Source organism: Palaemon carinicauda, chromosome 17 (assembly GCF_036898095.1).
Source record: "Palaemon carinicauda isolate YSFRI2023 chromosome 17, ASM3689809v2, whole genome shotgun sequence".
Classification (NCBI taxonomy): Eukaryota; Metazoa; Arthropoda; class Malacostraca; order Decapoda; family Palaemonidae; genus Palaemon; species Palaemon carinicauda.
Genome location: NC_090741.1, coordinates 69463776 through 69607954, shown reverse-complemented (window position 1 = coordinate 69607954; position 144179 = coordinate 69463776). Strand labels below are relative to the sequence as shown.

General features: G+C 40.8%; 2 protein-coding genes across 7 annotated transcripts in view; one reads left to right on the top strand and one right to left on the bottom strand.

Annotated features, from left to right (window-relative positions):
- Nucleotides 1-34296: 34296 nt before the first annotated feature.
- LOC137656857 (uncharacterized) lies at nt 34297-128695 on the top strand. The gene is made up of 19 exons (XM_068391217.1): nt 34297-34476; nt 50193-50315; nt 60247-60334; nt 68512-68612; nt 74164-74261; nt 77290-77576; nt 78705-78775; nt 82060-82217; nt 98078-98184; nt 99612-99703; nt 100099-100206; nt 102766-102953; nt 105334-105494; nt 107391-107530; nt 113274-113469; nt 114411-114616; nt 118527-118688; nt 118999-119124; nt 126799-128695. Exons 1-19 carry the CDS (start codon nt 34342-34344, stop codon nt 126973-126975), a joined length of 2724 nt encoding a protein of 907 aa, XP_068247318.1. The 5' UTR covers nt 34297-34341; the 3' UTR covers nt 126976-128695.
- A 10298-nt stretch (nt 128696-138993) lies between these two features.
- LOC137656854 (uncharacterized) overlaps nt 138994-144179 on the bottom strand; it is a 14344-nt gene continuing 9158 nt past the window's right edge. For 3 of the 6 annotated variants that reach the window (XM_068391212.1, XM_068391213.1, XM_068391210.1), the window contains 4 exons: nt 143752-143843; nt 142097-142625; nt 141604-141718; nt 138994-140760 (listed from right to left, as the gene is read on the bottom strand). In XM_068391212.1, the coding sequence (XP_068247313.1) occupies nt 139636-140760; nt 141604-141718; nt 142097-142625; nt 143752-143836 (1854 nt within the window). In that variant the 5' untranslated portion in view covers nt 143837-143843 and the 3' untranslated portion in view covers nt 138994-139635. The remainder of the gene's footprint in view (nt 140761-141603; nt 141719-142096; nt 142626-143751; nt 143844-144179) is intronic. The other 3 variants (XM_068391214.1, XM_068391215.1, XM_068391211.1) reach the window with 2 other exon arrangements.

The following is a 144179-nucleotide window of genomic DNA, read 5'->3' as shown; positions in this document are numbered from 1 at the left end:
GAAGAAGGCGAGGCTGAAGGTAACGACATAGCGAAGATGCAAAACGATAAAGTTCACACAAGGGAAAATCCGTCTCAGTAGGGCAGCTACTAAACAAAGGATGAAGACGCTCGTGACGTCATTAGAGCAATGGCGTCCGTTTGTTTACGTCTCGAGTATCAGTAGTAGCCACGAGTGAGATTAGCTGTGGAACGGCTCCCAGCTATTCTCAGCCCTTACACACCGAAGCGTTAACTCTGTTCGGGGTGGAGATAGCTATGTGGCACGACCAGACATGCGTGTCCCCTGTTGTATTACGATGTCTTAAAGGGAAACCTTTGAGATACTCGCTCCAGAAGTTAGAATTCTGTGATAACCTGTGGTTAAATTCTCTGGGAATATCTTAGTAGTCTTATACCCAAGGAAGCTACCAAACAGGAACCTTCCATCAGGACGCCATGGCTTGAGCCCAAAAAGACGCAGTTACAAAAACTGGTTTATATAATCGTAGGTTCAGAATTCTCTTGTATTTCTTTCAGACACTTAATTACTTGTACAGTTGCATTAATATGCCTCTGACTTAGAAAGCATGCTACCGGTGCTCAATATACTATAACATTAGCTTCTTCATCCAGTAGATTTCATCAAAGACAATCTGGATTTTCCCGCCAGGGTGAAATCAGATTTCCAAATGGATAATCCCTAGCGAACATGCCCATCACTTCATCTTTTCTATTGCCAAATTTTTGCTCTAACAACATTTCTATTAGTTTTTCTGCTGATATTTTGAATTTTTTTTTCTGTGAATACATTACTGATGAGAAAATTTGGCGTTATCGTGGACGCACATAAGTCGGATCTATCCTATATAATCTAGACCTAGGCACAGTACCAGAAATCAGATTGCTCCGTTACATGGAATGTGCGTATCATCTTCCAACTTTTTTTTTTTTTTTTTTTTTTTTTTTTTTTTGCTGACATGAAACTTCGGGTTACAATTGGATCAGCAAGTTTTTTTTTTTTTTTACAGTCAGTTGGATTTTTTTCTATTAAAAAAAACGGATTGGCAGAAATATTTGCACTAGCGGCTTGAAACAGGGTTTAAAATACGAATATTCATGGTAAGAATAACGCAAAAATATGTCTATATACACATATTGCTTTTATTTAACTTTCTACTGATGACGTAGATAAGCTTTTCATAAAAGAACTTTACTGGCAACGCCTACCACTGGAAAATACTGACCGGCTTTCTATGTTATTGTTATATACAATATATATATATATATATATATATATATATATATATATATATATATATATATATATATATATATACATATTAAACAAAATGAGATTATGAAAAATAAAATGCCACTTTCTCTAAAAGAAAAAGTATTTAATCAGATGGTCTTACCAGTAATAATTTATGCATCAGAAACTTGGGATCTCACTAAAGCCTTACAACATAAGCTTGTTACATCTCAAAGAGCTATGGAAAGAATAATGATGGGAATAACACTAAGAGACAGAAAAAGATCAACATGGATACGAGAGCAAACTAAAGTAGAAGATATTCTAACATGTAAGAGACAGAAATGGACATGGGTAGGACATGTAATGAGGATGACAGATAATAGATGGACATTAAGAATGACAGAATGGGTCCCTAGATATTGCAAAAGACGCAAGGGAAGGATGAAGAGACGGTGTATTGACGAACTAAGAAAGTTCCCTGGGGTGGACTGGCATAGAAAGACCATTAACAGGCGCAAGTGGAATGACATGTCTGAGGCCTTTGTTCTGCAATAGACTAGAGACGACTGATAATGATACTGATGTTTGTAAATATATCAAAGTTGCAATACTCGCTGGAACATCAGACTGCTACAGGGTCAAAATTCCTAACAAGGCAAACAACTGAGTTTTAGAATAAACTATAAAAGAAAATAAATTGAACACTATATTGAAAAAATTTTGAATAGATAAAACAATGTATGGAATGAGACTTGTCAGCGTGCTCAAAAATAAATAAATAAATAAATAAAATAAAAAAAAACGTTTGCCCATTCGAAATTCCACAGGTCCCATTGTTAGTTTAGGAACGTTATTCCACAATTTGGTCACAGGTAGACCAGAACATTTAAAGTAACGTATCGAGCACAAAAGAAACGCTTCATGAATTTAGAAATAAACGGATTTTGAGCGAAGCGAAAAATCTATTTTTGGGTGAGATAGCCATGGCGTCCTGATGGAAGGTTCCTGTTTGGTAGCTTCCTTGGGTATAAGACTACTAAGATATTCCCAGAGAATTTAACCACAGGTTATCACAGAATTCTAACTTCTGGAGCGAGTATCTCAAAGGTTTCCCTTTAAGACATCGTAATACAACAGGGGACACGCATGTCTGAACGTGCCACATAGCTATCTTCACCCCGAACAGAGTTAATGCTTCGGTGTGTAAGGACTGAGAATAGCTGGGAGCCGTTCCACAGCTAATCTCACTCGTGGCTACTACTGATACTCGAGACGTAAACAAACGGACGCCATTGCTCTGATGACGTCACGCCCGTCTTCATCCTGAAGCCAGTTGCTGCCCATCACCATGATACAATTGTGTAGGGTGGGAACAAAACTGGACGAAGTAGTAGGGAGGGTCCATCAGGACGCCATGGCTATCTCACCCAAAAATAGATTTTTCGCTTCGCTCAAAATCCGTTTTTTGGGCTCAAGCCATGGCGTCCTGATGGAAGAGTACCAGAGAATCAATGTATCGTGGTAGATTTTTCCCCCAGTGTTAAGTGCCTAGGCATTGACAAAACAGCAAAGTAATCTTAGGTAAAGAACCATAGGAACGAAGTATCCTGCCCCCCTTTGGTAGGAAGTTCCCATGGGCTATGCCGACGTCAAAGTGGTATTGAAGGGCTATTCATCCTGACAGAAGAACTTGAAGAACTTAGAGATGAAGCAGAATGTTTGATATTTGTATAGGAACATTCTGAATTAGACCAGTGGTGGTTGGGCACTGTGTATAGAGTTCATCTCTTGGTTATCAGAAGTAAGTTTTCGTGTAGGAACCTTACTGAGACAGGGTGAATATAATTTAGGATTAGACATCTTAAATTCTTCATGACCATAAGAAAGGAGGAATAAATAAAACTATGACAGTATGTATTTCATAGTAGGTAGGAGCTGAAAGAGACGCATAAGTAATAAAATAGAAATTTTATTTCACAATGCAGAAATTAAATAATTTACAGCAAAAGTAAAGTTCATTTACAGTAATAATAATGTACATAGAAATAAAGGCTTGCTCTTGAATCTGAAAAGGAATTTCAGGATTAGTAGGTACTCGTTCTCGAGGAACGCAAGTCTTTAAACAACACATCATGCTCAAGGCATGCGGCACTTGTGTGACACTATGACATTTCACCTGGGATAAGAACAGTTATAAAAGTACTAAGTGTTTTTAGACATCACTATGAATCGCTCGAGGGTCAACATAGGCACCCGAAGAGTTAGAGTCCCAAGTAACTCACTGTTCTACGCAGAGTTAGGTGCAGGTTTCATAACACTACCTGCGGCTACCACAAAATGTTTGACTTCGTGCACTTGTTTCGCATAATGTTTAAAGAAAACTCGCGAGGACTTCCAGCCCGTAAAGTTCTTAAGGCTTTCAAAGTCCATGCTCTGAAAGAAGTTCAGAGAAGATGCCACTTTTCTAGGATCATGACCAGCGGGTGTACTGTTCGGATCCGCTCTGCGAATGAAGTAGGTGATTTTCGCTCTTAATTGTTTCAGTGACAAGTCGCTGCCCGATGTTTCTCCTTTGAAGAGTTGGCCTCCACCAAAGTTCGAAGTTCTGCGAAGATAGACCTTGAGACTCTCTACTGGACATAGAGAGACATCCTCCTTCAGGGGGCATATTCTCCAAGGGCCCCATCTTTTGGTGGGTAATTCGTTTTTAGCGAGAAACGTCGGATTAGGGGAGAGGGTCACTTCTCCTGAATCGGTAAACAGGATGTGTCCCTCTTCTCTTGATAATGCCACTATTTCGCTGACTCGAGCTCCCGAAGCGAGAGCAAATAAGAATATAACTTTCTGAGTCAGATCCTTGAGGGGGCATGAATCGTTGTCCAAGTTGGAGGCGAAATGGAGTACCTTGTCTAGTGACCAGGAGATCGGTTTCGGAGGGGGTGCTGGACGTAGGCGAGCACATGCTTTTGGTAATTTGTTAAAGATGTCGTTGGACAGATCAATTTGGAAAGCATATAGAATTGGTCTAGCCAAGGCCGATTTGCAGGTTGAAATCGTATTGGCTGCTAATCCTTGTCCATGAAGGTGAATGAAGAAGGACATACAGAAATCAATGGTGATTTCTTTAGGATTTTTTGCCTTGACAAAGGAGACCCATTTCCTCCAGGATGATTCATATTGCCGTCTCGTGGATTCGGTCTTGTATTCCTCTAGGAAGTCTAGACTTTTCTTCGAGATCCCAAACCTCTTCTTTGCGGCAAGGGAGAGAAAATCATGAGATGAAGGTCCTTGATTTTCGATGATGAAGCGAAGACAGTCGACTTCTGTACTTGTTGAGAGAGAACTGGGCCCGGGAGAGGGATCAGCTTGGGCTGCAGCTCCAGGACCAGGGGGTACCAGTTGCTCCGGGGCCACTTGGGAGCCACTAGGGCCGCTGTCCCTTTGAAGGTTCTCAGTTTGGAGAGGACTTTCAACAGAAGGTTGGTGGGAGGGAACAGGTATATCTTGGACCACCTGTTCCAGTCCAGTGACATGGCGTCCACCGCTTCTGCTTTGGGGTCCTCGTACGGGGCTACGTACAGAGGAAGTTGATTGTTGTCGCTCGTTGCAAAGAGATCTATCTGAAGTTCTGGGACTTGGTGAGAGATGAAGGAGAACGATCTTGCGTCTAGAGACCATTCCGACTCTATCGGGTTTGTCCGAGATAGAGCATCCGCTGTCACATTGCGGAATCCTTGTAGGTGAACTGCAGACAGGTGCCACTTCTTCTTCTCCGCCAGACGGAAGATAGGGAGAAGCACCTGATTTATCTGGGGCGATCTTGAGCCTTGGCGATTGAGACAACGAACTACCACCGAGTTGTCTAGGGTTAGACGGATGTGGATCGAGGGCGGCGGGGATAACTTCTTCAGAGTTAGAAGGACCGCCATGGCCTCCAAGATGTTTATGTGGAACGTCTTGAATAGTGGAGACCAGGTACCTTGAGCCTGTTTCAGGTGGGAGTGACCTCCCCAGCCTTCCAGTGAGGCATCCGTGTGGATGTTGAGTGATGGAGGAGGGTGTTGGAGAGGAATGGACCTTTTCAGGGCCTTTGCTTCCGACCACGGCTTTAGGAGGCGTCGAAGTCTGTTTGGAAGCCGTCTCTTGAGGTCTCTTCGAGCGATGGATGCCGAGCGTCTCCAGACTCCCGCGGCATCCTTTAGCTGTGCACGAAGCACTGGGTTTGTCACTGAGGCGAATTGTAGAGAGCCTAGAACTCGTTCCTGCTGTCGTCTTGAAATGCGTTTGGATTTCAGTAGTCGCTTGACAGACCCTGCTATTTCCTTCCTTTTCTTCTGGGGGATGGAAAGGCGGTGTGACTGAAGATTCCAGTGGATTCCCAACCACTGAAACTTCTGAGCTGGAGAGAGGCGAGATTTCTTCTCGTTGATCTTGAATCCCAGGTGTTCTAGGTACTGGGTAACTTCGTTGCAAGACTTTGCACACTTTTCGGGCGATGGAGCCCAGACTAGCCAATCGTCGAGGTAGGCCATCACCTGGACGTTTCTTAGGCGGAGCTGTTGTACTATGGCATCCGCCAGTTTTGTGAAGATCCGAGGGGCCACATTGAGGCCGAATGGCATGGCCCGGAAGGCGTAGCTTTTCCTTTGGAGTCGAAATCCTAGGTAGGAGGAAGCGTGATGGTTCATTGGAATGTGCCAATAGGCATCCGCCAGGTCTATAGAGACTGTGTAGGAACCTTGAGGCAGAAGGGTCCTTATTTGTTGAAGCGTCAGCATCTTGAATTTGTTGTTCTCTATGAACTTGTTGAGGGGGGATAAGTCCAGAATGACTCTGAGTTTGTCTGAGTCCTTCTTGGGAACGCAAAACAGTCTCCCTTGGAACCTGGTGGACTTTACCTTCCTTATCACCTTCTTGTTCAAGAGGTCTAGAACATATTCTTCCAGAAGGGGGGTCGATTGCTGGAAGAACTGCTGGAAGATTGGGGGTGGTTGCGTCCAACTCCAGCCTAGACCGTTCTTGATGATGCTGTGTGCCCAGGGATCGAAGGTCCAACGATCCTGGAATTGGCGGAGTCTTCCTCCCACCGGAAGCACTTCATTGCTTCTGGTGTCCCGAGGACTTGTTGCCTCGGCCGCTAGCTCCCTTTCCTCCTCTACCTCTGGAGGGACGGCGAGATGCGTCTCTGCTTGCACCCCTGAACGAGCCTCTACCTTTGGCATGAAAGGTAGTGGATGGTTGCTCAAAGGCAGGGGTGAAGACCGGTGACTGTGACAACACCGGATGGGGGACCAATTGAAAGGTCTGTTGTGGTTGGGCAACCACTTGGGAGGTAGCGGGTCCCGGAAACTGACGTCGTTGCTGACGTTGCTGGGGTTTTGGCTTTTGAGGTTTCCTCTTAGGCTGAGGTCCATCGTCCTGAGAGGGTTTCCTTTTTCTGGACATGCCCCACTTGTGGAGAAGGTTCCTATTCTCCGTGGCGGCTCTGTCAGTTATTTCCTTGACAAGGTCAGAAGGAAACAGGTGCTTTCCCCAGATGTTGGAGGAAATCAGCCTCCGGGGTTCGTGTTTCACGGTGGCACCGGCAAACACGAATTCACGACAGGCTCTTCGAGCCTTTATGAAGTGGTACAAGTCCTTCATTACTGTCAGTAAGTGGGATTTGGAGAGTACCATGTAGTGATCTGGTACTCTAGTGTCACAGGCCATCACTTCCAGTTGGACTTGATGAGAAAGAGATGCCGCAAGCCTCTCCTTCGTGTCTTGTTCCCGGCGAAGGAGGTGATCGTTGAGCTTAGGGAGGTCTTCATTAAACTTCCGGCGACGTCAGGATCGAGCCTTCCCACGACGAAAGTATGCTGAACATCTTTCCAGTGTCGAGCGTCAGGGGGAGTCACGATGGAGAAGGGTCTGCACTCCTCCAGTGCAGGGCAGGGTTTCCCTTCTTCCGCCGCTTTAAGGCATGCAGCTAAGGCCTTTTCCAAGAAAGGAAGAACCGCAGTGTCAGGTGCAACATACGTAGGATGCTTCTTGCTCAAAGCCGGAAGCTTAGAGCAGGTAAAGCCCCTACTCTTAAATGCGGAGGCTAGCATAGCCTGGGCCTTTGTGAGATCGAACACTATCTCTTCTTTAGGTTCGGTCTCTTCCTTCGAGGCAGGTTCGGAACGAAGCCGGACGTAACAGTCCGGGTAGGCCTCAAAGCTTGGGAAGAACTCCACATCTTCCAACGGGACCGTGCCGATCTTGTCACTAACAACGATCCTGCCGGTCGCAATAACCATATGCTCTGCATACCTCCACGGGTTGGCATGAGAGCAAGCGGGGAGATCCTTGACCGAAATCTTCTTCGGTTCTCTGGATCCGATCATCGACCTGATGGACTCCTGGTTCTCCTTCAGCCTGTCGTCCATGACGGCTCTAATCAGCCGGATCAGTTCTTGGGTAGAAGAAGAAGGATCCGGAGTCGAGGAGGTAGACGGAATGGACATTTCCGTCGGTGTAGGAGTAGGAGGAGGGATGGACGAGGGAGCAGCTCCAAGCTCCGACTCGGTGTACTCCACCTTGTCTTCGTCCTCTTCGGCTCCTTGAGCCATAAGCGTCTTCTCCGTGTCTTCCGAGACGTCTGAGATCTGTTCATCATCCTCGGAATCTAAACGACACTCGTGCATGGACTGAGCCATGACCACATCAGGTTCCACCGTAATTTGGACAGTGGGGATCGCATCTTTTGGTACCACTGAGTCAGGGGAGGCCTTAGGGAACAACAGGGACCTCAGTTCTTCGGTGGCCAGGTACGGTCCAGTAGCATTTTTCTGAAAGCCACGCACCCACTTGCGCAGCTTTTCACGAGAAATGTCTCTAACCTCCGCTGAGGGAGGGTTATGGAAGGCCTCAACTAGGTGGGCCTGGCAGACCGTACAATCCAGTGGATTCCAAAACTTCAAATCCCCTTTCTTGTCTGCACAAGGGGCGTGAGTCCTGCAAGCCGTATGCCCGTAAAACTGCGGGCGTTTCACAGCGCAGAAGGCGAAGTCACACTTCATCTGCTCCTCCTGTGGAAGAAAGAGAAAATGAGTATGGGGGAGTCATAAGAATGGCTCTTAAACTAAGTTAATATTAATCATTAATTTTAACTTAAAGGAGGTGTGATGCATAGAGAATGAAAACAGTAAAGGAGAACATGCTCCATGCATCTCGCCCGGCTGGTTACCACAAGCTTGGTCCTTGGATAATCCAAATGACCGAGATCATTGGATATAGTTTCCTAGAATTCCCAGTATTTTGGAACTCCATGGAAAACCAAGGACAAGATTGGGATCGAATTCATTCGGTTCCCAGTTAAGAGCCAGAAGGCCTCATTAAAGGGTAACTGCTTCTGGCAACCAGCCGCGCTAAGATGCACATAGCATGCTGGAATTAGAAGAATGCAAAGAGACAGCATGATCACTAATAGAGCAGTACTAGGTACTGATCTTAACAGCAGAAGCAGCTTATCTGTTTGCGATATAGGGCTATCCTAGTCTTATGATAGCTACAGTAATGGGGGTGCAAGTATTCTTGACGCCTCCGGGGCATCCGGCAAGCCGCCGGCATGCCGGAGCTCGCTCCAGCATAGATTCTGGCATTAGAACAGACAATTTTCAAAAGTCAGTTAAATACCAGGATGGCGGCCGCCGGCACAACGGCGGCACGCCGGCAGGAAGCGGCGGCTCCGGCAGTCGGAGGATGCCAGGTTGGTGACTGGGATAAGGATGGTAAAGGCAGTATCGGGTTGCCGGCAGTATATGCCGGCACTCCGGTGATCGACCGGCAAGCGGACGATTAGATAGGAGTAGGAGAGCCGCCGGTAGTAGCCGGCGGCAGCCGGCAGTCCCTCGGTACACGGGGGGCTGGCGGCAAGGGTAGGGAAGTCACCAAGTAGGAGGCAGGTATTGCCGACAGTAGAGGCGGCAAGAGACCGGCACCCGGATAGATAGAGAGACAGGGGGAGGGGGGAAGGGATGCAGGAAGTACCGTCAGGGTTCCAGACATCCCTCCCCCTCCCTGAGGGGGTGTACCCATGATAGAGGCAGGCTCTAACATCCATGAGCAGGGGTCACTAGGGACCGGGAGCTAGGTAGCCCAAGGGAGGGCTAGGGAACACCCAAGAGGAGGGGGGGGGGAGACTCCCATATGCAGAACTAAACTAGCAACTAACCTTATAGGACACTATGAAGGTATATGTACCAGAGTGGACTGCACAAGGAAGCTCGGGTAGCCCTACTCTTCCACCCTAAGGAGGAGTTGTAGGACAGGGGACAGATGAGTATAAACTAACCTAAGCATAGGCTAGGCTATACAAGAGATAGGTGGGGAGGGAGAAGAGAGAAGTCTTCCCAGGAAGGGTTTCTGTACCAGAGCGGCCACTAAGGGAAGGGAGGACACTCCCTAACCTAAGATCAGGCTGATCGGCTAAAACGGTGCAAGAGTACAGTTTCAGCATGGAACAGAGAAACCTTCCTAACCCGACCTAGAACAGGGCTAAAAGTCCTGAACTAGGCAAGGAAGAAGACATATCGCTATCGCAGGAAAGTCATAGACTATCCTAGCCATAGAGGTAGGCTAGCCTAACCTCACTCTCAGACGCAGCCCTAAAGGGGGGTCATTCCTTTAGGGAGGACAGAGAGGCGATATATACTCTATTAGACAATTAATCCCTTTACTCAGAAAAGGGATCAAGGCTAAATAGAGGGAATGCCAAGGCAGGGGATGAAGGAAGCATATAGGGGTCCTAATATTAGGTTAGGCTAGAAAGAATCACTGACTAGCCTATCCCCTATATGGTCCCTGAAGGCGAAAACATTTGCATCACTGTCAAAAGTATTGTAAAATAATAATGCCACTATCTTCATAACTTAGTCTAGGATCACTAATAAATCATGCATGAACACTTGTATGTAGGCTCCTGGCCTGGGGGCTAAAGTAGCCGACTGGTATGAGGTCAATCGATGACCGATAAAAAGCGTCTAAACACGATATAAAAGTTCCTAGCTATGAAGACTAAATAAACTAATGTATTCGATTAGTATATAATGCCGGAAACGTTGTTGTGGCTAACTAAATAAGACATGCATAACAACAAGCGACGCCATAAAATGGCGGGTCCGGTAGAGGCACAGCTCTGCCACAAAACATCAATTATTTCGAAAAGTAATATTTACTTTACGGCCAGAGCTTAATTAAACAATACTGGAACCTTGTACTCAACTTTCCAGAAGAAGGCGAGGCTGAAGGTAACGACATAGCGAAGATGCAAAGCGATAAAGATAACACAGGGAAAATCCATCTAAGTAGGGCAGCTACTAAACAAAGGATGAAGACGGGCGTGACGTCATCAGAGCAATGGCGTCCGTTTGTTTACGTCTCGAGTATCAGTAGTAGCCACGAGTGAGATTAGCTGTGGAACGGCTCCCAGCTATTCTCAGTCCTTACACACCGAAGCATTAACTCTGTTCGGGGTGAAGATAGCTATGTGGCACGTTCAGACATGCGTGTCCCCTGTTGTATTACGATGTCTTAAAGGGAAACCTTTGAGATACTCGCTCCAGAAGTTAGAATTCTGTGATAACCTGTGGTTAAATTCTCTGGGAATATCTTAGTAGTCTTATACCCAAGGAAGCTACCAAACAGGAACCTTCCATCAGGACGCCATGGCTTGAGCCCAAAAAAGAAAATAGTATGCTGCTTCGATCGGCCTTTTTCGATAATACGTCAGCCTAGGCTGCGGGCCCTAAACGTTCCAGGGCACATTTTCTCGAACTATTCAGAGGTTAGTTAGAGACAAAAATAGTGTTAAATATGTTGATTACTAACAACTAGGCAGATCTTGATTATGCACATAACGTAGCAATGTTTAACATAAGTTTACAAAATTTGAAAGCATTGATCAACAGACAAGTTGTAGTAGCCTTAGCCTTTAAGATAAATAGTAGCCAAGGCTAGACTACATAAGATTCTGCATAGGTTAGGTAAATAGAATGCAACTAATATAGTAACAACACCCGAACATTTGATAATTAGAACTTTAACACTACGCACAACATAAGATAACAGCTTAGGAACCAACACGTGGTCCATACCAGTTACATAGAACAACATCTCACAGCTTACCTGTATCTTATAGTAGCACTCTGGTAACAACGAGACGTGGCACTGGGAGGGGAGGGATAATGTTAGTTGTGATAGGAAAAGATGAAACGGCCATCACGAAACACATTCGTTACCACTGTGTAGGTTAATGCTTGCAACACCAACAAAAGCATCATCAGAATCCGCGCCAAACAAGGTGTCTGGAATTTTCGAACTGGCCATTCGAAAGTCCCGCCATTTGACATCAGAACGTTTCGTCAAATGAGGAAAGGCTGGGGGATCTCGCGGGCGAAGGACTGAGGTTTGATACACGACTGCATTGGGACCTAAATCTTAACCACCTGGTGGGGAAGGAGCGAGTGTTATGGAAATTGTCTGTTTATAATATATCAATGATGAATCTAACGTAAAATTGAGGCAACATGACAAAAATGTCTTATGTATGTGTTTAGTGTCAATGACTTTCCAAGTCATTGGATATGGACAAATTCTGGCCCTCAGCCGAAGCCTTAAGCCTTCCCTTGTATTTAAAGAAAAGCCTTAACTGTTTTACGATCCTGTAGTAAATAAAAAGGCATTGTCAAACCCCTTTCAAATAAATAAACTAAGATTTCCCTCCACTTTGCTAAGGAAACTCTAGTTAACGCGGGAAAACGAAGTTGTCTTCGAAGCTGCCGACCCTCACTCGGCCTCTTTGCTTCATTGTCCCCCCAAAAGATAAGTCATTTATTAGTTAGTCTCTTCTCTCTACCTCGTGTACCAGGTTGGTTGTAGTATAAGTTTGTGTGCAAGACATGTAGTTTTTATATCGCAGTTTAATGTAGAGACCCTTGTGATTGGGGATCTGAATCCTGAGTTAAATAAGAATAGGGATATTAGGTGTGTGATTCGTTGTGTATTGAATTCGAATTGTCACTATTTTCAGTTTGTTAATGAGTCCGGTGTGGACTTTGTGCTTGAAGAGCACGTGTTACATTACCAAGAGTCAGCCTTGTTTTTCATTAAGTCTTGTGAATGCTTAAGGATGTTGTTTGTCTTATATCAGAGTTTATTTTTATAATAAAATTGTAAATTTTATCGCCGTATTTTAGTTAACTCCTGGAAGGTTTTGGGAATCTCGCCTCTTCAAGGCCTTGCGATCCGCCCAGTACATCGGGCAGATTTAATAAACTGGTGAAAATCACAACACAAGGACTCCCAAGTTCCCAAGTTCCCAACAATACAATTATACAAATAGAATATATTATATAACATGTATTATTATGCTACTGTTATTAACACACACTGAGTATGTGTTGTTTGAGATGTTGAGTCTTGAAATAAAGTTCATCTTTGTAACTTTAGAATGGTTTATTCTCTAAAAACAACAGTGTTAAACATCTCCATCACAGGAGTGTAGCTGGTTTGGTCGGATGACCAATTCAGGTGAAGTATAGATATGAACTGCCTAAATTATCGATATCACAGATATCGTATGTTTAGTTGTCTCAGCATTTAAACACAATATGTAAACTTTACATTCGTCTCTCGGAAGACACCTGCATCCGGTGACGACACAATCTTTCACACGGTATGCATTTGTGTTGATGTTTCAGAAAAATGTTACATTGCCGAGGGATGCAAAATACATCCTGTTTATGATTTTATCTGACTACAGCAAATCTCACGCTAGCATCTTCATCCACAATGACATATTACGTCATGTGTTTTAAACATGTAATAATTAACTATTTCATTTATTACATTAGCTCGGCCAGCTATCTCAATTTTTTCAAAAAAAATTTAACAATAAGCCAAAATATGTTTACTAGGTGTGACTGGATATATGTATTATTCTTTGTTTAGCTTTAGCCATAAGCAAATGAGGACGAATGTCCAAATAGGCACATCAAAAAAATAATAACAATAATGCATATGAAAGATATTACCAAAGCAAAGAAAAAAAATGCATGATAAATACAGATCACATATATGGTACATTGCTAGCAAATGATTATATGGTACCAAAAAAAAATACTGATATACATATGATTCGGTAACTTGTTAAAGAATAATTGTTACCTTTGTCAGAAACATAGATTAACACAATACGGTAACTAATAAAAATATTTGTTACCTTGGTAAAGATTCAATTTTAGTGCACAAACACGAATTCCTGGTACGTACACGTACCACGGTTTCGTACATATATATATATATATATATATATATATATATATATATATATATATATATATATATATATATATATATATATATATATTTATTTATATATAGGACTGATATATTTTATTAGATGCCCATAGATTCTGTTATTTTTATTTTTTTTTTCTCTTTTCTTTTAACATTCCGGCTTATATATTTTATTAGATGCCGAGAGAAAAAATTATTTATATTTTTTTTTAAATGTTTTTTTTTTTAAATGTATTTTAACAATGCAATGTTCAATAATTTCTTAATTACATATTACTAGCATACTAACTGCTTTTCGTACACACACAATTTCCAGAGCATTTTACTCCTTTAGCGAATGAGGTGGCCACTTCAAACGGCTTTAAACTGAATTAAATAAGGAGTTTTGTCTGGACATGGCGAAACGTTGTTTTAGCTTCCAACTGTTCCGTAACCTACGCCAAACAAGGATGTTCACGGCGATAAATATCATCACCGTCACACTTAATCCTGCTAGTAGTATGGGGTGAAGAAATTCCTTATAAGTCGGTGACAGGTGGTCCATCTCGGTCAATTTCATCAACCGCTTGGCTACCTGTTTGTTGTATGGGAGAGGTAGTGCTGGCATTGTAGACGTCCACGTGAAGTTCGCGAAGTAGGCTCGTTCTCTGATGATAGTCCTTAGCCCGGTCACCATGGAATTAGGGGAAATCCCGATACAACCATCTGCTGCAACAAAGATGTGTGCAAAGGACGTGGATCCGTCCGGGCATGATACATTGAAGCCGTCCTTGTCGTATCGTATCCACGAGCCATTGTTCAGTCTGCAATTGAACTCATTATTGTCAAAGGGATAAAGCTTATCCAGACAATTTTCACTTGTATGGGAGAGAGCACCGTCTAGCACTATACCTAACTCGCATGAATCCATTAAGTTTTTATGGAATTCAAATGAGTCAGCTGTACATATTTTCTATCCATTGCGTCTGAACAGTGAGTTAATTGATTTAAGTCTTTAATGACCGTATATGTTTCCTTGTCTGGGGAAATCAATACGTGTCCTGTCAAACTGGATATTACTGGATTTGAGTGATTCGTCATGAAAGTCGGAAATGGTGATATCCTGTAAGATTGCCAGGCATCAGAAGAATCAAAGGGAATTGTAATCCTAATCTTGTTATTTTCAACGCTTACTGTAATTAGGCTGAAATAAAATTCTATCCTACGTTCGCCTAACAAAGGAACATAGCCTAGTTTATCCCTTCCGTTCTCCAGAACTAACTTTAAGTAATTTATAGGCATCAAATGGGGCGACAGTACACCTTTAGTTGCTAACGTGATAGCTTCTACATAATCCTTGGATTTCTCAATGAAATGTGCAATTCTGTTATGTATGTGATCTAACTTTGAATCATAATACGTTAACGTTGCCAACAAATCCTGTACTTCCATAATCTGAATGATATTACTTGAATGTTCATTTACTAAATCCATAATTTGATTGATTGAAGCTAACTGATTCCTTAGTTCTGACATAATCAATTCATCTTCATGAGTCAAGAACTCAATTTTCTTATTTTGATTACTAATCTTAAGACGATTGGAAATTCCTAAACCTAAACTTGCAATAGACCCAAAGATGTTTAATGCAGCATAAATAAACGGATTTCGCCTTTCTTTATGTTCGTGTCCTACAGTCCACATCAAAAGGTCACAAGCCAAAGATTCTGTCTCGTAAGTCTTATTTTGCAAGTCATCAGATAGCATCTCTGCAACTTTTAATGTCGATCCAAGCGAACTCTCTGTAGTCAAATGAAAATGTCTTCTATGCAACTCATCCAATGAGACAGAAAACCTTGAAATGGCGGTTTTTAAGCTAGTGACATCATTCTCTGGAAGAAAAATTGCTTGCATATTCACTTCTACAACTACGTTGCTCGATGTAATAAAAACGTCTTCTTGTCTTTCAACTATAGTGCCATATTTAAAATCTACACTTTTAGTTTTAGAGCTCATCCCACACGAGAAAAATGTCTGAGCGAACAATATCATTCCCAACAACAAAAAATTCATCTTGGAAACCTGTAACGAGAAAAATATATGTAATTACTCCTGTATTAAGAAGAAAACTTCTAATCACACAAATAAAAAATTTTCCCTCACTTCTTTCCCTCTCTCTCTTTTTTTTTTTTTTTTTTTTTTAATTTCTTATGTGAGCCAATGGTACTATTCTCTCATCCGTGGGTTGGGATACGTTTTGAACTCTAAACCTATTGGCCGTTAATGTTTCCAAAATGTTATATGGGCCTTCAAACTTAGGTGTTAGTTTATAATTGAGTCCTTTACGCACATTTATCTGTATATATACGTTATCACCCACGGTATATGTTTTAGTTGGCTTCGCTATTTTATCATGATTCCTTTTCATTATGATTTGTGATTCTTCTAAATTCTTTCGAAGGATATCATATCGACTTTTGCTTGCATTTATACATTCTTTTAAAGGATTTGATAGACTAGTTGTAGGCGTTAATACATGGAAAGGCGTTCTAACTGGGGTACCATACAATGCTTCATGCGGTGACATTTTAATTGATATATGATATGAATGATTCAGAGTACTCAGTGCCGCAGGTATTGCAATATCCCAGTTGGGGTCTGATCCCCCTAGTGTTACTCTTAATATATTTAAAACTTTTCTATTTGCTCTTTCCACTAGCCCATTCGACTCTGGGTGATATATCATGGTATTTATTTTCTTTATGCTAAGGAATTCACACAATTAGGTAAGAAAGTGATTATTAAATTCACCACCCGAGTCTAAGATTATCATGTGTGGAATTCCATGTTTACAAATGTAACACTCGTAAAACTTCCTAGCGCATTCAATCGCAGTTTTAGTTTTAAGCGCTATTAGTTCTGTATATCGAGTTAAAGCATCTATAATTACTAAGAGGTGCTTATTTCCTCTGTCTGACTCATAAAATCCTGTTAACAAATCTATATGTATTCTTTCAAAGGGTTGATTGGGCACGGGATAAGCCCCTAGGCTGACAGGTGTTTTCGTATGCCCTTTGTTTTCCTGACATGTGCGACAATTAGCTATGTGTCTTTTTATATCTGTAAGCATCGTATGCCAATAAAACAATGATTTGGCTTTCTGTGACATTAATGAGAACCCCGGGTGTCCATGTAATGGATTTGAATGCAACCAATTCAGGACAGTGGAAATAAGTGAGATTGGTACTACTACCTGGTCGTTAGTTACATGTGGTGTATTGCGGGTTTTCCTTGTCACAGTCCTACACAGAATATTATCTTTGATTATATAATTCTGCTGCTTATACTTTATATATCCCTTTTCCTTGTGATTGCCTTTCAAAGCATTTATAATTGTTTCTATTTTCTGATCTTTTCTTTGCTCAGTCTGTAATAATTCAGCGCTCCAGCCTAAATCTTCTTGTTCAGATATCGTTTTAACAATAGGCATGGATGTTGATATATCTATTAATTCAGCTAAAGGCTCCGTACAAGATGACACGGGGTTGCGTGATAATGCATCCGCAATGATATTTGCTTTCCCAGGTAAATACCCGATTCTTGCGCCAAAATCTTGAATGATCAAATGCCACCGAGTTCGTTTAGGGCTGTGGTTGAAGCCTTTAAAGAACTCGGTTAGTGGTTTATGGTCAGTAAGAACCTTAACGGGATAACCGTAAATTATGAACTTAAAATGCACTAGTGAATTAATAATAGCTAGCCCTTCCTTGTCTATTACTGCATACTTACTTTCGGAATTTCTCAATTTTCGAGAATAAAAAGCTATCGGGAAAAATTGTTTATCATATTGCTGAAGCAATACCCCTCCTACTCCTAAGTCTGAGGCGTCTGTTGCAATGAAGAATTCCTTACCGAAGTCAGGAAATTTTAAGATAGGAGAACTACACAGTTCATCTTTCAAGGTATTAAACGCCTGTTGATGATGCTCAGACCATATGAAATCTACGCCCTTCTTCGTAAGATCAGTTAAAGGAGCGCTAATTATTGAATAGTTGCGTATAAAACGCCTGTAATATCCACTACAACCCAGAAATTGCTGTATTCCCTTGACATTAGTAGGTATGGGAAAATTACGTACAGCCGACACCTTATCATGGACTACTTTAAGACCTTGGCTTGACACCATGAAACCCAAATATATTAATTCTGTTTTGAAAAATTCACACTTACTAATCTTTACCCTTAAGTTATGTTGTCTTAATCTCTGTAGTACTAGTTCTAACTTACGTAGATGTTCTTCTAAGGTGTTGGAAAAGATTACAAGATCATCCATATAGGCATGCAATATATCCCCTAAAAAGTCTCCAAACACTATGTTAATCATTCTTGTAAATGTTATAGGAGCACAACGTAAACCAAAAGGCATCCGTAAAAATTCATAATGTCCCCTGGCTGTGCTGAAGGCTGTGTATGGAATACTATCTTCTTCTAATGATATCTGGTGAAAGCCTTTAAGTAAGTCCAAACTGGTAAAATATTTATTCTGACCTAACAAAGACAAAATATCGTCAGTACATGGCACTGGGAATCGATCAGGGATCGTCTCCTCGTTTAGACTACGGAAGTCTACGCAGATACGCCATGTTCGATCTTTTTTCGGTACAACTATTAATGGAAAATTATAAGGGCTGTTTGATTTCCTAATGACTCCTTCTTCTAGCATTTTACCTACTTCATCATTTATTTCATTCTGGAATTTCATAGGGAGTCTGTACGAGGGTACATAGATAATTTTCTGCTTGTCCTTTAACCTTATTTGATGCTCGATCACATCTGTTTTTCCTAAGGATCCATCCGTAGTGGAAAAAACATCATGATATTTAGTTAAAAGTCCAAAAATTTTCTGCTGAATTTCTTCGTCTTGAATGTCTTTATTGATTTTATTTTTAATAGATTGCAAAAGGGATTCATCCGCAACTGATTGAGAGTGATTGATTTCAGCAACGGTAAGAATACAATGTTTATAAACTTGTACATCCAAGATATGTTGATTTTTGTGAATTACTAAAGTGTTATTTAAATGATTACAGACTTCAATATTACATTGTTGTTGTGAGCCTACTGTATAAATAGCTTGTGTGACAGACAATCCGTTAGTTTTCAAAGTGTCGGAAAGGATTAATATTTCAGATCCCGGTAATGTTTTCTTTATTTGCACTATTAAATTCGAAGGTACGTTTGGCTCGATAGATTGCGTGCAAGATGATATTACGGGTGAACGAGAATTCTGCTGGGTCGCGTATATCATTTCTTTATTAGTGAGACAAGTTATTGGTTCTTCAACGTACGTTACGGTTACATTTGTCGTCTCCTTTTTATCCAAAACTGATTTTAAGGTATTAGAAGACTTATAGAATTTCCCTTTGATATACACGCCGTGCTTGGCAGGGGCTAAGATAATGTTTTGATTTCCCATAGATGGGTATCCTATAATTACAGCTGGATACATATCAATGTTTTGTACAACAACAAATGTATCGGCAAACGTGCGTTTACCGACTTTGAATTGAACATGAGTTATGCCTATGACATTTAATTCATTATTTCCTATACCCGAGAGTCTAACTCCGGATTTTTCAATCGGAAAATTCGAAAACAACAAATGATGTGTCCTCAAATCCATGATATTACGTGGACTACCAGAGTAAAAAAATAACGTAAAGGATTTGTGTTCTAAATTTACAGCATATAAGGTTGGTCGTAACTCATTTTGGCTTATTATTGTATGAATTCGTTGCAAATCTATGGGAGCATGCACTGTTTTACTTAATTCGGCCGTGTGTTTCATAGGAAAATCTATTGCCTCACAATTATCTGATAAAACATTAAATTGATTATTCAATACTATTGATGTTGACATGAATGACCTTGACCCAACATCACTCTCTTACCCACTGGAGTTAACTATGTGGTATTTGCTTTGCTCTGCACATTCTGAAAATTAGTCTGACCTTGCGAGGTCTGGTTTGACGACCCAGGCTCAGCGATATTCGAAGAAGTGTTTGTTTGTTTCGGACTCTGAACTGCATTGACATTTGGTTGTTTCTTCTTATTGTTAAAATGAGGATTTTTCTTTTTATTTCCATATGGAACTGACTGTGGAATTGACTGTGTATTTCTGGGATTCTGTTGTGTCTTACGCGAGTAACATTGATTGTACGAATGAGTCGAACTATTATGTATCGAACAGAATTTCGTTCTGCAGTCCGCGCTTAAGTGACCTTGACGTTTGCAATTATAACACGTCATTCCCGCTACTTGACTATTATTAACTACGTTCACTGTTTGTGGCTTTGTTTCATTCTTTGCAAAAACTTGAGTTAACACGGGATCGAGATCTGGACACTTAGCCATGTGTTTTTTTATCTGTTTATATACATCCAATTCCGTACTTGCAGGCGTTAACTTTTTATCAAAACACCGCACTAAAGCTTCAGGCAACATAAGTGTCATGCAAGTTAAATACATTAATCGTAAAAAATCTTTCACTGAGATGTTATCTCTAGTAACCCAAGTGGAATTACCTAAAATATCCTGATATTCATTAAGCCTATCAGCTATGAGAGCTGCTCTCTCAATAACATTAAGCCGATTCATAGTGGCTTGATTAAGTGTATTTCTTAACGTTAATACTACATCCAAGGCTTCTTCACCCCCATAGACCGCACGTAACCTAACTTTGAAATCATCCCAGGTAACTGCTTCTTGAAATGAAACACCTCTTAAATACGCACTCGCATCCCCCTTAGAAAAATCTATAAAACTTTTAGCTTCTTGTAATTGTACAAAAGGGTCTACGATTTGTTTGGCATTTAAATGGGCATCGACGGATGAAATCCATGACTCCACATTTTGAGGCAAGAACCCATTAACCCGACCCTGAAAAGGAAGGATTGCAGACCTGACATTTACAAGCGTCACAATCGGGAGAGGATTAATCTGTCCTACGCCACTAGGTCCAGGGGTGGGGCTCTCAGGGGGCGTCATGACTGCTGTATTTCTTTTCCTATCTCTTCGACCCCTTGCAATTCTATCAAAATATCTATATGAATACAGACGTCCACTGCGTAAACGCATAAGTACCCACTGACAAAGATTATAATAAAATTCCCCAAAACAATGTTACTAATCCCAAGATATTTCCCGAGAATTTCTGAAAGAAAACGGAACACAAAGATATTTCCCGTAAATTTCTGAAAGAAAAAGGAATTAGCACAAAGAGAGAAAAAATTCTAGATGAGAATTCGGAGTTGAACACAGTTTCCTTTAATGAAAGGAAAATAAAAGATTAGCAAACCACTCACCCCAGTAATAATCGACTAACGACTCGTGATAACTACACTTCACTGCCCAAACTGAAATGAATTTGAAAATTGTACTTAGCTTATATATGGTTCTGTGTGATGTCGTCACATCCTCTCTCTCTCTTGATGTTTGTTAGCGATGTTTCGTCCGAGTTTCCGTTGAATGTAGTGCTTCCTGGATATGTTTTGTAAGCGTTGAACGTCAGTCCTTGGGTTTCCTAGGATGTTGATTGAAGATCCAGTTCATCAGTTTGTATGTATAACATTCATCAAATGTTGTAGACTTCGATGGACTATGTTACTTAGTCGAAATTGTAGATTCATTAACATTGATTTCTTGAAGATCTTTCTCTGGTTTTTACAGCTTTATTTTTGATTTCTTGAAGATCTTCCTCTAATTCTTAGAGTATTATTATTAATTTTGTGAAGATCTTTCTCTGATTCTTAGAGTTTAAGCGCTGCCACCATTTATTAGTGTGCTACTGTTATTAACACACATTGAGTATGTGTTGTTTGAGATGTTGAGTCTTGAAATAAAGTTCATCTTTGTAACTTTAGAATGGTTTATTCTCTAAAAACAACAGTGTTAAACATCTCCATCACAGGAGTGTAGCTGGTTTGGTCGGATGACCAATTCAGGTGAAGTATAGATATGAACTGCCTAAATTATCGATATCACAGATATCGTATGTTTAGTTGTCTCAGCATTTAAACACAATATGTAAACTTTACATTCGTCTCTCGGAAGACACCTGCATCCGGTGACGACACAATCTTTCACACGGTATGCATTTGTGTTGATGTTTCAGAAAAATGTTACATTGCCGAGGGATGCAAAATACATCCTGTTTATGATTTTATCTGACTACAGCAAATCTCACGCTAGCATCTTCGTCCACAATGACATATTACGTCATGTGTTTTAAACATGTAATAATTAACTATTTCATTTATTACACATGCTCAGTTCACATTCAGGTTGAGGCCGAGACTTTGCCTTTTCCTTTGCCTTGTGTCTTTTAGTTTTGTGTTTTCCTTATTTTCACTAGTTTTTCTCTTTTCACCCACATTTATTGTAGTACGCTTTTCATCTTCTCAATATTTTCTTCATAAAAATGAATTTTCCAGCTGTTTGTGAACAATTCTTCTTCGTATGGTTATTTGAGCTCTATTGCTTTTCTTCTTATAACACTATATTGTGGACAATATAACATGAAGTGGTAAACATTCTCTTCTACATCACAGAATACACAGTTTATATTTCCACCTTGGTATCTGATATATATATAGGCTATATATATATATATATATATATATATATATATATATATATATATATATATATATATATATATATATATATATATATATATATATATATATATATATATATATATATATATATATATATACATACATATGTATATATTCAACCCCATTGTGTTTGTCCTTGCTCTGAATAATAAAATTGACGTAACTGTGTTGTCACATACTTCCTCCTCCTTGATTTCACTTTTCCAGTTTTAATACAAAATTAGATTCTCCTTACAATCCATTTCACTCTTCCATTTGCATGTGTCCCATTCTCTTGTACTTTTCTTTATGTCCTCTTTCGTACACCTCTTAACGTTTCTCATCGCTTATTACATAAAAAATAGTAGTATTGAAAGGACAGTGAGACAAGCGTCACCGAGATCAACTGATACTTTATTCAAATGTGCACGGGAGTATATTACAAGGTGCGGACGGAAAGGTAGGATGGCTCTGGCGCCAAATCAGATTGAAGTGCCCGCCAAAATATATGTGTTTTCTTACACTTACAAATATACGAATTATGAGTTAACAGAAACATGTAATGAAATGATACATATGTCAAAATGTAGCTCTGATAGAGCGGAATATATATACATGGGAAACCACGATGTGGCGAAAGGAGAATTCAAATAAATAAATAGTTTGTTGATTTTCTGGACGATGAAGGGAGCGGTATCCTTACAAGTACTCCCCCCCCCAAGACATCGGGCGGCATAGAGGGTTGATGATCAATCTTCGTATCTTTTCGGGCGTCGGAGGGTTCCTCTTGTTTTTGAACGGAGGGGCGCGCCGGTGGTCGGCGTAAGGATCTCTTCCTCTTGTCGTCGTTTGATGATTTTTCTTTCGTTGGGCGCCTTATTTTGAGGTGGAACTCTGGATCTGCCAGGTCCGGCGGAGGCGGTGTCGCTTCCTTCGAGAAACGCTGGTTTCACGCGGTGTATTGAGACCCAGTCCTCTTGGCCATGGACGTCGAGAAGGAAGGCTTTCATTGTCTTTTTAATTACCCGGTAGGGGCCTCGATAAGGTCTAGTTAGTGGTTGTCGATGATGGCGGCATAGAGGGTTGATGATCAATCTTCGTATCTTTTCGGGCGTTGGAGGGTTCCTCTTGTTTTTGAACGGAGGGGCGCGCCGGTGGTCGGCGTAAGGATCTCTTCCTCTTGTCGTCGTTTGATGATTTTTCTTTCGTTGGGCGCCTTATTTTGAGGTGGAACTCTGGATCTGCCAGGTCCGGCGGAGGCGGTGTCGCTTCCTTCGAGAAACGCTGGTTTCACGCGGTCTATTGAGACCCAGTCCTCTTGGCCATGGACGTCGAGAAGGAAGGCTTTCATTGTCTTTTTAATTACCCGGTAGGGGCCTCGATAAGGTCTAGTTAGTGGTTGTCGATGATGGCGGCATAGAGGGTTGATGATCAATCTTCGTATCTTTTCGGGCGTTGGAGGGTTCCTCTTGTCTTTGAACGGAGGGGCGCGCCGGTGGTCGGCGTAAGGATCTCTTCCTCTTGTCGTCGTTTGATGATTTTTCTTTCGTTGGGCGCCTTATTTTGAGGTGGAACTCTGGATCTGCCAAGTCCGGCGGAGGCGGTGTCGCTTCCTTCGAGAAACGCTGGTTTCACGCGGTCTATTGAGACCCAGTCCTCTTGGCCATGGACGTCGAGAAGGAAGGCTTTCATTGTCTTTTTAATTACCCGGTAGGGGCCTCGATAAGGTCTAGTTAGTGGTTGTCGATGATGGCGGCATAGAGGGTTGATGATCAATCTTCGTATCTTTTCGGGCGTTGGAGGGTTCCTCTTGTTTTTGAACGGAGGGGCGCGCCGGTGGTCGGCGTAAGGATCTCTTCCTCTTGTCGTCGTTTGATGATTTTTCTTTCGTTGGGCGCCTTATTTTGAGGTGGAACTCTGGATCTGCCAAGTCCGGCGGAGGCGGTGTCGCTTCCTTCGAGAAACGCTGGTTTCACGCGGTGTATTGAGACCCAGTCCTCTTGGCCATGGACGTCGAGAAGGAAGGCTTTCATTGTCTTTTTAATTACCCGGTAGGGGCCTCGATAAGGTCTAGTTAGTGGTTGTCGATGATGGCGGCATAGAGGGTTGATGATCAATCTTCGTATCTTTTCGGGCGTCGGAGGGTTCCTCTTGTTTTTGAACGGAGGGGCGCGCCGGTGGTCGGCGTAAGGATCTCTTCCTCTTGTCGTCGTTTGATGATTTTTCTTTCGTTGGGCGCCTTGTTTTGAGGTGGAACTCTGGATCTGCCAGGTCCGGCGGAGGCGGTGTCGCTTCCTTCGAGAAACGCTGGTTTCACGCGGTCTATTGAGACCCAGTCCTCTTGGCCATGGACGTCGAGAAGGAAGGCTTTCATTGTCTTTTTAATTACCCGGTAGGGGCCTCGATAAGGTCTAGTTAGTGGTTGTCGATGAGCGTCGACACGGACGAAAACGTACCCGCAGTCATCCAGGCTTTTTGGCTTGAAGTGCTTGGTTCTGTCCTGGTAAGTTTTGAGACATGGCCTGAACTTCCTGGTGATGTCCCTTAGGTGATCCAGCTGCGTGTCGTCGGTTGATGAGGAAAAGAATTCGCCAGGAACTGCGAGCGCCTCCCCGTAAACCTTTTCGGCGGGCAAAGGTTCGCCGTCTGCGCGAGGGGCGGTGCGAAGGCCGAGGAGTACCCAAGGAAGTCGTGATTTCCAGTCCCCATCGGTGCAGCTCGCCATCAGGGACTCCTTGAGGGCGCGGTGAGTTCTTTCGACCATGCCGTTTGCCGCGGGGTTGTATGCCGTGGTGCTGTGGAGCGTCGTCCCCATCAGGTTCGCCAAAGCGAGCCATATTTCTGAGAGGAAAGCGGGGCCTCTGTCTGTCGTGATGTCGTCAGGAACGCCAAACCTGCTCACCCAGCTTGACAGGAGGGCTTCGGCGCATGCTTGAGTCGTAGCTTCGGTCATCGGCGATGCCTCCAACCACCTCGTGGAGTGATCGATGATCGTAAGCAGGTAGCGAGCAGATCCAGAAGGGGGCAATGGTCCCACGACGTCGATGTGTATATGACCGAAACGTCTTTTGGGCTGGGGAAAATCGCCTACCCCCGATTCGGTGTGACGGCTGACCTTGCTTGACTGGCAGTTGATGCATGACTTCGCCCATTCCCGGGCATCCTTTTTTATCCCTGGCTAGACAAACTTTTCAGACAGAAGGCGAGCGGTGGTGCGTCCTGAGGGGTGTGAAAGTCCATGGATGAAATCGAATATTTTCCTTCTGCCAGAGGCTTGTATCCAGGGACGTGGGCGGCCTGTGCTGGTGTCGCAAAGAATAGTTACTCCTGCTGGTCCGAGGGGAATCGCACTTATCTTGAGCGCGGATGGCCCCGTCAGGTGATCCTGTGCTTCTCGGTCGGTGCGTTGTTCGGTTGCGAGATTGGCGTAGTCGATTCCCAGGTGGATTGCGTCAATTTCAATCCTTGAAAGGGCGTCCGCGACTGGGTTTTTCTTTCCTGGGACGTAACGTATGGTGCACCCGAATTCGGCGATTGATGCGAGATGACGTTGTTGGGAGGACCATGCGTCCGTCGATTTCTTGAAAGCGTGTACGAGGGGTTGATGGTCCGTCGCGATTGTGAAGGGAGTACCCTCCAAGATGTGCCTGAAGTGGCGGACGGCGAGGTAGACGGCGAGGAGTTCCCTATCGAAGGTGCTGTATCTTGTTTCGGCGGGTTTCAATTTCTTGCTGAAGAATGCCAGCGGTCGAGGAGAACCATCGAAGAGTTGCTCCAGCACAGCCCCACAGGCGACGTTGCTGGCGTCGGTCGTTAGTCGCAGGGGCGCGTTGTCGTCGAAATGAGCCAGGGTGGTGGCATTCGCAAGGGCATTCTTCGTCCGGGCGAATGCCTGTTGCTGGGGCAAACCCCACTCGAGTTTTTTCGCTTTTCCTTTCAGGACGTCGTTGAGGGGTGACAGGGTTTGTGCGATGTTGGGGATGAAGCGCCTGTAGTAATTGACCATCCCCAGGAACTCCTGAAGTTGGCGGATGGTCGTAGGTATTGGGAACTTTCTGATGGCGTCGACCTTGGTTGTCATGGGTTTTACCCCGCACGAGGATACGTGGTGACCAAGGAAATCCACTCCCTCCACACCGAACGTGCATTTGTCGAAACGTACGACCAGGCCGTTCTCCTGTAGGTGTTTGAGGACGGTGTGGACATGCCCCCGGTGTTCCTCCTTGGTTTTCGAGAATATCAGGATGTCGTTGACGTAGCAGACGCAGAAAGGTAGGTCACCCAGAATGCTATCCATTAGTCGTTGGAAGGTCGCCCCGACGTTGCGTAGACCGAAGGTTGAGTATGCGAAGGTGTAGGATCCAAACGGCGTTACAATGGCAGTTTTCGGGATGTCTTCCTGGAATACGGGGACCTGGAAATAAGACTTGAGGAGGTCCATCTTGGTAAAATACTTCGCGCCGTGCAACGCGTTCGTTAGGTCCTGCATGTTGGGCAGCGGGTAATGATCGGGCGTTGTGATGAGGTTGAGGCGCCTGTAGTCGCCGCAAGGTCTCCAGGACCCGTTAGGCTTTTTTACCATGTGCAGGGGTGATGCCCATGGGCTCGATGCTTTCTTACAGATACCCATGCGTTCCATGTCCTCGAAGGCGCGTTTGGCATCCTTCAGTTTCTGGGGCGGGAGGCGGCGGAATTTGGAGTGAGTGGGAGGTCCTGTCGTTGTGATGTGGTGGTAGATTCCATGCTTGGACGGGGAACCTGGCGAGTGTCGGAGCTCGGGCTTGAAAACCTCGGGAAATTCTCGTAGGAGGTCGGCGTAGGGGTGCGTCGTTACGGCGGATACGGACATTGTTGCAGGGCCGTGTTCTAGGGCGTGGGACTGGCAGGTTCCCGTGTCGATGAGACATCTGTTAGCGACATCGACGAGGAGTGTGTGGTGGGCGAGGAAATCCGCACCGAGGAGGGGGCGATTGACGTCAGCGATAGCGAAGGGCCAAGAATACGAACGGCCCATGATAGATATCTTGATTGTCTTGATCCCATAGCACCGTATGGGAGATCCGTTGGCGGCGATGAGTGAGGGAGCATTTTTGTTGGGACCACGGTCTAGGTTGGACTTGGAAGGTGGGAACGTTGACTGCATTGCGCCGGTGTCCACCATGAGTCTACGGTTGGAAATGGTATCGAGGATATAGAAACCATTCTTGTTTTGGTTGACTGCGGCTGCGATGGTGGCAGGTGGATGCTTCTGGCGTCATCTTCTAGGGAAACTGCATGGTGCTCTACATTTCTTGGCGTCACTGCCGAACTGTTGGTGGTAGAAGCACCATGCTGGGTTAGTCCTAGGGTTCGGTCGCGTCGGTTGCGGTGGTTTCTTTCTTGATAGAATGTTGATCTCGTCGTCCTCAAGGGCCGTTGCCGAGGAGTCTATGGAAGAGCAGCTGCTGAAGGAGGAGAACGGAGGCGGTGTTGACGACGATGGTCCGAGGCGAGATGCTTTGGAGGCCTCGTGGAGCTCCTGAGCCTTCGACAGGAGTTCGTTCATCGGGAGCGTGTCGGCGTCTGTCAATTGGGCCCTTACGTCCTGTGGTAGGCGTCGAAGAAAGATCTCGCGAGATAAGCTAATCTCACGTCGTCGGCCGTTGCTATCTGTTTCGGGGAGCATAACCAGGCCGGTTAGCTCGTCCCACACCTCGACAGGAGAGGTGTCACCCATGGGCTTGCCGGCGAGGTCCAGTACTTTCTGTGCCCTTGCTGAGACGGAGAGGGAGTAGATACCGATGAGTTTCGTTCTCAGGTCGTCGTATGAAACTTGGCCGGCCTGGGCGTCGAGCCATGGGGAAATCTTGTCGAATACCTCTTCAGGTATGGAGGTGAGAACGATGTCAGCCTTGGCGCAGGAGTCGCTGAGTCTAGCGGCGCGGAAGAGTACGTCTGCTCTCAGGAACCAGGAAGCGGTGTTGTGTTGAGAAAAGGGCGGCAGTTTGACTTTGGGCGTGGAGGCGAGGCCGTTGGGTGCGATGAGCGTGTTGCTCCCTGCATCGTGGCCAGACGACGAGTCGGCGAAGAGGTGAGAAGTTGATATGTCGGTTAAGCTCATCCTACTGCCTTACGTTCACCGAAGTGTGGGAGAACCAAAGGCAGGCTCGTGCCTAAGGTAACGGAGTAGAGAGAAGGTAGCACGGCCGTAATAAGTCCGTTAATGGCAAAGCCAAAACCGCTGATGCTACTTTCAACTCCGGGGTCACCAGTTGTAAGGACAGTGAGACAAGCGTCACCGAGATCAACTGATACTTTATTCAAATGTGCACGGGAGTATATTACAAGGTGCGGATGGAAAGGTAGGATGGCGCTGGCGCCAAATCAGATTGAAGTGCCCGCCAAAATATATGTGTTTTCTTACACTGACAAATATACGAATTATGAGTTAACCGAAACATGTAATGAAATGATACATATGTCAAAATGTAGCTCTGATAGAGTGGAATATATATACATGGGAAACCACGGTGTGGCGAAAGGAGAATTCAAATAAATAAATAGTTTGTCGATTTTCTGGACGACGAAGGGAGCGGTGTCCTTACAGTATTGTTTGTCAGTAATAGAGCTGCAACTTATATATATATATATATATATATATATATATATATATATATATATATACATATATATATATATATATATATATATATATATATATATATATATATATATATACATATATATATATATATATATATATATATATATATATATATATATTTATATATATATATATATATATATATATATATATATATATATATATATACATATACATATATATATATATATATATATATATATATATATAGTAGGCTACTACTCCATTACAAAAGTGAAATTCCAAATGGTGTTTATCTTAAGATCATCCGTATTATATCTTCGTATATGGTACAGCATGCAAAGATACAAGACATCAAAAATTATTATTATTATTATTATTATTACTATTATTATTATTATTATTATTATTATTATTAGTAGTAGTAGTAGTAGTAGTAGTAGTAGTAGTAGTAGTAGTAGTAGTAGTAGTAGTAGTAGTAGTAGTAGTATTTCTAGCTAAGCTACAAACCTAGTTGGAAAAAAACTGTATGTTATAAGCCAAAGGCGTTGCAACAGGAAAAAAATAGCCCAGTGAGGAAAAGATATAAATAAGCTATATGAAAAGCAACGAACAATTAAAATGAAATGTTTTAAGAAGAGTAACAACATTAAAACGCCTTCCATGTGTAATCTATGTAAAGAGTCATATCAACTTGTTCAAAACAAAAACTTTTGCTGCAAGATTGAACTTTTGAAGTTCTACCGATTCACCTACCCGGTTAGGAAAGTCATTCTACAATTTGGTCACAGTTGGAATATTACTTCTAGAATACTGTGTAGTATCGAGCCTTATGATGGAGAAGGAATGACTATTAGAATTAACTGCCTACCTAGCCTTACGAACAGGATGGTCTTGTCCAGGAAGATCTACGAGTAGGCCTAAATGTAAAAGATGGTCAGAAATATGAAAAATCTTATACAACATGCATAACAAACTAATTGAACAACGGTGTCAGAGATCAATATTTAGATCGGGAATAGGATATTTAATAGACCGTAAGTTCCTGTCCAACAAATTAAGATGAGAATCAGCAGCTGAAGACCAGATAGAACTATTATCGAAACAAGGTAGAATGAAAGAATTAAAACAATTCTTCAGAATAGATTAATCACCGAAAATCTTAAAAGACTGCCTAATAAGCCTTTGTGTGTGTGTGTGTGTGTGCTATTGAAGAAGACAGACCTAATGTGTTTCTCAAAAGCAAACTTGATGTCGGGTATCACACCTACAATTTAAAAAGTCATACAGAGTTAAAGAAACATTATTAATGCTGAGATCTGGATGTTGAGGGGCAATTATGTCCTTGACCTACTTCCAATTATACTTTAAGTTTTGTTAGGATTCAACTTTATGCCCCATAATTTGCATAGCACACTAATCTTAGCTAGAACTCTATTAAGGAATTCAGCAACCTCAGATCGATATTCAGAAGGAATTAGTGCAAAGAGAGTAGCATAATCTGCATATGCAACGAGTTTTTTTTTTTTTTCAGGCCAAACCACATGTCATGTGTACGAGTATATAGTATGAAAAGTAATGGGCCAAGAACACTACCCTTAGGAACACCAGATATCACCTTCCTATACTCACTATGGTGCCCATCAACAACAACTATGTGAACTTTTACTTAAAAATTCATTAATGATCTGAGAAAAGACCCACCCACTCCCAACTGTTTGAGTTTGGAAACAAGGGCCTCATGATTAACACGGTCAAATGCAGCACTAAAATCAAGGGCAGCCATACGAACATCTTAACCACAATCAATGGATTTCTGCGCAGCATTGGAGATTGTAGTTAGGGCATCACATGCTCCAAGGTCTTTACGAAAACCAAATTGCAAACTAGGAAACAGATTATTAGCATACCTTCAGCAAACCCATTTAGACGTTTTGCCAAAAGAAGTTAAAAAACTTTAGATAATATGGGAGTTATGGAAAATGGACGGTAATCAGTTGGACTTGAGCTACCACAAACACATTTACATAGAGGAGTAACATTACCAATTCTCCAGCAAGTGATAAAAGCTCCTCTTCTTGCTAACTTGCGCAAAATGACTGATAACTTTGGAGATAAGAAATTTGCAGTCTTTATAAAAGAAACTAAGGTAGAATACTATTTAGGTCTACACCTCTATAAGCATCAAGGTCCATCAAGAGAGCTTTAATTTCACGAGATCGAAAAGCTAAACTACTTACTCCAGCCTCAGTAAAACAGGAATGAGGAATACCAAGTTTCTCATTACTCTGCTTACTGTTAAACACATCAGCCAAAAGGGTTGCCTTTTCCTTTGGACAGTGAGTGGCAGAGCCATCTGGTTTAAGTAAAGGAGAAACTGTTTGCAGATTTAAGGGTAGTCCACTACATATGTTCCTGGGTTGTACCTACCAGAAAGGGTTTCTTTTATGGTTAAATTTGATTCCTTTTCAGTTAAAGAATAGACTTAATTTACATACTTGGATATTTGTTTATACTTCATATCAGTGTTATAGATTCTAAAAACAATGCCTTATTGAGATTATCAGGTATTAAATTATCACTATTACCATTGCTAGTTTGAAAAGCAGGATACTATAAGCCCAAAGGATGCCAACAGGGAAAATAGCCTAGTGAGGAAAGGAAATAATGAAATAGATAAACTACAAAAGAAGTTATGAACAATTGAATTAAAACATCTTAAGAACAGTAACAACATTGAAACAGATCTTTCGTATATAAACTATAAAAAGAGACTTATGTCAGCTTGTTCAATATAAAAACATTTGCTTCATATTTAAACTTTTGAAGTTCCACCGATTCACTACCTGACTAGGAAGATCATTCCACTAATTGATCAAAACTCGAATAAAACTTATAGAATATGGTGTAGTATTGTGCCTCATAATGGAGAAGACATGACTATTAGAATTAACTGCATACCTAGTATTACGAACAGGATGATAATATTTGGTGAGACCTGAATGTAAAGGGTGGTCAGTATTATGAAAAATATGCAACCTGCATAAAGAACTAATTGAACGACGGCGCCAGAGACTAATGTCTAGTTCAGGAATAAGAAATTCAATAATCCGTAAGTTCATGTCTAACAAATAAGGATTAGATGTGATTCAGCAGCTGAAGACCAGAAAGAAGACAATACTCGAAACAAAATAGAACGAAAGAATTAAAAAAATTCTTCAAAGATTGATAACCAAAAATCTTAAAAGACTCTCAATAAGCCAGTTTTTTTTTTTTTTTTTTTTTTTTTTTTTTTGCAGTTGAAGAAGAGAAAGACCTAATGCCTATTTCTCAAAAGTAAATTCGCTATCATACAAAATTTAAGAAACATTATCAATGGTGGTTTCTCTATTATTTTTTTTTTATTATTAGCTAGTTAATTACATGGATATGGTCAATTGTTGAATACCCACTTCTGAAGCCTTTCCTGGTCTCTTGGTTGATTAAAGCCTAGCTGTTTTTCTATTCGGTCTAATATGATCTTTGTAAATACTTTACATATTAAGGAAAGTAAACTTATTGGGAGCTATTTTTTCAGGTCTTTTTGCTAATTTTTTTCTGTGAATTAGTGTTATGATAACGTTCTTTACAAGCTGTAAGTATAAAGCATTCTTGTAGACATTTTGTGTAAAGTCCAGCCAGTTTTACTACTATGAAATCTCCTCCACCTACAATTGTTAGGCCATCTTCTCTTGCTACTTAGCGTCTTATGCTTTTTAATGCTTTCTTTACTTCTACTGTCACGTTTGGTACCGGCTCAGGCATTTCATTGTTGCTATTGGTGAAGTTATTTATTACATCACTATTGTAAAGAAACCTTCTGTAATAATCACTCCATATCTATTGTGGATATTTCCATCTTCATCCTTTAAAATGAACATATGTAAACGCCCTGTTCCAAGTCTTATTTTCATCAATTTTATTTTTTCCCCTTTCCTTTTGGAGGTAATACGTTAACCAGGGCACCAGCCACCCGTTGTTATACTGCCGCTAGTGAGTTATGGCGTCTTATGACTGGCCAGACAGTACTACTTTGGACCCCTTTTCTCTGGCTACGGTTCATTTTCCCTTGTCCTACACACACGCACACACACACATACACACAAATACTTAATATTCTGACCTATTCTTTACATATTCTCCTTTGTCTTCATACACCTGACAACATAGATTACCAAACAATTCTTCTTCTTTCCAGGGGTTAACTACTGCACTGTAATTGTTCAGTGGCCCCTTTCCTATTGGTAAGTGTAGAGGAGACTCTAGATATGGTAAGCAGCTCATCTAGGAGGAGGACACTCCAAAATCAAACCACTGTTCTCTAGTCTTGGGTAGTGCCATAGCCTTTGTACCATGGTCTTCCACTGTCTTGGGTTAGAGTTCTATTGTTTAAGGGTACACTCGAGCACACTATTCTATACAATTTCTATTCATCTTGGTTTTTTAAAGTTTTTACATTTTATAAAGGAAATATTTATATCAATGTTGTTATTCTTCGTAAACTTTTTTTTCTTTTCCTAGCTGGGCTATTTTACCTGTTGGAGCTTAGCAGGTAATAATAATAATAATAATAATAATAATAATAATAATAATAATTTAGTGTTTCCTCAATTTTGGTCTGATTGTGTTTACGAATATCTTGGGTTTTTAGTTTGTTTATTGTTTTGGATAGTTCTACTTACTCGTGTGGGTAACATGTGCTTGAAATCACAAGCACACTATTTGCTAAGCTACAACCCTAGTTGGAAAAGCAGGATGCTATAAGCCCAAGAGCTCCAACAATAAAATAGCTCAGCAAGGGAAGGAAATAAATAAACTACAAGAAAAGTATTAAAGAATTAAAACGTTTTAAGAACAGTAAAAACATTAAAATAATTCTTTTATATATAAACTATAAAAAAAACTTTAAAAAAGGAGGAAGAGATGTCAGATACAATAGTGTGCCTGAGTGTACCCTCATGCAAGACAATGGATATAATCTCATACAAGAAATAATTGTTAAATTTTCTTTTGGAATGAATATTTCCATCCACGACGATAAAAGCCAAAAACGAAATTAATCTGTCAAAGCAGCTATTCTAGGAGAAGGACACTCCAAAATCAAATTGTTCTCTAGTCTTGGGTAGTGCCATAGCCTCTGTACCATGGTCTTTCACTGTCTTGGGTTAGAGGTCTCTTGCTTGAGGGTACACTCGGGCACACTATTCTATCTAATTTATATTCTTGTGTTGTTAAAGCTTTTATAGTTTATATAGGAAATATTTATTTTAATTTTGTTAGTTATTAAATTATTTTATTTTTCCTTGTTCCCTTTCCTCACTGGGCTATTTTCCTTGTTGGGGCCCCTGGGCTTACAGCATAATGCTTTTCCAACTAGGGTTGTAGCTTAGTAAGTAATGATAATAATAATAATAATGCAAAGCAATTTTAGTCTCAGCGCCAAGTGACGTCACACAAAATCATGGCCTTCGGTGGACCATATTAGACCGAGTGTAAACAGACAAGATGGGAACTCTTTTAGCAGACTCCACATATTGTCGCCTGTGTGCCACGGAATCTGACGTAGGATTCACTATTTTCGATGACAGTGAGGAAAAAGCATCGCTGGCCATTTTAATTAACAAATATCTTCCCATAAAGGTAAGCAGCACCTTGCATTTTGGGTTGCTCCTCACGTTGCAGGTTCTCGGTTGATTTTCGGAGTCAAATCAAACCTTTAATGTCTTCATTGAAATTTATAATTTTATAATTTTTCTCTTCCTGTGTTGTCCTTTACATGCAATGCCTCTGCTTGGAGTAGAAACCTGTTATTCTTGCATGCAAAATGTATAATTTGGGTAATATATGAAGATAATAGTGTAAAGTAGAAAATGGCGGCCGTTGTTGTTGTTTTGGTGGAATGGTTGCCAATTTGTGATTTTTATATGGATAAATTGCGGGATAAATTGAATAGTTTAGATATAATTGACCAAAACTCTGATAGAAATAAGAGGTTAGGTTTCATTTTGCGGAAAATAGCTATCTTTTGGACACGTTTCAACGGCCAGTTGTTAAGGAATTATGGCACCTTTGCTTTCAATTATCACATCAATCCTCGATAATGGGCCCAATCTCGAGGCTAACATGTGTTTATCAACTAATAATATTACAGAAGATGGTTCAAAACTTCTTCAATCAGTTCCATTTCTTTACGAGAATAGGGGTTTTCATGAGTTCATTGACTACGTTTATGCTAGCTAGGTCTATGTTGTATCATAGGTCTAGGGTTTTGGGTTATCCTTCAGTAATAGGCCTAATTATATATAACAGGTAATTCCAGTCTGGATATTCTTTTGTAATTTTTGATAGCTGTTATGGCGTTTTAAATGTTTAAGCTAGTTTCACTAATAGGTTTAGTCTAGTGAAAAAGAGTTAAAGAAATATATGCCTAGGGTAGAAATTTGACTATGGAAGGTCTCAGCTGTCCTTATAAAAATAAGGTATTATTGTGCTGTTTTACGGGATAATGTAACCTAGGGGAAAAACTACTACCAAAAATAATGCTAAAGCTTATTTTCTGTAATATATTTGGAGATAATACATAGTGTAAGTTAAGACATTTGCATTAAAGGGCCTTTGTATATCAGCGGCCATCTCCTCCCTTGTGGATTAAAAATGTACATCAACCAACTTCAACTTTCCCCCCTTAACGTAACCTACAAGCCGTGTCCTTAGTTACCTAACAAGGGGGCTGGCACCCCCCGTTACACTACCGTATTCCAAGTTAGCCGTAATCATACATGCAGGTGGCCGCTATCATACATACACCCCTGCAGGAAAAAACATGTCATGGACTAAGTTTCTGGTTCTATTATTATTATTATCATTATTATTACTGTTACTAGCCAAGCAGCAACCCAGGCTGGAAAAGTAGAATACCATAAGCCCAAGGGCTTCAATAGGGAAAGTAACCCAGTGAGGAAAGTGAATAACAAATAAAATGTATAAATAATGAGTAATGAATATACAATATTTCAAGATCAGTTAAGTCATCAAAATAGATCAGTCAGTATGTTGTGCAAAATATTCATTGGGGTGTATGAATGGTAACGGCTATCTGTATTTATTATTATGGCTAACTTAGAATACAGTAGTGTAAGGGGGATCACAGGGGGCCCCCGTTAGATAAGTAGGTAAGGACATGGCTTTTAGGTTAGGTTAGGGGATAAAGTTTAGGTTAGTTAATGTTCATTTTTAATCCACACGGGAGGAACTGGCCGCTGATATACAAAGGTTCCTCTTCATCTGTACTATACAAAGGGGTAAATTTGCCTAATAGAACAAGAACACTAACCATGAAAGTAAGAGGTGCTCCTGGTGTATTAATATGTGTTTTGAACTATTTTGATGTGTAAATGTTGGAAATTTTATTATTTTCAAGTTATTAATATGTTTGAAACACTAAAAGAAAATTGCGACAAAAAAAATAACGCATTTCATAAGGGAAATAAACAGAGAAATTGCATCTAACCTACGGTTCCACAACAAACCTAACGTAAGATGATTGTCCTTATCATACCTATTGGAGCCTTTCCCTGTAGTTGGTTGTATCCTTGTGTTGGCTTTCCTCGTGAAATCGGGTTTTTCAGTCAAAATTTTTTTTATAAACATACTTGTAACACCTCTTATCTCCAAAAGGATAATGACTGTACATATGGCATGATCGCAACAGTTAGTTCCCTCCCAACCAAACAACACGAAAGAACTTTCAAGATTCTGTAGGTAGCATGTCTTTGGAAATGAAGGTAGGAGATTAGCCAAAAAAATAGTTAGTGAAATCGGCCCTGATTGGCCACTTAGGTGATTGCAAATTTGCGGCCAGTTTTAATGGTATAGAAAGTAGGGAAGTTGATATACAGTCACTGGAATTTGGAATTTCTTACCAAATTAAGATATCTAGGCTATTATTAGTTTCCGAGTATAAGTTTTGGGGCTCAAAATAATGTGTTTGGATATATCTATTTGATTGAGTCAGTTCGATTCTCCTACCTTATATTGTAGGTCTACTAATATGCTGTAAAACCATCCAGGTAGCTAACAGTAGTATGAAACAGGAAATTATCTGTTAATAAGATGGAACCCTTTTAACATAATCTGTACTGTAGTCCTATTTTGAGGTGATAGCATGGCTCTATGCCCTTACCAATGCATTACTTGTTGTTGAACGAGTCGCAATCTTACACTATGTTCTAAGGGGGTGACGAATTAGTAAGGTCTGTTAAATATGTACAGTACTTTTCAGTTGGACATTGTTTTCACAGTCATTCAGAGTGATGTAATTGAGTATTGTATTATGTTTGAAAAAAAAAATATACAAATGAAATGGACTTGCTATGCCATGTCAAAATTAAAATAGTAGATATCAATAATTGTACTGTATTATTATTATTATTACTACTACTACTACTACTACTACTACTACTACTACTACTACAGTACTACTACTACTACTACTACTTGCTAAGCTTAAGTGAAAATAAGATCAGATATTTAGGGTTGACCACTGACATTTTTATTATGTATGATTAAATAGAGAAATTGTTACTGCGTGTATATCTCCTTTCCCTTTAGTGTATTTCGCATTATTTCGCTTCATATTGTGGTTTAGTAGAATTGATAATATCCTGTGTTGAAGTGGATTTGAGGCACTATGGACCAGAATCAAACACACTTACACTTATTTTCTACTTTTTTGAACTATTTACACACAATAGCATTGATTCACTTACAATAACTTTTGTCGTTTCTTAGAAAAGGGTTGTCTCCCGTATTCGAACTTTCTTTTGTTCGAAAGGCCCCATCGAACCTGTAGGTTCTGATTAGCCCTCGCTGCATCCTGGAGGACCTTGTCGACTTCTTCTTGGGGGAAGAGTGTCTTACCCCCAGCAGGAGGAGGCGATGAGCCTATTTGGTTCATGTCTAATGGAGGCTTTGGAAAGAACATGTTTTCTGCAGTTCGTCCGGGCTGTCCAGGAATCATGCAGGTCCACTTGAAACGTCTGGAGCAAATTCTTCGCAAAGACTCGGAAGATGGGCTCATCATTGTAAAGGGAGGACAACAACTCCGTAGACACTATTGAATGGAGAGATCTAGCCAGCCTGTTTCTAGCGTCAAGCTCCGATTTAAGGAGGTGGTCCGGCAACTTGGGGAGTCTCTCAGAGAACAGCGAGGACGCGCAGTCCGGATCTAGCTTCCCCACCGTAAAGGTAGCAGATGTATCATTCCAGATGTCCGAAGGGGCTGGAACGAGCATAGAGGTGGGGTCCGTCTCCTTCAAGATAGGCATAGGTGAGCTTTCCTTGACTGATTGTATAGTCAATTCGGCCACCTTATCCACAAACGGGGAGGCGATGGATAGTCAATTCGGCCACCTTATCCACAAGCGGGGAGGCGATGGATGGGGAAGCCATAAAGATGGTATAAGCTCCCTTATGAGGGGTCAGTTTAGAATTAACACATCCCCAGTCGGTGAGAGTCCGGGCCCAGACAGCTTGGGCCTGTTCCTTAGGGAAAATCACGGTTTCCTTAGGAACCTTATCCATCCGAACAAGAGTGTGTTCTTGCAGCCGGACGAAACCGTTAAATGGGAATTGAAGGACAGGAGGGTAAAACTCCAGATCATCGAGAAGACGGGTCCCCAATCCCTCTAGCGTCAGGGTACCATCTAGGTATGGAGCATGCCTAGCGAACCGCCACGGATTATTTTTATCAAAGGGTGGTAGCTTAGACGTGTCTGCGGCTGTGGGTGGGGGTACCTGAGACCCAGTACGGAGGAGGCTCGATACCATATCCCTCAACTCTGTTATAGAACCCGCTTGCTGCTTAATTTGCAATTGTACCAGGACCTTCACCTGTGACTGCATGAAATCCTTGAGGGCACTAAGTGTTAACGGAGGCTCCGGAGAACTACTCGCACCTGAAGCCTTGGTCTTAGCGGACTTGCTTTTGTGTCCTTTGGGAGGCGAAGTACTTTTGGTAGGGATGTCAGGATTTGATGAAGGTCCAGGGACCGGAGATACGGAAATTGGCGAAGCTAAAGTGCTATGAATTTTGGGTTTGCGAAGCGGCTTCACCTTAGGTCGAACAGATAGAGAGGGATCCCAAGATGAAGTCTGAGGCTTCTCAAAGCCGAGGAAAGATGAGGAAGAGGAAGGAGTAGGTGAGAGAAAGGGATCTGCCAACTCAACACCACTAACCTGCTCGTCCATTGGTTCAACGTTGATATCCAGGGCGGAGACGTCTCCTGAGAGCTGGTTATCTTCCTCCAGAGGATAGCCGCCCTGATAGCTTCAATCATGGGAGCGGCTACGGCTGAAGGTACCGCCGCTGAGGAGGAGCCTGGAAAAAGACCGGAGGCCAGGTCACTGTCAAGGAGATAAGGGTAGCCGGTGGGGGCGTTTCTTCCAAACCCTGACACCCATGGCTGGAGACTGGATTTGGCGGCCCGGAGAGCATCCTCATCAGCCTGGAAATGGTAAAATACATTAGAACTAAGGAAAAAGTTAACGTATTTCCAAATATAAAACAGTAAGATACATCTCAAAAATTGATAATAGAACACTGAATTGAAATTCAATATTATAATCATAGAAGAAACAGTAGAAATAGAGAAATCTTACATCATCATTAAGCAAGACCGTTGAGAGGTCGTAGCACAAGGTGCAAGCCTCCGGGAACCAGACCATGTAGGGGGCCTGGCCCGGTTCACGGATGAAGGAGATCGCACAGTGAGTGTGGGATCGGCAGACATCGTGGCCTATCGGATCCGTAAAGGAGGCGGCGCAACCCTTGACGGCACAACGGACTTTCTGTAATAAAAAGGTTAAATAAATTAATACGCTCCCGGAGACTCTTAAAGTAACATGAAAATTATAGAGAGTTTGGGAGGAATATGGTGTGCATGTAAGGTTCGTACTAAAAAAGGGGCCGGAGCCCCATTGTAATAACTAAACTGGTGAGATTTAAACTACTCCGTAGTGCGCCGGAGCAAAAAGGCATATATGGGCCAGAGCCTCTGGGTAATTACAGCTAACATGTAGGCTAGTGCTTGAAAGAGCGCCGGAACGAGCCGGAGATCTTGGGTAAGGTCCTCGATAATAAAAATAAAATCTAATGTGTGACTGATCTTCGAAAAGATATCCGTAAAGTAACCCCCGGAGCATGAGATGGATGGGGGGGGGGGATGGTTTAAACGGCCGTAGCCGGAGTCTATGTGCGGGGAACCGCTGAGGGGACGAGACCCTGCCGGAGGAGTGCATTAAAAATAGGTAAGTAACGTGTTCCCGTCTTAAGCGGTAAAACTCATGGCGGAGTTGGATGGAGGTTCCGGCCCAACTCCCTGGCCGTAGCGGGGAGAGGATGGAACTAGTGGGGGGGTTACTAAAAGGGGGCTATTGGGCCTGCCAACTAACCAACTATAGACTCTCATACAAAAGGACCAACATAAACACTAGCCTATGATAAATAGGATGTAAAAGTAACCATAAATACAAAATGGACTAATAATATGATAAAAATAATATCGTAAAAGGTTGAGTTAGAGAGAGGAGAACCCGTGACTGTATGAACAGAAAACGGGAAGCTCCAGATGCTCACACTCGGGAACAATGCCCATCGGGGAGATAGAGAAAGGGAGAACTCGTTATCTCATGAACAGAAAACGGGAACTCCAGCTTCTCGCACTCATGGTTACTATAAACACGACAAAAACAAACCAAACAGCCACACACATGAAAACAAAAAACAAAAGGGAACGAAGAATAACGAAAAAGGATATAACAATAAAATAACGTAAAATAATACCCGTAACATGAAAATAATGGCGGAAACAAGACCACGCCTGAAGGGTACTAAACTATAATAAAGCCCTAAACGTTATCCTTTGTTTTACTAAGAAATGAACTCAAAGCGTAAATAAGTACCAAAGTATATAACAAGGTTCAAATAACAGGTGCAAGACCTTAAATCTATAATAACAATAATGGTAAGAACCTAAATGACAAAGTACCGAATGGCAATAAATGAAAACGTAAGACGTAAACAATAACAACGGCCGCGAACGACGCGGGAGGCACAAGGCCGGTCGCACTAACAAACACTAAAAGTGAAAAAAGGATACAAAGCCCGGTACTAAGATAACTGTCACAATAAACTATGGTACTTAACATTGGTGTAGGAGGAAGGAGAGCACCGGCCATGATGAATAAATCCTCAAAACACAAAATAAAGCGAGAGCACAAAACAAACGAGACGACGCTTAAGAGTTCCAAAAGAAGGATGTTGTTCAGATGGCGCTCGCGTCGGGCGTCGGTGGTGTGGCTCAGGTAGCGTAGCTGGTGCCTCTGTATCGGCCCATCCCTTTTGACGAAGGAATTAGCTAAATGGAAGACAGCCTGTGAATAGTGGTTTTCACACGCCCCTGCTTTATACACGACACCTTCAGGGTGCTCGCGCGAGGGTAGTAACCTCTGCATTCCATGCTTTTAACTTTCTCTGGTATATTTGGAAGTATTTATATCAGAAAAGTGTAAAGAAGGACCCTTTTCACTGGGCGTCACAGGTATCTCCCCAGAAATAGATTTTTCCTACGTCAAAATCCCTTTTTTACCTTTAATAATACTTCTCAGCTCTTACGTTGTCAATTTTTATACGGCTTAACATCTACCTAAATGAAAGAAGCAATTTATATCACTAATCCTCAATCCAATGGACTTAACAATACAAATTTTTAAAATGATTTAAATTTTTCCTAGCTATACAAACTTGAGTCATTTAATTGGGTTTACTCCGTTGCTGTTTAGCTACTACCAGTGTAAAGAAAATCGTTGGGTTCTGTTAAGATTGTATGGCTGCCACCATACAATGAGTCAGCAGGACTTTCATCACCTAACTCCAGGTCGACATTCCAGTCAGATGCCTCCTTCGACTGCTGTCCTTGCTATGCTTCACTTTGTGTTTTGTTCTTTTTCTTTATTTGCAGTGCATTTATGATTTTGAGTATATTTCAGTAGAATATAAGAACCTGCTCCAGTCTTGGAGGTAGTCCTTGTGGTACCTTCATAAACCGTGTGGAGTAGATCCTCATCCTTTGTGTTCGGCGTCAATGACATTTGATGTCAGAATGTCAGAAAACTTAAAATGCATTCATCTTTTGTGTATTGTGGCAAATAAGTTAAACAATCCCACTCTCCTCATTCCGTCTTTTCCTGCTTCAGAGGTTTTCCACGTGTATTATAGCCACCTGCTGCCCCGAGGAAGACAAGAAGAGGAAGTCACTAAAGCACAGAATGTCCGGTTGTTTGAAGTCTCATGAGACTATTCCTCTACATGGTTTCGTGGGGCTGTAACTCTGCAATGAGATCTGACTTTTGTGAAAGAAGCTGGTGTAAGGTTCTAGCCCTCTTGTGCAAGGGTCCAGAGATTACAATCGTAAGAGGTCTATCCCAAGAGTTACTGGTCAGAACTCCAGTCCCTCTCCTACCTCGGGATGCTCCCGAGACACTTTGGTGACAGAATGCCCTGCCAAGAGAGCTGCGAGGAAGGAAGTTTATGATGACGCTTTCAAGTCTTCCAATCATCCAGAATTGTCCGTCCAGCTCAGTGAGAAAAAGGAGAGGCCAGGCTATTCTTGCCTTCTGTTCTTTCTCCCTGTGAAAAACGATCATCACATGCACGATAACTGTGTGACTGATCTTCTCGATTTGGATCTACATGAGCATGATCGTCCTGGTCGTCTCATTCTCGTTTTGCATGGGCTAGGATATCTTGCGCTTCTCCCACTTCTTGGGATAAGAATCCTTGCCATGATCACGATCACCATCACCCAGATCAAGTGACAACGTTCTCGAGTCCCATGGGCAGGAGGTCGTCTCGGTCTTGCTCCTAGCATTCAAGGAAATGCTGAGAGGAAACAGTAGTTTCCACTTCTCGAGATCATTGATCAAGACTATTCATGATCTGTCTTCCCAACAACGCTCCTCTCCTTCTAAGAAGTGTCTGTCCTGTGGAGACTGGACTTCTACAGAGATGATTGTTGGGCTTCAGACCCCACGGGTCAAGTCATCTAAGGCGTTGATAGAGGAGACACCTCGTTCCGCTAAACAACGGAGGGAAGTTTCGTCTCCTGAGGCTTCAGATTCCGTTGCAGCTCGACCTAAGACTCTTCCCGGACAGAACGTTCCGCTCCTCACAGTACCTAACCAGGTATGGACTGGACTGCTTCAGACTCCTTGTCCAGGTGCAAAGATGTTAGGTCTAAACACCATGGTCCTTCCAAGGAAGATAAACCTCAGAAATATTCTGCCCCAGAACGTGTAAGATCACCCTCGGTTGAAGATGATCCTTCTTCCCTGGTGTTTTCAGAGAGTAACTCGGTCAAGGAGACAATTAACACTTCTGTTGCTATTCTTAAAGAATACCGGGCAAATGTGTCCCACTTTAAGCTGGTGAAGAGGCCTTCCTCCCCACCCTTCCTTCACAAGGATTATCTCGCAGACTTAGTTACTCCAGATCAGGGTCCTATGCCTACCGAGACAGACAATTCAGTGATGGATTCGACCTTCATGAAGGACTTGGCTCTTATTAGAGAACTTGACGAGCTCAGAAAAACATCATCAGAACCCAGCCAATCGATGATGCGATAGAGGCTCTGACCAAGGGGTCTTTGGTGGAGAAGTAGAAATACGGGGTCAGTTAGTTTTCAGCTTACAAATCTACAGCGTTGGAGTTGTCATCGATGGCTAGCCTCTAGTCTACATCATGGATTAACCATTAGTCAGGGTGGTGGCCCACTTTTCAATGTCCCACCTTCCTTCATGATCTGAAGAGAGTTTACAGATCCCATTTTCTCCGGGGCCAAAGGTGTCTCCATTTTAGCTAGTCAGTCGGCCAACCAGTAGACGAACTGGGTTCTCAAATGGAGAGACACAGTAGTAGGTTTTTTTTTTCAACTGTATGGGAAGGAAGGCCATCCTCTCATTCAGAATAGGACAGCGAGGCAACTTACAAGAGATGGAGGAATGTGAACCAAGACTCCCTTATCCAACGAGCAGTGGCTTTTAGGGGCCAAAGTTCCTCTAAGCCAGCTATGCTCAGGGCTGCTGCTGCTTCTACCACATGACCAACAGTAAAGAATCAGATAGCCGCATCAAAGTCCAAATCCACTCTAGTGAGTGGTAGAAGTCCTTTTGACAGGATACCATCCACTGTTCATCAGCTCTCTCTCTCTCCACTCGCTTGAGATTCAATGACATTCCAGACATATCCTCCAAGATTGCTGAAAGCTCTGGTGCTCATGGCAGAAGTTTCTTTGATGTCGGACAAGAATGTGCTAGAAGTCATCTTTGACAAGTCTCCTAGCTTCTACAGTCGACTGTTCCGGGTGAATTATGTCATCAAGAGGATGGAGACCTGTGATCAACCTCTTTCCTTTGAACGAGTTTGTTCAACAAACTCCTTTCAAGATGAAGACGGTAAGCACAGTTTGTGCTGCTATCAGGAAAGAGGACTTCTTACTTTCTATTAACCTGAAGGGTGTATATTTTTAGATACTCATCCATTGATTAAGCAGGAAGTACCTCCGCTTTGTCGTCAATAGAGTGGTGTAACAATTTCAAAGTCCAGTGCTTTGGACTATCCCGTTCTGCAGGCGTCCACACAAGGATTCAACATAATTAAGGGTACTTAAGTAACAGCTGTTACTGAACATAATTTTCATCTTTCCAATTAAGCAATAGATACTAGATGCCCAAATTAGCATAAATAAGGATACTCACGTGTACTCGGTGTCTTCCATGTCTGTAAAAGTGAATCACTTCTGTGAAGTTGTAGTAGAGGTCCTGTGATTTGGTAGGCAGTCGAAGTGGTTATGCAAGTCAAGTTTTGAGGGGGGATCCATTTTCCATAAGGGGGGTCCATGCTCCATTGCGGAATCTGGACCCCAAGTCCATATTGTATACTACACTGGTTTCGGTCCTTTTGAACGGGATTTGTCATCTGAGGTATCTCGATGATTGACATCCTGTCATCTTCAGGAAGAGAGTTGCTTCAGGATCGAGACAGTGTCCTAGCCTTTTGCAATGATCTGCTGATCGTTGTCAATTTGAAGAAGTCCTGTCTCATGCTCAAGAGATGGGCGGATTACCGGGAAATGTTGATAAATACAGCAGCAGTGAAAATCTTTCAGCAGTCTATCATGTCATCTGACTCGGTGAGGAAAATCTTTTTGACAGACTATTTTACCAACTGACTTGGTGAGGTTGCGTGACCATTTCTTTCAGTTCAAAGTTTACTGGCAAGTCAGTTTCATCATCTTATAGGAATCTTTTGTTGTTGGAGAAACTTTCCCCACAGGCACCTCCACCAAAGGTTGCTTCAGTGGTGGCTGAAGCATCACTGGTCAGCTGGAACCAATCCTCCTCACTCTTTTGTTCAGGTGAATGCAACAGTGAGGGAAGATCTAAAGTGATGTTTGAACAATGAAAACCTCACTAGGGAAGTTGCTGTAGACCCCTCTTCCAGAGATTCTGTTGCTGTTCACATATGCATCAAAGGAGGGATGGGGCACACATCTGATGGGCAACACCACCTAGGGGTTTCGGTCTGAAGAAGAGAAGGGTCTGCACATCACCCTGTTGGCAATGTGAGCCGCGCTTCTAACACTGCAAGCTTTCCAATAGAGTTTGATGGAGCACTCGATAGCATTTGTGAGCAACAACACTACCATGGTGACCTACATCAACAAACAGGGAGGGACCGTTTCATTTCACATGACCTATGCGAGTTAGCAAGGAACGCTCACAACTTGGATGTTTGACAATGCTGTGGAGCTGTGATCAAGATACATTTCAGGGAAGATGTGCGCAACGAAGTAGGAGGATAATGGCCGGAATTTCTACCAGCTGTAGCTTAAAAGCATCCTGTGTATTGTTTTCCAGTTCCAAACTAGGCAGTCGTGATGGAGGAATGGAGTAACTTGGGTGCTTACTATTTTCTGCCTTTCCACCTGATTCGTTGAGCCATTAACATTGTTGGGGACTTTGAATGTCAGGATGACCCTGGAGCTTCTCAAGTGGCCACGAGCAAAATTTTTCACCGATCTGCTGATGTCCTTGTCAAGGTACCAAGAGAATTACCCTGGTGGGCCAACCTTTTCTTGTCAGCCCCTCCTGCAGAGATTGTACAATAACATCGCCTCAATCTCCTCCCTTAATGAAGTAACCATTGATTGAGACAATCTGCTGCTTTGTCCTGTGTGGGTATTTTGATGCTGTCTCAAAAAATAATAAAAACTCGCACTAGACACTTTTCTTAAAAATCTTGGAAGGTTAAGAGATTGATCTCCTGGATTACTATTCCCTTCTGGATTTGGGAAACTATTAAAAGCTCCAGATGACACACACGAAGGAAGACCCTTTAAGACGAGGGGCTCACAAAGTCAGGAGTATCGCCTGTACCTTATCCTACAGGAGGAATCTGTCCATTCTGCAGATCATGGAGGCCAAAGTCTGGAAATGCCAGACGACCTTCACTGCCCAATACCTTCATGAATACTGTACAACCACAAGTCCCTGGATACCTTTTCTTTTTAATTTGAAATTGTATTGAAGTATTTCCACCATCCTCCGAGCAAGGTGAACGATGGACATTCATTAATCATATAATGTTTATACACTGGACAAGGGATGACATATCCCTCATGGTAGTGATTCTTCATAACCATTTATGGTAGTGGCATACCCTAACTCTGTTTGCATCCATATGCACAGGAAGTTAGAGAGTTGACAGTAGTCATGACTTTCACTCTCTTTAGAATCAAAGTTTATGAATTTTTTCAGGTCAGTTAACCAAGCCAGTTTTTGGTTATTGGGACTTCTCCTTCCCAAGGATAAGTCTCCTATTTTTATGTGAAGGCACAAATATGTTTATAAAGAAATTTGTTTCTCTTGCCTCAACTACTCCACGAACACCTAGGGCAAACGTCAAATTGACTACTGCTCTACCTGTCGAATGGGCGGGGCTTACCTGCCACTAGGCGACTAAATATGTTTACCCTGTTGAAAGTCTTAACAACCGATTCAGCTTCGCCTATGTCATACTTCTATTAAAGATCGCAGGTTTGTATATTTAGGAAAAAAATTTTTTTCTTTTTTTTTATTTCGCTGTTGACATTAGAGATGTGCCAAGCCACCTGTTGAGATACTACTGCTAGAGAGTTATTGGGTCTTGGATTGGCTAGACAGTAATGAATTGGATCATTCTCTCTGGTTATGGCTAATTTTCCCTTTGCCTACACATACTGTACACCGAATAGTCTGGCTTATTCTTTACATATTCTCCCATGTCCTTTTACACCTGACAACACTGAGATTACCAAACAATTCTTCTTTGCTCAGGGTATTAACTACTGCACTGTAATTGTTCAGTGGCTACTTTCCTCTTGGTAAGGGTAATAGAGACTAAGTTATGGTAAGCAGCTCTTCTAGGAAGACATTCCAAAATCAAACCATCGTTTTCTAATCTTGGGTAGTGCCATAGCCTCTGTACCATGGTCTTCCAATGTCATGGAGTAGAGTTCTCTTGCTTGAGAGTATACTTGGTAACATTATCTTATTTCTCTCCCTCTTGTCTTTTTTTTTTAAGTTTTTATAGCTTATAAATGAAATGTTTATTTTAATGTTACTGTTCTCAAAATATTTTATATTAGTTGCTAATTACTTCACTTTTAGTTTATTTATTTCCTTATTTCCTTTCTTCACTGGGTTATTTTACCTGTTGGAGCCCTTGGGCTTATAGCATCACAATTAAAAGTTTGCAGGAGGGCTATCGACTTTAAGGGCTTCCATCTTGCTTGGGATGTATACTAGCCGACCAGTAACCATCTCGCCATTATAAGAAATTTTCCCATGTCAGCTACTCCAACGATATCTAACATTAGACTTTGGGCTAGTTTTGTAAATCAGTTGACACTGTTCCGTGACTCAGCCTCCATCTTGGATTCCTTAACCCTTTTACCCCCAGGCTATTTGGAAATTTCCAACCCTTAACCCCCATGGGGTTATTTGTTTTCAAGCACATTTTGCAGTATATTTTTTTTAAATTGCTCTAACAGCCTTAATTTTTGACATAGAGAGGTCAGGTTGGTCTCTTTCTCTTGGAAAATGCCTGAAGTTTCTCAAAAAATTATCAAAAATATGCAAAAAAAATTTTAAATAGCATTTTTTGTCAAGGACGTACGGGTACGTCCATGGGGGTAAAGGGATGAGTTTTGTGAAACGTACCAGTACTTCCTTTGTGGGTAAAAGGGTTAAGAAGCCAGCAGGTAATCTCCAGCATCAGGAGAAATTTTGGCTGGCACAGGACGCAATCTACCAGCTGGGGAAGGATGACCTCGTATGTCACAACAAAACTTTCCTCATGGTTGCCTTCACCGACTAGAGCAAGAAGGCAAAGGCTTTGTCATCCTTAGCCAATATCAAGTTATCTTTCGCGCTGCAAGGGAGGCTGGAGAATTGTCTTATGCAGTAGCTGTTGTTTTATTCCTGCCAGGGCAAAATATGTTGCTTTGGAAGGAGGAGCCCTTGCAGTTGAGACGTGCCTCCAGAATACACAGCCCTTCCTGCTGCGATGCCTTAACCTCACTGTCGTTTTGGATCACTATCCACTCGTCAGAATATTGGCATATGTTATTCTAAAATTATTTAGGTTTAAAGAGAAAACTTTCCAGTTTAATTTCTAGGGAAGAGGAACTGAACGGCTTGCTCTATTGATTTTGTGTTGCGGTACCCTGGAAGTATGATATTACCGGAGGCATTTGATGCCGAGCTTGCGGAATACCTGGCAGTATTGGGTGTATAAAAAGAAAACTGAAGAGAGTTGCTCTCTCACTAGGGGAGGAACATCGAAAACCATCAGTGTGCTTATTAGATATGAATCCTCAATGGGTGTATTTTAATTTGTCAGCCATTTTGTCCTCCTAATTGTATAGTTATTAAGAAATGTTATTTATTCAATAAGTTCATGTAAACATTACCAAAGGTCTTTGCAATGCCCCTGGTCCATAGCTGAACTCACTGCTCTCAACCTTCATTTCATCTTCCTTTTATCCTCTTGTTATCTAACCTTTTTAACTTGTAACTTCATAGTGTGATTTTATGGGTTTTCCCTGTTGCACCTCACCCTTAAATGGCCTCCCCAGCCCCAGTGCCGAGCCTCAAGCCCAATTTCAATGCATTTGTCCGTTAGGGTGCAAGAGAGAAAGAGGAGTGAACTTAAAGTAGTTGTTAAACTCATCTGCTGGACAAGATTAGTTATTAGATTTTTTTATATTTTCATAAGTAGCAATGGAAAGGGAAGTTTTTGATGAATTATCCAGATAGGTGAGGAGCAAAACTGGTCAAATTGTTATTCAGTTAATCACATCACCAATGTAAGGTATTGCAAACTGAGTGTTACATATACAAAATACAGGATGTTGGAACTAGCAGAATACCTTGGATTGTATTATCTGGAAGGATTACAATAATATAAGGGAAATTTTAATTGACAGTAAAACCAGGAAGAAAAGATATTGTATAATAGTAGCCTCAGAGAAAGTATAAGTCTCAAAGTGATTATGGTGATCATGAGCCAGTCATTGCAGTGCAAGTTGAAAAATTCCACAGAAATAACCTTTTGGGTAAGAAATAGAAAAGACTTGCACTTTTAAGAAGTTAGGTATTTGGAGAAGAATATCTAAAGAGCCAGGTGAACAGGTCATGCTTTTGCCTTATTTTACCCGTGTTTCATCAAGTACAGACTTATTTTTTAAACAAAATCATAAAAAACAAAGGTTATAAGACATCTGGGAATAGTAAAGGAAATTGGCTGTATATTTTGTTGTCTTGAATGGGAGAGGGTAAATGTGTTTTTCCTTAGTGAAGGTATGTCCATAGGCTTAATATTTTTCATTGAATGGGGAATAAATAAGCCTCAGTCATAATAAGGCAAAATGTTGAATCAACATTAACCAGGTCTGACCACTTTCTCATCAGTGGTATGTAATTGATGGGAGGTTCAATGAACGGATGCTATTTGCATAATACTGTGTAGTAGTTCACACCATTTTTAAAAAATCAGAATTGGTGATGCAAGAAGAGGTAGTGATGGATACATTGTTATCAGATAAAATCAAACTATCTAGTTGTACTAACCAATATTAGTTGTAATGAAGTAAGATGTTTGTGTTATCATCATCTTACTTCCCCAAAATTTTGTTTATTATATGCAGCAGTTGTATATTCAAGCTTTATTATTGTTTGACTCCATTTTTTCCCATCAGGTTGTTGACAATGGCCAGTTACCAGTACGAATCTGTGAGCGATGCCATATGGGTGTGGCTGCTACGGTGGATCTCATTGACAGAATGGTGGAAGGACAGCAGAAACTGAGAGCTCTATTACAGGTGATTCACTTCAGTATTATTTTTCTATACATGGAGCTAATTTTATGTACCATATTTTTTATGTCAAAGTAACAATAAAAAGGAAATTGTTCCGTAACCGAAATACAAACCACGCTATTTACATGGGTTTCCTTTCGGCGTAGCTGAAATGACGAGCCATTAAAGTTTTAACGAGGGTTTAACTGCCCCCACGCTAGTTAGCACGGGGGTAGGGAAGGGTAGCTAGCTACCCCTCCCCCCTCCACACACCGGTGAGCTGCCTCACTTCACTTTTGGCTCGGACGATGTACAGACGTTTCTGTCCCGTCCTCGCATATTGACAGCCTTAATTTGTTTGCTTTTTCTTCCAGTGTGTATTTGTTTGAAGTTGGCCTCTACCTTTGCTTTCCACCATGCGGAAATGCCCTGGACTTCCCGATCGCCCATGTGGAACTTTTATGTCGGTGATTGAGACAGACCCTCACACCCTTTGCCAGCAGTGTCGAGGTCAACGGTGTAGTAGTGATAATCTGTGTATGGAATGTCGGGAGTGGCCTACCTCCCAGTGGGAGAGTTTTGCGTGGCGGCGTAAGAAGAGTTCTAAGAGAGACCGTTCTTCCCCCCAGGGGAAGGAAGGCTCCAAGGACTCTTCTTCCGTTGCCCGAACCTCCTCTGAAGCTCCTAATCGTTCGTTCTCTTATGAGAGGCTGCCGAGTGGTAGCGTAGGCCCTTCTTTTGTTTCCCAAACTAGGTGTGTGGGAAGGGGCGTTGCCTCCCATAGCGAGGCAGCTCCTCCTCCGGGGGAGGATATTATTGATTTTGTAGACTACGACCAAACTGTGTCTAATGATGATCTTTTCCAGCTTTTGGGCTTCCTTGGGGCTTAAGGGCTCGCGCTCCAAGGAAGCCCTGTTTGATCTGATCCAGTTGGGGGCAGCTGTCCAACAGTCGCCGGTAATACCAGAGGTAGATCCTTTGGCTATTGACGACGTTGTTGTGACAGAGGCGTCCGACGGGTCGGGTCAAACCCCTGCTTCTACTGTTGCTGTTGAAGGCCCAGGTTCCCCCTCCGAACATCCTTCGAGGGGGAAGTTGGGTCCAACGGTCTCTCCTGTGAGTGTTGCTCCCTCTTGGGGGAGTGCACTAACAGAGACTCCTCTTCGGAGGACCGACGATCCTGATACCCTGCCACGAGGTCGTCTTCGCCGTAAGGCTCTCCCTCCTCTTTGTTGCCGAGGCCTTCCTTCTCCTTACAAGGGAGTCAAGAGGCGCCTCCTCTTCGGGTCGTCATCCTCGTCCTCCCCTGTGAAGGATTCTTCTCATCGGGAGCAGACCGTAGCAGTAACTCCTCTGGACCTCTCTGCTGATTGTTCGCGATCTCCTGTGCCTGCAGATCTCCCTTGCTTACGCAAGCACCGGTCCCTTTGGGGCAGAAGGACCTCTCTCACAATGTGGGGGAGGCCCTTCCGTGCCAGGTTTCACCTGTGCGCCCTTCTGTAGCGCGCAAGCGCCACCGCTCTCCTGATCGCCAGCGCCCGCCTGCTCGTCAGCGCTCTCCTGCTTGCCAGCGCTCTCCTGCTCGTCAGTGTTCTCCTGCTCGCCAGCGCTCTCCTGCTCGCCAGCGCTCTCCTAACTCTCCTCGCCAGCGCTCTCCTGATCGCCAGCGCTCTCCTGCTCGCCAGCGATCTCCTGTTCGCCAGCGCTCACCTGCTCGCCAGCGCTCTCCTGCTTGTCAGCGCCCTGCGCGCAAGCGCTCTACGGCAGAAGGGTCGTCAGACTCTTCTTGCCAACGCTCTCCTGACCGTCAGCACTCTCCTGATCGCCAGCGCTCTCATGATCGCCAACGCGCCCCTGTTCGCCAGCGCTCGCCTGCTCGCCAGCGGTCTCCTGCTTGTCAGCGTTCACCTGCGCGCACGCGCACTTCAGCTCCTGCTGCGCGTCCTGCGCGTCGACAGTCTCCTGAGCGCCGTCAACCTCCGGGGCATCAGCGCACTACGGCTCGCCCAGTTCCTGATACGCCCCCAGCGCGCCAACGCTCACCCGCGCGCCCACGATCTTCGGATCTGGGCTCAGGCAAGGACATTGTTCCTTTGCCTTGTCAGCGTTCCCCTACGCGTCGACCACCGCCTGTGCTCCAGTCTCCAGCGCGCACTAAAGTGCATACGCGCCCACGAAGCAGTTCCTGAGGCCGCCCACGAGACTTCACTGCCGAGATCTTCAGCCACGGCGCGCCATCCTACACGTGAGCGATCTCCTACGCGCCAGCATTCGCCTACTCGCCCGCGCGATCCTTCGCCTGCGCGCGAGCGCTCACCAACGCGCCCACGCTTATGATCGCCCCCGGGCTCCGACTCGTCCACGCGCCAACTCACCTGTACGCGGTCGGTCGCCCACGCGTTCCACGCATCATCGATCGCCGACGCGCCGTCGCTCGCCAACGCGCCGTCGTATGCCAGCACGCCGTCACTCACCAGCACGCCGTTACTCACCAGCACGCCGTCACTCACCAACGTGACATCGCTCGCCAACGCGCTTGATCTCGCCTAGGCCACATCGTTCGCCTACGCGCCATCATTCTCCGGATCGCCAGCGATCACCCAGGCACTCGCGCTCACCTGTGCATTCACGCACACCCTCGCCTGCGCGCCCACTCGCCAGCGCGCCTGCGCGCCCTCTTCTCCACGCGCCTGCGCGCCATCGGTCGTCCGCGCGCGACCCCGCTATTCTGCCATCACGCGAGCGCCAGCTCGAACCGGTAATCCTGCCACCGCGTGATCGCCAGCGCGAACCAGCGATCCTTCCATCGCGCGACCCCCAGCGCGATTCCCACCGGGTTTCGCAGCGCGCCCAGCCTTGCGAGGCACCAGGGCCGCACACTTCCAAATCATCCGCGCGATTGCCATCACGGAAGCGCCGAGCACGCGTCCAGGAGCAAGAACACTCATCAGAGAGGTCCGGACAACATTCTTCTTCCCTTTCATCTTTCCAGACAGGCCCTGTAGTATTCACTCCGAAGGATCGACCGATCCCCTTCCCTCCAGCGGGGATCGCTGACACTGCGTCAGTCAGCTGCCAGCCTTGGTTCGGTTCCCAGATGAAAGCGGTGGTGCAGGCTATGAAGTCAGCCCTCGCTGATCTGGGACTGAAACCAAAGGCTCCCTCGCCCCCACTGAAGAGAAGGAGAGGAGTGGATTTCGCGGTGACTTCTCCCCGGGTTAAGCTGGCTCCCAAGAGGTCCGTCGGGAAGGCCCCTTCCCCCTCGCAGATGTTTTCTCCTTCTCCTGTGGATGAACCTTTCCCGTCCTCGGGAGAATCCAGCGAGATGAGACACTCTCCCACAGCACCAATGGGAGGAACCCCACCTCAAGGAGGAGAAACGTCTCGCGTAGGAAGTGCCTTTCAGACCACTTTGCTGGAGTCCTGTATCCCTCCCAGGAGGGAACCCAAGGACTCCAAGACGTTACCCAAATCATCATCTAGGTTTCATCCAGAGCCAGCCCTTCCTCGGGAGAACGTCCGCGTTTCCCCCCATGAAGAGCCTATGGGGACAGGAGACTTAGCTGCCAGTCCACAAGGAGGAGAGCAGCGAGAATCGGAGCACGCCTTCTGGCAGGTCCTTGGACTAATGAGGCAACTCAATAGTTTCAAGGATCCCGAGACCGTCCCTCGCGAAGGCAAGGATACGGTCCTGGACCAGGTCTATGTCATTCAGAAGCCCCCCAAGACCAGTGCAGCCCTGCCCTGGTCCCAAGGGGTGAAGAGCGCCAGGGACAAGGTCGAGGGCCAGCTTTCCGAGCTTGCCTCCTCCAGCTGTTCTTCTGCCGGGAACAAGCTCCTCCCACCTCCTCGCGTACAGTAGAGGAGGTACTTCGAGATCATGGAGGAGCCTTGTTTAGCTCTTCCCCTCCACCACTCCGTGGAAGAGCTCACCAGGGGTCTCTCTGTAGAGAAACTCAACGCCCGGCAGGTGACATTCACAGCGTCGTAGGTCCTGAGCCAGGAGAAGGTCGCGAAGTGTGCCATGCAGGCCACTTCATGGCTGGATGTCTGGCTAGGGTCTCTGGGCATCCTATTGCGCTCTAAGGACTTGTCCAAGGAGAGCAATAGGAAGGCCCTGGAGACCTTCCTCCTCTCGGGAACGCGCTCTATCGAGTTTTTAGCTCACCAGGTCACTAACCTGTGGGCTAACTCGGTTCTCAAGCGCCGTGATCGGTGACCGAGAGGTTCCACCCGAAGGTCCCCGCTATGAATGTTAGCAAACTCAGACACCTCTCCATCCTTGGAGGAAGCCTGTTCGAGCCCAAGGACGTAGAACGGACAGCTGAGAGGTGGAGGAAGACGAGTCTAGATTCGCTCCTCCAGAAGGCCCTTACATCCCGGCCCTACAAGCCTCCAGCTCCTCAACAACAACAGCAGCCTCGCAGGACACCAAAGAAGGCTCCGGCAGCTCTCAACAACAACAGCAGCCTCGCAGGACACCAAAGCAGGCTCCGGCAGCTCTCAACAACAACAGCAGCCTCGCAGGACACCGAAGCAGGCTCCGGCAGCTAAGACCAAGGTGTCTAAACCGTAGCCCTTTCCTGTCAAAGACAAGAAGGGCACAAAGTCCTCCAGGGGAGGCAAAAATCCTAGAAGGAGTGGCCGTGGCCGCAAGCGCTAGGATTGGCAATCCCCCTGCGTGTCCACCTGTGGGGGGATGCCTACAAAGGTGCGTGCTCAGGTGGCAGCAACTCGGGGCCGATTCCTGGACGTCCTCTGTGGTCGGACAAGGATATCGCGTCCCGTTCATCTCATCTCTACCTCCCCTGACAGCGAATCCAGTGTCGTTGAGCTCCTATGCCACGGGATCGGCAAAGGGGCTAGCCCTTCGGGCAGAAGTCGAGACCATGCTCAAGAAGGATGCTCTCCAGGAGGTCGTGGACGGCTCCCCAGGCTTCTTCAGTCGACTCTTTCTTGTAAAGAAAGCGTCTGGAGGCTGGAGACCCGTCATCGACCTCTCAGCCCTGAACAAGTTTGTCAAGCAAACTTCGTTCAGCATGGAGACAGCAGACATGGTCAGACTTGCAGTGAGACCGCAAGACTTCATGTGCACACTGGATCTGAAGGACGCGTACTTCCAGATCCCAATTCATCCGTCTTCCAGGAAGTACCTACGTTTCAGCCTAGACAACAAGATCTACCAGTTCCAAGGTGCTGTGTTTCGGTCTCTCCACAGCACCTCAGGTGTTCACCAGAGTGTTCACACTGATATCTTCGTGGGCGCACAGGAATGGCATCCGTCTCCTTCATTATCTAGACGACTGGCTGATCCTGGCAGACTCGGAGTCGACCCTTCTTCGACACCGAGACAGGCTTCTGGGAATTTGCCAAGATCTAGGGATCATGGTAAATCTCGAAAAGTCCTCTCTGTTCCCAACACAACGACTGTTATATCTAGGCATGATATTAGACACCGATCTCCACAAAGCCTTTCCATCAGACGACGGGATAGCAAGGCTGAGAAGGGTTGCAAAACCTTTCCTCAGTCGAGAAGATCTTCCAGCCCAATCGTGGTTACGTCTTTTAGGTCACCTAGCCTCCCTGGCCTGTCTAGTTCCCAACGGCCGCCTCAGGATGCGATCTCTGCAGTGGCGGCTCAAGTCCCGGTGGGATCAAGGCACCGATTCCCCGGACTTCCTGGTCTCGATTGGACCTGCGGAACTGACGGACTTGCAGTGGTGGGTGACCGACGACAACCTCCGAAAGGGAGTGGATCTTCTCGTCTTTTCTTGGACTTGATGCTGTTTTCGGACACGTCAAAAGAAGGGTGGGGGGCCCACGTTCTGAACCAGAGGGCCTCAGGCCTATGGTCAGAATCAGAAAAGTACCTCCACATCAACCTGCTAGAGCTGAAGGCCGTTTCTCTGACCCTTCAACAGTTCCAACAGACCCTGGCGGGTCACTCTGTGGTGGTGATGAGCGACAACACCACAGTAGTGGCTTATATCAACAAGCAGGGAGGTACCTTTTCACAACAGCTATCCCATCTTGCAGTAGAGATACTAAGATGGACCGATGTCCACTCGATACGTCTATCAGCTCGCTTCATTCCTGGGAAAAGGAATGTGCTCGCCGACAACCTGAGCAGAGCTTCGCAGATAGTGAGTACCGAGTGGTCTTTGGATCCTCAAGGAGCCAACGAAGTCCTGACTTTGTGGGGTTCCCCGACAGTGGACTTGTTCGCGACAGCCTTGAATTTCAAGCTGCCGCTGTACTGCTCTCCAGTCCCGGACCCCAAGGCACTCTGGCAAGATGCCTTCCAACAATGGTGGGACAACATCGACGTCTACGCCTTCCCACCGTTCTGTCTGATGAGAAGGGTGTTCAACAAGACCAGACTATCGGTCAACCTGTCGATGACCTTAATAGCTCCGCTATGGCATCATGCAGAGTGGTTTCCGGACCTTCTGCTGCTCCTGACGCAACCCCCGAGAGAGCTTCCCCCACGACACGAGCTACTCAGACAACCACATTGCAACATCTTCCACAGAGTCGTAGCATCGCTTCGGCTTTAGCCTGGAGACTATCCAGCGCCTCCTCTCTGAGAGAGGCTTTTCGGAACAAGTTGCGGAAAGGATGTCTCGACACCTGCGAAAGTCATCCGCAGGTGTTTACCAGGCGAAGTGGAGAGTCTTCTGTGGTTGGTGTCGTGGGAGGGGTATCTCTCCCCTCGATGCCTCTATTCCAGCAATAGCGGAGTTCCTCGTTTATGTGTGGGAGAAAATGCGCCTTTCAGTCTCGGCGGTGAAAGGCTATCGCTCAGCCTTAAGCTTTGCCTTCATGCTGAAAGGAATAGACATTTCCTCCTCGCTGGAACTTTCCTTACTCATACGTAGCTACAAGCTTACCTGCCCTCAGTCGGAAGTGAGACCCCTCCTTGGAAAGTGGTTCGGGTCCTCAGGGCTCTGAAGAGACCTCCGTTCGAACCATTATGCCAGGCCTCTGACCACCACCTGACTTGGAAGACGGTATTCCTGCTCGCTCTGGCTTCGGCCAAGCGAGTCAGTGAACTTCATGGTCTCTCATACGACATCGCCCATTCAAGGGGATGGGGGGAGGTAAAGTTCAAGTTCGTCCCTGAGTTTGATGCCAAGACTCAGAACCCTGGAGTTCCGGACCCACGTTTCGACTCCTTCAGGGTTGTGAGTCTCCGCTCCGTAACAGATGACCCAGATCACCTGCTACTCTGCCCAGTGAGAAGTCTGAGACGTTATCTGAAGAGAACAGCTGCAGCTCGTCCCCGCGTGCAAGCCCTGTTTGTGAGCACGGGTAGGACGAAGAGGAGGGTCACCAAGAACACCATCTCAGCCTGGATTCGACGGACCATCCATCATGCCTTGAATCCAGACCCTCCTCCGTCACCTCGCCCTAGGGCACATGATGTCAGGTGCATCGCCACATCCCTGGCTTTCAAGAGAAACTTCTCTGTGACGCAGGTTCTACAAGCTGGAGTCTGGAAGCGTCAGACGACCTTCACAGCCCACTACCTGCAAGACGTGACCCACAGGAGCCATGATACTTTTTCTATCGGCCCTGTGGTGGCTGCACAACAGCTGGTCTAACCTCAGGCTCCTTAATGGACAAGTAGCAGAAGGTTGAGGGCACTGTTACCCGGTTTTAGTCTGCGTGAATGAAAAAGTATGTCTGGCTCTTACTTCTTTCTTCATCCTTCCCTCTCTTGGGGAATGCAGCATCCTGGGTCTCTGCATAGCTGACCTCAAACCTCTGCAGGTAAACCATGCTTCCTTGTGTTCCTAGTATTAAGTACAATACTGTCGCGTCCCCCATACCCTGACGAGGTGGTATGGGGACGTCCTAGCCTAGAATTCCATATAAAGGACTTCAGGTCAACTTCCTAGGACGAGTCACACTTCATCTCTCCACACACACTTACGTAGGCCGCTCGTTTCTTGTGTAGCAATAAACTTGTGAGGTACAGTGACTTTTTTTCTTGAAGTGCTACGCACTCGGATTCCGAGTCCCCGGGTAAGCCAACGCCAGTAAGGCTGGGGACTTTCCACCCTGCCTAAGGGTAAGTCACCCTATGTAAATAGCGTGGTGTGTATTTCGGTTACGGAACAAATGACAAATTTGAAGATAATTTGTATTTTTCCTAACCATACAAACCTTTGCTATTTACACATATTTGCCCGCCAGCCCTGTCCCCCGAGACAAGTCCTACCTCTAAGTGAAGTGAGGCAGCTCACCGGTGTGTGGAGGGGGGAGGGGTAGCTAGCTACCCCTCCCTACCCCCGTGCTAACTAGCGCGGGGGTAGTTAAACCCTCGTTAAAACTTTAATGGCTCGTCATTTCAGCTACGCCGAAAGGAAACCCTATGTAAATAGCTAAGGTTTGTATGGTTAGGAAAAATACAAATTATCTTCGAATTTGTCATGTTTAAAATATATCTGAACAAGCTGGTGAATTATGAAAGTAAGACATTGTTAATTTTGGGTAATGTAACACAAGTGTTAAAAGATCCTGCAGATATTGTGGAGCACCACAATGCTTTTGATAAAATTATTATTTATTTTTTAGATTAGCCTTGGTTTTAATTGAAGAAAGTCTCCATTCTAGATTTCTTGCTAAAAATGAATCTTGATATCTTGTACAGTATAAGACAAAGTAGTTGTAGTAGTATCTTAGCTTTATAAAATTTGAGAGAAAGGTGAAAGGTATTTTAACAAATCTATTGATGGAATAATTGTAATGATGAATAAGTCTTTGATTAAATTTTGTTTAAGAATTTGACACCACACTAGTTACCAAGTAAGCTGTAACGAACTTGGTACAAAACTTGATGAGACTTTGAGACTAACAGTCCAGTTTTAAAGTAGCACATCACCCTACATCATTAATTGGCTCCAAGAGACCTGATGTGAGTCAATTTTTTATGTAGATTGGATTTTACCCCTATAAAGGGACTTGTACATTTCTTATACAGTATATAGAAAAGTATGTACAATATGCACTTGAAACCTGCAATCCCATTATAAAACCCAGTCTCCTAGATTGATAAGCTTTCATGTAAAGTACAGTACAGTATTATATGTATAGTATTTGGAGAGAGAGTGAGAGCTTATTTTTCAGTGTTGTAATTTCATATAATTACTATTATGGTGTACTATTTTTTATTTTTATTTTTAATGAATTTTAATAGCCAATTAAATGTGAGGCTTTTATTTCCTTTTTTTTTTTTTTTTTTTTTTTTTTTTTTTTTTTTTTCTCCATTAGATGACCTCACTTTACTCCTATTAAGGATATGCTAGCTTATTTAAAAAAAGTAAATGCTTGCAAATATCATATGATAACTCATTGTAATCAATTAAGTAAAAAACTCTTTAATAATTAAAGTACTGAATTTAACAAATTCTCCAGGATCTGTAATTTTGAATACCTGTGTAATAATAACTGGAAAGCAGCTTAAGAAATGTTTGATGTATAATCTTTGGAATTGAATTGAATTTTAGCAGGGCCATGTGAATATCTTTGCATTGTCAAGTAATTTCAATGAGATAGTAATGTATGCTGCACAAAGGTCTATTCCTTAACTAAACTTAAGCAACCATTTACTACAGTTTGTTTAAATTTAGATGTAGGGCTTATTTGAATCAATGCAATCAACGTCAATGTATTATGCAGTGTTGTAATTTTATAGTACTTGAAGGATAGGTAATTATACCTTATAACCTTGACTTTTAGTAGATATGTAATATTTTTTATGACTTATTTATATGTATATTGTTATTTCTATTTTGAGTTGCATGTATTTCTTAAATTAGTAATTAAGACTAAATTCATCTTTCAGAATATGGTGGTATGGTTAGTTGTTCATAGGTAATAGACTCCTGGATGGTTTAGCTTTAAATTTGCAAAATTGTATAGATGTTAATTTTTTATCACTAATTTCTAGGCAGAAGAGCAACTTCCAAGTGTTCAATCAACTCTTATTGACATACAAGGGGATACTGATGACATACCAATGGATGATTTGGCCAAAGGTACTTGTTTTTCTTCATGTTTGTAACGTTTGAGTACATATGTTGTATTCTATATACGTGTTAGTTTTTTTTATTTCAGTTTCATAGAAAGAATTAGTCATAAAATTAAAGGCAGGATTATTTTTTATTGAAATTATACCTGACATTCTTTAAGGGAAGCAACTCTGCCCCATTGGAACAATGTTATATTGGGGTCATTTCAAACTTAATCTACCTTTTCATTTCTCCGTTGATTTTCATCTTAAAAAACATTTTAATCTTAAATATTAAACTTAGCCGGTGAATATATATATAGCTTACGTCTCCGACGGTCGACAGATTCCAAAAACTCGCGAGCGATCCCCATGAAGGCTGCCAGGTGTGCCCACCAGCGCCGACTATCGGCCAGATACCGCATATACTTCTCCATAAGTTCAGTTCTTCTCTGTCGGTGGTAGTGACAGCATTGGTTCCGCTTGCGCTTAACCTCAAGTTTCTACTGATTGGTGAAGTACTTGTTCATGGTTTTATGGCTTTCGCCGTATTGGATTATTCTCAAGCAATACGATCTTCAAAAGAAATGCTTTTGAAAGGAGAGAAAAATTTTTTTACCCTTGCTTTTTTTTTTTCATCTCTGGATTTTCCATAGAGAAAAGATGGCCGACCCTTCCCTCAGTGTACGGAAGTGTGTTAAAGGCTTTTGGTAATTATTTTATCACTTTATAAATTATTGTTGATATTTATAGATTTACCTCTATATATTTTATATCTCACCCGCCTTTATTAGGCCTTTTCGATTCCCTTTCCATTTATACTAAACACCGAGATAAATTTTATATTTTTGTTTAGAAGCGACCTATGCCTATTCTTTGTAGGTGGTACGGACTTGGAAAGCGAAGTTAAACAACGTTGAGCCCATTCAACTTTTATAGCCTATTTGTTTAGATTGATGAGATGAATATTTATAGAAAATATTTCAAGAAATTTATTCTTTGAATAGTCTTCGTGCTGTTTTCAAAGATGAACTAACGTTTGGTTTATTTATGCTACGCAGTTTGCACTCTATCGTTATGATAGAGAAAGAGAGAATCACGGTTTCACTTTGCAGAAAGAGTAAATCGTTTTTGACGTTTTGTTCATTCTTCTTACAAACTGAAGTTTTTTAGATACTAATTTAAAGGAACATGTTAATTTTCAATTTCTTAGTCCTTTTAGTATTTTCCTTTAGTCAAATAACCTTTTATTGACGAAGAGTGAGTGAGCCTTTCTCTTGTGAGTGGCAAGAGAGCGAGAGAGAGAGAGAGAAAAAACGATCCAAATCTTTATTCTCGCTGATATTTACTCTCGTCCCAAGTCTCTACGGGGAGAGAGAGAGAGAGGGAGAGAGGATATAACGTTCTAGTTTTTATTCTCATCCCAAGGCACTGTACGGTGAGAGATTGAAAACGTTGTCCTTAAGTGATTTAGTTTTAGTCTCCTCCCAAGTCACTGATCTTTTTAACTTAATATATTTCCGTTTTATTCTATATATATGTATATGTTTATTAATTTTTGCATGTGTGTTTCATTTTGCACTAATGAACTTACCTTATACGACATTTTTCGCAATTCTAACCTTTTGATTTAAGGGAGAATTGCGTGCTTCAGGTAGAAATCAGCTTTATTCATGTCTAAGGTGAAATTATTAAAAAATGCAATGTCAGTGAAGAAAGGGCGAAAAACATGTTCAGTGTTGTGGAGGGTTTGTTTGTTCGTGCTTGTCACTTGCCTAGTCCGAGACCTCTTTCAGGCTCCCTTACACCAGGGAGAAGGAATGTCGTAGGACCTAAGGGAGTGAGAGGTGTAAACCAACGAACAGACGTTCCCTCAAAGGTATCAGACGTTGCTCTTCAAGCACGTCCTTGCCATAAGACAGGAGAGACGAAGTTCTCCTCGTCTTCCGATGATTCGTCTCTTTAAAAACCTTGGCGTAAGGTTTCGAGACGGTTGAAACGTTAATTAGTTCCTTCAGAACAAGTTCAACGTCCTAGCTGGAGTCATCATGAGAGTCCCGTTCATAGCAATGACGTTCATGTACAGACGTTTCCGACGTCACGATCTATTCAGAGTGCGCAGCGTGACGTTGAGCTGCAGACACCGCAGACACGACGTGACGTTGAGCGGTAGACACCGTAGACACGACGTGACGTCGAGCGTCAGTCACCGTAGTCACGATATAGCATCGAACAGCAGTCACTGCTGTTACTACGTGACGTTTGAACGTCAGCCACTGCAGTCACAGGTTTATCTGAAGTTAAGTGTTTTGCAAGATATGCTGTTAAAGCTTTCTTCCTTAATAGAAGCTTATGATCCTGTTCCTGTGCGAAAGGATCCTTTGCTTTTTGTGCGTCACGGTTCTGGGATACGTGATTCAGGTCTTCAACCTTCTAAACGAGCTTTGTTATGTCACGCTGACGTTATCCCTAGTGTCAGCTTTGCTGTTAAACGAGATGCGGAGGATAAATCTTGATGTAACTTTGATCAACAGTCAGTTAAGTCGAGTCATAACTTTGATCAGCAGTCACTGCAGTTCCTCCGAGACTTTGAACGTCAGCCACCGCAGTCACAGCGTGACGTTGAGCTGCAGACACCGCAGACACGACGTGACGTTGAGCGGTAGACACCATAGACAGGACGTGACGTCGAGGGTCAGTCACCGTAGTCACGATATAGCATCGAACAGCAGTCACCGCTGTTACTACGTGACGTTTGAACGTCAGTCACTTCTGTCACGACGTGTAGTAGAATAACATTCTCTGCAGTCACAACGTGACATCGACCCTCCAACTTTAACTTCTGTTCATATACAAGTTGATGTAGCCTGTCAGGCTTTTCCTTCACGTCATTCTGAATGTAAATCTCCTTCTCGCAAGACTTTAGATTTATCAGATGATGTGCCTTCTGAAGAAGTTGATGACCCCCTTTCAACTAATGTACCTTTGGGGATTCATTCAGAAGAGGAGTAACCTAGGGTTGTCCAACAATCCCTTGTTTTTAAAATTATGAATTTTTTTAGGGAAATTTTGTCCTACTCGTTTTGTAACGGCTGCTCCGCCGTCTGAGTTTACTCTTGGCATGACTTTCTTCGACTCCTACATTTACGAAGTCAGTTCTCTCTTGTTCTTCCAAGAGAGCCATGCTCTTACTGGGAGACTGGTTGGAATCCAGGAGAAGTTTAGGAAAGTCTACTTTTGCTTTTCCTCCTTCTTAATTAGCTTCTCGCTCGAGCGTCTGGTGTGACACAGGAGAAGTTCTCGGCTTGGGAGTACCTGCCTCTGCCCAGGGAGACTTCTTAAGCCTAGTGGACTCTCCTCGTCGTCTAGCTATGAGACGCTCCAAGATTTTATGGTCTGCTTCAGAGCTAGACCATCTCCTGATAGGAGTTTTCCGAGCGTTTGAAGTATTTAATTTTTTGGATTGGTCCCTGGGAGCCTTAAGTAAGAAGGTCTCTCCAGCTGACAATGTATTGCTGTACAAATTATGTCATGCATGAACAAGGCTATAAGGGATGGCTCCAATGAACTGGCAGCCACGTTCACTGCAGGAGTACTTAAGATGTAAGTGCACTCAATGTGTTCATTGTCAAGACAAAGTTCACGATGAAGACTACCAAATCTGTCTTGGCAGCAGTAAAGGAAGGCGACTGGATGGTCTCTCTCGACCTTCAGGATGCATACTTCCACATCCCGATTCATCCAAACTTTCAACAATATCTGAGGTTTGTGGACGGGAAAGTAGTGTACCAATTTCGAGCACTGTGCTTCGGCCTCAGTCCTGCTCCTCTTGTTTTTACAAGGCTCTTGCAAAATGTAGCAAGCTTTCTACATTTTTTTCAGGGATCAGAGCCTCCCTTTATTTTGACGACTGGCTAATCAGGGCGTCGTCATTAAATCGCTGTCTGGAGAACCTCAAATGGACATTAGACCTAACCAAGGAGCTAGGTCTCATAGTGAACGTAGAGAAGTCGTAACTTACAGTACTCCATCCCAGACTATTCTTTATTTGGGGATGGAGATACAGTGTCGAATTTTTCGGGCCTTTTCGTCTCCCACAAGAATGGAACAAGCTCTGTTAAAAGTCCGTCACTTGCAAGAGAAAAACAGTTGCTCTGTAAGAGTTTGAGCGAGCCTTGTGGGAACTCTTTCATCGCTGGAGCAGTTTATCTCTCTGGGGAGACTCAACCTTTGCCCTCTCCAATTTCACCTAAACCATTGGAACAAGGAGAAGGGCTTAGAGAGTATCTCTATCCCAATCTCCAACTCAGTCTAGACATGTCTGACTTGGTGGGACAGCAACATCAGACTTCGAGAAGGTCTTTCTCTTGCGATCAAGAACCCAAACCATGTGTTGTATTCAGATGCATCGGATTTGGGTTAGGGAGCGCCACTGGACAGTCTGGAATGCTCGGGTCTTTGGTCCACGGATCAGAAGGAACTCCATTTAAGGCAAGTAACATCTCTCTTTTGACGAAATTTGTGCAAGGAGAAATGAATGTCTTAGCGGACTGCCTCAGCAGAAGAGGACAAGTCATCTCCATGGAGTGGACGTTGCACAAGACTGTGTGCGAGAAGCTATGGATGACATGGGGTCAACCCACCATAGATCTTTTTGTGACTTCACTGACAAAGAGGCTCTCGACTTACTGCTCTCCAGTTCCAGATCCAGAGGCAGCCCACATAGACGCTTTCTTGCTGGACTGGTCTCGCCTAGACATCTATGCCTTCCCACCATTCAAGATCCTAGACAAGGTTCTTCAGAAGTTCGCCTCTCACGAAGGGACCAGGTTGACTTTGGTTGCTCCCCTCTGGCCCGTGACTGAGTGGTTCACAGAGGTACTTCTTTGGCTAGTAGACATTCCAAGAAGTCTACCGTTGCGGATGGATCTCCTGCGTCAGCCTCACGTAAAGAGATTTCATCAAAGCCTCCCCGCGCTTCGTCTACCTACCTTCAGTCTATCGAAAGACTCTCTAGAGCTCGAGGGTTTTCGAAGGAGGCAGCTAGAGCGATCGCGAGGGCTAAAAGATCCTCTACCATCAGGATTTATCTATCTAAATGGGAGGTATTTAGAGACTGGTGCAAGTCCTCCTCTATTTCCTCTTCCAGTACCTCTGTAGCGCAGATATCAGATTTTCTGCTTTATCTGAGAAATGGTCGCTCCCTTTCTGCATCTACCATTAAAGGCTACAGAAGCATGTTAGCTTCTGTTTTCAGGCATAGAAATTTGGATCTATCTAATGACAAAGATCTTCAGGACCTTCTTAAGTCTTTCGAGACTTCCAAGGAGCGTCATATTTCTACTCTGGCTTGGAACTTGTACGTGGTCCTGCAGTTCCTTATGTCAGACAGGTTTGAACCGTTAAGTTCAGCCTCCCTGAAGGATCTTACCCTCAAGACACTTTTCTTGGTGAGCTTGGCTTCTGCAAAAAGGGTTAGTGAGATACATGCTTTTAGCAAGAATATCGGCTTCTCCGCTAATAAAGCAGTATGCTCTCTTCAGCTTGGTTTTTTGGCCAAAAATGGACTTCCGTCTCGTCCATGGCCTAAATCGTTTGAACTTCCCAGTCTATCTGAGATTGTTGGGAATGAAGTTGAAAGAGTGCTGTGCCCCGTTAGAGCTCTTAGTTTTATTTATCTAGAACTAATCTGCTGTGAGGTTTTTTCAGAGGCCTTATGGTGCTCCGTTAAAAGCCCTCTTTGCCTATGTCGAAGAATGTGTTGTCTTATTTTATTAGACTTGATTAGAGAGGCACACTCTCATTTAAGTGAGAAGGATCGTAATTTGCTTAAAGTTAAGGCTCAGGAAGTTAGAGCGGTAGCAACTTCAGTAGCATTTAAACAAAATAGATCCCTTAGAAGTATTATGGACGCGACCTTTTGGAGAAGCAAGTAGGTGTTCGCTTCATATTACTTGAAAGATGTCCAGACTCTTTATGAGGACTGCTACACGTTGGGACCATTCGTAGCAGCGAGTGCAGTAGTGGGTGAAGGTTCTACCACTACATTCCCTTAATCCCAATATCCTTTTAATCTTCTCTTGAAATTTTTAATCTGGTTTTGGGTTGTACGGGAGACTAAGAAGTCTTTCGCAATCTTTTGATTTGGCGGGTAGTCAAAATATTGTTTCTTGAGAGCGCCCAGATTAAGGGTATTGATGAGGTCCTGTTGTAGGGGTGTTCACCCTGATTATAACAGCTCCTGGAAGTCTTTCAGCTTCCTGAGAGGATCGCTGGGCTTCATAAGGATAGCGAACTAATGAGTCAGAGTATTCATCAGAGTCAGCTTCCTTATCAGGTACCTATACTTAAGTTTGTTTTTTGAATATTTGTCAAAAACCCTTGAGCATATACGCCTTTATTGTTTTAATACTGGTCTCTACCTACCACCATGGGTGTGAATCAGCTATATATATATTCACTGGTTAAGTTTAATATTTAAAAATGATATTTTCAATTTAAAATAAATTTTTGAATATACTTACCCGGTGAATATATATAATTAAAGGCCCTCCCTTCCTCCCCGATAGAGACCCTACGGACTGAGAAGAACTGAACTTATGGAGAAGTATATGCGGTATCTGGCCGATAGTCGGCGCTGGTGGGCACACCCGGCAGCCTTCATGGCGATTGCTCGTGAGTTTTTGGAATCTGTCGACCGTCGGAGACATAAGCTATATATATATTCACCGGGTAAGTATATTCAAAAATTTATTTTAAATTGAAAATATCATATTTAATTTTATTCGCTAAATTTTATCCAAAAATTTTTTAATCAGTCGTCATTTTTTGTATTTTTTTTTTGTAACATATTGGCAATGTTTGTATTAATTGCCATTTCGCAAATCCCTGCTATAAATTTTTGTAATATAAAACTTCCTCTCTTCATATGTAAATGGTACACTATTTGTCTATAAACATAAAAGTAGTTTTGATTTATCTCTGAAAATTTCATGTTTTGAGATATCATCCGTCAAAGTTTTTTCAAAGAAATAGTCTGAAAATTTCATGTTTTGAGATATCGTCCGTCAAAGTTTCTTTCAAACAAATCATCTGATTAACTTTATTAAGTGGTCATTTTGGGGATTTGTGGGTAATTATACCTCACCACTAGGGATCATAAGGACAGGATCATTATATATCAGGGTTATTTATTAAGCAATGCTGAGCACCACCCCTCAAATTCAGAAATATTTATGCTACATATACCAATATATAAAGTATTCTTGTCTGCTGACTTTTTGGCCAAATTTTACTCTTCAAGCATACTTATCTGTTGTCTCTGATACTTCATACATCTTTCAGCATAAATATAACATAAAAATTGTAATTTTAAAAATGAGCATACTGTACAAAGAAATACCGGCTACCATTTTGTTTTTATTTTTTGTACGATCAGCTTAATATGCGATAGATCCCTTAGTATGGGCTTTTAATGGTAATTTCCTTCAACACTGGTGATCCCTCAAATCTAGAAATATATATGCTACATGTACTAAATGCCCACACATGAGTAAGACAGTACTAGCATTTTTCAGGGCAAACTTTATGCTTTAGATATATTTAGTTACCATCGCCAACACTTTTTGCCTCATCCAGTATAATTATAACATGGGAATTGTAATTATATAAACGAACAAAGAAATTCGATAAGTATAACTTGGAGAAACGTAATATACGTTTCTTCAAGATACTGTACAAGCAAAAGAAACTATGGTCTTTATTTACAGCCTTGATGAAAGTAAATGTTTAATGTGAAGTTTATGGGAGACTACAATAAGTATCTTTACTTGAAATTCTTGAAGAAAAATTCATCATTCGTGTACGCTTATAAGAAAAGGGTTGCTTAAGCGACCGATTGCACTGTAAATACTGTATGTATAAGAAAAGAATGTTTTAGCCATAAAACAAATTGTTTTTTTTTTTAAATAACATTCAAAACATGAAATATAGACCCAAAAATGCAATTATTTGAATTTCCAAAATTGCAAGCAAAGGTTGAGATTCCCGCCTCTGAAATGAAAATCCTTTCCTGTCCCAACCTCAAGAAGGCAGTACTGTAATAAGTTTTTTGTTATATGTGCTATGGTAGAAAGTTATATTTAATATTTAGGGACATGCAAGAGTCATTGGTCTTTCTGAATGAATTTTGCTTTTATTCCCAAGGGGCTGAGGTATCAAAAGTCTTTGCCGAAAATCATCCAATGAGCATTGCAGTTGATGGGCCTCCTCCAAAGAGAAAACGAGGAAGACCTAGAAAAGGTGAAGTAAGTATGCTGTCTCTTTTTTTAGTTGAAGATATTTCTGGTATGAAATATTATAAATGATTTATTCATACTAAAGTACAAACCAGAATTTTTTTTCTTATGTAGGAATATTCCCTGCATGATTTTGAATATGGTAATTGAAACTTGGTAACATGATCTAATATTCAAGTAGTTTATATTTTTCCTAGTTATATAAACTTGTCTTTTATTTAGAAGTATCATCAGACACAAAGTGGAAATGTTTGGTAAAGCTTGGTACAATGTAGTTAACAGCTGTTCTGTGCTTATGAAAAAGCAAACCTTAGTAATTTATTCAGGAAGCTGCCATTTTGATCATAGGTATAGTCTCACTGAATCGACTGGCAGTTTTTAAACTCCAACTGGAAGTGGCATTTTCAGCTCTTGTAATCTTCAAATCGGTAATGTATGGTGAAGTTACAGCTGTTGGAGCCTGAACTAACTCTGGTTTGTTCCTATGCATATACAGTACAAACCTTTCATCCTTTAAAATAGGGATGTGTCTTCAGTGGTGCTGGAACTGCCATTGAATCATTAATAAGGTACTGTAGTAGGTAATGACTTGTGACGCGTGGGGGAAGCTCTAGCCATCCGCCTGCCACAGAATGGCCAGTTTTGTCTTAGGCCCCAATGGGTACAAATTTACTATTGCGTTACCCTCTCAACTGTTGGAACTGTTTTTAAACTTGTTTGGTTTTTTTAAGTCTTCTCACTTTTGAATGGAAGTTTACCAAAAGGTAAGCATGCGGTAAAGGGGAATTTGTTCCTTTGAAGATAAAAACTTTTGAAGCCCCCGTGTGTTGTGCACCTTAGCAAGGGGTGGCTGTAAGCAGCCCCTCCTCAAACATGGTTCTTACTTCCAATCAGGAAGATAACTCATTTCTCTTTATAGTAGATTCTCTGCCTCGGAGGGACTTGCCTGATCTGGGTCGGTCAAGTGGAATGTGAACTAGTGTCACAGTTACCGCTGTTGCACTCGGTGCAAGTAAACGGTCCTACTCAGACTGATTACCAGCAACGTAGACCAGGGGGAGGGTGAGGCAAATAAGCCCACCTACCCCATTGCTATTGTGATATTAGAGAATTGTTCCTTATTCTTGTGCACTGCTCTGTGATGATACAGAGCTTGTGCATTAGCTGGTACTTTTGATGTTTGTTAGTGATTTCGGGTTTGGTGTGGTAGCCACTGCTGTTTCATCAGTTGCAAGCAAACCGTTGCATACTGACCAACCTCCAGTATTGTACAGTAGGCTGATGAGAATACTGTACTGTTCACAGCACCTCTGCTTGTAGTTATAGAGTTCAAGTATCAACTGTTTAGCGATGGTGAACCTGGTGTGACAGCCACTGTTCTTCATAAGTTGAAGGTGAAAGGTCCTACCTCTGATTGATCTCCAGCATTGTATAGTAGACTAATAGTTCACACTGACTTGCACCTGTAGGGTTGGTTAGCGATTGTGTCCTTGGAGTAGCAGAATGCTACCAATTTCCTCATCTACTGGTAAGTGATCATGACCTTGTAACACATAACACTGCTTACCCTTCAAATGCTACTGAGTTTCCTCATCCATTGGTACCTTTAGGGTCTGTCAGCAAGGTGATATTAATGCAACAATAACTTCTGTTGGTAACGGTACTAGGGGATTAGTCCTTCTTGACTTGCAATGTGTGTGGGCCTTCAGTCATTCAGAAAGTACTTCTCTAATTTCTTAGATGTTTGCATGATTGTCTAATTGAGTATTAATCTTGAGCTGCTGGGAATGACCTCTTCAGAGTCTTGATGAGATTCAGACTGTTCCCCTTTTTTATTACGGTCTGAGGATCGTCATTGAGAAAGGGATCTCTTGCCCAAGCAAAGGACAAAATACCGGGGAAGGCCATGTGACGGGGAATGTTTCCTTGTACTTCTATTAGTAAACTCAGAGAGGTAGCATACCTGTTCCTGATCAGTAGGAACTGCTGAATCCTTCATGGTAGCAAGGAAGATTGGTTGTCAAGAGAAGTGTGAGTTTGCTCTCTCTTCCTCTTCTACCAACTCTTCCTTCCTCTTCCTATTCTCTTCTTTGCACACCTCACAAAAATAAGAAATAGTATTAGTCACGCAGGAGGCCTCCTGCAAAAGTTTCTTGCAATTCCATGCGTGTGCTCTTCACATGGGAGGGAGCGATAGGTTTGGTCAGGTGAATCGATAGGCATGGTGAGAGTGAGCATTACTCCTACCTTCATTATTCCTGTCATGGGAGGAGAAACACCCTGGCCCTTAAAAAGCTGCTTTCCCTTTTCGAGAGTGAGTATCAGCTCTCATTTTTTTACCACCACAGTACAGTACTTTCGAGGTTGGCCAAAAGGTTGTGAGCTCGATATGATTGTTTTCTTCTTGAATTGGCTACTATTGAACAGTCCCTGCTGGGACTCTATGTGCCAGGTGAAGGTGAAAAATTATTCCTACCTTCCCCTTATTCCTGCTATGAAGAGGAGCATCCTTACCCTTAAAAGCCTCTCTCCTCTATCAGAAGAGAGTAATGGAGCTCACTTGCTGACCGATTCCCTTTGAGATTCGTCAAGCGTAGCATGAACCCATTGTGACATCTACCGTTGTGGCACCGATTGCAGGTGAGTGGTCCCACATGCACCATTCACCAGGAACTTAGGCCAGGCAAGAGTAAGGTATTAACTGCACCTGATACCAATACCATCCTCTGGGAGGAAGTTGAGGAGCTTACCTGGTGATCATTCCCCCAGGACTCTGTATGGAAGATACTTCTCATGTACGTGCAGCAGATAGTGATCATAGAGAACATGTCCCTTTGGCCTACCCCTGTTGATAGAACTCCTCTGTAGAATTTTGAATCATCCTCCTGAGGGTAATATGCAGTGTTTGAAGGGACCTTCAAAAAGTATTGCCTCCTACTACTTCTCTCTTGATGCCCTCTGAAGGGGATGCACCAGCTACAACCATTACCCATTGTTTGAATGCCTGATGTTTGGGAATTACACAAAAAAAAACATCTTTCTTGCAGACTACACCTGCAAATAAGCAACTCCTCCATCCTTTTGGTAACAGGAAGGATGAGTTAGTGTCTTAACCACAAATTTCTCTTGACCTGCGTGTTTTGACATTGCTAACAGGAAGTTTGAGAGGTGTGTATAGAAGTAGGAGGAAATAAGTTTTAAAAATTATTTGTATTTTCTTAGCCATACAAATGTGACTCCTTCTGCTTAAATTTCCCTTCTTGACTACCCCTCTCTATTCCAGACCTAAAGGTAAAAGTAGCTGTTTTGTGATAGGTGGATGGGTGGGGCTTCCCCCTAAAACTACCTGTCATTACGAACTACCTTGTTAACAAATAAATGGTAGTAAAGGACCTAGAGTTGTAATGCTAAAAAAATTGCAAAGGATGTTGCGAGCCCGGTGCACATAGCTTTGACCTGATAGATAATTCTTTTGAGGACAAAGCAGAGGTACTACAGAGAGTGCTGATGAATGGGTATTTGGAAATTCATGCACATGCCCGATATCCTCCAAATGCGTAAAGTTCCCTTATCTGATGGAATCTGCACATTTCTATTGAAACATTTATTTGTAAGTGAAAGGTCAGTTGCCAGTCTCCTATCCCCAATCAACTTCTTCACATAAGTAGAATAGCAAGTTGTAAAAGCTGGACCACTATTAGGTTACAACTTCCAGTATCTCTTCCACCTCTGGCAACAAGGCTGGAGCTTTCATTGATACTCGAAGTTAAATCTAAGATTTGATTGGATGCTGAGAGATTGGAAAGCAATGGTCATTGAAGGGTTATTTGAACCCATCCCGAAGAACACAAACTACCCAGGGGGACCCCTGCCATATTGCTCAATGACAGTAATTCTCATACTCATGGTAACTTGAGTAGGATGGACTGCTATCCTCAATCTTTCTCTCCAATATCCCTTTTTCCATCCTTCCAGGATGAAGACTGAGAAGGGACAAGAAAGAGCTGAATTGGCTCAGAGGCTTTTAACAAGAAAAAACTTTAGTTTTTTTTTTTTTTCCACTTCCCCAAAAGCATGGCCACAGTTCCCTTCAAAGTACTGGAAAGCTTCTTATGATATTACACAGTGGATAAGGGAATCCCGACTTAGATTGCCTTTTTTCCACCTCCATATCCATCTTATTCTGGAGAGAGAGCAAGTTCAAACCCTGCACTGATCTGTTACAAAGTGCAGGTCATTTCCTGGGAGCAGCTTTTATTGAATAGAGTAAGAGCACAGAGCCTCTCCCCCTCTGGAATAAGTTGACCCACAGGTCGGCCCATTAAGCCCAAAATGAAATAGACATTCTTCTCTGCAATACCAGCCTTCTGAACTTTGCTCATCCTCCAAAGTGGACAATCCTGTCCCGGTAACAAAGTCAACAATTGTGAGAAACCAAAGGTAAAGCCACAATGCTGCCTTTAGAGAGGCCATGACAAGTGATTCTTAGGTAGACGGGATTGCTGTTTGTTCAATTCTCTCCAGGAGAAGGGTTGTTCGTTAGCCTACAGTGTGACAAGTTGACTTGAGGGGGAGTTGCTTTGCTTTCCTCTGAAACGTTGAATTCAGGATCTTCCTAGATTGGCAGGTAAAAGTGACTTGTCTGACCTGGAAATCATAGAATTCACTTACTTCAAAACATTTATAGCAAATCTGGACCAAGCCCTACTAAACCATAATCTTGGCTTGTTGAGGGTGCCTTAAGACTTCTTGATGAAGGAAATCACGTTAATAAAGACAAAATGGATGCCTCTCCCACTCTGCTTGCACGTGGTCTTGAGGTGGAGGACCATCAGGTTCCACCAGATTTCATAGGCCTTTAGAAGACTCACACCTTAGAAGGGATGAATGCACAGAAGCCCACCCTAGTGAATGCCCATGCTAATACCGTATATACATTTGAAGCTGAGAACTGACATGGTCACATACTTACTTGATCTTGATAAGGGGACATATGACAAGTGATCATAACCCCTTTCCATTAAACTAGGTGATTCTCTCATATCAAGTTTTTATGAGCACTTGTAAAACAGAAAGTTTACCAATTACACTGGATCCCTTTGACTAAGTGCCTGGAGGTGCCTCCCTATGATGTTAACAAGTCCCTTGTAGTGCATTTTTTCTAGTTGAGTTTTCATAGAAACTTGTTCTGGCTCAAGAGTCTATTAAGCTTTAGCATCCTAATGCCAAATTTTATAGGAGGTAAAGGATTGATTTATCCCATTGCTCATTTGGCATGAATAGGAAGAGGACAATTTAAAGTGGAGATGAAAACTCCGAACTGGTTCATAATGTACAATGGTTTGCATTCTCGTAAAAACAAATGAGAAATTTTAAAAGTAATTTGCATAACCACTCATCCAACCACCAATAAACTAATGTACATTGTTACGAAGCTTGAAAAACCTTTTTACAGTTTGGGCCAGGAATGTTTCTAAATACAGTATAAGACTTTATGAGATAAAGATAATTTTAGATATTTGGCGCATCACATTTAAGAGGCTTTATTTTTTATCCGTAGGGAACTCCGAAACTCAAGACTAGTGAAGAAGAAATAATTGATGATAGATTGTCTGGTATGCCTCGCAGATCCAATAGAAAAGCCAGCTTGCCTACCAGGTAAGTTGTCCTGCAAAGTTGGTGTATAATTACAGGTTTTTTCTCAATGGTGTATACAGTTCGATGGATCTAGATTGAGTTTTATTTTCTAAATACTATGCAGCTATAGTGTAATTAAGTGTGGGATAACAGTTATAAATTAGAAAACACAACTGTTTAATCTTGGTTACATTGGAACTGTTTCCCTTACAGTATATCTTTTAAGTAATTACAGTATTTATTCCTTCCATTTTAGAATTTTTCCCTTTAATTAGATAATCAGACTGAATGTCACTGATTCCATTTTTTTTTATTTAAATTAGGATGTAAAACAGGATACTGTACGTAACATAAACTCGAACAAGTTAGAGAGCTAAGAGAAAGCAGAAAAAAAGTAAAATGGTATAATTAGTGCAGCTGGGACTGAATAGGTACTGGAAAGAATCAGTACTGTTTAGATTTGACTGCATAAAGGGCACTGTAAGCAGTACTCATCTGAGGGTATTTGTGTCAGTGATATGGCAGCTTTGAACATATGTATACAGTGAAAATTATTTCTATGAATCTCCCCAGACATTCGAATGGGTTCTTTCTCAAAGCTTGCTTATACTGTATTGACGTTTACCCTAAAAATTAAAAAAATTCCTGTTTCCTTTCCTTTTAATAAGCTTAGGCCTCTAATATAGTTTTGAGACAATCTAGCAGCTAATGGCCATAATCACAGTGTGGGTGAGCTAACGTCTTTTGTCTTTCAGTCTCTTCTTCGATCTGGTACAGTATTAGTAAGCTTACTTTACTCCATTGTATTCTCCAGATAAAGCTGTTTTGGTTATTAGTGATTGCCACTGATATCATTTCCTGGACTCTTAATAATTACTGTGTAGTTTGTTCAAGGTAATGTTTTCTGGGTGGTCAGGATTTGCATTCTCTTTGTATTTCGTGCAATACCGTATTGTGATTTAGATAGTCGTTATAAAGAATGCAAAGGCCTTGATGTTCTTATAGGAAAATATATAGAGATGCTGTTGACCAAATTAAAAGTTCCAAACGGAAAAGATACTAACTTGATTAAAAGTATATCCTGAGAAGACAAGTTAATTTGTAGTGGAGAGGATGACTATAATGCCACTCTAGCCATAAATGAGTCTGGTTATGATAGTGATGATCTTTAAGAGTTCTTTCCATCTTAAGCTTCTTTTTTGCAATCGCAAAAGGCCCATGTATCAATTTAGGCCGTATAACTTGACCTACCCAGTTTTTAACCATAGCCTAATTCGTCAAGCTTTGCCTAGTGATTCTAGTGCACCACTCTGTAAGGGTTCTGTTGGTGCACTGTTTATAACAGAGTCAAGATCCTGTCTTAAAGCCTCATATTCTTTATTGACTGTGGATCTTTTGTTGGGCAAACCCTTGCATTTTTAGAAAATAGTCCACTATGTTAAACCACTAAATATTGAGTCAGATAACTGAGCTGGTAGATAGGATCCTAATATACCTCAGGATGAAGTAAGCACTCATAAACAACTAATTTATATATAAGTGGCATGGTGTATTGTATGATTCCCTTGGAGCAAAGCATTGAACGCTTGCATTATGTTTCGAATAACTATATCTTTGGGGGTTGTTATATTCCTCCTTTTATCATAGTAAGCAATGATGATCAACTTCTTGACAGCTATTTTATTGACGGAGTATTGTATATTCCTTGCGGAACAGGAAAAGCATCAAAAATAATTTGAAATGGTTATTTTTAAGCTTCAAAGAGTTGTATGTTCAAATCATAATTCAAATTGAAGTGAGATTGGCTCATGCAGGGTAGACCACTAAGAATTCTTAATGTCTATCAAGTTAGTAAACTAGATCCTTATATCATGCCACTTGCTAAAGTAAGCCCTTATGATCTACCACTTTTAGCTATACTAGTTTGATAAGTGAAATATTGTTTGATTCCTGTAGGTAATCTTGAATTGTTTTTGAAGCTTCCATCATGTTTCAGGGAGGTCTAGTGTTCATGTGATATAAAAAAATATATATATACATAAACAAGAACAGATGTCATATAGTTGTTATCTGCCATAGTCATGTAAAATGTCGTTTTTTATTAAGATGGTATATAAGAAGAAAGAGGGATCTATATCTATCTATCTAAATAGGTCATTTATGTATATACTGTACATACATACCTTTGTAAAGGACTTGCCTCCTCGGGAAATCAAGGAACTATGTCTCACCTGTAAGTACTGTAGTATAAGAACATTGTATATGAAAAGCAATGGATCGCGCCTTCATTTTGGAAAAGTACACATGCTAATACTAGAGCCAAAATTCACCTCCCATGGAGAACCTTGTACATGAAAACAAACAAATGACACTGTCAATTTGAAAAAAGTTACATGCCAATGCTTAACCCTTTAACCCCCGTGGTATTTGGAAATTTCCAACCCTTAACCCCCAAGGGGTTATTTTTTTCCCAGCACATTTTGCAGTATATTTTCTTTAAATTGCTCTAACAGCCTTAATTTTTGTCATAGAGAGGTCAGGTTGGTCTCATTCTCTTGGAAAATGCCTGAATTTTCTCAAAAAATTATCAAAAAATATGAAAAACCAATTTTTATAGCATTTTTTTGCAAGGACGTACCGGTATGTCCATGGGGGTAAAGGGATGGCTTTTGTGAAACGTACCAGTACGTCCTTTGGGGGTAAAAGGGTTAAGAGTATGTCCTTGATGCAAACTATCAGAAAAACATGCATGAGAAGTTTAAACAAATAAGCTTTCAAATACTGTATGACCAAAATGAAATACAGTTCTTAAGATGTGGCAATCTCCTTGCCTTTGAGATTTTTACAATCTTTTTGCGTTTATGCGAGATGTATGTAGTTGCATACTTTTATAACTGAAGTATAATACCAAGTAAAACAATGGTGTTTTCATGTTATGATTAAACTCATTTTTCATTTGTGTTAAATTTCTATCTATATTAATATTTAGATTCTTGTAGGTGCATGAGATGTTTTAAAAAAGGATTATTCATTTTCTACTTTAAAATAGATACAGAGACACAATAGCTGGACAAGATTTTGAGAAGCTTCTTGACGTAAATGTGAAAGAGGAAGACCCAGATGACGGCGACATGGATGACACGGACGTTGACTACAGGTATAATGGCACTTACATCAAGCCATCTCTATTAGGCGTCACTCCCGAAGATTACAGAGAGAAGGAAGATTTGGAAAAAATGTCAGACGATGGCACCAGTATTATTATAGCTGCCGAACCTGCCGAGCAGCCTTCGGATCTCCCAGTTTCTGTTAATATTGAGGTTGATTTTCAGGATGGTAAGAATTGTTGTAATAAGTATCTAGAGAAATTTTTGTACTGTTTGCCTAAAATTATTTACATCTTTATGGAAAATCCAGCTAACAATTTTATTTGGCAATTTTATAAGTTTACAAGCCATTTTCTAGGTTACAGCTGGTACCTTTAGAGAATGGGCAGCTTTTATCCATTTTTTATTTTTTTCTCAAAATAGTATTCGTGCAATATTTTGCTAAATTAAAATGTTATTATTTAATTCCAATTGGTACAGGCTAATGATCAATAACCTTAAGGATGCATGCAATATATTTATCTGTTGTTCATGTTATCTACTCCGTTGCAGCTTAACTTTTCCCACCAATATATGCAGTGTCATGAGATAAGAGATGAAATACTGGCTATTGACATTTTTTTTCTGTTATCTGTAGTCTTTTTTTTTGGCAACCATTGTGGGAGATGTTGCTTTTTTTCTTGTAATTTTCACAACAATTATTCCATATTGTATCTGGGCAATCGTCCATTTTTTATTCACATTTTAGTTTCCTCCTTGACTGTTATCTAGTGATCTTAAATGAAATGTTTATTTCAGAATCTTTTATCACATACTGTGAACTGGATTTTCCTATTTTTTATTGTTAACTTTTTTATGCCTTCATTCATATGATTTATAATAAAACTGTAAAGAGAATAAGTCTTTTTCATTTGTATATCAAATAAGGCATTATTTTCAAAATGAAATCTACTTGAAAGTGTAGATAAATACACTAGAATTTTTCCATTTACCTTTAATAAGTATTTTTTATACAGATTTATTGTGAAAACGAGAATTATTTTTTTAAAATTCAACCTATTACTTTTATTGGCCTTATTGTTTATCATGAAAAAGCAAATGGTCCCTATGAGTAATTGGGTTATTAAAAAACAAAGTTATTGCTGTTTGGAATCGTTCTTAGAAGAATTGTACTCGACAGATTTCAAAGTTGTATGTTACTAGTTCAGGAACTCAATGTGCATGAAATATGATTGTTATTCAGTAACAAATGAACACATCATTACTACATTTTTAGTTTTTTTATTATGTAGATTACCTTAATTCTAGGCATTATTCAAGGCTTATTTCTGTGATCCTTAACATGTGCCTATTTCAGATGGGAACATTACACTACGTGGGATGGAAGATTTTCCTCGTGATAGAAAGCGTTTGGTTCCATCAGTCCAAGTAAGTTTCCTTTTGGATGTATTTTGCAATTTATAGTTTCCAAGTTTCCCATTGTTTGTGTAGCTTAATCTTTTTCTCTTATTGGAGTTTTGTGTAATTTATTATTTGGTATTCCTATCTTAGGTGAAACCAAGTTCATTTGGTTATGATATTATAATTATGATTATTATTACTAACCAAGCTGCGACTCTAGCTGGAAGACCAAGATGCTACAAACTAAAGGGCCCCAACAAGGAAAGAAGCCCATTGCAGTGAGGAATTGGAGACAAAAGAATATAATGATTCTGAAATAGTAAAAAAATTGAGGAAACTAATTTATTAAGATAAATATTTATGATTATTAGATAAATAAAATAAAGTATGAGATAAGACCTATGTCAACCTGCCCATTAATAACGCATTTGTACCATTTAAACTTCTGAAGTTCCAATGATTCGTATATGTGATCGGAAAGATTGTTGGACAGTTTAGTTACAATTTAGTCACAGTGCTGTTTAGTATTGTCTTCTGAGAAAAAGGCACTACCATCAGAATTAACTGCATAAAATGTATTATGTAGTGGTTGGTATAGTCTAGAAAAGTCTGAATACAAAGGATAGTCAGAAATATGAAAAATCTTATATATCATGCACAGAGGGATTATTGGACAACAGTGCCAAAGATTAATATTCAGATGTGAGAGAAGAATTTTAATACAGTTTTCGTTGATTAAGAAAAAAACAGCTACTGAAGACCAAGCAGAAGAACAATATTAAAAACATCTATCTGTCTATCAAGGCACTTCTGCCAATTAGGGGGTTAGCAGACAAAAAAGATAAACAAAAGGAGAACTTTTCTTCTCTTAGCTCCTCCCAGCCTGACGAATGTCTCAACCAATTTTGGTTGATACTGCTAGGGTGCCACAGCCCACCCTCCCCCGTTATCCACCATAAATGAAGCTTCATATGCTGAATTCCCTAATGCTGCTACCTCATCAATCACCAATTTGACCGGAGGAAGTGGCAGGGTCTATCAGAGCTTTGTCACAATCGCTCGCCATTCATTCCTATTTCTAGAACGCTCTTTTGACTCTAACATTTATCCTGCCTTGCCTAGAGCTTTCTCCACTTCATCCATCCACCCAAACCTTGGCTTTTCTCTTGTACTTCTTCCATCAACTCTGGCACTTGTCACCATCTTCAGCTGATGGCAATTTTCCATACTCTCTATATGGCCAAACCACCTCAGCACATTCAAATCCACTTTAGCTGGTAATTTACTTCTACACCTGTTCTCACTCTCAATACTTCGTTCCTAACTCTATCTAATCGAGATAAACCAGCCATACTCCTCAGACACGTCATCTTGAACACATTCAATTTCTGTCACTCCATCAATTTCATTCCCCACAACTCCGATCCTTACATCACAGTTGGTACAATAACTTTCTCCTTCAGAACTCTCTTTACATTCATTCCTAACCCTCTATTCTTTACCACTCCCTTCACTGCTCCCAACACTACATTCTTCATTCACTCTCTGACGTACAACTGCTTCACTCCACCAAGTACTTAAACTGATCTACTTCCTCCAGTAACTCTATACAACTTAGCACCACCCTCCCTTTTCGTGTATCTCATAGCCTTACTCATATTCACATTAACTCTACTTCCTTCTCTCACACACCCTACCAAACTCTGTCAAAAATTTTCTGAAGATGGACAGGTTTCCAAAAATCTTGATAGACTTTCTTTGTCTGATTTTTTTTGTAATTGAAGAAGAGACAGACCTGATATATTTCTAAAAAAAGTTAATTTACAGTAAAACTCATTGCCTAGAATATTAGATGATCTGTGTGTGATTAAATAACATTGTTAATGAGATAATTGGTTGGAGAGGATCCAGAGTTCTTGACCTTCATACTACCATAATTTTGAGTCATGTTAAAGTATAAGTTCATCCTTCAAAATTTTGCGCTATGTTATAGATCTTTGTTAAAGGATTCAGCAACCAAAGCTATACATTCAGATTGGATTGATGCAAAGAAAATAGGATTATATGCATAATCAATAAACTTGTTTCAAGGCTAAACCACTCATCATTCATGTATAGTATTAAAAATATAGTGTCAATAAGAATTCCCTGAGGAACACCAAATAATACAGTCACTTTGGTATTCATCAACAGTTACGCTTTGTAATGACACTAATGATTAAAAATTCAATGAAGATCTTAAGAAATGACTTGCCAAATCCCCATCTGTTTTAGTACTCATGATTAAAGACATTAAAATCAAGACTAATCTTAACCATAATCAAACAATTCCTTTACAACAACAGAGATTTTAAGAACATCATAAGCTCCAAAGCTCTTTCAAAATCTAAACTGCAGGAGTAGGGAACTGTTGATTACTTTTAGCACATACATTCTGACAATTTGTCAATGGGAGTTGAATAAACTTTAGGTAATGTGGGAGTTATGGAAATTGAACAGTAATTAGGTGTGCTAGAACTATAACACATTTAACTAATGGAGTAACAATATCAGTTCCCCAATTGCAAAAGTGTTTTGCAAGCTTCTAAAAAATAAGACAACTTACGAGTTAAGATATCAACTGTCTTTATAGAATACCAAGGGAAATCACTGTTTAAGTTTACACCTTCAAAAGTATCAAGATAACGTAAGATACATAATCATCACCATCATCATCTCCTCCTACGCCTATTGACGCAAAGGGCCTCAAAGTAAGATAGAGTAGTTTTAAATTCATTGGACTGAAAAGTTTAACTATTCAGTTTAGCTTCAGGGAAAAAAGAATGGGACATTGAGTATTTCATTGCTTGTTTTACTGTCAAACACATCAGCTAATATGAACGATTTTACCTTTGGGTAATGAGTGACAACAATCTGGTTTAAGCGGAGGAACTAGGTTCATGGTTGGGTCCATGCTTTTTATGTTTGTGTCATTGATTATTTTAAAGGCTTTTTATAATTATTTTACGTTTTCAAAATCTAAACCTTATTGTTTATTTTGAATATTTAGAATTACTTGCAGATACCTTTATACAGAACAGTACTATATGTATGGATTTTAGTTTGTGTAACCATTGATATTGATTTAATTAATTTTTGCTAATTTTTGAGATTTATCATAAATCATCTTATTTCTTTCTTTTATATCTTCAGTGAAGTGCTTTATGTAATGTTTTCTTTAGATATTATAAGAATGTCAAATGATCATTAAATAGATAATTGATGTAGTACCAGCGCGTATAACAAAGGATTTACTTTTGAATACTTTTTAGATTACAAGCGTGGGAGAATCTGTAAGCATTCCACCAAAAACGTCCTTTAGTGAACCAACTCTATTCCGTAAAAAGAGAGGGGCCAAGAAGAAGGTCAAGTGGTCTTGTGATATCTGTGGAAAAGGTTTCTTGCATAAAGGAAGATATGTCCTTCACACGTAAGTACAGTAAATGTAGTATAGTCCAGCATTATTTAAAAAATTATTTTGGTGGCTCTCACACATTTTTAAGAACTGTGATTTTTATTACCTGATTAGCTTAAATTCAGGGTCTTTATAACTATTCCTGATTCAAAAGATTATTTGCCAACTGGTTGGCAGCACTGAGCATCTGTCTCAGGATCCTGAGGTACAGTGCTGCAAAGTAGCCCCTTTCTTTTTTTTTGTGTACAGTATGTATCTTCTTGGTAAACTCATTATTTTATTGCACTAGCTCTTAGAAAAGTTTGTTAAAATTCCAGGCTATTTTGCTGCTCCTCTGGAAAGTACTAAACAGAAGAACAATTTAAATTGCAGTTTGTTCCAACACGAATACTTACCTCGAACTACTTTCTTAGGAGTTACCTGTAACCTCCTCTCTACCGACCAGAGTTTTGTGTAGGGTACCCTCTATCCCGTTTTCTATGGAGGCCTACCCCCGGCATTAAAGAATGTGCCCCGAGGGTAGGCTTATCGCTAGGTCGATGTCCGCCCGGGTCAACAGCTCCAGTAAGTTCTCTGGTCGCGACGTGTCAACACGTCGCCCTCGTTCTCTATCGATCCTTTGTGTGCGTTCTGTGTGTCCCACGTGTTCCCCGCGTGGTAACTTGTGTTTCCTGTGTAATGTTCCCGGGTGTTCCTGTGTGTTCACCTTCCACCCTTGTGCTTACCCAGTGTATTCCTTGATTCCCTTCGTGCTTGTGTCTTGCGTGTGTGCATTATGGAGCAAATCCGCCGTTGTCCTGGGCCTAGAGCCGGTAAATCGTGTGGAGCGTTCCTCTCCAAGCCTGAAGTGGACCCTCACTCCCTTTGCTCCTCCTGTAGGGGAAGGGTTTGTTCGTCATCAGATACGTGCCCCGAGTGTGTAGGTTGGAGTGATATCCAGTGGGTACGTTACGGAACTAAAAAGAGGAAATCGTCGAAACGTTCCCCCAGGAAAGCTAGCGTTACTTCGCCGCTACCATCACCCAGTGAGCGGTCCGACGTGGCCTCTGTTTCGCCGTCCCCTACACAGAGTAGGGGCCAAGGTAAGTCTGTCGTGGAGAAAGAACAAAGCGATCTTCCCCAAGAGTCTAGTGAAGGTGCAGTGGCAGTTGCGGGTCCTTCTAGAGCTAGTGAAAAGCCCAGTAGTGCGTCCGGAGAGTCGGCCCTTGTGCTCGGGGGGCACGTGTCCTCCGATGACCCCTTGTGGGGTAGTAACGTTATGTCTGTGTCTTCGTCTCCTTCGTGGGCCTGTGCTTCAGGGTCTTCGGTAGGCGGCGACAACCAAAGTAAGTTACGATCTACGGGTAATGATACCTTCGGTTGGAAGCTTCCGAAGACACCAGGTAGGTCCCCGTTACGAATGGAAGAGGGCCTGGATCCCTGGCTTCCTAGCATGGAGCGTCATTCATCGTTCCCGACCCCTCTCACGGAAGTCCCCGAGGATTTCCTTCAACCGTCGACCTCGGGCACTCAACGAGTTACGAAGTCCCCCGCGGTCCCCGCTACCGCCCGCCATACGGTAAGTGCAGTGTCGTCGGGATCTTCAGAAGATTATTACTCGTCGGGGGAAGAAGCCAGGAGAAAACATCGCCGTCGGAGAGAGCGGTCTAGGAGCAGGCGTTCCCGTTCTAGGTCGCGCTCCAGGTACAGCAGGAAGCGCTCCCGCTCTCCAGGGCGTAAGTACAGAAGGAGTAGGTCTCCGGATGGCGATTGGGTCTTCGTACCCCGTGAGACAAGAGTACGTTGTTCCCCGGACCGCCGGTCCAGGGAGTTCTCGCCAAGGATACCTTCCTCCAAACACGGCTTTGACCCTCGCAAGCAAGTTCGCGAGAAGGACTCTACAGGTAGGCGTAAGTCCTCGAAGCCTCCGTTTCACCCCGCCCAGCGGGGGGAAACGCGCTTCTTTTCGGGCAACCTGGCCGAACCAGCCCAGCTGGTGCGGCCTTCGGGTTGGAAGGAACGGTTTCCGCTGTCGGGTCAGCCCACGGGAACCGCGTCCTCGTCACCCAGAGCCCTTGAGCGGACGCGAGTCCTCGCTGAGTCAGCGATGCCTGCATTAACCCCTGCCCCTGGTGCGGGCGCCCCCGCTGATGAAGTCCAGTACCTCGGTAGGACGGCGCCCCTGGCCCCAAGAACTAGACGTCCGGTCGGTGTGCCCGGCAACCCAGCTCCCCGGTCTCAAGCCGAGACCTCGGCTGACGGGAGGGAGGGTTCCCCAACGGAGGACTCGGCCTATAGGAGGGTGGTTGGCCTTATCAGGAGGCACCATAAGATTGAGGAACCTGCAGCTACTGACGAAGACTACTGGAGGTCCAGCCTTTTACGGATAATGCAGACCCCTACCCAACCTAAGACGTCTCTAGCGCTTCCTCTAGCCCGAGATCTGGTCCTAGGGCAAGAGTATGTGGACAAAGTGGTGGCTAGTAATGCCGAGGCCCCCAAAACCCAGAGTTCCTCAAAATTGCTCCAGGGCCTCAAGACTCAAGGTAAGGGATATGTGCCAGAGGGGCGTCGTCCAGGCCCCTGTAAAGTGGAACCTTCCCTTGACATCCTGGGTCAGGGCGTCTCAGAGGAGAGAGCCTCTTCGGCCCCAGTTTGTTTTTCTCCATCGGAGGCCTCCATGATGGAAGAAATGTCGAGGGATCTGGTGAACGTCTCCTCTTGGCTGGACTGGTGGGCTTCCACCTTAGTAGGAGTGCAAGCCTCGTTCGACCCCGCAGACCCTGACCAGCAGAACCTCCTGAGGGAACTTATTACCTCCGGGGGTAAAACCTTGAAGTTCTTAACGTACCAGTCGCTCGCCTTGACAGCGAATTGGGTACTCCGCAAAAGAGACACCGTCCTGGCTAAGGTGTCCCGGAAGGTCCCAGACAGGGAAGCGCGGGCCATGAGGAGCCTGCCCTTGTGGGGGGACTCCTTGTTTCCCCTAAAAGAACTAGAGACCATTATGGAGAAGGTCTCGAAGCGGAAAGATTCGAACACCCCCAGGCCTACGCCTTCTAGGAGACCGCCCTACAAGAGGTCCGTCTCAGATAGTGCCGCGACGGCCCAGGCCTCTCCCAGCACGACGAGGAGAGAGGCTCCCTCTTCCTCCTGGTCCTCAGCGCCTCAGCCCCCCCGTAGGGGGGCTCCAGCATCCTCAAGCTCCTTCAGAACAGGTTATTCTGCCTCTAGGAGAGGCCGTTCAGGCCGCCCCTCCAGAAGGAGATAGAGTGGGAGGCCCCCTATCCCCGCCCAAGCCTCGGGTTGGGGGATGCCTCAGACTACATTGGCAAGCATGGAAGGCTCACGGAGCGGAGCCTTGGACAGTGTCCGTACTGAAGGAGGGCTACAGACTACCGTTCTTAGCAGAACCACCCCCTCTAATCCCGGCCAGCCGGGCGGAATGGCTGGCTCCCAAAGACCCGTTGAAGAAGACCGCCCTTCAAGAGGAGGTGTCCTCCATGTTAGAGAAGGGCGCCATGGAAGAAATTCTTCTCCCAGGCCCGGGTTTCTACAGTCGCCTGTTCCTGGTAGAAAAAGCGACGGGGGGGTGGAGGCCGGTTATAGATCTGTCGGCTCTCAACAAGTTCATCAAGAAGACAGACTTCAAAATGGACACTCCGAAGTCAGTCCTATTGTCCTTGAGGGAGAAAGATTACATGATGACCATAGACCTCAAGGACGCCTACTTCCAAATTCCGGTCCACCCCTCGAGTCGAAAGTTTCTCAGGGTGAAATGGGGTTCCCAGATCCTGCAATTCAAGACCCTTTGCTTCGGATTGTCAACAGCGCCCCAGGTGTTCACGAGAGTCTTCACGTCTGTCTCAGTCTGGGCTCACGAACGAGGCATTCGCCTCATCCGATACCTGGACGACTGGTTGCTTCTTTCCTCCTCGAAGGACCTCTTGGAGGAACAAGGGATGAAACTCCTCCAGTTTTGCAAGGATCTGGGCATCGTGATCAACCCGGAGAAATCAAACCTATCTCCATCCACCAGAATGACCTACTTGGGAATGACGTTAGATACCATTCTGGGAAAAGCCTTCCCTTCGGGAGACAGAATAAACAACCTCATAGAAATCATTCGGCCGTTCCTATCGGGACGTCCCAGGAGAGCAAAAGACTGGCAGAGACTGATAGGTCACCTGGTCTCATTGGAGAAACTAGTTCCCCAAGGGAGGGTAAGGCTCAGAGCCGTGCAATGGAACCTGAAGAACCTCTGGTGCCAACTGGACTCGCAACAAGTCCTAATCCCAGTTCTACCAAACACGAGGCCCTCCCTGGAATGGTGGCATTGCCGGTCGAACTCACTCAAGGGGATGCCCTTCGCGAGCGAACCCCCCGAGTTACTACTGTTCACAGACGCCTCCAACCAAGGATGGGGAGTCCATCTCCTCGACGAAACAGCACGAGGGACCTGGTTGGACGGAGAAAAGGAACTCCACATCAATGTCCTGGAGTTGAAGGCAGTCCAGAAGGCTTGCCTACACTTCGCAGATCTTCTAAAGGGAAACACCGTGGCGTTGATGTGCGACAACGCCACGGTAGTAGCATACATAAAGAAGCAAGGAGGCTTGAAGTCGAAGGAGTTGTGCGATCTCACCATGAAAATTCTAGATTGGGCAGAAGAGAACCAAGTGGTGTTGTTAGCAAGGTTCATTCCCGGGAAGAAAAACGTGCTGGCCGACGGTCTCAGCAGAGTGGGCCAGATAGTAGGGACAGAATGTCCCTCCTTCCAGAAGTAGCCAAGCTCATCATCCAACGTTGGGGTTCCCCGGTGATGGACCTCTTTGCAACAAAACTCAACGCCCAACTCCCCGTATATTGTTCTCCTGTACCAGACCCGAAGGCAGCCTTGGAAGACGCCTTTCAGCACAAGTGGGACAATCTAGACGTGTACGCTTTTCCCCCTTTCACGTTGATAAGGCAGGTGCTCAACAGAGTAAGGACAGCCCGAAACCTAAAGATGACTTTGGTAGCGCCCTGGTGGCCGGAGAGAGAGTGGTTCGCGGACCTATAAGACCTGGCGAGTCAACCCCCGTGGCCTTTGCCCGACAGGTCAGACCTTCTGCATCAACCTCATTTTCTCAGGATCCACGACAACCCACTCTCCCTACGTCTTCACGCCTGGAGACTATCGAGCGACTCCTGAAGAAAGAAGGATACTGTATTCTTCATCCACTGCTAAGAGAATGTCGCTATACCTGAGAAAGTCTTCAGCCGCGGTCTACCAGGCTAAGTGGGCCTCCTTCACGAAGTGGTGCTCTGAGAGGCACATTAAGCCTCTTAAGGCCTCTGTCCCAGACATAGCAGATTTTCTGGTGTTTCTCAGAGACAAGATGGGAATGTCAATCCCAGCCATAAAAGGAGTTCGGGCCGCCTTAGGCCAAGTCTTCTTCCTGAAGGGCATCGACCTGGGGGCCTCTAGGCACATAGCGATGCTTGTCAAGAGCTTCGAGCAGTCCTGCCCCCCACAGGCGAGTAGGGTGCCCCAGTGGGACTTAGCTAAGGTCCTGAAGATGTTGTGTGGCCCCCCCCTTTGAACCTTTGAAAGATATCGTGGACAGGGATCTCACTCTCAAGGCCGTCTTCTTGCTGGCCTTGGCGTCCGTTAAGAGAGTGGGTGAGATCCATGGTCTGTCATATGACGTTTCTCATTCGAAGGGGTGGAAAGAAGTATCCTTCAAGTTCGTTCCTCCTTTTGTGGCGAAGACCCAGAACCCGGCAGTTTGGGATCCGAAGTTCGAAGGTTTCTCAATACCAGCCATCCCTAGGACGGGTAATTTGGAGGATTTGAAATTATGCCCTGTACGGACCATTAGGAAATACCTTGAAAGAATGGCTCATCTCCGCCCAGGCATCTAGAGCTTCTTCGTATCCACAGGTATTACTAAGAAGCAAGTGTCCAAGAACACCATTTCCTTCTGGTTGAGACAAGTTATTGACAGAGCCTACAAGGAGGAAGGCCTGGCCGTGCCAGGACCCCCAAACCTCATGACATCAGAGGCATGAGCACGTCCTTAGCCTTTGAGAAAAACATGGCAGTGGGTCAGATCCTTCGGGCAGGTACTTGGTCGAACCAGTCGACCTTTACTGCCCATTACCTCAAGGACTACTCGAGGAAGTCCTTAGACGGGTTCTCCATTGGAACAGTCATCTCCGCCCTCCAAGTGGTGTAACGGTAAAAGCCCCAGGCTCAATCATGGATAGCAACCGGGAGACACAGGTGCGTTTCCTTCCATCCTACCCAGTTGCTCCCTAGCCTCATCGGGGAGTACCAACTTGTACCTTTGGATAACACGTTCTTCACGACTACGCTACTGGATGCAACATCAGAAGAAGTTTTTTCAAAGGGTGAGTACTTAGACACTAACGTGAGCTCTTTGTGTAGTTGCCCCCTCGTCCGTTTTCTAGTATGTACCGTTATTCCTGGGCCTCTTGGCCTCCGCTTACCGGGTCTGTAGGTCAGAATAGCACTCCCGCCTCCTAAAGTGTAAGTCTCCTAAGAAAGTAGTTCGAGGTAAGTATTCGTGTTGGAACAAATAAAAAATTTTAAGTAATTTTTATTTTTCCTAACATACTTACCGAGAACTACTTTCGGGTAATGGCCCTCCCTTCCTTCCCCGAGTGCCTCTCTTCCCTTGCAAGTATTGTGCTACTTCAATAGAACTTACTGGAGATGTTGACCCGGGCGGACATCGACCTAGCGATAAGCCTACCCTCGGGGCACATTCTTTAATGCCGGGGGTAGGCCTCCATAGAAAACGGGATAGAGGGTACCCTACACAAAACTCTGGTCGGTAGAGAGGAGGTTACAGGTAACTCCTAAGAAAGTAGTTCTCGGTAAGTATGTTAGGAAAAATAAAAATTACTTAAAATTTTTGATTTTTGGGGTAATTATCTGGTGAATTTGAATGTGACAAAATTGCTGTCAGACTCATGACTTGCAAACCTTTCACAGTGAGCAATGACATGTGTCAACTTACATATGATGACATTTTGTAGTGTAACCAACAAAAGAATAATGATAGGAAGTAACTGAAAATTTTATTAGAATTAATTTTCTGTATAGCTATATGAACAGATTATGCTCTAAGTGCGTTTTCGGATTCTCAAAGAATTACATGGGCAGATTGGTCTCCAAGGAGCTTCTTGTAAAATGCTAGAACAGGGAATCCAATATGACATAAATTGCCCTAGAAATTTTGTTTCCCCTGCTCTAGGGCCAATGTTTCAATGTGCCAAGCATGATGAATTCAGTGTACATAAGAGAGACCCATGAGTTCAGGCACTATTTAACTCCTCATAGCAACACACTAATGTTGAAATCATCTGGCTACAGATGACTCGTCATTACCAAGAACTAATGCTACTTGCACACTAAGTTGCACCAAGCAATTACTGTTTTAGATTGCTTTCAATGTTTGCTTTGTCTTTTTATGCAATTGGTTTCACTACCAGATGTCTAAGAAGGTGCAGGATATAATTTTACCTGGTACTGTAGGGCTGAAAGCAACTCGCAATTTTACATAAATAATGGGAAAAAAAACACACCACAGATTAAGATGCAGAGCATTGTCGCATACGTATTCGCAAAAGCAAACTGGACAATGTGCTGTACTGAATGGTACAGGAGGTTGGAGGGTGATCTTGCTGTTGTAGAGCCAGTCAACAGCCAGGATACTAAGCAATTTACTCTGATTGGTCATGTCTCCTACCAGCCTATAATGTGCCATGTATAAAATCATCAGGGCAAACTAGGCCACTCCTATGCTTTACAAGTTTAGTTTTTCATGCAGTTGCCCAATTTTTTCAATATTAATCTTACCCGATGATCATGTAGCTGTCAACTCTGTTGCCCGACAGAAATCTACGGTCGGGATACGCCAGCGATCGCTATACAGGTGGGGGTGTACACAACAGCGCCATCTGTGGTCAGGTACTCCAGTACTTCTTGTCAACACCACCTCAATTTTTCCTCTGTCGTGCCACCGGCTAGACCTACTTGGATACGCTGTTGATTCTGGAGTTATTGTTCACGATTTGGTGATGTATTTGCTCTAGAGTTTAGCCTTCGCTATTCAGGAAGCTTTATCATTAGCTTAGCAAGTTTTTGGAATTAATTTGATTTAATTTTGGTGACGAAGAGAGTATGAACTCTCTTTCACTTTTAAATGGCCGACCCTTCCCTTAGACGGAAGTTTTGGTGTCGAAGAGAGTATAGACTCTCTTTATTTTGCTTAACAAAGTTATAGATTTATTTTATATCTCTCCGCCTTTTACAGGCCTCTTCGATTAACTTCCTTTTATTATAAACTTATTAAAATTAATTTTTATGTTTGTTTTTATGCGACCTTTCCTAATAGTAGGCGGTCTTTTCTTGGAACCGAAGTTAATTAACATTGAGCCCGTCATATCGTTTTTACCTGTTAAGATTTTATGCTATTTTATGTTTTTGAAAGAATTTCTTTGATAGTCTCGTACTGTTTTCAAAGTTGAACTAACGTTTTGTTTTGTCTCCGCAGTTGTTGACGTTCAGAACGTTCAACTTGCGCTCTATCGTTACGATAGAGAGAGAGTATTCACGGTTTCACGTTGCAGTAAGAGTAAACCGATTCTAGCGTTTTGTTCATTCTTTCTTAGCTTAAATGGTTTTAATTCTAATAAAGGAACTTTTTATTTGGGAAATCTTTCAGTTTTTTTCCTTTAACAATAATATGTTTTAACGATATATATAATTGGGCTCATCTCTCAGGTTCTAAGTCAAGAGAGAGAGAGAGAGAGATAGAGACGGAGGGAGAGAGAGAGATAGAGACGGAGGGAGAGAGAGGAGGATAAACGTTTCGTTCAAGCGAGTAACGTTGTTATCGTTTTTGCTCTTCTCCCTAGTCTCTTTAGGGGAAGAAGGTAAACGTTTCTAGAGTTTTATTCTTGTTCTCAAGCTTTATGCGGTGAGAGATTTTAAACGTAGTTTATTTGATCTAGTGTTTAGTCTCTTTCCAGCCACTGAATTATTTATCTTTCATTAGATTTTTCTGTTACATTGTAATTCTGTTTTCGCAATTACTAACTTTTAAGGAAGGATAGAATTGCGTGTTTCAGGTACAAACCACTTAAAGTTTCGAGTTCAGTGAAATAAGTGCAAACAGAAATTCAAAAGTGATAAAGTGATAAGCGCAAAGTGTTACAGTGTTGCGTTCGAGGGTTCGTCTGTTCGTGCCAGTTGTTCGCCTAGTCTGGGACCTCTTACAAGCTCCCAAGCCCAGGGGAGAAGTAACGTCGAAGGACTTATGGGTTCATCAGGCCTTGATCGACGAACAGACGTTTCCCTCCGTGGTTTCGGGTGTACCCACTCACGTAGCCGACGTGATCACCCCACCCACACAAAGACGAGAGAGCCCATTTATTCCTCATCTGCGGAAGAGGTTTCTCGCAGAAACCATGGACCAAATCTTGCAGCTTTTAAGTGCAAGTCGGTCCCTTCCGCGCAAGTCCAACTCCTAGGTGTAGCCATTAGCACTGGGTCAGTTCGGACTTGCTGCAGTACGACAACTGCACACCTCCCAGAGAGGCAAGGTGGTACCGCAACAGGCAGTAACTCCGTCTGTTGCCGCACCAGCTGTTTTAGACCCTCAGTCTCAACGGACAGTAGCTCCGTTTGTTGTTGTCTTTCATAGACCCTAGTGGTCCATGCTGCAGACTATACAGTCTCAGCTTGCTCCTTCATACAGGAGTATCATGCTGGAAGGTTGACAATGTAGCCTGTTAACCTACAACCCGCCGAGGTTGTGCGCTCAGCAGATACTGCGGCTGCCTGCTCCCACCCTCCACCTGTGAGAGCTCCACCTCCGATGCGCAGTCCACCCTGCCAGACGCATGTTCTTGCTGCGCCTCCTGCTTTCATGCGTGAGTTGCCGCATCGGGAGTTGCCGGGTTCCAGCACTATGAGGCAACCTCCTCAACCCATGAGGCAGGAGCCTCATGCTATGCGGCAACCTCCTCTACCCATGAGGCAGGAGCCTCATGCTATGAGGAGCCTCAGGCTATGCGGCATCCTCCTCAAACCATGAGGCAGGAGCCTCATGCTATGCGGCAACCTCCTCTACCCATGAGGCAGGAGCCTCATGCTATGCGGCATCCTCCTCAAACCATGAGGCAGGAGCCTCATGCTATGCGGCATCCTCCTCAACCCATGAGGCAGGAGCCTCATGCTATGAGGAGCCTCATGCTATGCGGCATCCTCCTCAACCCATGAGGCAGGAGCCTCATGCTATGCGGCATCCTCCTCAACCCATGAGGCAGGAGCCTCATGCTATGCGGCAACCTCCTCTACCCATGAGGCAGGAGCCTCATGCTATGCGGCTTCCTCCTCAACCCATGAGGCAGGAGCCTCATGCTATGCGGCATCCTCCTCAACCCATGAGGCAGGAGCCTCATGCTATGAGGAGCCTCATGCTATGCGGCATCCTCCTCAAACCATGAGGCAGGAGCCTCATGCTATGCGGCAACCTCCTCAACCCATGAGGCAGGAGCCTCATACTATGCGGCATCCTCCTCAACCCATGCGGCATGAGCCTCATCCCTTGCAGCATGAGCCTCATCCCATGCAGCATGAGCCTCATACCATGCAGCATGAGCCTCATCCCATGCAGCATGAGCCTCATCCCATGCAGCATAAGCCGCATGCCATGCAACATGCTCTGCATACCTTACAGCATGCTCTACATACAGCATGCTCTGCATACCTTACAGCATGCTCTACATACAGCATGCTCTGCATACCTTACAGCATGCTCTGTATACCTTACAGCATGTGCATACCTTACAGCATGCTCTGCATACCTTACCGCATGCTCCTCAGTCACACATCTTTGGTTGTTGCCAACTCACAAGACTGTCAAGCAGTTTCATAACGTTGCCTTCTGGTCTGCTGCTTTTGCACCAGTGAAACCCTCACTGAGAGAACTTAGCTTTTCTCGGATATGGTTCCTGTAGATGAGAAAGTGCTATTCTCCCTCCTTCTGATATTCCCTTGAGGACTCTGTCATTTGGAGAGGAGCCTTAAGCTGCTTAGCCTCCTATAGACTTTTATTTAAGCATAACATGCTTCCAGGGAGGGTAATGGTTCCGCTTCAGTCGCTAACCCCGTCTGTTGCCACACCTGCTCCCATAGACCTTGAGCTTTGTTGCAAGACATGCAGTCCAAGCTTAGTCCTTGTTAGAGGATTTTTTGTTTATGGAGTCAGTGTGTCACGGGGAAGACGTTCAACAACCAGCAGAAGTGACTTGTTGTGACGCAGTGCGGCAACCTCAGTAACCCGATAAGGAGTTGTCTGTACGACCCAGACAGTCTAGACAGTTTCGGGTTGTCGCTGTACTTCCTCGCTTCCCCATGGTTGACAGTTCACAGACTGTGCAGCAGTACCATGATCTTGTGTCCGGCTCCGTCAGACGACTGGCTTTTAAGAGCTCCCACAAGTCGTCGCTGTCTGGAGATTCTCAGATGGACTATGGATCTGACCAAGGAACTGGGCCTCCTGGTCAATTTTGAGGAGTCCCAGCTCGTCCCATCCCAGACCATTGTCTACCTGGGTATGGAGCTTCAGAGTCGAGCTTTTCGGGCTTTTCCGTCGACCCCAAGGATCTACCAAGCCCTAGAATGCATCCAGAGCATGCTGAGAAGGAACCGATGCTCAGTCAGGTAGTGGATGAGTCTAACAGGGACACTTTCATCGCTGGCCCTGTTCATCGAGTTAGGGAGACTCCACCTCCGCCCCCTTCAGTATCATCTAGCTGCTCACTGGATAAAGGACATGACGCTAGAGACGGTCTCAGTTCCTGTTTCCGAAGAGAGGAGGTCTACTCTCACGTGGTGAAAGAACAGCTTTCTTCTCAAGGAAGTCTACCTTTGGCTGTTCAGAAACCCGACCGCCGTCTCTTCTCGGACGCATCAGACACGGACTGGGGTGCGACTTTGGACGGACAGGAATGCTCGGGAACATGGAATCAGGAGCAAAGGACACTTCACATCAATTGCAAGGAGCTGTTGGCGGTTCATCTGGCCTTGATAAACTTCAAGTCCCTCCAGCTTAACAAGGTGGTGGAGGTGGACTCTGACAACACCACAGCCTTGGCTTACATCTCCAAGCAGGGAGGGACTCATTCGTGGAAGTTGTTCTAGATCGCAAGGGACCTCCTCATCTGGTCAAAAGATCGAAAGCTCACGCTGGTAACGAGGTTCATTCAGGGCGATATGAATGTCATGGCAGATCGCCTCAGCCGGAAGGGTCAGGTCATCCCCACAGAGTGGACCCTTCACAAGAATGTTTGCAGCAGACTTTGGGCCCTGTGGGGTCAGCCAACCATAGATCTGTTCGCTACCTCGATAACCTAGAGGCTCCCGTTGTATTGTTCTCCGATTCCAGACCCAGCAGCAGTTCACGTGGATGCTTTTCTGCTGGATTGGTCCCATCTCGACCTGTATGCATTCCCGCCGTTCAAGATTGTCAACAGGGTACTTCAGAAGTTCGCCTCTCGCAAAGGGACACGGCTGACGTTGGTTGGCTCCGCTCTGGCCCGCGAGAGAATGGTTCATAGAGGTACTGCAATGGCTGGTCGACATTCCCAGGACTCTTCCTCTAGGAGTGGACCTTCTACGTCAACCTCACGTAAAGAAGGTACACCCAAACCTCCACGCTCTTCGTCTGACTGCCTTCAGACTTTCGAAAGACTCTCAAGAGCTAGGGGCTTTTCGAAGGAGGCAGCCAGAGCGATTGCCAGAGCAAGGAGGACATCCACTCTCAGAGTCTATCAGTCTAAAGGGGAAGTCTTCCGAAGCTGGTACAAGGCCAATGCAGTTTCCTCAACCAGTACCACTGTAACCCAGGTTGCTGACTTCCTGTTACATCTAAGGAACGTAAGATCCCTTTCAGCTCCTACGATCAAGGGTTACAGAAGTATGTTGGCAGCGGTTTTCCGCCACAGAGGCTTGGATCTTTCCACCAACAAAGATCTACAGGACCTCCTTAGGTCTTTTGAGACCTCAAAGGAACGTCGGTTGTCCACTCCAGGCTGGAATCTAGACGTGGTCCTAAGGTTCCTTATGTCATCAAGATTTGAACCTCTCCAATCAGCCTCTTTTAAGGACCTCACATTAAAAACTCTTTTCCTCGTGTGCTTGACAACAGCTAAAAGAGTAAGTGAGATCCACGCCTTCAGCAGGAACATAGTTTTCACATCTGAAACGGCTACATGTTCCTTGCAGCTCGGTTTTTTGCTAAAACGAGCTTCCTTCACGTCCTTGGCCTAAGTCGTTCGAGATCCCAAGCCTGTCCAACTTGGTGGGGAACGAACTGGAGAGAGTACTTTGCCCAGTTAGAGCTCTTAGGTACTATCTAAAAAGGTCATAACCTTTACGAGGACAATCAGAAGCCTTATGGTGTGCTATCAAGAAGCCTTCTCTTCCAAGGTCTAAGAACTCAGTTTCTTACTAATTCAGGCTTCTGATTAGGGAAGCACATTCTCATCTGAAGGAAGAAGACCTTGCTTTGCTGAAGGTAAGGACACATGAAGTGAGAGCTGTGGCTACTTCAGTGGCCTTCAAACAGAACCGTTCTCTGCAGAGTGTTATGGATGCAACCTATTGGAGAAGCAAGTCAGTGTTCGCATCATTCTATCTCAAAGATGTCCAGTCTCTTTACGAGAACTGCTACACCCTGGGACCATTCGTAGCAACGAATGCAGTAGTAGGCGGGGGCTCAGCCACTACATTCCCATAATCCCATAACCTTTTTAACCTTTCTCTTGAATACTTTTTATGGGTTGTACGGTCGGCTAAGAAGCCTTCCGCATCCTTGTTGATTTGGCGGGTGGTCAATTCTTTCTTGAGAAGCGCCGAGGTTAAAGGTTGTGATGAGGTCCTTTAGTATGGGTTGCAGCCCTTTATACTTCAGCACCTAAGAGTCGTTCAGCATCCTAAGAGGACCGCTACGCTCAGTAAGGAAGACGTACTTAATAAAGGCAGAGTAATGGTTCAAGTCGTCTTCCTTACCAGGTACTTATTTATTTTATGTTATTTTTGAATAACTAATAAAATAAAATACGGGATACTTAGCTTCTTTGTTAACATGTATGCTGGTCTCCACCCACCACCCTGGGTGTGAATCAGCTACATGATCATCGAGTAAGATTAATATTGAAAAATGTTATTTTCATTAGTAAAATAAATTTTTGAATATACTTACCCGATGATCATGATTTAATTGACCCACCCTTCCTCCCCATAGAGAACCAGTGGACCGAGGAAAAAATTGAGGTGGTGTTGACAAGAAGTACTGGAGTACCTGACCACAGATGGCGCTGTTGTGTACACCCCCACCTGTATAGCGATCGCTGGCGTATCCCGACTGTAGATTTCTGTCGGGCAACAGAGTTGACAGCTACATGATCATCGGGTAAGTATATTCAAAAATTTATTTTACTAATGAAAATAACATTTTTTTATTCCTTATTGTACATTATTCATTTTCTTTTAATATATTTTATTTAACATGCTATACAGTATAATGCAATACTTTACCATATTTTATTTATTAATCTACTGTATAGGTATACCTCGGGTTACGTTGTTTCAACTGAAATCGATTTTCATTGTACGTTGGATGTCGAAAATAATATATGGAAAAATAAGAGAGTTTAGGCCATTTTATTTGACTAAGATATTGAAGTTGTAATATCGTTAGAAAAGTATTAAAAGTACATGAATTATATTGTTGTACAATAAAGGGACTACGACAAAGGAAAAATCTATTTCTGGGCGAGGGACCAACTTGGGAGCAGGTATCGCCAAAACGCCTGACATCTTCAAGAACACAAAATAACACAGAGCTACGAAAAATACGTTCGAACGTTCACGGGAGGAATGATGGGAGGATAGGTAGTGGTGGGGGGGGGGGGGGAGTAGCTGTAGTGAACGACACCACGTAGTAACGGGGTATTTTGAGGAGGGAGAAGTCTAATTGGAAAGGGACCTTTGGTAGTGGTATCACTCGCCCCAGTTTTAATACCGACACCCTTTAGGGGTGAGGGAGCTGGGTATATTCCTGGCATTCCATGCAACTTTTTTCTCTGGCATATTTAGCAGTATTTATACCTTTGAGCCCAGAAAATAAGAATAAAAGTGTATAAAATCATATTGAAATACATACATTTACAGTAAATGTTGAATGTATAATCATCGTAAATCTCAGAGAATGAAATATGAAAACATCTGTGACTGTGTTGTTAGTCTTATTTAGCCGTCTTTAAGAGCTTGAGGGGTTTTCCATGATAATTCCAATAAACATGAAGTTTAAAATGTTAATTGTGCTTTATTAAAGTATTTATGTATTCTATTTTTCAATTTCAAGGGCAATTTAACAACTATTTACTTCTTCTTCTTCTTCTTCTTTTTTTTTGGGGGGGGGGTGGGTTGTGATTAGCCGATCTCAAAACTTTACCAACCTGTAATCCTTCAAATAGAATTTCGTAAATCCTGTTTTTTTTTCAAGAACATACCCTTTAGGACTGCAAGGGGGTGGTGCCATCAATTCATCTCACGTAAGGCACTTTCGGCATTGGTGAAGGGTTTTTGCAGTTTCTTCAGCTTCTAATCATGTTAGGAGAGGTTTTCCCAGTTACAACTGGTGTAACTGGGGCCAATTTTGTAAATCATATCAAAATGTTTGGGATTTTTATTGATGATCTAATTGTCTTTAATTTTATGACTAATAAATAAAATGAACATGTGTTCCTGTTTTATTTAATGCCAGTCATTTTTTCCAGAATACTGTCTTCATTATTAGTTTTCTTTTCAGACGATTACATAAACAAGTTATTCTTCAATGTGCCTTCTGCAAGGATAAGTTCTCCACTTTAGAAGATCTCAATATCCATCAGTCTTCATCTGACCATAAAGGATTGGGTAAGTGTAATTGCTTAGTTGTCAGGAGGAACTGAGATTATGAGAGTTGAATTGTACTCTTAGTTGTAATTATTCCAGTTCTTAACTGAGGGAAGTGAAAACCTTTCATACATGTTGGTATAGTTTGGGTCAGGAATTTCAGTATCCCATGTTGGTGAATTCCAGTGTACTTAAAGGCAAGCTAAGGTGTTATTTGGAAATCCACAGTTTAGTCAGTACAGTAGTAGGTAATATCCTTGCATTTAGCTTATGCAAAGCTGTTGGTATCACATTTAAAAAAAATGGTTACACATAAGAAAATGGGATAATAAGGATGTTTTCCAAATAGCATGTACAGTAATGTGAATTGAATAATATTATTCTATATCTAATGTAGGCTGCAGTAATTTGAGAAAACAATTGTCTTATCATAATGGGATGAAAATCTTTTTTGTATCGTTTTGTCTTTACGTTGAAGATTTGCCAGATGTCTCCTTTCATCTTATTGTCAAGTGTTTAAATTTATGAAGGCAACTGTACCTTTATCTTTGTGCCTTGTGTGCCCATTGAAAGCAGAGATAAAAGTTCTTTGCAGCATCTTTATAGATCCCAAAGTTGTCACTTTTTGCCTCTTTGTTCTAGAAGAAAATTTTGGTCAACCATAATTGTCTAAGAGTGGTATTTTGTGCTCTGGTTAGTCTTGCAATAACAAAAGTAGTAGTAATCAATTTCCTACAAAAATTCTCTAAAGTTGTACTTTCAATAAAAAACCTCATATCACCTTATGTATGTTTTTAGCAAATATTGCTTGGTAGCAGTAGAACCTTCAACTGAATTGATCAGTTATGTTGAAGCTTTTAATTTTGGCTTGAATATCACCAAGATTTTAGTCTAGTTTTGATTCAGTTTTCATTTGAATTATAGAGGTAACTCAACATTGCCATGCTGCAAGGCTCAGATATCTGAATTTCCTGCTTAATACTATTCCTTGTTTTTTCTATTCAACTTCTGCTTCATTTTAATATTCACATTATTCCAGAGGATTCATTCTGTAATCATTTGTCTTTCTCCTACCATCCATCCGCTCTGTTAGTAATTCGTTCTCTTTAAGGCTTTTTTTTCTACCTTAGCGATATTTAATTACCTAAAAGAGGATACTAAACTTTGTTAAGAAAGCCAGGTGAAAATGCTATCCAGCAGTATGCAATAAGGAGATCCAGGGGTCTTTTAAGTACTTATATTGTGACTGCTTTATGCCCCAATCATTATATCATCATAAATGGTTTTACATCAGCTTTAACCTTAATGGGATTGTACATGGAATGAGTTTTCTCCAGTAGGACTTCTTTTATTGGAATTTTAGTTCTCAAACTATCTTTTGGTTAGCCATGGTGTATTAGTTTTGATTGGCAATTTAAAGGTTTTAATGAATTTATATCTTGTTTCAGGAATTATTGAAATTGAAAATGAGGGTGACAAAGTAGATTTTAAGTGCCCCCACTGCCCCAATCGAACTTTCGTCACCCAAGAAGGCTATAATGTGAGTAAAGTTTTAACAAGTGTTTTAGTGTGTAATTTCTGTCACAAAGGGTAATTAGTGAAAGTAGATTGTCTTTACTGTGCCACATTTCATGAAAATATTTTTTATTTTTATTTTAATATAATAGTAATAGGATTTTGCTTCACAATATTGTGTTCTAGTATTTTGTAATTGGATAAAAATTAAGGATGGTAATTTGCTTATTCTGGGAAATATTGTCCTAAGATGAATATTTTAGATTGGAAATATTGCTCTAAGATTTAAAGGCCTTCTGATTTTAAAATGTACTTATAGAATCTAAGATAGAATGAGCTTGATCACTTAATGTTCATGAAAAAAGTTTTTTGTTTGGATTGAATGTTATGTCAAACTACAATCTTTCCCTTTTCTTTCAGACACACGTATCAAGTATGCATGAAGGCGCCAAGCCTTTTGCCTGTGCAACTTGTGGGAAGAGATTTGCGTATCAACATAGTCTCCGTAATCATTATGCTTTACATGAGGTAATACTGATATAGTTTTCAAGTACTTTTTATATACCGGTAATGCCTTTGAGAACTGCCCTTTTCTCTTTATTGCTTGTCCAAATCATCTTAGTCTTTCTTTCAGTAGCCAGTTCATTAAAAAAATGGCTTCCCAACACACTCCAACTCCAGCTCTTATGTCTTTACAATTTACAGTCATAACTCTTTAGAATTTCTTGTATTTTTATTGTGTCAGTGAATACAAGTATTTAAAATGTCATAGCATTTTGTTTTATGTACTGGTAAAATATTGTTTCACTGTAGTCGAGTCATTTTGTTTATTGTTTTTCATTTGCACACTTAGTATTGACTTTGCAAGGCAACGAACATGTTTTATTTCTTCCATTCAATTCATGCACCCAACTAACCTTACACTGCCGCAGCAACCTTCCAGCCACTTTCCAGATTTAATGTTTATTATACTTCCATTCTGGTCCTCATAAACTTTGCTTTATTTACATTGATTTCCAATTCTTTCTTTCCATTTTATTTTCATATTTTAGATATTTTTAAAAAGTTTTTTTATGTTGCTGTTAACACTCAGATCTTCTGCATAATGGCCGGCCATGTTTTGTACACTTCTTTATAGTTTAATTTCCATACTTGATGTTGTAATGTGTATGGGGTAGATATTTTAATCACGTTGGATATTAAAAGTTCAAGGATAGATTATCATAACTTGTGACAGAAAGTTTCTGAAAGAAATTCCTGTCCTTGTATAAAACAAACTATACTAAAATAAAACAAGGAATTGACCTTAACACCAAATTGGAATCCTCAATTTGTAAGTGCTTGTACTGTATCAACACAACTCTCATTTTGTTACCATGTGTCATGTACCCTGTCTCATTCATTCTAATTTATCAAAGTAAAAGTCTATATATACAATGCATTATGCTTGTCAGATACATTCACTTTTGTGGAGACTGATAAATGTTGTACTGTAGATGTATATTATAGCGCTGGTAGATACTAATTGTTGAAGGTGTAGCCACAATTTTTTAAACTTTACAATATATTTAATTTTCATAAGCCAGGTAATCTATTGACAAAATATTCAAACCTAACTTGGGAATCCCTTACATTACAGAACTCGAGTTACATTTACATTCACAACTGCAGGAATGGCTACTGGCCATGTAAATATTGGTTCTCAAAGTTTTTTTTGTTCAGTTATAGATAAAATACAGTACATAAGTCCAAGCAGTGAGAAAAACTAGTCATCAGACAAATTCGGTCACCACTAGTTTGAATATTACATACATATACCAAGGCACTTCCCCCAATTTTGGGGGGTAGCCAACATCAACAAATGAAACAAAAACAAAAAAGGGGACCTCTACTCTCTACGTTCCTCCCATCCTGACAAGGGACTCAACCGAGTTCTGCTGGTACTGCTAGGGTGCCACAGCCCACCCTCCCCCGTTATCCACCACAGATGAAGCTTCATAATGCTGAATCAGCGATTCTAACCCTTGTTGCTGAAATATAGCCTTCTAAAACACTAGAATTATCTGAAAAGGAAAGTATTTCAAAAACACTTCCAAGCTTATTACCCCAAAACATCATTGAGTAAATTTCCTTGAGCCCTGAATATAAAGGTTTTTGTTTATTAATTGTACAGTGGTAATATACTGACTAGAAACAGCTACCCCATAAAGAAATGGGGAAAAGCTGAAGGCAAAGAAAGAAAGAAAGAATGTACTTGAAGGAGGGTATTATAATGAAGTTTATAACAAGGTTAAGTAACAGACTAATGATAACAGTCACAATGCCTTTGGGCATCAGAAGTTTAGAAACTAAACTTAAACTAAAATAATGGGCATTTTTTTTTGTAATACAATGGTTACAATTTAGAGTCTAGTCCACAATGAAAATGGGGAATTGATAGGTTAGAATATAGTTTTATCCTAATATTCGAGGAGGACTTAACTTTGGCTTCATTGTTTATGACTGGCACGCTAGTGCTGCACTTCTGCGGAGGCTCATGAATGAAAATCATAGCTTATACTTCACTGAATACAAGTAATCCACTGCAGTCAACCCTCTTTATTTGTAGGGGTTAGGTAACAGAGACATGCTCGAAGATTGAGGATCTAGAATGCTTTGTGCACTAGGATAGGTCAACTCATATCCTACCAACTCACTGACCTTTCCCTACCTGCAGTTGACTAACACACTAGGTAACCCGCTGTTCTGCACTACGTTGATTTCTTGTAGTTTCTTTCATAGTATTTTAGTTCATAATACTTTGCAGAGGTAATTGTACATTATTAACACATCCTCAGTACAGGGTAAGATAACTCATTACATGAAAGTCATCACCACACACTGTTGTTCATATCTATCAACACTTGCTAATACTATAGAATAAAAAAGTCACTAATAACTGATGGTTGAAATGCTTCTGATATTGGAAACAAAATTATAAATTACTGTAACATATTTATTAGGTAATTTAGTTTTTTAATGTCTTTTTTATGTTTGCATCCTTTAATAAATTGTAATAAAAGTTTTTTTATGCCGCATCTTTTAAAGCCGCCAAAAGAGGAACGAGAATACCCTTGCACAACGTGTGGGAAAGTGTTTACTCATCCTAGCTCGCTCATTTACCATCGAGAGTCAACGCACAACAATGGCCGTCTCTTCGTATGTCATATATGTAACGCTTCGTTTAAACACAAACAGCTGCTCCAGAGACATTACAGTGTTCATTCAGAGGAAAGGTATGTTACTTTATTTCCAGTTAGTAGATTTTACTAGAACATTTTGTGTTTTGTTAGATAATTGATGTTTGGTTTTGATGGTTTGTAGTTCCTGGAAGATGAGTGTAATGTTGGTGAAGTGAAGTGATTAGTAAAAAAAAATTTTTGGTGCAGCCATTTTTATTTTGCAATAACACATAATGTATCCAGAATATGGATTAATATGATTTTAAAAGATTTTTGTAATAAGGTACAGTATTGCCTCTTACAAAGATCAAAGACTGTTTAGCTCCCACATAGATTTCCTTCTGCTCACAAATTTGGCCTTCATTTGCTAAAGAGCAATTTTGGTCAGATGCATGTAAATCCCAAAATGTAGATTATAAGATTATGTGTACGTAGCTTGATTAATATTTTTCTTTGAGGGTTACCACATACAATGTGTTTTTTTGACATACTAGAGGCAATGGTTATATTCATTATTATATAGAGGCAAAGTCCAAAGCTCTTCAGCCATAGTAATCAGTAGGAGAAGCATAATTTAATCACTCCCTATGGTGAGCATTGAAATCACCAACAAGCACAAAAGAGGTATTTGTATCATCTTTTATCTTAGTTATAATGGTAAGAAGACAATCAAAGATAGAATCATTCAAGTCTGAATTCCGAAAGATCAAACACAAATAAAAGTTATGCCTACCTCAAATTTAAATTACCTGAATCTCGTGACATCCACATTCATAGCAGGACTTATGAGAAGTAGGGTACTCGGTCATTTAATACACCACCATTCCCCCTGCTCTAGGAATGGCATCCCATTTAAAAATTAAAAGCTTCCTAAAACCTTGAATAAGGACCTCAGAAGAGTGCCTCACTTGAAAAACAAAAGTTTCTGAGCATAATAGAATATCATAATTTCTCGAGGAAACTTAGGTCTATAACAATGCTATGGAGTCCATGAATAGACAATATGTGAAGTCTAGGATACATTGGTCCCAGATTTTGATCAATATCTCCAGACAGTATAAGATTTAAAAGCAATAAAAATGTTTCATCATACATGAAAACAAACTCAACAAAAATTCTAACAAAAGCATTATGCACATGAGAATATATAATGCAACTCATAGACTAAAAAATAGCCGGATAAAGTTGGTCAACATGACAGACCCGACACCCCCATGCAAGGCTAAGTACCCTCCAGGATAGCTACTTCAGCTGAAGGGAGGACAGTAACAATGGTTTTGAAAATGAATACAATAGAGGAAGATAAAGAAACAGATCAGTAAAAGATAACCTCTTGATAAACCACCAGGCAACCATGGCCCTTCTATTAAGTCAGTCCAACACACCATTTAAAAATAAACAAGAGGAAGAGAAAACATATAGAATAGTGTGCCAGAGTGTACCCTCATGAACAACAGTTCTAATGCAAGACAGTAGAAGACAAAGGCTATGGCACTACACAAAACTAGAGAACAATTGTTTGATTTTGTAGTGGCCTTCTAGAAAAGCTGCTTTCCATAAATTAAGTCTCTTTTACCTTTACCAAGTGGAAAGTTGCCACCGAACAAATACATTACAGTAGTGAACACTTTAATAAATAATTATTGTTCTAAATTTCTATTCCTTTATCCCTAGTTGCATTGCTGCATCTTCAGTCTATTCACCGGGATATCCACCTTCTTCAGATCTGTTAGGATTCAGATTTTGATTCTCTCTGAGAGACAAATGCTGTAGATTTTTTTTTCCCTTTTTATTATAAATCCTTTGGGCCAACTTTTTGAAAGATGAATTGATTTTTCAGCTCAAAGGGCATGTTAAACTATTTGATGGTAATGGTATGAAGGTTAAGAAATTTTGTGTGTTTAACTCTATTATTTTGTAGCAGTAATAATGATTGGTGATCAGTCTTTGCAATGTAATTACAGTACCATCTTACTTCATATCTCATACAAATGAAGGTATCAAGAAGTATTGGTTTAAATTGAGATAAAAATTACAAAACCAATTTTGCCCCTTTTTTGAAATATGATGCTCAATTTTGAATATTAGACTAAAGCCCCTTTCAGTCTGTTGACCATTCCTTGCCTATATTTTAATGTTTACAAGTTATTTTTTTTCCTTGAACGAATGCTCAAGTAAAATGCTTTAAGAAATCATTGTTAGTGTTTGATAAGAAATTCTTATTCAAATGCCCCATTTTCTCATTGACTTTTTAGATACAATGAAATATGCAACTAAATTGTAATTACTTAATTTATACTTATGTACTATTTTGGCCAATTTTTCTTTTTAGTAATTATATCTTCTTTTATACACGATAGGCCAAGTTTATACTGGGTCATTTCATGTTAATTCTATGCAAACATGACTCATACTGTACTGTCTTTCCCCTCAGACCATATCCATGTGAAATATGCCACCAGGCCTTCAAAACGCGAGGAAATTTGTACAATCACATGAACACTCATACGGGTCTTAAGAAGTTTACCTGTGAGATTTGCGGCAAGCAGTTCAATCATCTTACCTCACTGACACTTCATGTGAGATCACACACAGGTAATAAATATAAATTACTTATTTTTGATATAGTAGATTAGTCAGATTTTAGGGAATGAAAGAAGAACATAAACATTTTCATAAGAATATGATACAAGTGATATGAGTATATGCAGCTCTGAATTGTTGCCTTCACCCCTTTCTTCTCATCTGTGTTTTAATCTTAAGTAAAATTTGTTAATGCAATTAATTTAACAAGCCAATTGTTCTATTCTTTTGCATAGGTTGTTTTCTCTTGGCTTTTTAGTTGAAAATTTGCTTGCTTTTGAATTTAGTTTCTGAAATTATTTGTTAAGAGGTTATAAACTTTGTGTTTTTGGGGGGGTCTAGGTCAGTCTTGGAATATAAATACTATTGTTTTAAGGTTTTGTTTTCTTGTAACAAAGTGCATTACTGATATATTACTAATTAATGGAAACCTAAACTACGAGAATCAAATTTGGAAATGTCCTCCTGGATAAGAATTTACAAAGTTTTGCTATAGACTTTAGTCTCCTCCCTGAAAAAAAGAGGTCTTCAAACACATTGAACAGTAAAATAGTGATAGGAATTGAGAGATTATTATTATTATTATTAAATGCTAAGCTACAACCCTAGTTGGAAAAGCAGGATGCTATAAGCCCAGGGGCCCCAACAGGGAAAATAGCCCAGTGAGGAAAGGAAATAAAGAAAAATAAAATATTTCAAGTTTAGTAACAACATTAAAATAAATATTTCATATAAAGACTATTAAAACTTCAACAAAACAAGAGGAAGAGAAACTAGATAGAAGTGTGCCCGATTGTACCCTCAAGCAAGAGAACTCTAACCCAAGACAGTGGAAGGCCATGGTACAGAGGTTATGGCACTACCCAAGAATAGAGAACAATGGTTTGATTTTGGAGTGTCCTTCTCCTAGAAGAGCTGCTTACCATAGCTGAAGAGTCTCTTCTACCCTTACCAAGAGGAAAGTAGCCACTGAACAATTACAATGCAGTAGTTAACCGCTTGGGTGAAGAAAATTGTTTGGCAATCTCAGTGTTGTCAGGTGTATGAGGACAGAGGAGAATCTGTAAAGAATAGGCCAGACTATTCGGTGTCTGTGTAGGCAAAGGGAAAGAACCGTAACCAGAGAGAAGGGTCCTATGTAGTACTGTCTGGCCAGTCAAAGGACCCCATAACTCTCTGGCGGTAGTATCTCAACGGGCGGTTGGTGCCAAGGCCAACCTACTACTAGGATACTTAAGGTGCATTTTATGTTTTACTCAATTTTTTCAACTTCAGTCCCATCCACTTTTTGTTATCACACTTGTAGGAAAGTGCACAAGTGTGTATAGAAATTGAGGAAAATTCCTCTGCCTGGCAGTGTGTTGGACGGGAGTTTGACACCCGCTCAAATTCAATGTTTTTATAGCAGTGTCTACAACCTCACCATCCTTGCAAGCTAAGGATTGGGGGTTTGGGGGGAGCCTATAAGTCTACGTGCTGAGACATCAGTAGCCATTGCCTGGCCCTCCCTGGTCATAGATTAATGGAGAGGGTTTGGGCACTAGTCACTTGTACATATGGTCAGTCTATAGGTCATTGTCCTGTCCCTTGCCTTTGCCATCAATGAGCAACCTATAAAACCTTTAATTTGTTAAGATCATTATTATTAGTGTTATATTATTTTAAGATCTGTAAGTAAATATATATGAGACATAAAAGTTAATAGTTATAAATAAAATTTTGTTGTAAAACTAACAAGGTCATGGTTTCTCAAACAACAACAAATGTAAGTACATTCCAATTATTTTTTGATGTTTTAAATCTACTTAGGTAAAAAATTGTCATTTTCTTTAATTATTTTGCCATCAGCAAGTATATAAAGTGACAGTGCCCTTTGAGATTGATTTATTTCATAATTATTCTTTTTAGGTGAAAAACCATTCAAATGTGAATTTTGTGCCAAGAGGTTTACACAGAATGGAAATCTTCAAGAACACATCAGAATTCACACAGGAGAAAAGCCATTTTGTTGCGAGAACTGTGGAAAAAAATTTACAACTTCATCCCAGGTATTCAATTTTTTTTTTTGATCCTTAGGTTATGAAGTGTTATTTTTCATTGTTATAATGTAGTTTAATCAGACCCCCAAGTAACTGTGCTTCTTTATTGATTTATGGTATTTAGAAAGAAATGGAGGGATTGTGTCAAGTTTTTCTAATGGTGTATGTATCCTGTAAAAAATGAAGACTTTTAAGATGTTTTCATAGGGCAATCTTGCTGAAGAGGGTGTTGTGGTACTTGAACACAACATTCATCATAAAGAACTTTCCAACATTATAAACATTACCTAGCGATTGCTTTTAATTTAATACATCTATTTTTTGGAAAGTGCTGTTTTGTCCCAAGGACTTTCTTGTAAAGGAAAGTCCAATACTACATGATATACCAAAGAAATGTCTTTATGCCCTTGAATCAGTGTATCAAGATGCAAAGTATGGACTCAAGTGTTTGTAAGTGGAACTATATTGAACCCATCAGAGCAGATAACAAGGTTTTCCTTCTTGCTTCTGCCTCCTTTTTAAGTAGTTCAGTACTAACTCCGGATTCATCCTTCGAGGTGTATATCTCGAACTTCTCTCTACAGGTTAGACAACTCATTGGATCTCTCACTTGGTTTCGGTTTCCAGTTCCTTGTGATCTCCACCTCACACCGTCATGCCCTCTTGGAGTAACGGTCTCATACGTTTAACCCTTCGGAGTTTTTCACTTTTATCCCCTATGGACTAAGAGATAGAATCAATGCTTTCTTTCGTTTTCGAGTAATGACAACACGGATTTGAGAAATTTCTTCATTTTGTTAGCCGTCTTCTCATGAACATTTAAATGTTCACTAGGCTATAGCTGCCTGGAGGAGTTGATCCAGTCAAGGGCACAGAGGAAGCACTCTAGCTTCCTCAAAAGTTTCCGGGATGTTCCTTCCAGAGACTGGAGGTAATGGGCACTGACAGTTTCTCTAGTTTCCCTGACTAGTTTTGTCTCCTCGCACACATTTCCTCCCTGTCGCCACTTGCGCACGCTCCTTCAGGACTTATGTAAGAGCAACTTAGATGCATGATTCCCAGGAGTAACTGTCGGGAAGGCTAAATATGGTCAACCCAGAGCTTGACCTTGGTCTTGCTAGTTCAGCACGCTGACGACGACCCTCCCCTACATCCTGAGTTAACTCAGCCATCGGTGCGAAGTCTGAAAACTTTCGTCCAGCTGTTCTAAAGGGGGCACATCATTGTCGCCTGTGAATTAGGATGTCTTCCAGGATTTCCCCTGCTTGGGGCGTTGAGCGATGTAGCGCATAGACCGGGGGCAGGTACAATATCGCTACTGCGGTGTCTGAGGACTCGTCTCTTTTTCAACTATAACTTGTTGAATGAGCATGATCTGTCCAGTCCCTGTAGCGAATCCCAGGCTGTATCTTACAGGACCTCTTCTAAATCTCCCACAGGAGTATGAATGAGTGACATTCATGTGACCCCAGCTCGCAAACAGGTAATCCAAATTGACAAAGAGCTCTCTCTTGTCAGGTTTTACGCGAACAAAAATTATTTCGAAAACCCCAGGTAGCCTAGGTAACTCCAGGTGCAGAATAATCCGCAGATTCGGCAAGAAAGTCATAGATACCAATCCACCTGTTGAGAGGCGTGGGCGAATTTTCCTGACATTCTACACGAAGCCAAGCAATTGTACGGACATCCGAACTCAAGGCTTTGCCATCAATGCATGAGTTCATTACAGTATTACATCACAAGGTTACGAGAGAGGATATGGCACCTTGCGACCTCCTGTCCCCTAGGGAGGGGAACATGTCCGACAATGGGGTCTCCAAGCTCCTACAGTCAACTCTTGCTTGCAGAAAGATGCTAGTAGGCTGGATACCAGTTGATGACCACTACTCCCTGAACAAATTTGTTCAACAAACTTCGTTCGGATGAAACCGGCGGACATGGATCAGACAAACACTCTGACCCCAAGGAATTCATGACAACACTGGAATGGGGATGCTTCCGCCAGATCCAGTTCATCCGTCATCAAGAAAGTTTTAAGAATCGTCCGTGATGATCTTCAATGCCAGTTTAAGGGCCAGTATTTTGACATGGTCGCACCACCTCCACTTAGAGTTTTCTCCCTAGTGTCAACCGGGACTCGCAGGAAAGCTTTCGTCTTTTAAGAGTTCATCCCTGTAGACAATACAAAACTGGTATACCTAGGAATGCTGCAAGACATCAAATTAAGAAGTCTTTCTGTCCGAGAGCAACAGAGAAACTGAAGAAGGCATTAGGGCCCTTCTTGATACTAGTCTTTCTACCAGCATATCAGTGACTCTTGTCTAATAGGCCACCTGTTAGCCTGGGAGTTCTACAGTGGCAGCTGAAGTACACTTGAACCCACCAAGAACACACCGGGCCTTCAGGACTCGAGCAAATAGAGATCAGATGCAGTGGACATCAGATATCAACCTCCTCAGAGAGTAGTCTTTTTCTCTTCCTCTACTGGAATTCATGCTATTCAAGGGTGCCTCAAATGAAGGGGTGGGTGGGTAGGGGAGGTTTCTGTGGAATCAATCGGCCTTTGTGCTCTGGTCCAAGTCCAAAGGGTCACAGCACATAATCCTTCTGGATGAGGGTAGCCTTTCTGGTCCTGCAACAGTTTCATCACCACCATGCAGGGGTGTTTGACAACAAGCTTCTGCTGTACCGCTCTCTGGTATCAGATCCCCAGGCGTGCTGGCATGATGCATTTCAACAACGGTGGGACAACATAGGGGTCTACGTGTGTCCTCCGTTTTTCCTGATGAGAATAGTACTCTACAAGGCAGATGCTTCCATCAGCTAGCTAATGACCCTCATAGCCGTGCTATAGAATCATTCGGAATGGTCCCTACCTTCTTCAGATGCAAGCAAAAGTCCTGAGAGAACTCCCTCCATGTCACGATCTACTCGGACAACCACACATAAGATCTACCACAAAATCTGTAGAGTTCCTACCTCTTCACGCCAGAAGGTTTTCCAGCATCGCTTAGTGAAGAGAGGTTGTACGCAATATGTTGCAAAAAAGATGTCTGGATACCTCCGGTAATCTTCAGCTGCAGTGTACCAGGCTAAGGAGGCAGTCGTCCGGGATTCGGCTCGTGGAAGGTGTAACTGTCCTTTCGATATCACTATTCCAGCAATAGCGGTTTGTTTATTAGGGAGGAAGAAACTCCTTTCAGTCTTGGCAGTGAAAGGCTACGGCTCAGCCTTGAGCTTCACCTTTAGATTGAAAGGAGTTAATCTTTCATCATTGTTGGAGTTCTCTCTCCTTATACGGAGTTGCTAGCTTACCTGGCCTCAGTCAGAAGTTAGACCACCTTCATGGAATGTGGTTTGTTTTTTACGGTCTCCAAAGGAGCTCATTACGAACCATTATGCTAGACATCAGATCTTCACCTGACCTTAAACAGTCTTTTCTACTCGCTTTGGCTTCGACCGAGGGAGTAGATGAACTTCATGGTTTTTCTTACAACATTCTCCCCTCCCAGGGGGAGGGAGGCTCAAGATCCGTCAGTAACGGACTCTACGTTCGGACCCTTCTGGATTGAGAATCACCATAGTGTAACCGGTGACCCAGATCAGCGGCTACTATGCCCAGGTAGGGCTCTGAAGTGTCACTTTAGAAAAACTTCAGGAGCTCATTTGCGAACGGATTGTCTGGCAGCATGAGTGTGAAATGAAGAATTGCAAAGATTTCGATTTCAGCATGGATTTGCAAGGTCTTAGATATGACCTTGAATCCGGATTCTCATCCAGAGACGCAGAAACCTAGAGCTCTAGACACTAGTTGCATTAGTACATCTCTAGCAATCAAGAAAAACTACTCTGTGGCGCAGGATCTTCTAGTGGGCATGTGGAAGTGTCAGGCGACCTTCATTGCCCATTACCTGCAAGAGGTAACCCACAGGAACAGACATTCTTCATCGGACCTGTGGTGGCTGCACAACAAATGGTTTAAACACCTCAAGCTCATTTATGGACAAGCAGCAGGTGCTGGAGGGCAGAGGTTACCCAGGATTAAGTCTGAGGTGAATGAGAAAGGACTGGCATCGTCTTTCATTCATATTCCCCTCTCTTGGACCACAGCAATTTTGTTACTCTGCAAGCTGGCTTCCCCTTGTCTGCAGATAATATCCATTTCCCTTGTGTAACTTGGTATAGAAACATACTTGCTGTGTCCCCATATCCCCTTGCGATGTGGGAATTGGGTAATGTTTATGGTGTGTTCAAAGAAATCCAAGGAATCTGAGAAATCTTACCTGAACAAGCCACGTTGCCAGTATCACTCAATCACACAGATTGCTCAGGCCACTAACATGTGCACATAAACGTAAGTCTAGCGAGTTGCCAAGGTGATTCCTCTGAAGTGTGCATAGCATGGAGGAACACCCCCAGGCAAAAACCACCCAGTTGGTAAGGATTTTACTCACCTGAGGGTGAGTCTTCCCTAATAAAGAGCGAAAGGGTTTGTATTTAGTGACGGAACAAATGACAAATTGTAAATAGTTTGTATTTTTCTTAACTTTACAAACCTTGAGCTCTTTATGCAAATTTGTCCTGCTAGCACCTATCTCCCTGCAAGTTCTGCCTCCAATAAAGAATGATGATAGAATACAGGTGTGTGTGTGTGAAGGGGGTAGACTTTACTACCCCCTCCCACTAACTAGGGGCTGGGTAGTTATACCTTGCTAAAAGTGTTATGGCTAGTCTTCCAGCTTTGCTGAAAATATATTCCCTAATAAAGAGCTCAAGGTTTGTATAGTTAAAAAAAAATACAAATTACTTTCAAGTTGTTATTTTTCTCACATCATGGGTTTTAGTGATGGAGTGCTTCTAACTTTTTGTTGAAGAAGTTCATGAGAACTTGGATAGCTCTTGTAGAAAGGTACTGGTTAGATTTGGGTGTTTTGCAACAGATTACCTATTCATGGCATGGACCTCTGCAAATAAGATTGCAAGGTAGACACCTGATAGATTTTTCCAAAAATAGGCAGTAAGGCCTAAATATAAAGAGAGTCTTGTCTCTTTTAGGGTTCATCATTCTTAGCCAAAAATACTGTGCTTGACCTGAACATTGTGGTAAGTCTCAAAAACTTGTCAAATAGCAAGAGCTCTAAATCGTGCTTGCTGTCAGTTCCATGACAAAATTGAAAGCAGTTAGCCGGGCAACAAACTCTCTGGTAAGCTTTGTCCTTAGGTTTAGTAATGGTTCTCAGTGGGTGACATTCCATCAGTTTGCAGATGAATTCAGTATTGGAGATGCTGTGATGGGTTCAATAGAGCATGAAGCCGTGGGTTTCTCTTATCCGCACTAATTCTGTGCCTTGCACATTGATACGCTATACTTATGGCTAGCAAGACAATATTTCCTTGGTATATCACAGTCATATTGGATTCCCTCTACTAGCCTTGACAGGAAAATCCTTGGGGACCACAGCATCTAGTCCTAAAAATGTTGGTTTGGAGGTTTGGAATTAATTAGGATTTTTATTTTTTTATATCTTTGGAAAGTGCCTTGGTATATGTATGTATGTATGTATATCTTTGGAATTTATTTTAAGTAAATCAATTCTGAATGGACTATTTATGATATGCACAGAGTATTGGTATGTTTGTGCCATGAATTAATTTTAACAATTAATACATTTTCTGAGCTTATTTTTTCTTTTACTTTAAGCTTTGCCATTTTGATGATTATATAGTATTAATGATAAATATTTTTTATCAGTTCAAACTACACATGCGTCGTCATTCTGGAGACAGACCTTTCACTTGCTCATATTGTAGCAAGGGATTCTTGAATCGAGAAACTTGTCGAGCTCACGAAAGAAAACACCGAGGAGAAAAGCCCTATATTTGTGCTGTATGTAATAAAGGTTTCAGTGAACAGTACACCCTTAGAAAACATCTTCGTATGCACACCGGTAAGTGTTTTCTCATGAGTAGTTAACTCTAGTTAATTTTTACGAGATTTTTTTAAGATTTATATCATGCCATATTTTATGATCTAGAATTGGTTGAAATTTTAAAGGAAAATTTGCTTGTTGCACATTTTTATTACATAATAGATATACTCTTAAATTTACTAGCTTTTTGAAGATATATATTATCTAGCTGATAGAAGAGTTAGGACTAATCCTTCAGTCATTGTGGGCTCTACTCATATATAAAAGGCATTACATAATTAGCTATGGCAGCCTATTTTGTAATGTGCTTATTTTTCTCTAGTTGATGACCTTAGAACTGATCAGCGTTTCTATAATTTTAAGAGTCTAATGTTACTAAGGAATGAATATCGTTATTTATAAATATTAGATTTTTCAAGTCATATTTGTGTTTCTTGTTAGAAATATTTAAAAAGGCATTGTAGCTTTAAAAATTTAAATATACTTTTACAAGTTTAGAAGTATCTTTCAAATATTCAAAACCTGAATGAATTTTGAGTAGTTCTTTATATAAAGCATGCACAGCAGATATACTAGCTCTTTCTCTATGGTAAGCAGTGTTACATGTTTTGGTTAGTTTTACATTTGTTCTCTAACATTACATTTATATGTGGTACTAGTGTACATTCTTTAACTGATGGACAAATGCATAATAAATACAAATACTGTATAGTAAGATTAAAATTAGCACTTCATCAGAAAATACTTGTAGATGACAGATGTACGTTTCTTAAGGTACAACAATCATAAAATTGCAAAATATTCTAAGTAAAGGTAATATCACCCTGGAATTTAAAAAAAAAATAAAAAATTCCCCCAAGTATTAAATGTATAAGCTTGATTAACGTAATTGTAGTTGATGATCTTTTTATTTATTGTATCAATTCACTACTGATTACAGAATTTTATATTCTTAATAGGTGAAAAGCCGTATACCTGTTCAATATGTTCCAAGACGTTTAGAGATGCATCGAACTTACACAAGCATAGACGCAGTCACAGGGAAGATGAAACCTGGTACTTACCAGGTGGTGCATCAGTTGAAGAAAGTGATGGTGACCACCCTATTATCTATATCATCAAAGATGACCCTGATGCCACCACATTTACAGCACTCCAAGCTGTGGTATGTATTTAGACGTACTTTATACCTCTATGTTTGGTTTGTATATTTCCTATTTGTTATCTGGATGTGGTAATATGTTAGTCATCAACTATGACAGCCTAGTGTGGCATCACTGGCTCTCCCTATGCTGTAGGTCACTTTTTGCTGTGGACTTGACTCCATGCTTTAGTTAACTGAGTATATGTGCCAGCGGTCTTCATGTTATTTCAAGGCATTTTATATCAAATCATATTTATTTTGGGGAAATACTAGTGAAAGACATATTGACCCCCTTCCAGTTTTTTGGACAATGTTGGGGAATTTTCTGATGCCTGTTGGTGAGGAAATATCTATCAAGTGCCACCTCTCCAATTAGATTCCAACCATTACGAATAGGGTTGACTAGCAGCCAGACCAGCCCCCATATTTTAAAGCCTTTCGCTAGGTGAAATATCCTCTTTGTTTCTCTCTATGCCCTTATTTTAGCCCATACTATAGGCTAGAGTCACATTTTCAATCAGAGGAAGGAGCTGCAATATTAAGTTACTTGTGGGGAAACGTAGAAAAAAGGATGGTGCCCTCTAACTTGTATTTATTCTGCTAGTGGGGCCTTATCATAAAAGATTCTGGAGGCCATGATAATTGGTAAATGCCAAACCGTGGTCATGGACTTTATCAAAGAGTGATCACATACTGTACTGTTATTGGAGGCAAGTTCCCCATATGTCAAAGTAAGGAGCAAAAACTGTTTTTACACTTGATAAAATGGTTGGGTAATTTTTGCAGAAAAAAGATGTAGAGGAGGTGTTTGCTGAGTTGCAACAACTGTCTTATTTTATTCCTAAGGTAACATATGATGTTTCATCATTGACCAACTCATTTAACAAGTTTCTCTCTGATTTTGTTCAGGTTGGAAACTGTCATCGGTGCAATGGTTCATTAGGAAAAGGCACTTTTCAGTGTTGATTAATCTAAGGGAAGCCTATTTTTATTTTCCTATTCATCCATTATCAAAGAAATGACTTTAGTGACTCCATAAGTCATAAGAATACAAAGAACAATAAATAGAGAGCCTTGAAGCTCAAGAGTCCCCTCTCATTGTGTTTCAAAGTCTTTACTCATTAATTGTTAACAAGAATACTTTGTAATTTTTTTGTGCCCTTCTTGTTTTAACAGTGGTTCTCCTGGTTAGAGGGCACTACGAAAAAAGATTTACAGAATTGCTGTCTTGATCATGCCTTTAAAAGTAACCATACACTATGAGGTTCTACCATCATGCAGATGCCAAATGTTACAAGTAGATGACCTAGCATTTCTTCGAACACATTTTTCAGTATATATACCTCTTACAGGAATATTTTTTTTTATATCTGAAATCTAAGTTATAATTTTTCTTTAAGAAGGATCAAAAAGATATATTTACTTAGCTTTATCAATATAGGGACACTGACTGACCACATCAAATCTTTTAGAAGAAACCCAGATAACCGTTAAACTTTCAGAATGAACTGTCTTGCTGGTGCCATAGAGTAACCTATTGAGCCTGTAAATGAGCATCTTGTAAGATTCATACTTTTATAACTGGCTTTCTCTTTGTTGCCACTTTTTATTGAGATGTTAGTTTTATCTATCTACAAAGGCACATTCCCCAATTTTTGGGGGGAACCACCATAAAAAAGAACAAAAGGGGGTCTTTTCATCTCTTCGCTCCTCCCAGGCTGACAAGGGATTCAGACAAGATTTTCATATTACTTCTTTTCAAGAAACTGTTTATTGACATTTACCCCCAAAATTATATCAACATTTTCAAAATTTTGACCCCAGTAAAGTAATGAGTCAGTATGAAAAATTTTATAAAAATAATTTGTATTTTTCCTAACTTTAAAAACCTGAGTTCTTTGCTATAGGAAATAGAAACAGTAAAGGATGGTGATTTTTATTATTTTGTTTCAAAAGAGAAAAAATTAACTGTTACTTATTTTATGGTATGTACTGTGTTAGTTTTACTATTCTGTTGAACAAAATAGATAGTCATCCTAGTAGTCTTTATTCTGTAGTTTAAAAAAGTTAAAAAATTTATTTGAAAGTGTAATGTTCTATTTTTGCAAATAAAATGACAATGTACTAAATTTGGTGCAGATATAAGTTTCATCTTTTGAATTATAGAAAGTTTCAGATCATCAACCATCCCAAGAAACTAATATTTTCAGTAGATTTTGATAAGAAGTTCATACTCTTTAAGCATTGTTATCTCTTTTTAGATAAAAGGTGTTTTAATTGCACTTTATAAAGCCAATGGTGGCCATATCCAAATCAGATCTCATTATATATATGTATGATATCATCCCACTAAACTAACATTTTAATATGCATGAGTAAGAAGTTTGTATATTGAAGGCCTGATGTTTAAGTTCTGTATATTTCAAACCTCTTAATTTTGCTGGGAATGCCATCCTCCCACTTGATTGGTTTTCCACATGTTTAAGTTCCTGTCGACAGCTGATGACATTTTCCTCATAGCTAGTGAGTACTGTAGAGGGCCTTATTCAGTCATGGGATACTCTCCCAAAAGACTGAATATTCATGTTGTCCACTAACTTAACTCTTGCTAACATGTGTGTACCAGTCGTTTTATTGTAAATAAAAGCTGATTAGTGACAGAATTTGGAAGGGTGTGTGAGAGAAGGAAGTTGAGAGTTAATGTGGGTAAGAGTTAAGTTATGAGATGTACAAGAAGGGAAGGTGGTGCGAGGTTGAATGTCATGTTGAATGGAGAGCTACTTGAGGAGGTGGATCACTTTAAGTACTTGGGATCTGTTGTTGCAGCAAATGGTGGAGTGGAAGCAGATGTACATCATAGAGTGAATGAAGGATGCAAAGTGTTGGGGACAGTTAAGGGAGTAGTAAAAAAATAGAGGGTTAGGCATGAATGTAAAGAGAATTCTGTATGAGAAAGTGATTGTACCAACTGTGATGTAGGGATTGGAGTTGTGGGGAATGAAAGTGACAGAGACAGAAATTGAATGTGTTTGAGATGAAGTACTTGGGTGGGATCTGTTGTTGCAGCAAATGGTGGAGTGGAAGCAGATGTACATCATAGAGTGAATGCAGGTTGCAAAGTGTTGGGGACAGTTAAGGGAGTAGTAAAAAAATAGAGGGTTGGGCATGAATGTAAAGAGAATTCTGTATGAGAAAGTGATTGTACCAACTGTGATGTAGGGATTGGAGTTGTAGGGAATGAAAGTGACAGAGAGACAGAAATTGAATGTGTTTGAGATGAAGTGTCTAAGGAGTATGGCTGGTGTATCTCGAGTAGATAGAGTTAGTAACGAAGTGGTGAGGGTGAGAACGGGTGTAAGAAATGAGTTAGCAGCTAGAGTGGATATGAATGTGGTTTGGCCATGTTTAGAGAATGGAAAATGGCTGTCTGCTAAAGAAGGTGATGAATGCAAGAGTTTGTGGGAGAAGTACAAGAGGAAGGCCAAGGTTTGTGTGGATGGATGGAGTGAAGAAAGCTCTGGGTGATAGGAGGATAGATGTGAGAGAGGCAAGAGTGTGCTAGAAATAGGAATGAATGGCGAGCGATTGTGACGCAGTTCCAGTAGGCCCTGCTGCTTCCTCCAATCACCTTGGATGACCGCGGAGGTAGCAACAGTAGGGGACTCAGCGTTATAAAGCTTCATCTGTGGTGGATAACGGGGGAGGGTGGGCTGTGGTACCCTAGCAGTACCAGCCGAACTCGGTTGAGTCCCTAGTCAGGCTGGAAGGAACGTAGAGAGGAGAGGTCCCCTTTTTTATTTCATTTGTTTGATGATCACTACCCCCCAAAATTGGAGGAATTGCTTTGGTATATGTATGTAAAAGCAGTACACTAGTCTACTGCACTATGTAGAAGTGGAACGTTATGTTTACTTTTTAAATCATGTTACAGGATTCAGAAATGGGAGAGAATTCTCATCTAGAAAATATGACAGAAAGAGAGGCGGCTCACATGATTCAAGGATTCTCATTAACTGCCTATGAGCAACCATCCACAGCAGCTGCTGTAATGATACAGGAAAGAGGATCTCAAGATAGTGATAGGCAAATACAAGTAAGTGATATGATTTTATTGTTATCAAGTCGTTTTAAGAAGATCATAGAATCTGATGAGATGAAAATTTATCAGTTGCATGTATGCATGGTTGCTTTTCATGTATGGTAAGCAGGGAATTCTGCATAAATCCAGCTTATTGATTTAGAGGTATTTATTAGAATAGGAAATTATTATATTGTACAATATTTTGAGAGACTGTGCACCTTATTAATACTCTTAAGATATGTAATGCTTTAATCTAACTCTGACTTTACCGTTTTTTAATTAGAAGACCGAGCATATTTATTTATGTAATACTTTATTTCAGATATTCACGGATGAAAATGGACGCTCAGTAATACCTTTCATAAATGAAAATGGGCGATCGGTTATTCCAGTTATAAATTCTTCTGGAGAAACCATTGGAGAAGTACAGGGCCAAATTCTAGCGGGTGTAAGTAGATATTTGATTTTAAAAGACATTAATCCATTTTGCTGCTTTTCTTTAAAAGAAATAGTGCATTATTTATTAAGTATTTACTTATTTTTCAAGGTCACATGGAAGTTTTTTTTAATAACTGATATTAGCTAAGTGTGAATTAACCCATCTGTATTATTTCTGTGAAGTTACAGGTGTGTAAAGTTTTGATATTTATATTTTGTTTTTATTGTACATAGTACAGGGTTGACATATTAAACATAATTCAAGTTTTAGTTCCAATAGAAGCTGACCAACAATGTATATATATGTTCCTACACATCATAGGAGTGTGGCTTCATGAAAGCTGGAAATAAACTTTTCACTTTTGATTTCGGCTGTCGGAAAGTACAGATCTACTACTCGGCATCTGGATGTGCCTTATTTAATCTTTCTTTTTTTTTTCTTTTTTTTTAGATTAAATATTTAGTCTTGCAGTTGTGTTTAAGGGATTTGCAGTGTTTCCTGATAACTGTAATAATGTTACAGTGCTACCTGCCACTATCTAAATAACTTGTTTCTGTCAGGCAGCACGTCTGTTACTCTCCTATACTATATACACATGACATGTGGTTTGGCCTAGAAAACAAGCTTGTTGCATATGCAGATGATGCTACTCTCTTTGCATCAATTCCATCCCCTGAATGTAGATCTGGGGTTGGTGAATCCCTTAATAGAGATTTAGCTAAAATTAGTGCATGGTGCAAATTATGGGGTATGAAGTTGAATCCTAACAAAACTCAAAGTATGATTGTAAGTAGGTCAAGGACGGGGGCTATTCAACATCCGGATCTCAGTATTGATAATGTTTCCTTAAATTTTTATGACTCTTTCAAAATTTTAGGTGTGATTCTCGACAGCAAATTTACTTTTGAGAAACATTTAAGGTCTGTGTCTTCTTCAATTGCACAAAAAATTGGCCTATTGAGAAAGCCTTTTAAGATTTTCGTTGATCAATCTATTCTGAAGAAGTGTTTTAATTCTTTCATTCTACCTTGTTTTGAGTATTGTTCTCCTGTCTGGTCTTCAGCTGCTGATTCTCATCTTAATTTGTTGGACAGAAACTTACGGTCTATTAAATTTCTTATTCCTGAGCTAGATATTAATCTCTGGCACCGTCGTTCAATTAGTTCATTATGCATGTTGCATAAGATTTTTCATAACTCTGACCATCCTTTACATTCAGATCTCCCTGGACAATTCTATCCTGTTCGTAATACTAGGCAAGCTGTTAATTCTAATAGCCAGGCCTTCTCCATCCTGAGGCTCAATACTACGCAGTACTCCAGAAATTTTATTCCAGCTTTTACCAAGTTGTGGAATGATCTTTCTAATCGGGTAGTTGAATCAGTAGAACTTCAAAAGTTCAAAGTTGGAGCAAATGCTTTTTTGTTGACCAGGCGGACATTAGTCTTTTTATAGTTTATTTATGACATATTTGTTTTTGATGTTGTTAATAGTTTATATAAGACATATCTGTTTTGACGTTGTTGCCTTTTTTAGAATGATTTATTGTTAATTTGTTCTCTTCATTTATTTATTTCCTTATTTCCTTTCCTCACTGGGCTATTTTTCTCTATTGGGGCCCTTGGGCTTATAGCATCTTGCTTTTCCAACTAGGGTTGTAGCTTGGATAGTAATAATATTAATAATAATATCTCTCATGTATGTGGCTTACAACATGAACCCAATGAAGGTTTACCTGGTGCATCGTTAGTGCTCTGTCAGAAGATCGCAGCAAAGTGTAAAGGGGAGGGGTGTCACCCTTCTTCACTTTCAGTGCGATGATCCTGGAAGATGCTAAGGACGTATTATTATTATTATTACTTACTAAGCTACAACCCTAGTTGGAAAAGCAGTATGCTACAAGCCCAGGGGCTCCAACAGGGAAAATAGCTCAGTGCGGAAAGGAAAAAAGGAAAAATAAAATATTCTAAGAAGAGTAACAACAATAAATATCTCCTATATAAACTATAAAAACTTCAACAAAACAAGAGGAAGAGAAATAAGATAGGAGAGTGTGCTCTAGTGTACCCTCAAGCAAGAGAACTCTAACCCAAGACAGTGAAAGGCCATGGTACAGAGGCTATGGCACTACCCAAGACTAGAGAACATTGGTTTGATTTTGGAGTGTCCTTCTCCTAGAAGAGCTGCTTACCATAGCTAAAGAGTCTCTTCAACCCTTACCAAGAGGAAAGTGGCACTGAACAATTACAGTGCAGTAACCCCTTGGGTGATGAAGAATTGTTTGGTAATCTGTGTTGTCAGGTGTATGAGACTCGTCATACATCTACACGACTCTGGAGAAGATGTCATCCTGAAGAATGATAGTAATTTTTTAAATTTGGAGAAGATGTCATCCTGAAGAATGATAGTAATTTTTTAAATTTAGAATCTAAGAAGTTACGATAGGAGTTACATTTGCTCAAGTTTACTATTTCTCTCCCTGTGTGAATGAAAGCAGAAAAGAGAGAAGCTGCACGTACCAATAAATCTGGTACGTACTGCTACTGCTATCCCCTGTTGCAGAGTTCCATTGATGACAACCGAATCTTTGTATGTGCCACCTACTGAAGAAGGAATCACTAAAGCATAGGACTACCAATCAGTTTATCCCTTTGTAGTTTTTCTGGTTCCTCAGTATGGTTCTGTGGGACGAACAGCTCTGTACTAAAATCCTTCCCTTGGGAATGTCTTGAGGTACGAAGGCTCATGCCCATGCTACCAATGCCAAATCTTGTAAGAGACAACGTACGAGCACTGTTAGTCAGGACATTGCTCTCAAACTCTGAGACGGATTCACGACCGAGTTTTCTCAGAACTGCCAATAGGTCACATGTTAGGTATTGGCACAGGTGACTTCTCTATCCGATCCTAACGCTCATAAAAGAATTGGGATGCCTCATCAAGCTTGCATGGCTGTCAACAACGATCTTCCCCAACTGTGGATAGGCATTCGATCACCCCATTCCGTTTGCTTACTGACTGACAAGTGTCCTGTGATAAGGAGGATTTTTCGATAAGACATCGAGATGACCAATCAATGGTCTTTTAACTGTGACTCGTACCTTTTTTCCCAGTTGGGAGAAGCAGTGTGGTACTAAGAACCCTCCCCTCGAGGAAGGGCATACCTACTAGTACACCCTTGTCTTGACTGCAATGTAAGAGGATATGTACTGGAAACGAACCCTCTCTGATTAAACCCATTACTTATGTTCCATTCTCTTGGAAATAAGCACACACTAGCTTCCGGTGCTAGGCTTTCACGAGAAAAAGCACCCGCGCTCGCTCCCGGTGCTTGGTTATCAAGAGAGCAAGCACTAGTACCCACTAGTCAGGGATATCAGATTTACCGTAACCTTCAAGAAGAACCTGTCAGTGGTGCTAGTCCTGGAGGTAGGAGTTTGGTATGACAGACAACCTTTGCTGCCTAAGATAACAGTTATGACATAAGTCTATAAGGAGAGATAGAATGTATGGCAGTTCTCTCCCTGTTGCCCTGTTGAAGGGAAACAGCCGCTCCATTGGGTGGTGGATGAGACACTAGATGCAGGTGAGCCTCACAACAGTAACTTTTGTTTACAGACAAGTTCTTTAATGAATCATCTTGGGTTGAGTCTCCTATTAAAGGTCAAAGGTTTGTTAGACACATAAAAACAAATGACAAATTTCTGAATCACTTTGGAGTTTTCCTAGCTATACAAACCTGACACCTTTTAGTTTCACTGCCCATCTCAAACTGGTTAAGCTTGAAGGGGGTGGGCGATGTCTACCCGCTACCCGCCAGCTACTACTGCTACCTTGTTTAAAGGTTAAATGGTCATTTTCTGAAGTCATATTGTTAATCAAAATCTCAGGTTTATGTATCTATCTACCAAGGTAATTCCTCCAATTTTGGTGGGTAGACAACATCAATAAATAAAGAATAAAAAGGAACTTTTCTTAGCTCCTCCCAGCCTGACGAGGGATTCAGCCAAATTTGTTTGGTATTGCTAGGGTGCCACTTTCCACCCTCCGCGGTTATCCACCTCAAGTGAAGCTTCATATGCTGCATCTCCTACTGCTGCCACCTCAGTGGTCACCAAGGCAACCGGAGGAAGCAGTAGGGCATATCGGGACTGCATCACAATCCCTCGCCATTCATTCCTATTTCTAGCATACTCTTTTGCCTCTCTCACATCTATCCTATCACCCAGAGCTTTCTTCACTCCATCCATCCACCCAAACCTTGGCCTTCCTCTTGTGCTTCTCCCATCAATTCTTGCATTCATCACCTTCTTCAGCAGATGGCCATTTTCCATTATCTCTACATGGTCAAATTGTCTCAACATATTCATATCCACTTTAGCTGCTACTTTATTTATTACAACCTTTCTCACCCTGACTACTTCATTCCTAATCCTATCTAATCAAAATACACCAGTCATACTCCTCAGACACTTCATTTCAAACACATTCAATTTCTATCTCAATCAATTTCATTCCCCACAACTCTGATCCATGCATCACAGTTGGTACAATCACTTTCTCATATAGAACTCTCTTTACATTCATTTCTAACCATCTAGTCTGTACTACTCCTTTCACTGTTCCCAACACTTTACATGCTTCATTCACTCCCTGTTGCACATTTGCTTCCACTCCACCATTTGCAGCAACAACAGAACCCAAGTACTTAAACTGATCTACTTCCTCAAGTAACTGTCCATTCAACATGACATTCAGCCTAGCACCACCCTCCCTTTTTATGCATCTCATAACTTTACTTTTCCCCATGTTAACTCCCAACATCCTCCTTTCACACACCCTCCCAAACTCTGTTACTAATTAACCCAGCTTCTCCTCTGAGTCTGCAATCAATACCATATAATAGAGTCATTTTCAAGGGATCCGTGACCGTGAAGAGCATACCAAAGTTTCTCAGTGGATGTAACAAGGGTAAATGATACTAAAAAAAGGTAGCTCCTGTACACCTCGCCAGAATAGTATTATCCACAAATAACAACTGATTTACCTCCCACTCTTGATTACTATCAACTATCAGTTTCAATCCTCGACCAAGCACTTGAGCATTCACTTTTCTCACAACTCCATCAACAAACAAATTGAACAACCATGGTGACATCACACATCTGTGTCTCATTCCCACTCATTGGAAACCACTCACTCACTTCATCATCCTATCCTAACACACGCTTTACTCCTTATGTATAAACTCTTCACTGCTTGCAACAACCTTCCATCAATTCCATATAACCTCGTCACATTCCATATTGCTATCCTCTCAACTTAATCAAGCTTTCTCCAGATCCATAAATGCAACATACACCTCCTTGCCTTTTGCTAAGTGTTTCTCGCATATTGGCCCAACTGGGAAAATCTTATCCATAAATCTCCTACCTCTTCTAAAACCACCCTGCACTTCTAAGATTGCATCCTCTGTTTTATCCTTAATCCTATTAATTAGCACTCTACCATACACTTTTCTTACTACATTCAACAAACTAATACCACTCCTGCACCTCTCCCTTACCTTTGTATAGCGGAACAATACACACACACTCCTGCACCTCTCCCTTACCTTTGTATAGCGGAACAATACACACACACCCAGTCCAAGGTTACCATTGACGACATATAACATATTTTGTACAATCTCACCAAGCATTCAAAGACAGTCACACCCCCCTTCCTTTAACATCTCTGCCCTGACATCATCCATACCAGGAGCTTTTCCTGCTATGGTTCATTTAGTGCTCTCTCCACTTTCTCTCTTGTAATCTTTCTCATTCTCATCTTTCATCACTGGCACATCAACACCTGCAACAGCAATTATATCTTGACTCCCTATTATCCTTAATATTCAGCAACCTTTCAAAATATTCGGCCCAATTTTTCCTTGCCTCCTTTCCTTTCAACAACCTTATCATTTTCATTTCTCACTGTCTCCGTACTTGATCCATCCCTCCTTACTCTCTTCACTGCTTACCCAAACTTTTTATTCTCTTCATATGAACGACCCAATCCCTGACCCCACCTCCAGTCAGCCACCCTCTTTGCCTCATAATGTGAGTGATGTGATTAGATTGGCCTCCCTTACAAACAAGTAGACCATGAGCTCTTGCAATTTTCTTTGTTATTCTTAGAAGGTCAGAGAGCCTTTACTTTGTGGTACTTGCCTGCCCAGTTGCAATTACTCTTGAAAGATATTTCAAAATGCAAAGCCAGCAAGTCACATTTCATTTTAGTGATAATTCAACTGTGGGTTGAAGCAAAGGATCTAAGAAATTATCACCTTCGAGAAAATGTAGGCGAAAAGAATAAGACAAAGGCAAAACTACTATAACAAATATTTGAATAAAGATAAAGATCATTGGGCAATTCTGCATTAAAAAAACACTGAAAATTCTTCTCGACTGATAACATTGCTACAGAAACAGTATACAAAAAGTGAAACTTATCTGCTATGAACTTGAGGATCTAGATGACATATTTAGTGGATTATTTCTGCTTTACTTTTGTCTCTTAAACAGAAGACTGTAATGGTGTATTGTATAGGACATTCGCAAGCCACCAATTTGGACTTGTGGATGAGAAATTGGTTTGTGGTGAAACAAATATATAATTGTTATACCTGCTAACTAGACTTCTGTATTTTGCTGTTCTTAATCAGTGCTCTGTTTTATGACACGTTAATGTGTATAATAATAACTACTGTTAAATATGCTATAATATAGGAAAGTTATAGAATTGCAGTGATATAGAGACAAACTTTACATTTTTCTGCTGTTAAATGCCGCAGTATTTCCCATTGTAGTAACATTTAGTAAATAGTACTTTGTTCTTAATCATATACAAACCTCTCATCCTTCAGAATATGGAATGTGTTCAGCAAAGCTGGAATGACTGTCGAATTACAGTAGTTAACAAACTAGTTAACAGCAGGTGGTGAGTTTGGCTTAAGTAACCCTGCCTGCTTTTCTGTCAAAGACTTTTCACTCTCCTGTGTGACTGAAACAGGTACTATACAGTACAGATGTTCTGTTGCGACCTATCCAGAGGTGTTCATATTTGACTCTTTCTTTACAGAAGTGAATGGTTGATTGTTGGATTTACGATTATCAATGTTAAAGAAGAATTTTGTAAACTCGGAAAAAAAGTAGTGCTATAATCAGTTCCTGGCAAGACTAGCTGTAGCTCCCCACTCTCTCTGCACTCCTTGTACTGAGTTCAGATTGTGGCCTCCCTTTCAGTGGTAGGCTTATTTATCTCGTCAACAGCCAAGATGATGCCAAAAAATCTTTATAGCACTTTAATCTATTAATTGAGTTTGACTGTTGCTGAAGCGTCTAGGTATACATCACTGGCTTGATCCTCGGAGAGTATGCTTCAGAAGCAGTAAGAAGTCAGATCTGCATTGGCAAGTTTTTAAGTGTTTGGTAGAGTGCAGGTTTCCCCCAGTGATTACCACACACCAGCATGCCCTGAAGTCTCTCCTTTAGCTACGCAGACTGCAAACAAGGAGTTTAACCTATCTAATTCAACTACTGTTCCAGTTCTGCTGAAGATATTCCATATTTTAAAAGGCTAAGGTTTGTATGGCTAAGAAAAATACAATCCATTTTTCTTTATTTTTTATTTCTTTTACAGTCTGAAAGTAACCCAGAAGTTGGTGCCCTTGGAAACAGTGCATTAGAAATGGCCTTTAAAGATGGACAGCCTTTCAGCCTAGTCATCCCCGAGGGAGAAGATCCATCTCTGTATGTCCACAGAGCGCTGGAGTCCGCTGTTATGTCTCATCAGAAAGTTGCGACTCACAGCGACTGATTTGTTATGGTTGCTCAAGAATATAAGTGTATCCTTCCATTCCTCTCTATAATGCAAATCTTGTTGTGATAAAAATATTTGGTTAGGGTCATTTAATTATTTTTTTAGGAATTATGCTGACTAGTGATATTGAATATTGTATATATGAGCAAATGATGTTTGAATGTTAGTTTACTTTTTAAGTCTTCCTTATTTCTGTCAAGTTTTGTATTATGGTCTTCCATATGTTTATGTATTTTTTTACTCAGGAATAATTTTAGAATTCCCAGAATTTAGGCTTTAATTATTACACAACAGATAGCAAATGTTTCCCTGTGTATTTTTTTTCACATTTTGTTATAGACGAAAGCACCTGATTCATCAGAAAGGTTCCCGAACCATGTCTTATAGACCAAATAATTAGTAACATCAGAAATCTACACAAAATACCAATAGATTAGATCTTGACCAACCCAAAACCCACCCATAAGTGTGTATGATTTTTATTTCCTAATAGGTGGCAGATTGGTAATTTCTCATGACAATCCACTACCAATATGGTTTACACTAACAGTAAAATTTTGAAAAAATCCACAACAAAATTGGACTAAATTAATGAAAGTTTTAGTAAATGAAAATCTTCTCCGATTTAGTCGATACTAATGCAAGTTTTGTTGAATTGGATAACACAGAATATCTTACATAATATAGTCTACATTTAAAATCTATCAAAATTACTAGCCTCATCCCTCACCATAGTAGAAACAAATTCCAATTCTTCATAGGAGTATTTTGCTGTTGTGTACATTCTAGTTGAACCCGTTGAGTTTTATGGTCTGAAGTTCAAAGAAATTTAATGGCCTTTCATTTTGTACTGGGCTATGATCATAAATCCACATACTCCATGAAGTAATATTTTCAGTACACATTTCTCCATAACATCTCCACTACACAAATTGTTGGCAATAATTAAATTACCATATTAACATTATAGAGGTAATTTTCCTTAAAATATGTTGTGGCAATTCTAATGATTTACTGCTTATATGTTAATGCAGTGGTGCAGTTATTTCACCTGTAACATGGGTAATACATACTTTAAAAAACATTTCTATATATACTGTACATTTTTCAGCCAAGTAGCAATTTTCAAAACCAGTTTTGCTTAGGCAAAAGTCTATGTTACACTACATTCATATATATATACAGTATTATATATGAATTCATCTTGTTTAGTAATACTGTTGTGCATGTATTTGAAATGTAATCATGTACATTACTGGAATTACAGCACTAAATTAATGCTTCTATATGAAGGAAATAGAATGTTCACTTTATATGGAAAAAGGAACTCTTTAAAAATGTATAGCACATAAGTTTTTTTTCTGTGAAAGTCTGGGATAAGAATTTTTAAAACAAATTATTTGCTTACAAAAATGCACTTGTTTGGATGTTTACTACAGTTTCTGTAAGTTGTTTTTGGTCTTGTTCATGTTTGTGAGAAAGATGCGCATGTTATTGGCTATTTGTTTAAATTTTGAGCTATTTTGACAGAGTTCAGCTTGTGATATAAGTGAATGGTTACATTTTTTGGCTGCAGATAAGCAGTAAAAGCTGTAATTACATAGAACAGTTGAAAAAACAGTCATTCCTATCTGTGACCATTTAAGATCCCTAGAACCTTTTAATGAATGATAAATTTTATGGAGTAATGAATCACATAGAAACAATTCAAAAATTTTCGGCATTCTTTAATCCTAAAGGGATACCATGTTCAAATAATTTTCCTCCTTTTTTTAATTGGTCACAACTCGTTTGACTGTCAAATATGTGATGAAAGCCCACTTGATCCAATCTCTGTATGCAAAGAATGCAGGTCAGTGTTATTATTTAGTTATATTTTATAGAAAAATTGATACTTTCACCAACAGCAAGTGTCTAGTTTTAGAGAAAAATAATTAAGGGAATTTAGTCTGAATCCTCATATTTTCCACTTAAGTTCTTGAAAAGTAGTTTTTGTTCACAAATATTTAAATTTTGTTGTGGATAACAAACCCTTTGGGCCAGCCTAATGAGAGTTGAGCATTTCAACTCTGTGGTCTGGTTGAAGTACCACTAGCTGATAGCATTTTCTGGTTCCTCTCATACAGGTAAATTGGTTTGTAGAACTCTTTCGGAGCTTAATGGGCTATTTAATTCACTGTATATTATCAGACTACGAGTATCACCTTGTTAGTAAATTTTCTGCAATAAGAAAATTTTGAATTTAGGTTCCATGACCAATTGAGTTATAACAGAAAAATGGGACCAACACAATGGTAATTTTTTTCCTTTGGTAGATTTAGAATAGAAACAGGATGAAGGAAGTAGAGATACTGTACAGTACTCTCTTGAAGATGACACAGCATACCACTAAATACTATTTTAAATTGAATTTTTTTACTAGTATGGTTCTCCCTTAACATTTTTGGGGTAGGAGTTAGGTAACAGATGTACTGTCAGCAAATGTTAAAAATTTGATATATGTTGCCCCCTTAATAACACAATCAGACCCCTGTTTCCTTATCTTATTTTCTTGGCAGAAAATAAGAAAGCAATACTGTACTATTCACAGTTATATAACAGAAAAGACAAGTTGATTATTTCACAGGCTGGAAAACTCACAGTACATAAAATAGTACCAATCTCCCCAACCTGCTCTCCTTGGAAGAGAGGATCTCATTTGTTTATGAGATGCTCTCTGGTGTGAGGGTTGGTTGAGGAGGCTAATACTCTTTTATAAGTAAATTTGCATGCCCTTTTCCCATACAAGCTTTTTTTTTTTTAACTTAAAGACAGTGTCTTATATTTGTTTCTTTAAAACTGAATTATGTGCTTTATTTGCTGTTATATAACTGTGAATAACATTGCTTTTAAATTTTTCAAAGAGCTGTCCTGTATTGATCTTATATGATAATGATGGTTTAAAGTGCTCTATTGCAAGGAGAGATTGGTACTGTTACTCTCAAAAAACTAAAAATTTCCAGGTTTTTTTTTCCCTTCAAGATTCCCAACCAAGGTGACATCCGGTGGTTAAAGTCAGTATTATTCAGTCTTTTTTGTCACATGTTACAAGGACTTTTATCTTCAACCATTTGATAGCAGTTATTTGGAGTCTCTCCAACAATGTTTGGAGTGTTTACATTGTGGTTTGTAGCCAATTTAACTGTTAACTGCGGATGTCTGATGGTTTTTTATTTATATGTCGATGGGAAAAGTTTACTAGTTTGTGAATGTGTTTGTCTGTTTTGGTTGTTTTGAGGAAGGTTGTTACTTTTTCTCTTTAATGTTTGACAGTTAATAGTTGGCTGCTGCAAGTGATCATACATAAGTAATTCACTGTTTTACTTATTTTGCTTTGCATTTAGTTCAGGGGAATTCTGAAGATTGAGTAAATTTTCTTTATGTAAACCTTGCTAATTCAGAACAATTGACTATACAACTCAGAGATTCATACCTTGCTTTTTGTGTTAGTGTCAAGAGATGAATTTGGGGAGGTCCTCAGGCTTTCATGATCAACCCCTTTTTAGCTAAAATAATGGTGTTGAATATTTTATGCTTTAGGTCATATAGAAGAGAATTTTCTTAAAAGCTTTTGATAAACTAGTAATATTTCAGGTGAATCTAGTTTTGAATGACAGTGATACCTGTTATTTGAAGGCTCGAGATATGTACTCAGAGTTGCCATGTCATGAATTAAAATGTGCCATGCATCCTTTAAAAATACCAAATAAAATTGTATATATATTTAAGAAGATTCATCAAGAGGCTAAATCTCAATTTCTAATAGTAAAGCAACTGTAGAGAAGAGTTTAATAATGTTAAACTGTAGATCATTATTGCAAAATTATTAGCAGAAGTTCAAGGAAAGTTCCTCACTTCATTCCTGTTAGATATAAAAAATGTTTGACAGTTAATAGTTGGCTGCTTCGAGTGATCATACATAAGTAATTCACTGTTTTCCTTATTTTGCTTTGCATTTAGTTCAGGGGAATTCTGAAGATTGAATAAATTTTCTTTATGTAAACCTTGCTAATTCAGAACAGTTGACTATACAACTCAGAGATTCATACCTTGCTTTTTGAGTTAGTGTCAAGAGATGAATTTGGGGAGGTCCTCAGGCTTTTATGATCAACCCCTTTTTAGTTAAAATAATGGTGTTGGGTATTTTATGCTTTAGGTCGTATAGAAGAGAATTTTCTAAAAACCTGATAAACTTTAGTAATATTTCGGGTGAATCTTATTTTGAATGACGGTGATCTCTGTTTATTGAAGGCTCGAGATATGTACTCAAGAGTTGCCATGTCATGATTTAAAATGTGCCATGCATCCTTTAAAAATACCAAATAAAAATATATATATATACAGTATATTTAAGAAGATTCATCCAGAGGCTAAATCTGTAAATTCCTAATAGTAAATCAACTGTAGAGAAGAGTTTAATAATGTTATACTGTAGGTCATTATTGCAAAATTATTAGCAGAAGTTAAGTGAAATTTCCTCTCTTCATTCCTGTTAGATGTAAAAATACTTACCAAAATATGTCATTAATCTGAGCAGTAATGAGTGGATAGGAGGAAAGTTTGGTGTGGTTAGTTATGGATTAGTTTACAGCCTGAGCTGTGAGGACTGTTGGTGATCATAGTGACTTATAGAATCCCTCAGTCCTCCAATCCTCCTTTCCAAAGGCTATACAATACCTTTGACAGGTTTCTCAATTTCTTCAGTAAAGATCATATTATAAAAATATTACAGTAGGAGTTGGATACTGAAGATCCTACAAAAGGAAGAACTTAAATACATCTATGTTTAATGATAATTTTGCAAATGTAATTTGTTTATGTAGTGTGTGGAGCAGATGCTATTGGTTCAGATGAATTGGAGGAGATATACTTCCTCCTTGGTGTTATAATTAGTTTTGTAATTATATTGCAGGACCTGTTGGATCCAGGTTGGTACATTTCCCTAGTTCATCGTGGTTCAACAGGTAATAATCTTGTTTGGATTATATTCTTTTTAATGAACAGTAGTATGACACTGGTGACCCTCCCCTTATCGGCCTCAGAAAGCGGTTTTTAGGGTTATGGCTTCTTCTCAAGCAACTTCCTTCAAGAGCAGGGCATTCCAAACCCTGGTTGGTACACCAAACTGCCTGAATACTGTAGAGTACAGTACTTTAATCTCAGGGCCTTTTATCAGGCCCTCTTGTTTGTCTATTTTAGGGTTCAAAATCACTCCACATATACAGTAAGCTTCTCACATCAATGGAATATTCATTGTGATTGGTAATAGTAAGCAATGGGTCTGTAACTAAAACTAGTTTGGATGATAATGTTGAAGGATTTAAAAAAGGAATAGAACTCTCCCACATAAAGTGATCTCATCTTCTTTGCTGGCATTCAGAGCTAACATAATTTTAAGAGTACAGTACTTTCTTCAACAGTACATGTAATAATTGGACTGGAAAAGATTTTTATTATCCTTAACTATGCGGAACTAAATCACTTTCTAAAAGATGCAGTCCATTTCAGCTATTAAAGATTTTATGTCCATGCTTCACTTTACTCAAACAGGTTCAGATTTAGAACCTTTAGAAAATTTTTCTATTAAAGATTCTTGGCTAAAACAGTTTATTCTGACATTATCGGCTAAATGCATTGGTGAACTAAGTTAATTCTTGTAAGGTAGAAATGGGGAACTAGAGAGATCTTATTGCTTTTGCCTGCTTTCAGAGCTAAGAATGATTTTAAGGCAAAAATTTACCACAATTTTCTAAATGCCATCTTTGGAAAAGGAAGTTACAACTGCATCAGAGAATTAATTTCTTTGGCCTGTGAGGGCTATTTAAGTATTATTTGTCAATCTGCAGACATTAACGGGAGAAGTATAAGAGGAAGGCCAAGGTTTGGGTGGATGGATGGAGTGAAAAAGGCTCTGGGTGATAGGAGGATAGATGTGAGAGAGGCAAGAGAGCGTGCTAGAAATAGGAATGAATGGCGAGCGATTGTGATGCAGTTCCGTTAGGCCCTGCTGCTGCCTCCGATGCCTTAGATGACCGCGGAGGTAGCAGCAGTAGGGGATTCAGCTTTATGAAGCTTCATCTATGGTGGATAATGTGGGAGGGTGGGCTGTGGCACCCTAGCAGTACCAGCTGAACTCGGTTGAGTCCCTTGTTAGGCTGGAGGAACGTAGAGAGTAGAGGTCCCCTTTTTTGTTTTGTTTCTTTTGTAGATGTCGGCTACCCCCCAAAATTGGGGAAAGTGCCTTGGTATATGTATGTATGTATTTTTATTTTTTGTGAGGTTAGGTTGTCAAATCATTCTTTGTCCAAATACTTATCTTTTCTAGTTAACAGATTGGTCGTAAAGACTCACAAAATGATGCTTCCAACTTAAAGTAAAGATTTGTAAAAAATGTGCATGATATTAGAATTGCAGCTACATTGCTGAAATTTTAGTAGGGATCGTTCTTTGGAAACTTCCAGTGTGTTAGCTGAAGATCAGAGCTTACCATACAGTACTGTATCAGTATTTAAGCGTTATCTTGAAAAATCCTGATTTTCTTATCAACTTCAGTTACCATAGTAGCAGCTGGTGATATTTTAATACAGTAAAACTTTTTTTCTTTTAGTTTTATTAATAGATAAATTTAATGTCTTGGAGATATTTAGAATAATTGTCAGTAACAGTTTAGTACCCAATACACTGAGGTGAGTCTGGTGTATATATTAGTATTTTCCTCTCTCCTTCATGACCCACCTCCTACAGTGTGAGTCAGCAGTATGAACATCAGGGAAGGTTCTTAGAAATGAATTGAATTTTAATGATAAAAGTTTATTATATCTACACTTGCCTAATTTTCATATACATGCCCACCCTCCTCCCCACTGACTAATGAGGTAAAGAAGATAATGAGATTAGTTTTGATGTCAAGACTGAATTAGGTCGACTTTAACCACCACATATCACCTTGATGTGCAATAGGTGTTGCCTCGCAGGCGAAAAGGAAACTGGACATTTTTAGTTTTTTAGAGGTAGCATTGGGAAAAGGTAATATGAACATCAGATAAGTATATAAATAACAAATTCTATTACTGTATTAAGATTCAATTTATGCCTTTTTCAGATAAGTACTGTCTTGTAATCCAAATTTCTTAATTATGAATGCTCCCTTGTATATGTTGGTATATATCTGAAACCCAAAACTTGTCTATCTAAAGGGATTCCCCAATTTATTTATTTAAAGGTATCCCTGGGTGTCCCCATACATGATCAGATTCCTGGATGTTAGACCCACAAATATTAAGGGATGGTTGTAGAACATTACCTTTTATACTGCTGATTATTGAAAAGTGCATTTGCAACTTGCACAATTTTAATCTTAACGTAGGTGCTTGGCAGTTATTTCACACACTTTAAGAAAAATCTGATCTAGATGCTTTGATGAGCATGATGGCACTATCTGTAATTTTCTTGAAATGATGTGACTAGAACTCATTTAGTGGATTATTTATGTGGATATTGATAACTTATTCTTATTAGTTTTCCAGTTCGGACCTCACAAACATTGCCATTTTCTTTTTAATTATTCATTAGCTTCATATTTATGTACATTTTATATATATACTGTATATTTATTTGTTGATGAATGACAGGTAATATGTATATGACCAGTAGACAGTTGGAATCCTTTTTTTTTTCATTTTAAAATGCTGATTTTGTAAGATTTTGATGTAATATATACTTGTAAAAAACATGAAACTCATTAAATTAGGGAATTTGTTTGAGTATATGTTATGCCTTGCTCCAGGGTATTAGTGAAATATTTCCATATGCAATACGCTAGGTAATTCATTATTCCAAGCCTAAACTACTGGACCATTACTGTTTTTAGAAGGCCATATTAGATTGATTACTAGTAGTTTGTGCACTTGTGTATGTTGTATTTGAAAAGCACAGAGTACACTCACTCTTTTTCTATTTAGTGTTTTGGTCTTAAACTGGCTTAAGTTTTATTTAATCATTACCTAATGCATTGTTTTCATAATTTTAATTGTTATTTATTGTACTGTAGATACTATAATTTCCAATACCTTGGTATGTTTTGTGTGTATACTATTTGATCAGTTGGAAAACAAACTTGCTTTAAATTATATATTTTCTGCATTAAGGATCATGTTCTATTGCATTTATTGCAGTGACTTAAGCTTAAGTTTCATGTCATTGGAAAAAGTATAGTTTAATACCGTCTCTGAATAATGAGAGGCCTGGGGTTAGAGGGATAAACAAAGGCAAAGTGAACAAGCCAAAGGAGCAGTGAATGCAAGTTTTATGTCATTACAGCTTACAACAGAACTAAAAGTAAAAGATTTCTTGACACTTTCCTTCTTAAACTTATTTGTTTCTGCTTTAAATGGACAAGTAGAAATACTGTAATGTAATTAATTGGTGCATATAGTCCTCATCTTAAACATCGAGTATAATTAGGAGTCACGGATGAGTTTCTTGACCGACCAATAAGTTTTCGCAGGTGTGACTCATGGTGAAAAGATTGATAGGAGGTTAGATGGAAGTTCTTATGGAGAGTAACTGGGGTCTTACCCTAGATGCACTTGGGTGCTGAATCCCCTTGCAGGCCCCAGCACGAGGCTATGCATCCCAAATCCAATCTCCAATATCAAAATAGAATTTCAAATAAGTGAGCTGTCAGATGGTTGCATTTCAGCAGTTTATAAGTAAATATGTTAATGTGGTGGCATCTTTGCAGTACTAAGTGCTAGATTCGGATTGCCTTTAGATACTGTATAGTGTACCGTATTAAACAACAAATTTGGTGTAATTCAGAACAAATTAGCCCTTAATATTTATTATACAGTACTGAAATGAAAATCAGGCAATTATTGGTGCTTGGAATAACTAGGAACTTAAATTTGGAGATGAAAGCATCAACATTTCGATTTTTCAAATGCAAAGGTTAATAAGTTTTGATGAATAACATACTGTAACATTAAAAACAAGGACTCATAGTTTTGTGGCTGATGTTACCAAAGTTTTAAGGTTGACACGAGGTATTAAGAGAATTCTCACTGCCCTATGCTTAAGATGTAGAGTGAAACCATGAGAAGGAGCTAAAGTATAAGACAAATGCCTCTGTTCACCGTTAAATTCTGGCACAATTCATCATTGTATCCAGCATCTGATCTTTCTGCTTACTGATTCATGAAAATTTGGTCCAACTGTATAAGTTAATGAAGAGTTAAGAGATGATGGGTAAAAAGATAGATTTAGAAATTAAATGAGACAAAGCGCAAAGATCTGACGGTGAAACTAGATGAACACACTTCAGTTGGAATATGAAATACCATTTAAGAGAGATTGTGTAACAAAAAGCAAGTAAGGGAGTGAGAACAAAAGTAGAGTAGAAGGTCTAAAAATTGAGACTGAATGGGCATAGCAAATACCCCTTAGTTACACGCATGATGCCAAGAGGTGGGGGACACTTAATGGCACTAAATTACCTCTCAGTTCACTCCTACATCCTTTTGAGGTGCTCGTGCTCCCATTGTTGTATAGGGGGTAATGCTGCCAGTGTATTTCAAACACTTTACATGGGGACTACTAACTGATTTTTGCTGAACCTTAGTTTCGGTTTTTTCATTTACCCAAGTACCAATTGGTTTTCGCAGTCCCTTAGCTGCACCTCATTTTTTTCTTTGCATTTACCAATTCTTTTGTTTTATCTATCCACACTTAATTTTATATTTAGTTCAATTGAAAGTTTTTCCTCAGCATTGAATGGCCTCCCCAGCCACTAGGCTTGACCATAAGCCCCAAATTCCTTAAATCCTTCATGTTTTCACAATGCCAGCATGTCACATTTTATAAGATTTCCAGGTTCTGTACTGCTTGTTTGAGTAGGCTTAATTCCTTTACTAATGGTGTATAATAATTTTCATCAGCAAATGTTTGTAAAGGGTTGGAGTATTATCCATGTGTATTAATGGATTGGTTTACGAATTTTATTTTTAGAACCTACAGAAGTTCCTATCCTTACCATTGTATCTTCTTGTTGATATTGACTGTGATGATTGAAATGCAAATTTAATATGCATAATGGTTTTTTGGACTATATCATGGCAAACCACTGCTTCATAGTGTTAAGGCACAAAATGATAACTTTGCAGCTGCAGTACCTTGCAAGGAAGTGGATCCAGTTGTAAATTTAAAGGTATGGAACACCTCGTCGGTATATTCTAGTTTTTGTAATTTGGAATACTGTATATTGTATTCAGCTTGATTAGATGGTTTTATTTCATCTAGGTTCAAAATAAGTCACATTTTGTTCTTTAAGTAATTATGAGTAAAGAATTGTAAGTAGAACTGTATGGTGATGAGTAATTTTGAAAGTATTGCATTTACTTAAAAATTCAACTTTAGCGGGCAATAAACGCATTCTGAAACACAACTTTAGAGGTAACTTTGTAATGTTTTTCATTTCATCTCTTTGATATACGTACATATAAGATCCTAGTCCATGAGTTCTGTGTTAAGTGAATAAATTCCATTTCCAGTTTTACAGAATTATGCTGTTAGCCAATTTACTCCTTGAAATTATTTCTGCAATCAGGTCTGGCAAACATTTATAAAGACGATAAGTAGTTTAGGTTTGAAGTTGATTCACTACTTTGCAGCTACTCTACTTCCTTTTCCTTAATTACTCATATACATAAATATTATACTTCTTGGTAATGCTGTTTGTGCCCATGTTCTTTATGCAGAGCTTTCAATTTGAGAAACTAATTCACTAATGCTTCATTTATTAAAACAGAATCATCACCTAAAGTGCCAGATCATACTTTTTTTTTCTTAACATACAATTCTATACTTCGTTAAACATCACCACTACTATATATTAAGTAAGGCTGTCAGGTTACTAATTTGTACTGTTCTCCTTATTAGGTAACAGTAATACCAATCCCCACAGTAAGTTCCAGTGGAAATTTTTTAGAATATGAAAAGATTATGTAAGAAATCAACTACTGCTACAATACTTTCCATTTAAAATACATGGCCCATTATCTCCAAGGAACTGCAAGGGAAGCTTAGTCAGGTAAGTACAATACTGTAGCCCTCTCGTTTTCTGTCCTCTTATTAAAGTAGAGAACTTTTGCCACCATTGTGAAGGTAATGTATTTTGATTTAGTGATCTGGTTAAATTTCACCACACACTAATATGAAGGGTTGAAAACCAGAACAAAATGACTGTGATTTCAAACACTATAATCTTTGGTCTTGTTCCGAATAGTGGCTATTAGATCCAAGTGAGATACCATAGAAAATTTAAAAACTTATGTTGCACATGGCGTAAGTTCTACACAAAAGCACTGTAGTAACATTTCAAAAAGAACGTTATTGAGTCATGTATAAAATTCAGTAATTGAGATATGATAAGGTAGGCAAAACCATTCGCAATCTATCAGTAAGTGATTGCATTTCTTGCAGTTCAGGTAAATGCGAGGATGAAGCACTCAAGACAGTACTCTGCTCCAGAAGCTTTTTATTATTATTCCTGATTGAGGTTTCAGGACTGTCTTTAGTCTTTTTCCAGTATACAGTATTAATATTATTGGCATTGATTGTCTTCGTTTTATCTAATGACTGGGCATTGAAAAAAAATTAAGTTAAAAATAAGGATTTGAAGTGATTTTCTACATACACTCAGAACTAGTTAAATGTGCATTACTACAGTAAATTGAATCCTTTCTTATATGTTCAAGTTTTATTTTGACCATAAAACTGCTCCATAACTTTTTTTTAACAAATTTAACCAAAATTATTCTAAGAATGCTGTACATAATATACAATTGTTGTGCAAGTTTCAAGTTGTACTGAATATTAGGAAATTATAAATCTCTTTAAAAAAAAAAAAACGTGGGCATGCAAAGACCTTTGTATAGAGAAGTCCTTATTGCTATAAACCCGGGGGTAAAACAAAACGTAATAGCTTATACTGTATATTAATACTTTTTCATTGGATAAATGATTTTTTGCACTTTCAATAATTCTAAATTGCTGTCATGTAAGAAAGACTACAAACCTACACACATTGGGATTCTTAAAAGCATTTAAACAGTCAATTTACATTAGTTTTATAAGAAAATAAATGCTAAAAAAAATAATAAAATACCATCATAAAACTACATCTAAAAACTAACACAGCACCCCTATCTAACAATAACAGATTTAATGCTTAGAGATCAACCTTTGCTCACTGGGATGAATTATATATTTTTTTGGGAAAAAATTTGTTTGATTTAGGAACTGCTAACCTTGAAAATTTTCAATTTTCATTCAGCTAGATATATATATAATTGATTCTGCATTAGACTCGCTGTGACTTAAATGTCAAATTTTGTATTTCGGAGTTTTAATTTATTTCTCAAAAACTTGCTTAGCAATTAAATAATTCTTTTTTTTTTAAACTCATTGCATAGCTCTACTTTCACGCTAATATCGGTTACATTAATGTACAAAAAATAGTTACCTACACCACTGGGATTAGGTACTGTACAACCAAAGCCATAACATACATTTTTTTTCCTTTTTCATGTTTTTTGTACGAACGACTTATGACAAATGCAGCTATTGGCTTGGCCGGGGGTGAGATGAACCTGCCTGTGAATGTGGATTGTATTGTCTTGGGTCTGGAGGAGGCATCATATATGAGGTTGCTGGGAAAATAGAATGGGGATATGGAATTAAGTTGGCCATTGCCATTTGTGGAGTTGGAACCATGTTTGGTGGTAATTGTGGCTGTGAATGGGATGGAACTCTCTCATTTGATTGATCACCTGATGAGTGTTGTGGCACATTGTGGGGAGACTTCTGGGCAGATGATTCCTCTGAACTGCTGTGACCTGGGAAAGAGTGGTGGTTTTGTCTATTCTGTTCTTGGCTGCCTTGGTATCTACCTTGTTCTGATCCTCCTGCACATCTATTATTTCTTTGCTCCTGTTCGTTTCTTTCTTGTGCTACCCTGTCTTGTACCATACTTCTCTCCTGGCTCACACTATCCATGCTCAGTCTTCTGTCTTGGCCCACTCTGTCAATTCCCATCCCCCTGTTCTGCTCCATTATGTCTTGTACTATTTCTCTATTTCCGCCCTCGCCGTGCTGTTCTCGATTCAGGTTAAGATTACTAGGAATCAGGTCATCACGTTCTTCTTTAACTAGCCGCTTAGCTTGCTGTAAAACAATTCTAGGATCAGGCACATCTTTATGGCACTTCATGTGAGAAATAAGTGTTGCCATCTCTCTGAAATGTTTTCTACATTCAGGATGCGGACAGGCGTAAGGCTTGTCTCCCAAATGTGTTCTAAAGTGCTGGTCGAGGATGGCTTTTTGCCGGAACTGTTTCCCACATTCCATACATGCATATGGCTTTTCTCCGGTGTGAATACGCAAGTGCTGATTTAATATCGTTCTCTGTCTAAAAGTTTTATCACAAAATGCACATTCGTAAGGTTTTTCTCCAGTGTGAATACGAAGGTGCTGCTGAAGGTGAGTTGGTTGCCGAAATAGTTTTCCACAGTCTGGACACACATAGGGGCGATCACTACTGTGCGTTCTCTCGTGCTGCACAAGCCCACCTTTCAGCTTGAATGACTTTCCGCACAAATTGCACTTGAATGGCTTGCTCTCTTCGTCATCTGCATCATCAGAGTGATTCATGGGAGGATGGGTTATTGGGATCATTGTTGGTAAACCCTGCAATTAAGTATGATAAATACATAAACTGTACATTGATATTTTAAATATTATTACAGTATAATATAGGTTGACTACTTTAATAATTTACTTTGGAGTGTCATTACTCCATGCTAAAAACTTAAAATTTATTCTGAGGTTCAAGATATGATATAACTTCTAAGAACTAAAATTGATATTTCAGTAGTTCATACGCAATCGTAAATTAATATTAATCATAAACATACAAACAATTTTAAAATAATTTTCAACTACAATTTTCCACAAAGGATATAATATAAAATAAACGATACACACAATGCCCCAAAGGAAATTCTTACAATAATAAGGATTTGAAGAAGATTTTTTTAGCATTTGTCACTATCTAATGGGCCAGTTTTCTTTTCATAATAGAAAAAAAAAAAAAACTGGAAATTACAGTAATTAACTAACATATTTTAAAGAATTTTTCTTTGCATGGAACACATTATTTACTAGAAATATAAGGTTGAACTGAAATGGCCAATATTTCCAGCAATGAAAATAAGGATATTGATGACCCAAGACTTGAGACTAATTTTACCCCACTAAAAATCTTAAACTACAGTATAAATCTTTATAAAGTGGATGCTCTAACTAAAATTGCGCATAAGATTTCTCAATAAGTTGAGACTGGAAACTTGATAGCATGCTTTAAAAATAACTTTAAACTAACAAACCAATAAATTCTGCACAAATCATGCATAAAAGAAACTCAAAGTTTTGCTCACCATCCACATCTCTTGAAAAATATTCCAGACAAAAACCCATAAAGAGAAATAATTGAAAAATAATACTGGGTTAAAGTACTAAACATTTACATACCGTAGCTGTTGTCCAGTTTTTCCTTGGCCTTCCTCTGGATTGATATGAATACATAACAGGACCGGCAAGCTGTTCAGGAGGTGGGTACTTTCCAGAGATCCTGAAAAATTCAGGCCTAAAAATTATGATTTTTCTATATCACAATCTAGATGCAGCATTTATATGTTTATTCTTGGTTTATTCAAAGAACTGAACACATTGAAAACATCACCTAATGCAATCAGGTTTCTTTGGTCTAAGACTTTGCAGCCAGATACATGAAGAAAGGCTTGACAAGGCTACTGCATACTTAAAGTGATAGCATTGAATGATTATGCCTTTTCTTTGAGTATAATGGGTTCCTCAAGTATACAAATCATAGCTACAATTAGAACAATTTTTACAAACTTATCAAATTTGGATGTTGAGCATATGAAGCCTGCAACTACACTCTTAGTTCTTACACCAAAGAAAACTTGAAACTGTTCAGTTCCCTTTGCATTAGCGTACTCACTTTCTGGCCTTGAAATCCAGAGCGCTGGGTCCTGGAATGCCCAAAATCATTTCGGTTGGTGAATCAAGGGTGTGTACCTCTCCTTTTATCGACTCCGGTAAAACGGGCCGTTTTAAAGGAGGACTTTCAGATCGTTGGAAGCCCTGAGGCTGATAAGGGTCACCAAGAGCCACAGACGATGTCGACGAAGAGGATGAAGATGGACCAAGAGATCCAGAGGAGGCAGATTGGGCATTAGAAGCTGATGTTATGGGGGATGATACAGAAGTAGGTGAGGATATGTGACTTGTCTTTGATGCATCGCTGCTAGGAGTCGTCGGAGCACTAGTAGTTGTGGGCGTTTTTACAACAGGGGAAAGGTTTTGATAGACAGAGGCCGGGTTAGATTGTGCTGGGTTTTGAGAATTTTGGGACGGGGTGTGTTGGGACGAGGTGGGAGAGTGATGAGGAGGCAACATGTGGGGGGGATATGGACCTCCTCCGGACGTTGGTGCCCATGGAGGAAGGTAGCTCATGTTACCACCAGGACCTGAAGAAAGAAACAAGACCATGTAATATCTACGCAGTGATGTACGTTGCATGCTTAGCAATATCAAAATAATTCTTTTTATGTATGTGCATCCTCCTTATTTAAAAATAACAATGAATAGTACACTTCCATTATATATCATTATTACAATACAGTATTGCCAAAATTATTGTAAACTTGGGCAAAAATCATATAAATTGTCATTAATTTCCCACAGGAAATTTCTCAATGTACGAGTACCTGGATCACTTTGTAAAAACTAGTTATAGATATAAAACTGAAAAGACAAAAAACTACAGATGGTACTAGATGGAATACTGTCTACAATATAAATGCAACTTACCAGTACTTTTAAAAGTAGAAAAATTCCAAAAATTAAATTACTACTGTATAGGCAATTAATAAAAAAAGCCTCATATTTTATAACAAATTATATGTCCTTAACTTTTAGACATGATTAAAAAATAAACATTTTAAAAACCTGTAACTTACTGTCACGATACCTCACAGTTACATAATTATTTTGCAATACTAAATGCATGTCTGAAGTGATATTCAAATTTTCATCTTGAAAATTATAATTTCTATAATTCCCAATTTGGAAGGTAATAGACTTAACATCTACCTGTATTAAAAGAAGAATATCAGAGCTTCCATGTGTCTCTGCTAATTTAAAGTGATCCTACACGACTTATATTCATGAATCAACATATCTGAAAGTTTCACTTTTAATCTATGCTCTGCAAAAATGCACGTGAAACATGTAAGAGTCCTGGTATTCTTGTAAGTCACTTAATCCAATAACAGCATGTATGTATGTCGTTTGACTTGGGCTTGGCCACTTGAATCAAAGCGTTGGGATAACATTCCAAGGGCCCAAAGAGAGGATTTGACCTTAAAGACTTAAAAAAAGGAGGATCTAAAATGCCTACATAATCTCCAGTTGTATAACAGCAGTTTTAAAATTAACTTGACCAAGGTTTCCACTCATAAGGGAAAGAAAGAAAATACGATAAAATACAATGAGGGGAATAAAATGTTTTTTTCTACTTTGGGAAAAGATTGTATTAATATAATACTAAAAGCAAAATGGGGGATGCAACTTATGGACTTAATTTGTTCTAACCTTTATCAGATGAAATATAGCGATGGCTTGCTAAGAATAAACTTTTTGCAAAGTATTTTTGATTTTTTTCCCAACTGGAACTCATTGTGATACTGAAACAGATAAGAATGAATTTGATAATACAATTTTGTAACTCATCTAAAAAATAAAAATACTACAGCATCCAATAATGTACAAACTTAGAATAAGATGTTCTAATGTTGTACTGGTACTCTATGACTATACTGCGAGTACTGTATAATAGCAAATTACTCGGCCAATACCACAACAGAAATGAATCCTTACAGAACCCCTACTTCATTCAACACATGCTCAAGAAAGCCAGCTGGCTATTAAACTAATGATAGATAATAGATACTCGACAAAAAATTCAACTTATAAAATTTAGAAAAACCTTACCTATGACTTTAATATAAGGAAAGTTTATT

Bases quoted from the DNA above. Each gene is read 5' to 3' on its own strand.
- LOC137656857 (XM_068391217.1), top strand. From the start codon at position 34,342: ATGGGAACTCTTTTAGCAGACTCCACATATTGTCGCCTGTGTGCCACG. The intron at 68,613-74,163 runs GTAAGTATGCTG...TTTTATCCGTAG, and splicing joins GAAGACCTAGAAAAGGTGAA to GGAACTCCGAAACTCAAGAC. The intron at 119,125-126,798 runs GTAAGTAGATAT...TTTCTTTTACAG, and splicing joins AGGGCCAAATTCTAGCGGGT to TCTGAAAGTAACCCAGAAGT.